This window comes from Pungitius pungitius, chromosome 9 (genome assembly GCF_949316345.1).
Source record: "Pungitius pungitius chromosome 9, fPunPun2.1, whole genome shotgun sequence".
Classification (NCBI taxonomy): domain Eukaryota; kingdom Metazoa; phylum Chordata; class Actinopteri; order Perciformes; family Gasterosteidae; genus Pungitius; species Pungitius pungitius.
This window is the reverse complement of record NC_084908.1, coordinates 10393518-10532683: the sequence shown is the minus strand read 5'-3', so window position 1 is coordinate 10532683 and position 139166 is coordinate 10393518. Positions and strand designations below refer to the sequence as shown.

Below are 139166 nucleotides of genomic sequence, written 5' to 3'. Positions count from 1 at the left end.
GGACATATCTGATGGTGGAATTGAGATGGGGGCTGGTGAAATCACCCAACAGTGCATTTGGAGGCCGGTGCTTTATCCCGTGGTCTTCTTGTAAATGAATGTTTTGCTCACTGGCTTAAAAAGTTCCATTCCTGTGATATTCCAGATGTTTAAAAGCATTTTATATTGTCATTGAGCTGTTTCATGAATGACATTGAGCTTATCATTGATGAAATCAAAAATGTGTCAACGGATTTTCCAAACCTCATCACATTTGCTTATAATCAATTAGTAAGACATTGCACGTTAATGTTGCTGGCTTTAAGCAGAATGAAATGCAAACTATTTCCTCCTGATAAATTGTTACTTAAGCAACATTCGTGTTTCTTTTCTAAAGGTGGTGATCTTTAGTACAGGAAAATCTAATATATAGGCCTATAGAATTCTATAGAACTCTGTACTATTGAAAGGTCAACTCAACAGCAAATGTCTGCTGACTTTCTCACAAGTCATAAATAAAGCCAAATATTGATGTTAAGATGTTTTCTATATTTAATCAGTATTCATTTTAACCATTGATATCCTAATAAAGCTGTTTATACTGTGGGTTCCTTTGTCTATTTGGGAGTTGCGTTTGCAATAAATAAAAACATTTTCAAAAGCTGTAATGTTTTGCCCATTCTTGCCCCACCCATCAATAATATCTCAATAAGCCATTCATCCCACATCCACGACCGAATGTGGATCCTAGTTACTCGTCTCTTGTTTGACAGTAGCCACCATTTGCACAGACATAGTTAACGTTTTGTCCGAGGGGCCGTGAATGCAGCATCGCGGTACATCCCACCTGCGCTGTATAGTGTACACAGACAAGATGGCAGCTTCATTGGAAGACGAGTTTGAAGACGCGCCTGATGTGGAGCCGTTAGAACCAACACTGAAGAATATCATCGAACAGAAATCTTTGAAATGGATATTTGTGGGGGGGAAGGGCGGTGTTGGTAAAACGACATGCAGGTAGGTTGAAGGGAAATGCTAGTACGCTCCTGACTTTGGTTCCTCCACAAGCTAACAGAGCTAACTAGCCAGCTAGCTTAGCTACCACCTGAACCGGACGTGGATTTTCCGTTAACAAGGCTTTTCCACAATACCAATTTAATGAGCGGTAGATTAAAGTCACAGGTTTGAGACCCGCAAGCTTTAAAATACCATCCCCATCTTACTGTGGCCTGGTAACCCAGCGCAAGCGAATTCATCTGAATGCTGTCAAGCACTGTCACCAGCTAACATTAGCCAGCTGCCTGTAACTGTTGACTTTCTCAAAGGCTTTGACAGACCCGATGCACGATTGCACCGACAGCCTGGTATTTGTCTTCTGTCTTAAATTTTTTTTAGCTCGTCAAGCTAATATAGTTAATTTAACTTAATAGACATCTGAACTTATCCTTGGGTAATGAATAAACTAGCGCTAGTTAGAAGCTCGCGTTAGCTGTAAAAAATTTCGCGTAAAGTTAAGTTATAAACTGGCAAGTCGCGCCACCTTTCAACTGTCGTTGGAGCCCTTGAGTTAAGATGACAAAATAAAGCATATAAACATTATAAGACCGAAAACTTATAACGGTAGATAACCTTTTAATAGTTAACTTAAAGGTTTAAAAGTCGATCTGACAGCCCAAGTTACAGGCAGCCGCAGCGGACACCTAACGTTAATCTTCTTACTTCAAGTTGCTTAATCACTGCAGTTAACTTCATACAACCTTCTAAGATCAAAGTATCCCGCGTTGTTTTTCTAGTTGCAGTTTGGCTGTCCAGCTCGCTTCCGTCAGGGAGAGTGTCCTCATCATTTCCACCGATCCAGCACATAACATCTCTGATGCTTTTGACCAGAAGTTCTCCAAGGTGCCGACTAAGGTCAAGGGTTATGACAACCTCTTTGCGATGGTGAGTGACACTTTTTTCGGGGTACACTTGAGCTTAATTTGTTTTCACCTGTTTCAAAAGGTTTTTCACTTGTTATTGCATAAAAGGCAGCGATGGCCCTCATAACATTAATTGGTGTCTCTAGTGCCAGTTAATCGTTTTTTCCAGTGAGCGAACAGGCACCTTTTATGACCATTCAAATGATTAAACAAGACAAAATGTTTAACATATTGTACTCCTATAAACAATGTGGATGCAGGTAATTTAGACAGTAAAGATAATAAAAGAAAAAACGCATAAATAAAAATCCTGGTTAACTTTCAGGAAACGTTTATTGCCATCATATGTCAGACATACATGGAATTTGAGTTTGTGGTTTGTGCATAACGGAAGACAGTACGACAATGGACAACAGACAACATATTGCAGCAATAAGATACAAATTTAATAAAATATATGCTATGGGTTAGAACATAATTAGACCATTTGTGCAATACACCTATTTCCCCTTTTGCTTTTTGCCATTTTGCCAAAATAGATGGACATGTGGATAGAAAAATAGCAGTATTTGTTAAGAGGTTTGTGTGTGTGAACATGTGGTAACTTTATGCTTAATTCCACATCTGTGTCTGAAGCATCACTGTGTAGCTAAACTGACCTGCTGGAGGCCTTCTTGAAATCATTTAATGTTCCCCAACCCCTCAGTTTGAAATTTTGCTGATTACTTGTGCCTGTGGGGGTGCAGGAGATTGACCCAAGCCTGGGAGTGGCAGAGCTGCCCGATGAGTTCTTTGAGGAGGACAACATGCTCAGCATGGGTAAGAAGATGATGCAGGAGGCCATGAGCGCCTTCCCTGGTATCGACGAGGCCATGAGCTATGCGGAGGTCATGAGGTAAGACGTGGTCACTGGAAAACCAGTTAACACTTTTTTAGTAACATTGCTGAGCAGATTTGCATTTAACCATTGATAGAAGAAATGATAGTGTTATACTAACTCAGCACTCACGTCTACCTGACCCTTAGGTTAGTTAAAGGAATGAACTTCTCAGTGGTGGTTTTTGACACGGCCCCTACTGGTCACACGCTGCGGCTGCTCAACTTTCCAACCATCGTGGAGCGTGGTCTGGGTCGCCTCATGCAGATAAAGAACCAGATCAGCCCTTTCATCTCTCAGGTAAGGAAGAGACAAGCCGATCATGTCACTCATTAGTTGTATTTATTTTTATAAAAGGTCCACAAAGCTGCTGTTGAACTAGAAGTAAGGGTGCTGCAAAGTTATTCAAGATATTTATTGTCATGTGTACAGTTTAACAGAGTTACTCTGTACAATGATATTGAAGTGGAAGTGTAATAAATACATACACAAATTTTTGGATTCATATCATTAAGGACATTTTCCCCATTTAATATGAGTTGTTATTAATTCTCCTTGTATGTCTTCTGTGTTTCCCGCTCACTGTTTGTAGATGTGTAACATGCTGGGGCTGGGTGACATGAACGCTGACCAGCTGGCCTCTAAGTTGGAGGAGACTCTGCCGGTCATCCGCTCAGTCAGCGAGCAGTTCAAAGATCCTGTGAGTCCCTCTGGTTGAATTTATGTTGTATATTAGAGTACTTGCTTTGGTTAACACAGGCTTTTCAAACTACACTTAGTCACTGAAGTGTTTCTATATCTGCATGCAGAGGCTCCCTTGCTCTAGATGAACACAACATATATTTATACATTTCATTGTTGCCGGACTAAGTCAGATGTTCTGCTGACATGCTCTTTCTATTTCATATCTTTTACTCTGATTGCAACTCCACTCTATTGTGTTCAAATTATAATTTTTTTTACATCAGCTTTAGGTTGGTAATAGAATTTTTAAAGGAATTTTATAGCAACCCATCACCTAATATTAAAAGCTTTCTGTAAACTCTTATTTTCTTTTGCCCTTTCCTCGTCTCCATCAGGAACAAACCACCTTTATCTGTGTTTGTATCGCCGAGTTCCTCTCTCTGTATGAGACAGAGCGCCTCATCCAGGAGCTTGCCAAGTGCCGCATCGACACGCACAACATCATCGTCAACCAACTTGTTTTCCCTGAATCAGAGAGGCCGTGCAAAATGTGTGAAGCCCGCCACAAAATTCAGTCCAAATATTTAGATCAGGTACGAGTCAGTAGTTTTATGTGGTTTTGAGAATGTTTCTGCGTAGTTCGCCCCGAATGTCCCGTGTTGCATGCCTCATTAATGGTCTGTCTACTCCCTACAGATGGAGGACCTTTATGAAGACTTCCACATAGTCAAGTTACCGCTGCTGCCCCATGAGGTTCGGGGGGCTGACAAGGTCAACACGTTCTCAAAGCAACTTCTGGAACCCTACAAACCCCCAAATAAGTGAACTCCCTCCCTACAGGACCTCCGTTCTCCCTCCTCCAGACTACACATTAACAGTTTGAACCCCCCCCCCCCCCTCCCCCCCCAAAAAAAACACACACACACACCACACACACACACACAACTAAGCCTCAGTAACAGTAACAGCCTCGTTGATCCTCTCATTCCTCGGTCCGTCATCCCGAGCAGAGCACTACAACAGCAGGGCGCATGTCCTTGTTGAAGGGGAGCTGATGAAATCACACAAATACAAATCCATAATCTTCTGTATTATAAGAGAAGTACTTTCCTTTCCTTCATATCATGTGTGTGGCAGTTGTACTACTCCTACTTAAAGCATTTCACTTTTTCTCGACGAAAACCTCCCATCATTCATCGACGGTGCTGTGTAGTCCAGGATAGAACAGCTTTCAGATGGTTGGTGTTAATGCCTTTTCTTATTCTATGTAGTTTGGTGGCTATTCTCCAGTTTGACTTTTGACCAAATGTTGATTCAAATGTATCTCTCGGCACATCTGGAACTTACATTAAAATGTCTATGTTCAGCGTTTGACGGCTGAGCTAATTTACCTAAAAATATAGAAAGATCATAGCAGTTCGTAGTGTGTATTTTACTATGTGGCAAATCAATAATTTCACATTATGATCCTGGTTGTAATGCAGTAACTTAATGTCAATGAGATTTTGAATCAAGTTAGAAATGATATATATCTATATATGGTCATTGTTTGAACTGGACAGTCTTAATGGCCTATGTTAAATATTCAAGCCACTTCAAGATCTATTTTTTGGGGGATTAAACACTGGTTTGGGGAGATAGAAAGGCAAACATGTTAGAGCAGCTGGAAGACAAGTTTGTGACGGCTCAAGTTCCAGCACCAGGCAGATTCCCAAAAACACTCGCTCAGTTTGTTTACAGACAATTAAATGGACAAACTATTGAAATACATTGTTGGCCTTATTCTTAGTGCATCGTTAATAAAAATATATGGAATGTTACTGGATCAAATATGAAACAAATGAATGAATGGCACCTTGTAAAATCACAGCATCTTTGCCCTGGTGATTAAATACTTGACTGCTAATTTCAACGGATTGTTACATCAAAAAAATACAATTATCCCATTCCTGTCACTGAATGCTTTTGGGTCAATAATCTGTTTTCTATAGATATTCTTTTAATTACCTTACAAATGTTAATTAAAAAAAAAAATAGTTGCTTACGCCGAGAGCCGTTTGTCATTTTTTTTTAAACCCTGCAGCACAAACCAGTGGAACCAGCAGAATGCCTCTTGAATCGACCATCAACACGACATGCAGGAAATGATTCTCATGAAATAACGTTACGAGGAATAAGATGCCCCAGAGTGAAACAAAGCGACACAAACGATTCCTTGGGAATATTAAAGGCCTCCTGAACGTCACATCCAGTCCACTGCCTAAAATAGCTAAAGACACCAGAAGTCATTAAGTCTGTTGTTGTAAAATGTGTCCTGGTGGGAAAGTGCCTCGGTAACAAGCGAGATTATTGCACCCCACTGCCATTTCATTTTTTTTCTTGGAGGAAGAAGCCTTTTTCTCCAATTCAGGAAAAAAAAGTGTTATTCAACGAGCGTAATTATAAACCTGCAAGCTTAAAAATGTGTTGTTTTCAATATCACTTAACACGACAGTTGGCCACGGTTCACTGGCTCCTGTTCCACAATTCCCGACTGCACTGTACAGTCCGTGCGCTCCTGGTGCCCTGTCGCTTGTGGTCCATCACCGGGCCGCGCTCTCCCGGTCGGGGGCCGCGATAATGAGCTCCTCCTCCTCCCCTTTTTGGGGGGATTTACCCCAGGGCGCACTGACCACTAGACGCACCGAGGAGGCTCCGAGGAATTACTGCCACGCAGCCGAGCGAGCCTCCAGTTGACCAAGCTGACGCCGGGGGGGGATATCAGAGTTCTGAGCTCTTAGGAAAAGAAATAAAAACTCCACTGGGGAGCACAGAGAAGACTGATGAGTGAAAATGGGAATTCACTTCTCCGATGGGGCCGGTCACGCATCAGAGTGTGTTGAGCAAATGGCACGGTCATAAAGAAGAGACGCTGGAAGAGGTAAGGAGACATCATCTTTGTATTAATGTAGTAGTCTTCTTGTTGTGTGGTAACGGTAAAGTACTCTACCCGTGAATCGAATGAATTTGAAGCTTCCTGACCCTCTTCGTTACGTGAGAACGCTTGTTTCTCGCTGCAGGTGTGACCCCAGGGAGGATTGTTTCTGTTATTGAGGACCTATAATCCGACTGTCACCAATGACTGTCACCTACACAGCTAGAGTCGCAAACGCCCGTTTCTGTGGCTTCTCCAAGCTGCTTTTGGCCTGGAGAGGCAGCATCTACAAGGTTTTATACAAAGAGTTCCTGGCTTTCTTCGCCATGTACACCGCCATCAGCATCACCTACAGGTGAGCTGGAGACGAGAGCTTTCTGAACGGCTCATTTATGCATTGGTTTACAAACTGCTTCACTCTTACTCTTTTTCAGATTTCTGCTGTTTGATGATCAGAAGAGGTATTTTGAAAAGCTGGCAATTTATTGCAACCACTATGCCAGTCTCATCCCCATGTCCTTTGTACTGGGTAAGCACTCATGGTAATCTTTCCACCTATTTCCACAGAGAAAAAAACAGAATGGCACTTCATCACATTTACAGACTCCGCCATAGATTCTTCACTTATTTAATCTTATTCTTTATAATATTATACTGTTTAACCTGTCCTTGTTTTTATCTTTTTTTTAATGTTTCTTGTTTTTTTTCTAAAAAGAAACTCCAATATGGGGAAAGAAGGATAAACCGTTGTCAAATTCTAGCTGACAGTCGTCCGTTCAGCTGAAATTCTTGCTATAGTTTACAGCATGTAAACCAATTACATGACACACATTGGCTCTCTGGTGTATCAGTTGAGATCAGTAGCAGAAATAACATTAAAGCCTAATATTTATTTAATTTATCTTGGGGGCCCCAGAGGCCACTATAAGGACTGTTCTTGATTGTGGCTTAAAACAACGTGAGCCCCTCACCTCAGGGTCTGTGTGTCTGTTCTCCCCGGCTGTCTGCAGGTTTCTATGTGACCCTGGTGGTGAACCGCTGGTGGAGCCAGTACACCAGCATCCCGCTCCCCGACAGGCTCATGTGCGTCCTGTCGGGGGGCCTCCAAGGGAGCGATGAGCGCGGCCGCCTGCTGAGACGGACCATGATGCGTTACGCCAGTCTGTCGGCCCTTCTCATCCTCCGCTCCGTCAGCACGGCCGTATTTAAGCGCTTCCCCACCATGGACCACGTGGTGGAGGCGGGTGAGTGGCTACTCGGGCAGGTGGGGTGGTGGCGCTGGTGGCGGTGGCCTGTGAGTTCCGTCCATAGCACCCACTGAGAGTTTGCAATGAATGATCTATTTACAGTCATCCTAAGATGCTTTAAATAAATAAAATGGCAATAAACGGACTGGCTGCAGATTCAGCTACTGCACGTACCTCTCGGCAACTATTACTGTCAGATGAATCTCCTCACAGTGCACGGAGGGCTCACTATGAAATGGAGAGGGGCTTTGGGGCTTTGGGTCGGAGGCCGTGCAGGTCAACCAAACGGATGAGAGGGTTTTTTGACAAACCAGCGGCACGTGGCTCGGCCCGCAGGCCGACCAACGCAGCAGGTTACCACGTCTCCGCTGGTGGGTTTACGTCATATCAGATCAGATTTTCTCACTGAAAAAACTTTTTTGTTTACTATGTTTTTTGTTAAAAACTTCAATTTGTTTTCACCTACCATAAAACATAATTCATTGGAAATGACTTTGCAGGAACAGTCAGAAGGTACAAGTTGCTGCGTTACAGGTCTGTTAAATTAAAAGCTCTTAACATTTATTGCAAATGATTTTGTTTTTAACTTATAAACAAGTGGAACAACATATGCCAACGAAAATATGGTTTCTGTGCATTCTGTGCATTCAATCAATTATCAATTGTAGTTGATTAATACAAATGTGGCTACGGTCCTTAGCATAGCCTCACAAGAATTAAACAAAACAAAACTCGGAAAATTGTTGTACAAAAATCCCCCAAAATAAATGCGACAAGCTGCAGACCTGACGCCATTGACTTGTTTTAGAATCAATGTGGTCCTTTATTTGATTGTGCTTGGAGACCTTTGTCGGTGACCTCAGTGACCACAGACATTTTGAAGAGTGTCCCCTTGTGCACACGGAGCTCTGCCCTCATGTGGCCGCAACCAGAGCTGCAGCTTCTGTCTGCAGTTTGGATTCAGTTCTCTCACCGATTATCAGGACTCTTTCACCTGACTTCGGTTTTTACTCTTTTACAACTTAAAATGAAACAAAGTAACTCTGAATATTGACTCCTCGTTCCTTCCTTTTGCTGAGCCAATTTTTTTATTAACGTTTTTCTGTTCACGCAGGATTCATGTCGAGAGAGGAACGAAAGAAGTTTGAGTGTCTCCACTCTCCTTATAATAAATACTGGATCCCGTGTGTTTGGTTCACCAACCTGGCGGCGTTGGCGCGCTGCGAGGGCAGGATCAAAGACGACCACACACTCAAACTGCTGCTACAGGTCCAGCGGCATAAACACGTACACATGAACACAGGAGGATTCAGATGAATCAAGTGACCTAAACGAGTCTGTGAATTTGTGAACAGGAGCTGAATGGGTTCAGAGGGAAGTGCAGCATGCTGTTCCATTATGACATGATCAGCGTTCCCCTCGTCTACACTCAGGTAGGAGATCAGGAGCTGCCGGATATGTGCACGGCTTCAAACCTCACTCAATCACATCTTTAACTGAACTATGAATGTCATACATTCATTCATCAGTGCACTGCCACATTAATAAAAAAACGTAGTTTCTTCTACATTGATACTGCAGAAGTTCTACTGTATTATCAAAAAATAAACTTGAACTTGCAGGCAATAGTGATTATAGTGGCAATAGTCTGTGTGATATGCACATTGCCTCCCTCCACAATTAATATTAAAGTATTTAATAGTACGATGGATATAGCTACTGGTTTAAACAGTCCTGTGGCTTTTGGTTAACTTTCTTTGTCTCAGACAGCAGTTGCGTAAATACAACAGCTCCCATCGGTGTTAGTTACAATCACTTGGAAAAGATCAGTGCAATTAGAGTCCAATAGTTTATTAATTCAAACATTGTACCTTGGAGAAAAGTCCTCTAAGATATTTTGTGCGACAACGCTCTTTAGACAAACAATTTATCAACATACTTTGTTACTGGTCAACTAACTTAAATTACTTATAAGAACAATAAATACAGGTTCATCAGGCTTTGTGGTATTTATGGGTGTAACTGATGCTCAATTAAATTGTCCCAGTTGAGAGCCAGTTTGCACAACACCACAAGGTTATTAGTCCCAGGACAAACAGCCTTATATTTAACTGCTATAAGTCAGATGTAGAAAAGAATTTCCATTAAACGACTATCCTTCACTTTAAAAAGTCATTCTTTCCTAATTTCTTATATTACATATCATACCTTTAAAATTATGTGATTATCAATTGCTGTACTTCAAGGTTTCAAGGATAATTTATTGTCCTCATGAGCAGAAATGGTAGTGCATTCTTGTAGTGTGCAACATTATCCATCATCCTCGACTGAGCAACCATACACAAACATTATGTGACCATCCATCTTTCCCACAGGTGGTGACTTTGGCCGTATACAGTTTTTTCCTGGTGTGTCTTATTGGTCGTCAGTTCCTGGACCCCAATCAAGGCTATCCAGGTCATGACCTTGACCTCTACGTGCCCATCTTCACCCTGCTGCAGTTCTTCTTTTATGCTGGCTGGCTCAAGGTCAGAGAGAGGGTCACACATCACCTGTTGGGATACCTGAGCACGATACAGAGATGAAACCAATGAGTCATGTCGTTAGCTGCTTTCACTTTCTGTCTCCTGAAGGTTGCAGAGCAGCTGATCAACCCTTTTGGAGAAGACGATGATGACTTTGAGACCAACTGGCTAATAGACAGAAATTTTCAGGTTTCTCAATGTTTAATTTGCCTCTTCTTTATTTTTCTCTACTTCATAACAATATTTTTGCCATAATATAACATTTTATTTAACACTGACCTGAAAGACATCTTTTTGGCTGATAATCCCACATGCGATAGATGCTAAATTCACCATTTGAGCTTTACTGCCATGTCTTCATTTAAGCGCAATATAACTGTAACTGATTTATCCTATAATGAGCTTTTACTCATTATAGTAAAAAAAACGTAACATTACATTTACATTATAGTAAAATACTTGAACCGTGTCTCTTTGTGATTCGCTCTGCAGGTGTCCATGATGGCGGTGGACGAGATGTATGGGGATCTGCCGATGATGGAGAGAGATCGATACTGGAATGACTCCAACCCGAGACCCCCCTACACCGCCGCCACTCTCTTTGTCCTCCGCAGACCCTCCTTCCAGGGGTCCACTTTCGACATGGCGTGAGTCTCTGGCGCGGTCGACGTGTGCTCAACCTGTGACTGTGGTACTTTCAGTTTGAGTCCCCCACTGGGTGGGAAAGTTTGGGTGATGAAAGTGAAAGTATTCCGCGTGAAGTCATGTGAAACAATCTCTGCTGAAAAGGTCAAAAATGTCCAAACCCAACCGCTGTGATGTATTTTCTGGAAACCAAGAGGTGAATTACCTTGACTTGTCTTGACAGGATCCCTAAAGAGGAGATGCACTTCCAGCCTCTGGAGGACATTGCTGAGAACCTGGAGGAGTCGGGCAGTCATCACCCCAACATGGCCCTCTTCAACCGCCTGCTCAAAGTAGCCCCTTCCCCCACCGGCTTCATGGGAGGGGCCCTTCGCCGCACCTCAGCACAGCTCCAGAGGCTGCGCCACTCTCCCAGCATTGACCAGTGCACCAGCGATGATGAGGAGGATGAAAGTGGTAAAATAGGCAAAGCTGGGTCTCTACCATCAGGCCTGGGGCAGGAAACCCAGAGCACAGTGTGCAGTTTCAGGGAGGAGAAGGGCGCTAGGACACCTCTGCTGGATATTCAGTTTGGGGCTAAGCGGCAGGAGAGGCGGGGAGGGCCCCCTCCTGTCACTGAGAAGAAGGGAATGAGAGCAGTGGACGAGAAGAATGAGGAAGCGTGGCAGATCAGGGAAGAAAGAGGGGAAGTAGAGGGCACAAGGGGGGAGACCCAAGCTCCTGCGTCACTGTTTCCTCCTCCTCCTCCTCCCCAGTCCTCGAGCGAGACGTCCACCCAGTCGGCATCTGCCATCCCCTTCCCCTCCCGTCACCCCTCTGCCTTCCTGTTCCACCCAGATTCCCACTGCAGTCTGGAGCACTGCAGCTCCCAGCCGACTATCAACCAGAACAGAGCCGTGCCCGCCATCCCCAAACCTCCCTGCAGTGGAAACAAAATGTCCTTCCTCGCTGTGCCGTCTCACGAGGAGCCCCAGCGCTTCCGCAGCGTGAGCATGGGATCGGAGCTCACGGGGTCCCGGCCGGACGACAGGTCCTGAGGTTCCCATCAACTTTTGGGGCTGTTTGAAACGCCTGTCCTCGTCTTCACCAGTGAAGTTAGTCATGGATACAAAACTGTGCTGCCACTCTCAGGGTGGACACTTTAAAAAAAAGAAAACGTATGTATGACAGCAATAGCTCCCCTATGTAAGGACTCTCCCGTTTAACTGATGGTGAACGTCATCTGAACTGTAAGTTTCTACTTGACTTAATAAGTTTCACACATTTAGCTTAGCTTTGCACAAAGACTAGGGATTGGCCTCCATCAAAGAAGGAAGAGAGAAGGCGACTGCCCACATCTTCTGTAATGTTCATTCATGTGACATGTAATGTTTCTTAGTATCTACAAAGCTACATCCCGGGACATCCCTAGTAGTTCAGAATTGTCCACAAAGCCAACAAATTAACCACGAGACAGGTCATGTGCCATGTGGCAGTTAGCTTAATAATTGAGCTAGTTTAAATAAACCATTGGCTCTTGTTTTTAGTTCTGATTTATTTTCAAATAGTTACTACTATATAGTGAGACAGCTATGGAGTTGTCTAAAGCAATGTTTGGAAAAGCTAAGCTGGATTTTTCAGTTTTTCTGCTAAGCTCAGCTAAACCTAAAAAACGGAGATGGGACTTATTTCCTGAATATCAGGTTTGTGTTTAGAGTAAGAAGATATTTCTGGTTTCCCAGGTGTCTGCACATTATACTGAAGTCTCTACTTGCATTTTAGCATCATCAGAAATAGTGATGAAACATATTACTATTTCATTTTATTTTGTTAGTATTAAAATATAACTTTAAACACAATGATTTTATAATTATAATACATATTAAATAAACAAATAAGATAACAGTCTCATTTTACATTATTGACATAATGAATAGTCATTGCATTATTTCTGTACCTGCAAAAATAAATGTATAAATATGATATAATATGAAATGGAGCAGGAAATCTTATTGACAAGCACACATTTATGTTTAAAACATAAAACCAGTGATTAATAGCACTTACTATTCATTATTTTATTTGCAACAAAAATTAGTTAAGAGTTCCAACATTGACCAGCAGGAGGTGATAGCAGCAAACCAAATAGAGCAGGACAGTAATTCAATGAATTTACAGAAAATCACACCTTCTTCCACAACCCACATCCATGGTGCCCATGAGTGTGGGAGGGATGTGGGGAGGGGCTCCTCCTGGACGAAGGCTGCTACCTCTGCAGCAGCCGGGGGGAGAGGGCCCTCCTGGCCAGGGTGGACTGCCTCTGCTTGGCCAGGAAGGACTGCGCCGGCCCCGGAGCGCTGAATTCCTTACACAGAGCTGAGGACTGCAAGAGGCAAACACCGAGTCAGCTGTTAGTGGAAAGTGTAGTGTACTATAATTTAGACCTGTTAATCACACCGCCCTGAGACCTGTAATCTCAAATAATAATGACTGCTGCTACTTCTGCTACCACCACTGTACCAGCAATTCAGGTTTTAACAGTTGCCTTAGAGCCATAACAACTCTACGAGTAAACAAAAAAACATTTCCAAACACCTAATAAAATGTGTACTTGTAAAACAAAAACCAGGCCTTAACATTGTAAGCTGCTCGCTTTCTTGTGAGAAGCCAGTGAAAGAGAGCATGGAAAATCCACCTGTCAGAAGAAGCTTGTGGGTTCAAAGAAGATAATTCACTAATATTTACACACCTACCAATGTGTTTAACTGTCATTTATACTTCTGATAAACAGCATCTCATTCAGATCGATTGGAAAGTCTTTCCCTGTGAACTCACCATGCTTTGCCAGGCAGTCTGGATCCGCTTCTCCTCTTTTTCCTGTCTGGACCTTGTGTCCTGTAGCAGTCACACTTGAAATGTTTTTTTTTTTTTACCAAATCACTTTGATGCTATGTAATAGAATGCCCAAGTCTTGACATACACTGACCCACCTCTGGAGCAGCTGTCCTCATGGCATCAAATGGTCCGACCTCTTCTTTGCTGGTCATTTTTTCGAGAGAGCGTTGACCACCGACAAATGCAACCCGATAAGAGGAAAACAATTGTTAGCGTGACTGAATGACACCAGCAGCCCCTCGTCCGTATGCAGCTCGCTGCTGCTCTTGGGCTTTATTTTGCAACCGAGGCCCCGGTTTTGTTGTGTGGCTGACACAACAATACGGAGAGGTGCTGCAGGGCTTAAATGCTTTGGCTCCTCTCCACAGCCAAAAGATGCCATCCTGCTGACTCGGGCACATTCGACGGCCCGGAGATTAGAAGGTACTTACCATAACACAGTGCAATCAACTATACGATGGATATCACATGAGTTGAAATTGATTGCCTCAATTTGGGCAGCAAATAATGGTTTGAAGCAGACGCATCAATGACCTGACGCGACAGTCCAAAATGAATTATGGTGCCGATAAATGAGCCACGTCACGCTTTGCTGTTTTCACAAACAAGTTCAAATAGTAGATGACTAGTTTCAGTGACTCAGAAATGCTGTAGTTCCCCCGTTTATCACTTGACCAGCATCAAAGGCTAGCAGTACCAGCGTGTTTGGAGCCAGCAGCAGAGAAAGCGCCTGGTGGACTGTCCTCTACCAGACCACTCCATTTTCCTGTGTCCCTGAGTCCGTTTTTTACAAAAGTTAACACATTCCAGTGTTTGTGCTGGCTTCAGGGGAAACACAGGTTATGTTTTTGTCAATAAGCGCTAAAAACGCAAGTGTGGGGGAGGATTTCAAAGAACTGTTTGAGTGTGTGTTTCACTGGAACCAGGAGTAGACGGGCTTACTGACACAGTCTAAATTAAGACGGAAATCTACTCTGAAGCTCCTCATGAACAATCTCACCATATTTGCCACAGGGAACCTTTTTTAAAATATGCATTTGCCTCTGTGTACGTTCAGTTTGTGGGATTCTGTGGAAAAGAAATGCCTGAAACGGAAAGTGAAAGAAAAAAAAAACTGCATGCGAGTCTCATGCAATCTCACCCATGTGAGATCTACGAATGTTTACTCTGTTATGACAGAGATGCAGGCCACAAGAGACGCACGAGGCACTGTGGATTCCTGTTAACCAAGCGGGGCCGGAACATCTGTTGTGAAAGCTTCCTCCTAGTTTCTGAGACGCTGTCTGGTAGATAGTTTCCTAAAGAGTTCTGTTTCATCCTAATCAGTTTCCTTGCATCGGCTCATCTGATGGAGAAAACTCCTTGATGATGCTATATCAAGAAGAACCTTTTTTGTAGTTTTAACCGTCATTTTCATCAGTATAATACTGTAGTACTCACAAAAGCAACTTCTGGGAACTAGGTAAACTCACTAGAGTCCAACAGGCAGAGAAACACAAGCGGTTCATCAGATCATGTAAACCAATTTATTTTGATGTAAGTGTTGATGTCAGTGTGCTTAACGGAAATGTCAGTAATTACCTGTAATTGTGCAGTGACACTAGGCGTATAAGGTAAGGTAGATCAAAGTTTAACCAGGAAGTCAGACTTTAGACTGTGGTGGATTCCTTTCACTATGCTTCCATGTTCCAAGAGACTGAACTGAGAGGTTTGTTTCTCAGATCCCCATCGCTGCCTTTTCACCGACGTCACAGAGGTTTTAGCTTTAAGTTAACGCATACATTGTTATCGTTACCCACGTAAACAAAACTTTAAATATTCCACAAAGTTGTACTAAACTGGAATTTCCCTTTAAAAGTGGCATTTAGTCCGTGTGAAGTCACTGATGGCTGATAATGGATACAGAGCAGTGCGACATTCAAGCACACTATGGAAACAAACACTCGATGACCGCATAACACCAACATATGACCTTAAAATGAACAGCAACATAGACATAAAAATAGAAAAATGTACATCTTTGTTCAATAAAATGACAAAACATTGCATTTGGAAACCTACATTTCCAAAAAATGAATGAAAATGACTCCCACTCCGATGAAAAAAGATAAACTCCCACACACAGTTATGCCAGGTCAAATAAGCACACACTCAGCCTCAAAATAAAGCAATTAATATGACCACTGCAATATTTATTTTGACTTGTTTGTTGTGTGAAGTACGCACTGGCGCACATCCAGCATGCTTTAAACTGGGTAAACACACGTGACTCCACTTGGTGTTTATTGTACCAACTCCAACCCTGTACTCTCACACATTTGTTTTTGTCTGTATCTGTGTCTGCGTATGTGTGTGCGTTTCAGGCACTCCCTGTCTTACACACCCAGCTTCACAAGAAGGACTCTCTGTGCATGAGGGCCTGTCTGTCTGGTTCTCTGTGAGTGTGTGTGTGTTTATCTTTGTGTCTATCAGCTCATAGATACGTGCTGGTTCTCTCTCTCCTTGGCAATAACATACCGTATCTTTATGGCTCGCTGCTCTTCTGACTTTGTTTAAACAAGACCACTTTATCAGTATTGTCTGACCCAGAATGAATCAACTGTGTGTTAAGGGTCTGTCAGTGACAGTGTTTCCAGATGGGTGGCAGAAAAAGGGTTTTGTGTGTGTGTGTGTGTGTGTGTGTGTGTGTGTGTGTGTGTGTGTGTGTGTGTGTGTGTGTGTGTGTGTGTGTGTGTGTGTGTGTGTATAAAGCACTCAATGGTTAACATATTCATTCTTTATCGACAGGACATTTTCTAGTTTGGGAAATTAAATTAACTGGACGTTAAATGAGAAGATTGATGCCAATCTCATGTTCTAATGATAAATATAAAACTAGCAAAAGCGCTAATACTTTACACTTACATTTTATCTATGTTTATATTTCTATTTAATTGACAATTCCCATATGCAATATTAATTATATTAATATATATGAATAATGCATACAGGTGTTTGTCTATGTATATACTACATTTTTTTATGTTTTCTATGCTACACACTGTGCCTTTAATGTTCTTTTCCCCATACATTACTTTCACTCCACTTAAAAATCTTCTTCATATATATGTGTAAAGAATATGTAATATCTAAAATGACTTGGCCACAGTAGTTGCCCGTGGGCTCCAGAAGCCCCCAAAGATCTGGATTAAAAGTAACTGTGTTTGACTCCTGAATCATCAGAAAAATATTTGAACATTTAAAGATGGCTCTGCTCACCGTGTACAGTCTTTACTCTGCTGGCATTAACTCACAGATATATCATTAAACTAAGTTATATTTACCAACAACAATCTTCTCAGAAGTGCATCCAAAGGATATTAGGTTTTTTAAATCTAATTAAACTGGTTCATGGTCTAATAGGAGATGTATTTTTGGCAGGGGATGAGCCGGGGGCGGAGGTGAAGAGCCTTTGATGTCAGAAAGCTTAAAGCCCCCTACACACAGTCTGTTCATTGCAGAAACACAATCAGTGTCTGATTTGTCAAAACAGTGTTTGCACCTGGGTGTCACAGACCAGCAGACATGTTGCTCACTGCTGCACAGCTTCCTCTGCCGGCCACACCACTGTTTTTGTCTGGGCTGCACAGGCCTGCAGCAGCAAAACATGTTTTTCCAGCTGGGATCTCGAAAGTGTTCTGGAAAAGGTGTCCACAGTGAGACTGCAGATCATTATCTAAGTCAACCCGAGGATGTTATTACATCTCAGTGTAAGCTGTAGCTGACTTAAGGTTTGAGGGATTTCTAACACGATGTGAGCAAGTTGGATTTGAGTAAGGATGACAGTCTTTTGATATTAAGATCAACTTTTACATTCAGGGGTCGTTGGTCGGCCGAATCAGTGGTATTCTTCCTCTGCAACATAGTCCTAACCTGACTGCCGATCTCTGATTTGTTCATCGATTTAAATAAAGCGGAATGAAAAGAAAAATCTATCTTCCACAGTACAATTAAAAAAGGTTGAAATTCTGATAAAGAGCATTGAATAAAATGGAAAAGGGTCACATTTTTATCCTAATCCATCCAAAAGTGTCCTCTCGTGTCACGCATTAATGCATTTGTATTTTTTATATTTTCTTTCTTTTAATATTCCTCCCATTCATTCCTGTGGACAGTGGTGTAAAGAGCATAGTTTGAAGCAGTACCATGTAAAACAATTGTCACAGCTGCAGTTACACATCTGCAGTGAGAACAGATGGAGAGGGGAGGAGGGGGTGTGGGACAGCCAACAGGGCTGTAACGATGTGCTGAGGGGTGACTAGTTAAGGGCCGACTCCCCACCCTGCTCTCTCCTCTTCCTCCTCCTCCTCCGCCTCCTTTATTCATTCTGTCTTGCCTACTCCCATGTCACCCCTAGGCTTCCTGATGGATGCTGACAGTAACGGCTGTCCTCCGTCCCCCAACCCGCCCCTCCTCCTCCTCCTCCCCTCTCCTGCACTATGCCCCCGTGCTCTTGCCCGTTCAGCGGTGACCACGGTGACCTCTCTTTGGAAGTCGCCGTCCTGCAGCTCAGCCCGGAGCTTCTTCAGAGGGCAAAATGTCTAAGCCGGGCTGTCAAGAGCGCATCCGGGATGTGATCCACACACCCATCCATGACTACTTCTCCCTGGCGGAAAGTTGTGTTTCTCAATGCTACGGGCTAATCACTGCATGTCTCTGGAAAAGAGAAATTGTTCTTGTATTGCAAGTATCAATTAGTGACTTGTGACTCATCTGAAATGAAGCGGGTGAAAGATATTTGGGTTGAGTCAGTTTGACACCTGAGTTACGCTTAAGACACTGATTGCACACGAATAACGATCAACACATGGCAATCACTTCTCTTAAACAAGGGTGTGGCAATCCCCACCCCCACCACACACACACACACACACACACACGCACGCACACAAGCATACACTCATTCCCTTATCCTGTTGTGCAATTTCATAAACTACCAATGTGAAGATTGAATTTGTTGAACTGGGTGCCAGATGGAAGATCATCAGCACAGGAGCTGAGGTGGAAATAAAACAAGGGATAACTCAGAAACGCACACACACTGCGCACTGACGTGGGTCAGTAATGATGAAGAAAACTTTATGAAACAGCGGACCAAAGGGGAGAAAGTGGAGGATGTCATCCTTTGGTGGGGACATGTTTTATTCATGCTGTCAGCGGAGACATTGGTGAAGTCACAGGCGTGTACGTAACAGCGTGCGTCACATAAATCAACAGTAATGATGACCTCATTTTTACCACAAAACTCACTCCACACTCTTCAAGCAGCTCCAGATGCATGAGCGTTCACACGCACCTTCAAATATATCATTTCCTGTCTGAGTTGAGTGAGATATGTGTGTTCAGTAAATGTTAGCTCAAAGTTCACTGTTGACTTAAATGTTTGTTTCTATTAGTTTAAGTTTGCATGCATGAATATGATCCTGCATTTTCTTACTTGCGTGTTGAATTTAGGAACTTTTGAGAGGGAGTGGAATAGATTTAATAATATGGCTGATGTCTCCACTCCTTTGATTGTTCGAGCCAGTGCGGATGCTGTTATTTTGGGTGTGGTAAAACACAGGTGAAGTTGCAAACAGACACCTTCAGTTCAATGTTCGCTCACGATAAGATGTTAACAAATGAGCTCACGCACAACACTGTGTACATTATGTATGAAGCTACCAGTAGCTTTCATTAGCATTAAGACATTAGCCTAGCTTTGTCCAAACAATTAAAACAAACCCAGTCACAATATTGGCTGCTCTGACATAAGAACACTATTCAGACTTACGAATTTTTTTTCAATGTTGTAAATACAACAGGAATTACGTTTCTTTTTTAAAAGTTTTTTAAACAGACACAATACCAGCCAAAATGTATGGATTAAATATCATGTGTTGATTAGAATTTATATTTTAGTGAAACAAGAAAAATAAACTACTAAAATAAATTACTTTGGAGCACACTCTTTGAGTGAATATTATTTTCCAGGATGACATGGCCATGTTCACGCATAGTTTTCAGATGCTGTCGTCTCAGGGCTCATGCAGGTGTTGTGCCTGGTAGCAAAGCCAAATACCCAAACAACTATCACCACACCTGGCTGCAACCGCAGACAACCGCACGGTAACAAACTCTCGATCCCACACGCACACACACTCACACACACAGACATGAGTGTACATGGCAACACACGCTCACACCCCCACCCACCCCCCCCCCCTTCTGCCAGAGAGAAAAAAAGACGTAATTTTCCCATAGCCCCAGAGTCAAACAGAAACACTTCTAATCACATAATAAAATACAGATGTGTCAGGTCTGCTTCGTGGTGAAGGCCTTTAAATGCTGTCCGCAGCCATTGAACAAAAAAAGACAAATGTTTCCAAGTCTTCATGTTCGTCTTTCTGAGATGCAGCTGGGCAGGTTCTCTCTCGGGCTCCTTGCCTCCGGGCCAACCTGAATCCTGGACGGGATGTCAATAATTTCCCAGGCCTTTATTTTCCGCCTCCATTCGTGGCAGTTCTTGTCCTGTCTTGCTGCCTGTTGTTTTGCAGCTCAGGAGCTTTGAGAGGGTGATCTCATCTGCGCCTCGCTCCTCAACCCCCGCTCCCAAAACAACATTGTATTTATCTGACCAAAATAGCCACCTCAGGCTGGAAAAACCCAAGTCAAGACAAACAGAAATAGGCCAAGAGTTTCCAAGGAAGCCAGTCTGGGCCGGAGGTGGTGCTTTTTGAGTGACAACAGCCACGGGCCAGCAGAACAAGACTCTGCACTTCTCTAAGGTGATGGTTAGAGGCAGATAAAATAGAAGCTCTTATTATTATTCAGCTACTGAAAAAACGATAGAAGTACCGGAGGGTGAACACATTAACTTGAACATAAAGTATGGTGTAAGACAAGCAAAAAAAATGAAATCATCTGAGCTTTAGGAGTTATATATATTTGGTTATTCAGATTTTTATTGGTGAAGATCAAACATAGTAATTATCATCATCAGTATTTCTGAAATCATGTGAACAATTGCAGAGCAAATAGCTCAAGTCCAGTGATTTGAAATCAAACATTTTATTCAGAAGTTCTTTTTACCTTGTACAAAGCAATACTTTTTAACAAAATGTCCGACTGTGGAGTTCATAGTTGGATTATCTTTCTGTAATTAAGAAAACATTTTGTTAAAAAAAAGCATGAAAAAAAAATATGAGAAATATGAGGGACTGAGATGGTTGACAGCAAAACCTCAAGTTTTTCATTGATTGGGTTGTGGTTTAAACCTGTGTTTCCCTTCTTCACTGTTTTTGCTGAACGGAACATTTATTGTCGTCACTGTGAGGTTGTCGGGCCAGAAAGGAAGGATGTCACAGCTTCCCGTCAAGAAATTGCCGGAAACTAGAAAACGGTAACCTGTTGTTAAACCATGAGTTTTATGGTGCTAGTAGCCACATTTACTCCCTTTGGAAAGAGCCACGCTAGCTGTGTACACCTGTTCCGAGTCTTTATGCTGAGCTAAGTATGCTTACTGGCTCTCCAATGTAGCTTCACATTCAACCAAGACAAGAAGAGACAGTCATCATTTTCTGCTAGAAATCACAATGTCCAAATTTCAAAGGGTGCACGTCGGAGACGGGTAACCTTTTGATTGCCTTCTAACATGCCGACAACAAGCGGCTCATTGCTAACGGTACAATCTGCGGCGTGCTAACAGTGTTTACCTGAGGGGGGACCGATAGGTGGGGGCTATGCTTCGTTACCAGTGGTTATTACTACCCTATGCAAAGTTTACCAGTGGAGACTACAATAAACCACACAACTATATCACTGTTGTTGGTTTGTTTGAAGAGTACTCACTTCGACACAATTTCATATAGGAAAACTACTCACTTCAATATGTAATTTTTTACCTTAACATAGAAATGCTGCTGAAGCGAAAACATTTCCATCGACGTATGTAAAGAAAAAAGATAACTGGGATAACAGCGCAGAGAGGCATTGCAATTTCAGCTAGACGGTTCTCGTGTTTTGGTCTCAGTAGACACAGAAGCCACACTTTTGGCCCGGTCTTTGGAGTGAGTGGCTTTGCTCGCTCTCTCCAAACACCGGAGACTCCGTATGGACTATCTGCTCACAAGACATTCACACAGACGCAGCACGACGTTCACACAGACGGATAAGATACATTAAGCCAAAGTCTGACCCTCCTCTTCTCCACCAAAAGGGAGGGAGGATGTGGGGGAAGAAAAAAAAATGAAGAATTAAAAACACATTCCACTTCCCGTAAAGCCGGGAGAAGGAGCAGTGAGTCACTGTAGCAGTTTGAAACTGGCCCTTTCTAGTTTCAGACACGATGTGTTTGAACGTCTACACATGGAGCTTTGGACCTCCATGGGTCCTTCTCGAATGTGGTGGATGATGCGGCTCTCCTTTCTGCATCAACCCTTCCAACTGTTTGTTTAGTTGCTACTAAAGAAAATCATTGATCAACTAGTCAAAAAGTGATCAAAGTGATCTTGTTACAGGGTTCAACTGCAGGTCATATAGTCGTGCACACTTCTTTATCTACTGCTGTTAGCTAATGTTTTATCGATTTTGTTAATTAACAGAACATTGAAACATTTAACACACAAAATTCAAAATCGCAATAAAAGTACACTCCCATCAAGTAAGCAAGCACCACATCTAATAAAACTCTAACATATTTCTTTTCCCCCAAAAGACGATGCCAAGAAAGGATTTTTACTGTAAAGTAAACTGTAAAAAAAAGATGTGGGATTAACCCCTCCTTCTTTCTTTGTTTTTATCTTTCCACTTCCTCCCCTCAGTTCAGACAGAGGCCCCCCAAAAACAGACTGAGACCCTGAAATGATTCTGGTTTTCCATTTGATTCGCCGGCAGCATCTTGAGTCACAGCCATTGGGTCCGACTCCAATCACACAGCTGCTGCCAGCTCGATTGACTCCAGTGAGGAAGAGTCTATTTCATCTGTTCTCTACCCTTCCCTTAATTCTCCTGTTGAGGGGGGACTGACTCGCATGCTGACGTTCAGGTGGACCAGTTATCATTGGAATCTGTTCAAGCTCAACAGGTGGCCCAATTAATGGAACAGGATTTAGACCAGGTGGTTCACATTCTTGTTGTTTTTGTTGTTAAATAATTTTTCTGTCCTTTACTTCTTCAATTTATGATCCTCCTTTCTGTTTAATGCTTAAAGATAATCAAACGCTCGCGGCAAGTGGCGTCCACCGTCAGCTAATTTTGTGAAACCAGTGGAGCATTATCAGGACATTCCTCTCTGTTCCCTGGGAGTAAATATGACAACGTCTGATGAATCGGCGTAAATGATTGATAATCTGGCTATAGCACCGTGCCTCTCTGTGCAGTGACACTTTGTATGGATGAAGATCTTTTAGGGGCCTGCTAGTTGGCTCATTGCGCCATATTGTCATGCTACTGCTACAGAATATAAAAAGCACCATGTGAAATGCTTGGCTTGGTCTACTTTACTTTAAGACGTAGACATTAGACTTTTTTAATTGACTTATACTAATCGCCAGCACTAATGCTAATCACCAAACCTGACAGTGTATTTTTTAATCTGTTGCCCATAATTTCTGTCAAGAAACCCAAAGCCAATTTGTTCCTACTGAAGACATCTGTCAAACAGCTTAGGACTATATATTTTCATTTTTATAAAATCTGCTGGTTGTTACCAAATCAGACAAGAGAAAAAAAGTATATTTTTAGGGACTATTTTTAAGCAGCAAATTGATTTACATTTGACAGTGAGTAATTTAGAAGGACTGTGTACAATGGATGATTTCAAAATAAACTAGATGCAAATGAGAGAGCATGTCACAAACAAAGAATGTGGCCCATCGCTGCGTTCCTCGAGATCTGTGGCAAAATCATTTTGTGTGCTATTATTTACACCAGAATTGGTGACAATAAAAGAAATTGAATAATCCCTATAAAAGAGCAATAGTGTTTTTTTATGTTGTGTTTTGAAGTCTACTTACTGATCTGTGTTTCTTAAATGACATAAATCTAATCAGAACAAAACAACTACATAAATAACTTTAAAAAGACAAACATATTTGTTAAACGATGTATGATGTATCCAGTTTTGGACACATTCACGGACTTGAGTCATCAGGGCAGTATTCAGGTCTGGGCTGCTCGAAAAAACAAATAAATACACACACATATGGATGTGAATATGCACGCACATGTAAACAGACACACTAAGTCTTTTCCTCTAAAACACACTCGCACATAAACCCTTCTTCACTGCCCTGGCTGTGCACCCAGGGGGACATCAGTGACTCAGAACGAGTCATGCAGACACACACACACACACACACACACACACTTCACAAACTCACATACACGCAAACACTTGCAAAAGGCCAAAACTGCGGCAAACTTTATTGGTCGCATGCTTCTGAGATCCTGCAGATGTATGTTGGTGTGTGAGGTTCAGGGTTAAATACATTGGACAAGACATAGTTTTCTGACCTTCACTCAGAAACCTTGTGATGTATTGTCACTTGTGGTCAGATTATCCGATATCATTTTTTTTGTCATCTTGAGTTGCTAAAAACAAATCAATCACATGGAACTGACATGATGATCATCAGCCATAAAAGTGACAATGTGAAGATGGATGAATTGAAGCTAAAGTATAAATATATATATATACTGTATATATATATATATATATCAGTACTGCAGGGTGCCAGTGCTGCGTCTTTCTTTGATGCTGGATTAAGGATTAGCATTTAAATATATTTAGTTTTCATGTCAAAATAAATCTGTATTAGGAAAGACTGCCTAAACCACGGCAACACTGTAGGACAAGATTTTCAAGCAGCTGACATCTTTACTCATATGTGGGGACAATTAGCAGGTCAACAATAACGAGACCAGTGTCGCTCCACATCCGTTCGTTCGACAGCAGATATGAAAAGAAGTTTCAGGTTTGCCAACAGAGCGTGCTTGTTGTTTAAATGTAGGTTGTAGATGCCTTGAGGGGATGGAGGAAAAAGGATTTTGGCAGAATTTTTCATCCACCCCCCCATCCTCCTGTAGAACCATTAATCAGAGACAATATGAAGTCATCCCTCCCTCATGGGATTTTACTGCCTGGAAAAATGAACCTTCGATGGCTCATAAGCAGAATCGCTTCCACTAAAATCACAAAATAACAAGCTTTGGCATGATGTGGTGCATTCTTCTATTCGGGGTAAAAACATGTATGAAAAGAATAACCATTTAATCAAATCAGCTTGAATGGAAGAATTGATTACGTGTTTCCCCTCCTCCGTGAAGGTTGACACTAATGAAATGTGAGGAATCAATCTGTGGATTAGTGGAAATGTCAGATTTTGCGTTATCTGGATTGTTTCCAAGAAGAGCCAGGAATGATCCACAACTCCCTGGATGCAAGTTTAAACAGACAGAGGAGAGGAAAGACAAGGAGGAAGGTGGAGGAGAAGAAGCAAAGAGCAGGAAAGAAAAAGAAAGGAAAAGATAAGTGGACAGATGGATGGATGTTGTAACACAGAATGGGGAGGTGAAAGAGGGCGGTTAGCTGGCATGGTGTTTGTGAGCAAATGAATGCGTCACTGAAGCTATTCCAAGATGCACAAATGCACCCTTGCGCGCACGTACACACACACACACACACACACACACACACTCCGGCTGTTTCCTTGACAACAGTATAGTATTTTCGGGGATCAGAGGTGGCCATGTCAGTATTTTTGTGTTTGACAGCACTGTTAAAAGCTTATTAACAGTGCTGTGTCAGGAGGGATGTGGCCAAAATTGCAAAACAAGGTCATGTTTCTGGTGAATTCCGTAGTTTGGCGTCACTGACAGCTGGACCACTTTCGTCACACTGCCTTAAATATTTTGACATCTTCTGCAAACCATAATCCGTTAAAAAAAAAAGAGACAGAATAAAACAAGGACCAGGAGAAGTTTCAAAGACCCAAAAGTTTCAATTGGGTTTGCCACACAGGCATTTAATATCGCCAACGCGTCAAATCTATTCTTAGATTATCTAATCGCTTTCGAAATGCATTGACGTCATTTAGGGGCAGAGACAACAAACTAACGACAACTGGATGGATTTGAAAATATTTGGTACACTTCCATCACAGTTTTAGATTTGGTGCTGAAATATTCACACTTATATCATAATATCTTATAATTGTCAATGCGAAGCTGGTATCCGTTCATAATCAAGAAGATGCTTATGAGAAATTGATAGATCCTCAAATGGAGATGAGATGTTGACACACAAACACAGGCACACGCAATCAATATGTCAGACACAGATGCAGAGAAATACACAATAGCCCCCACCTACACTTCACTACAGGAAATCAAGCATTTCCTGCTGCATTTGGTACAGGATGTGAGGTTAGTAACTCACCGTGTTTCAGCGTATTATGAATGAGAGCCACACTCGATGTGGACCACACTCTCACTCACAGCACTTTTGAAGTTCTATAATCAGTGATAATCATATTTATATGAGATGCTCTGCTCCCACACATCTGATGAATAAAGATCTGTGTTTATAAAAGGCCCATGATGGCACATGTGTACTACTTGTACAAATATAAAAAATTGAAGATAGTCAATTAAAGACTTTCTCAGAAAATGGATCACAATTATTTTGAAAGCCGACCTTGTTTATTGGACTATTGCGTCTTATCTGTGTGTAGATGTTGATGTGCCAAAAGAATGTAATTTAATTTAATTACACAACCTCTCACAAGCTTTCCAGATTAAAAAAGAAACAATCGTGCTAATTTAAAATGTAGTTTAAGCCTCTGCCTATGAGGATTATTTCATGCCAACAGCAAAAAACAGCTGTAGATCGAGTATGTCGCTAGCTACAGATAAAAAAGCTCTGCAAGCTGGCTGCAGATGTCATTTCGCCATCAAAATTGACAGTCTTTGTTAGAGAAACAAGGCCTGCTTTTGTCTACTTAAGTCTAAATTTAAAGGCTCATTGTTGGAGTGATGACTGAATTGCCAGTGATAAATCTTCCCCTGTTATCATTGTAAACTACAGGGCTCAGAGAGGGGGTCAATTAGCAGACCCTCTGCACAACAGCGTCAGCATGTGCGCACTTGCATGTATGTTTAGCAAGCAGCTACATGAAAAGAAGACTTCATCTCATCACTATTGTGTGAGCTCCTGCAGTGTAAACAAGGGTCAAGTGTTTCCCCTGCAGGGAGGATTTAAAAACACTGCTTGTGCCAAAAACGTAAAAATAAAAAACACCCCAAAGGCAAACGGCATGCTCAGCAAAGCACACATAATGCACGCATGTAAGCACGGATGAAAAACGAGACAAATCCACAGAATGATTGACAGATAGATTGAAAGAGAAGATGAGATGCAGAGATTAAAGGAGGCTGTTTCCAGGAAAAACAATCTCAAAGCCGAGCAGAGATCTTATTGCACATTACCTGATGGTTACTATCATACATACATATCTGATTGAGTGTTAACACACTGCACCTCATTTTTGTGCACCAGACTCCACCAGTAATACCAGACAGCTGGGAGGCAGAAAAAGCAAAAGTGCAGTTTAACCGTTTCACTGCCAGACAGAATTGAGTTGTTGTGGTTGTCTGAGTAAATCCGCTCTCTCTCTCTGAGTCTATATATTAGTGTTTCACGCCAAAGAGTGTTGATGAAAGTGTCACTAGACCTCTCCCAGTCACGCCTGTCTCTACCGCTACTTCGTACGACAGATCACTGAACAGGGCGAGAAGTCGTCTTTATGATTTACCACTCGTGCTGATGGCTGGTCTGCATCTGTATAATTTGGACCTTCCTGGAATGAAACCACATTTTCAGATAAAATGAGTTTATGAGTCAAACACATGTTATTCATCTCATCACTTGAAATGTTAAAAATGAAGAGCTCTCCAATTCTGAATTGCATTACTTATGCAGAGGGACTGTTTTTTTGTCAAAGTTTTGACCACAAATGAGTCTGCATTTCCCCCCCGCTGTGTTTATCTTTCCCCTTTGCTCTCATGAGAGTGCAGGGGGAGTAACTACGAGGGGTAGAAGTCACAAGAAAAAGCCGATATGATAAAAAAAACTAACATATTCTAATATTCTAAGTGCGCGTAAATTAATCATAATCCTCAAAAATTCAATGTTAACTGGAAAAAAGGTGAAGGTCAATGCTTCTGCTATAGTGAAACGCATCCACACTAACAGACCAAACGTGGAAAATTGTGTTTTTTTTTTTAAAACGTTTGCATCCTTCTCTCTCATTACTCGCCACTGCCCTGATGTAATTAAATAGGATTAGTTAGAGAAGAAGAGTGAACACGAACGAGGCCGGCTGGTTTAAAACAGGTTTGGTTTGAAAAACAAAACTGAAATGGAAATGAAAGAGTAAGAGAATCAAATCAAGCCATATGCATACATTTAGTGGAGTGGTTCTGCTTTTCAATTCTGTTTTAACTTTAACCCCCTCTTATTGCTTTTCATTTGTCAAGATTTTGCTTAAAATTAACTTTTTAATTAAAACAAATGACAATTTAGGACATTTTTGAGTGGAATCTACCAAATCTTAAACGATGCAGGTACAAAATGCCCCACGTATTTGTGGGTTTACACAGAGTATGAGTCATGTTTCTGTAGGACCGGAGGGAGAGTGAGAATCTGCAGGTGACACAGTCAGTGTCAAATGTTGTGGCTTGATCTATGTAATTTGTAATTTGACAGTTACCTTTGCCAGGTCCTGCTAGTGGTGCTCCATATGTAGCAGGCCAACGCTAATGGATAACCTTTACACGTATATTCAACCAAATCATAATCATAATCAGATGGCGTCAGATGAAAAGACATCTTCTTCTGCACAAAAGGTTCAGTTATAGGACTCGAGAACAGCAGATACAGTGAATTATGCAACAAACAGGCAGCAGTATCTGCTCGCTCAAGGACTGAAATGCGCTTCTTTATATGATCTAGGAGCCCACTTCTGGCTGTGAGCAGGGGCATCAATGCGTATTAACGTAAAAACTGCAGCCAACTTTGACCGCCTTTGTACTCACTCGCTTTGCTGTCTTAGTACGACAACCACTCTCCTTTGACAGGAAAGTCTGTGTGTGTGCGTGTTCAAGTGAGTGTGTGAAAACCCAAGATGGTGAACCACTTCTGGTAAATGAAATAGAGGTGGGCTTTGCTTTCTGTTGCATCTCTGCATTGCTGTGAAAGCAGATCATTAAGCTGAATTCACACGAAAGGGTCTTAAATGACTGGAATGTAATGTGACTGAATCTCCTCTCATTGGAAGCATTTTGATTTTGATTATTATTATGTAAATGTGCTACTGATACATTGCAATGCAGTAGGGACTGTAAAAGCCACACAAATGTAGGTTCACACATTGCTGCATTGTAAAAATGTACATCACACTGTGAGGTACAGTTTGCTGTAATCACCAATCTAAAGGATATATGATGGAATGGGAGGAAAACTGTATTGGAAAAACTCCACATTTTTGGAGCAATAAAAATATCAAAAAACTAAAAAGCTCCATGAATCAACAAGTGCTCTATGATCTGTTCTTCAACAAACAAAGGTCTCTTTTGGGGCATAGCGTGGCATCCACTTCTGCTCGCAACTCTCAACTCGCTTAATTTCCAGGAAGCATTGGAGCCTATAAGTGCTGAAACTCAATGATCATCAGTCAAGGCGAGAGCATCAGAAAGCGCCTACACAGTTTCAGCTAAACTTTGATCTCTCCAGTAAGCACAGAATTAAACACGCTGCCCTTTCCTTGTATTTGCTTTGGTAAACATTTCTCATAAGGCTGTTGCTCTCATTGCAGGCATGGATGCCGTTGACATACAATTAAGAAACGCAAACTATAGTGCCAAATATGTTTATTAGTAGGCTCCTAATGTCTAAAGTAATTTGAGTATATAACACGTAAAGAGAAGAGATTCGAGAGAAAGAATGCTTCTTGGAAATACTGAGTGTGTTTTTTTGGGTTTCAAACTTTTACTAGAGATCATATCTTTATCAGTAACATAATCTATCATTGCTGATGCTGTCTTGGTTTAAATTACCTGCTGGGAAAGTTTGTAGGCTGAAGTTGGCCTCTAACCTCAAACCAAAACCACAGCTTTTCATTTCATTCGCCGAGAGTAATTAAGACAAGTCATACAGCAGCTACTGTGATCAGTGCTTCAATCTGCCCTCATGTGTGTGAGCTCTCCTCACCGGTCAGTACTTATTTCTGCTCTCTGTTTTGATTGATGCTAATGGTGGAGGCGGCGACATAAACATAGGGGCTGGATTTTAATGGGCAAAGACATAACCCCCTAACGTCTATTTCTAATCACTGTTCCTTGACCTCAGTGGAAAACGTCACAGGGTCGAAGAAGGTTGGTTAGGCGAATTCGTGGGGAGTTAGGAAAGGACAAGCGTGGTGTTTAGGGAGGCTGACTCCACTTTCTCTAAGCTTCGCAGCTACGACACACGTCGGTGACGTCAGTCTACAAAGGCAAAACTACCATTTCTCCTTAGATGCCTTTGTCCGTGTGTTGTTACAGTGCTGAGTCATGCAGACGACATAAACAACTAGGGTTGAAAGTACTTTACTAACAAGCTTGCAATATAAATGAGTTATGCTAACTGATACTTACATGCCAGTGTTACTTGCTATTTCCACCATTCTCTAATGCTTCTTTGGGAAAGAAAAGGAGTTGGACAGCGGGCTGTCGGCCAGTGGCAGCACTGGGTGTAACAGTCCATCTGTCTCACTCCCCAATGCAGCGGTCGAGGATACGCTACCTAATGGAAGCCAACCAGGCGGTCATCCGTCTCCCCGGCGAGCTGTGACACCACTTCCCGGATCCTCTGTCGCGTGGCATCCAACAACAGTCACCATTTTCTTTTGTACTCTTCATATGAACACCGAAAACCGTCTGTTTGGATCATATTCTTGGCCAGAGATTTGAGTGCGTTATGCTAGGAGTGGCTAGTGTAGCTTCAAGCCACAAAGCGCTTTACACAACGATGTGTCCTTTTTCAACAAAGCCTCATTTTGTGAATCTTCAACAAAAAGGAAACAAAGCACTGGAAACATACGAGTGATTTGCAACAAAATGCATGTGAACAAGGTGAAATTAAAACTACACTATTCACCCTCTGTGGAGTCCAAACTTAAATATAAAGGCTTTGCAAAGAAATGTTAAGATGTGTGAACGTCTAACATTACCTGTTTCACATTGCCTTAAGGAGATGGTTGGTTTAGCATAAACACTGTCGCCTTCACTGGAACAGCCATGAGTAATATGTGACTTATTAAGGTAGCTGGATTTTAAAAACATACCTAACATCAAATGGGTCCACAAATACTTGTATGTGAACTTGAACCTTTTCAAGCCCACTGTTGCCACACAGGCACCACAGCTGGCCCTGTTACTGCACCTAATAAAGGAAATGAAAATGTGGCTTACCCAAATCCTTCACACCCTGGCCTCCTGCCACCTTACATTCACTTCTCCTATTTTTGTCACAAAGAGGAAGTATCAGCAGAGGACAGACTGAGGAATCAATCGTCTGCAATATATCCCACCTCCCATCCATGATCCACCAGTTTAGAACAAATCAATATATTGTTTCACATGAGCGTCGTATGTTCTGCAGTTGGAATAAAATGTCTTAGTCACTTACAATATGTCAGCTTTCGTAGCTACAGAGTCACAGTAAACATATGATGTGTTTGGGTAATATTTTTGGCCTTTTATCACCTCTGTCACTCAACTCTTACTCTCAATCGATACGGGCATTTGTTTATTACTGAAAACTCCAAGCCTTGTTCCTTATTGTAACCAAACAAAGGACGCCCCAATAGACTGAAATATATCAGAATAATAACTCACCTTATGGTTATCATTGCTATATGCTCACAGTTTCACCCCCCACTCAATACCAAGTTCATATTTGTATATTTTCCAAGCAAAAAGACAGCTCAATTAAAAACCAAACAGGCATGTACAATCAGATTAGACCTAATTAAACCCCCCACTTCTTGCCGTTTTTGCAGACTGGCAGAGTGTCAGGCAGTTTAAGCATCCGTGCAGATGAAGGGGAAGTGGGAAGGACAGCTCCATATGCGTTACGTCGGCCGGGGGGGACAGCTGGGTCCGACTGTCTTTTCCTGCCACACTCATTTGGCCCCAGCAATCATCCTGTCTTGTGCTAAAGGTCTCTCGTCGCTACAAGGCTCCTTGGCACTATCTGGGGGAGCTACAGACGAAGAATATGCTGATTAAACATGCCTTCATTAAAGCGATTACATGCACAAGGGGGTTCAATTTCCCACAGGCAGCCAGATAACGATGAGGGGGAAGAAGAAAAAGGGCTTTTGGTGAATGGTTAGGGTTCGGTTCATCGAGGGGGGGGGGGGGGGGGGTCGTTGGGAGTTTGGGGGTGGATTGACTACGGCTGCTTATTAGCGTTAAATTAAGTGACCCACAAACTCTTTAAGGACTAACAGTCTTCTGACTTAATATGCTGCTGTGTGAGCTGTCCTCTCCTCGCGGGGACAGCCATCTTTTTGCCCTACCTGACTCACCACACCTACAGGCCGCTTCCAGGTCACCGAGCTTCCAGCGTGGAAGACCTTGCCAAAGACGCAGGAGCCACGTTACTTCTGGTTCATTTAATAAAGCCGGCCCGATGTTTTAGTGCCTGAACAAGCTGTGGAGGTTGTGGTGGGAGGCGAAAAGGAGAAGAGGGAGTGGAAGTTGTGATGAAGGCCAAATGAACATCAGCAGCTTTCGGGCCTTCCTCAGCTGTGTTCTTTTCTGACAAAAGGGTTTTTGAAGTGAGTGAAGGTCAAGATCAAGATCAATCAATTATTTGAGCAATTACACAGCCTCCTTTTGTACATCCAAATGACTGTTTTGATTAAACTAGCCTTATCTTTTCTTTCTCTGTAAACCCAACCGGACTTTCCCCAATGATTTTGCGATTCACCTCACTGTGTAATTAAACCAGCTCGGTCACTAGACCTCGCTGATTCCAGATCGGTCACTAGACCTCGCTGATTCCAGATCATTGAATTCTCAGTAAAAAACATAATGGGGAAGTGTGCTTCATAGCTAAAAGAGATAAAATATATTGTTGACATTTAGACTTTCTGATGACACACTTGGATATTATTATGTGACATATTCAGTTATGCATTCAATGAAGGACTTCTGCCTCCCACAGTTCTCTCCCCTGGGCACAGCCAGCAGTCATCATGTGATCTGCTAACATTACATTACATTACATGTCAACAATCAATGACACGGATTGTGGTGTTTATATTGCTCGGCCTTAGGTCTGTACCACTGTTGCACCTATGCTTCGCCGTGGCTCTTACGTTTCTCGTATTTCTGCTGCTGCTTTTGTTCTTTATTGCCCGACTGTCGACCTGAATCACCCCGGCGCTCAAAGGTAGTGACAGAATTGCATGTATGAGGTGTTTGGACTGAGCGCTTGTGAATTCCAGTGCATAGACGCATGAAATGATGTGCATGCGAGCAAGACATTTTCAGAGTCTCAGAGCCAATTAAGGGTCTCAAGTGGGAAAGTCCCACCTAAATAACAACCCATTGCTCTCCCTCAAACTGACTTCAGGTTCGAGTCACATATTCAGACAAAAACAAAGGCGCTGGCTGACAATGTATTAATCATGTGAAATCTTTGTAAACGTTTAACAAACCACAAGAGATCATGTGATTATAGTAACCTTTCGTGAAATAGATGAGTGACCTCATCCATTTCTGGAAGTGACCACTGAGTGATACTTCACTCTGTTTCCTTGAATCTACTTCTGTTTCTCTGATTCCCCTGACGGTTCTCCTCCCTGACACCGGCACATCAGACCAGTGCTTCAGTGGGAGGAGCTCGACCCAAACTGACCGTCACGTAACAGCTGGCCCAACCGCAATGCTTGATTCCCACAAATTGAGGGAGTGGCCAAGATGCGCCCGATATTCTTTAAAAAGGGGCTTAATGTATGTTACAGAAAACTGGAACAGGTCTGGTGAGGGTAGCTGATACGCCTGATGTGATACTTCAGGGGAGAATTGGTGTAAAAGTAATGGCAAAGGTTCAAAGGTCAACCTGGTCTTACAATTTTTAAACACAGTTGAACAAAAAAACGGTCATATTTAGAATCAAACTAAACTGTTAGAGGCCTTGTGTTGCCTTGTAATACAAGTCTTGATATTTCAATGTATTTTATCCACACTTTTTAAGTCATCTAAACCCACTAAAACCCCAACAGTCCAAAACTGAGGAATTATCTCATTTCCCACCACATGACTTTACTGTCATCTCTCTCGTCATGAGGTACAGCGAACTGACAGAGGACAATTAAAGTTTAGATTAGACTGTTTTATCTAATGCAATCTGGAATTTCTCTGCCATTATCTATAAAGTGTTCCGTTTTATATCTCTAGTGGGTTAAAGCTAGTGAGAACATGAGAGCCTATGACCTCATCTTATTGATTAATATTGCTACGATATAAATAAATATGTTAAAAGGTGCTGGATTAAAGAATGTGTTTATGGCGCTGCCATGATGAGAAATACACACGAACACACATGTGAACCTGAGGATAGGTGCGAGTAGAACTAGAAGATATGAACGTGCGTGGGCGCATAGCCCTCTGGGAAGTGATTCAGAGGTCATTATCATATAGACAAGACAAAAGACGTCTCTCTATCGAACAGGTGTTCAGGCCAGGGGACATGTCTTTACACAAACATAGCGCACCTTTACGGTTGCGTCATTTGTTTACGCTACCTTGATTCATATTCAGTTCAGTTCAGTGCACCTAAAAACAGTGAAGTTGAAAAGGAAAGAAAAATTCACACATGGCTTGTGCCAGCTCCAAATACTACTGCTTCGGAATCCACTACAGTATTTATACAATATTAATTAGATGTGAATTTTTTGTGAGCAATGCTGAACTCGTTTTTGATCCAATTCACTCTCCGCTTTACGGAGTAGTAGGCTACGGCCGTTTTTTCTACATTTACATATGGTTAAAATACGAGCACATGTTCTCATTTGCCCGACAGACAGTATCCTTCGTGCATTTTTCAAGACATCACGCCCAAAAGTTCACGCCACCTAGCCGTCCTCTCCCTGCCTGCAGGGTGGAGGCCGACGCGCAAGCGCGCCTCCTCCGCCTCCCACATCCCGGAGCGCTGGAAGCGCTCCAACGTGGGATTGGCTTCCCGCTCCTGTCGGGGAGGAACTGGTGCGCCAGGATACCCATATATGGACTGTCCGATATCAGCTTGGATGGCGTGACTCAGCACAGGACTATATATCCTCACCGCTGGGGTCTGTTGATTAGAGTGAAAGGCGAAGCGGTTGTTAGTTAGAGTGTTTTAGGTATCCCGACAGACCTCCATTTGGAAGAGGCTACTTATACTTAGTATTTTTCTCTGGATGTCTTTGAGCTGGGCGACACATTCAAACTGACCAGTTCATAAACAATAAGGAGTGTTGATGTGCACTTGCAGCTATTTTGCGCACGTTCACCTGGGTTGAGGCGCGCACCCCACGCCGGACAGGCCTCTTCTGTGTGCGGTCCATGATCCCGGCAACGACGTCAGCAAAGGGTGTCTGACTTCCCGGAGGCGGGTACCAGAGAGAGAGAGAGAGCGAGGGAGAGAGACAGCCAATCAGCGGGCTGGCTGGAGCGTACGAGGCGCCGGTGATATAAGAAGAGCGAGAGCGCGAGTGGGCGCTTGTCACTACAGAGGAAACACGAGACGCGCTCGTTTTGAGAGCAGAAAACGAAAGAGAGAGAAAAAAAAACAGACATTCTCGCGTGGAATCAAAACACCCGAGTTAGTCACTGGACTCCGCTTTGAATTCAACTCAAGGCACAAATCGACGACTTGGTACAGTACAGTTCCACTATTTTGGAAGTTTTGCTCTGTTTCTGATAGCTTTGGTCTTCAGTAAAAATAATTCGGCGGGACTTGTGCTGGAGAATCTGGGACACGAAAGCCTCGGGTGTCCACGCAGCATCTTTGCAGCGCACTCTTGTATTTGACTTGTATTTTGAAATATGTCCACAATAATGGAACAGCCTTTTTATGACGACTCGTTTCTCTCTGCTTATGGCCATCCAGGCGCAGCCCTGCCAGACTACAAGCTGCATAAGCAGAATATGAACTTGAACTTCTCCGATTCTTATCGGAACTCGAACTTCAAGCCACAGCACCTGCGCGCCGATAGCGATTTCTATTCGGCCGGGTCGGTGGACGTGGGCTCACTGAAGCTTGCATCTCCGGAACTGGAGCGACTGATCATCCAGAACAGCAACGGGGTCATCACTACGACGCCGACGCCTGGCCAGTTCCTCTACAACCGCGGCATCACAGAGGAACAGGAAGGCTTCGCGGACGGTTTCGTCAAAGCACTGGACGACCTGCACAAAATGAACCAGATGGCTCCTCCGAACGTGTCCATCGGCGGAGGGGTCGTGTGCTCGTCGATGCAGCAAGAGGCGCTCGAGTACACCACCTTAAACAGCTGCGGCACCAACCCCGGTCTGTCGTCCGCGGCCAGCTATCCCTCCACCACCATCAGCTACCTGCCGCACCACCAGTACCACCCTCACCTCCCTCACCATCACCACCCGCAGGCCGTTGCGCACGGATCTCACCATTTCCAGCACTCCCTGGCCGGCGCGGGCATCCACTCGCAGCGATTCGGCGGGTTGAAAGAGGAGCCTCAGACAGTTCCGGACATGCTCAGCAGCGACGGGTCTCCGCCGATGTCCCCCATCGATTTGGAGAACCAGGACCGCATGAAAGCGGAGCGCAAGCGGCTGAGGAACCGGCTCGCGGCCTCGAAGTGTCGCAGGCGCAAGTTGGAGCGCATCTCTCGCCTGGAGGACAAGGTGAAAGTGCTGAAGACTGACAACGCCGGACTGTCGAACACGGCGTCCGTGCTGCGCGATCAGGTGGCTCAACTCAAGCAGAAAGTCATGACACACGTGAGCAGTGGGTGCCAGCTCATGTTAGCGCCCAAAGTGAAGTCTTACTGAGGAAACGAATGCACTTTAGAACAACAACAAACAGACAAACACTGGACAAGAACTGCACTGACAATCCAATGAACATGAACTTTATACACCCTTTACGAGAGAACTGGACCAACGTGGTTTGTCTGCTGGAAGAGGCGCCGCAGAGATCACACGAGACTAAAACACTGCATTTTTGAATACGTTTTTAAAAGTGTCGTTTTGGCTTTACCTGTTTACATTTGACTTTAATTGCGATCTGTGATACATTCTTATGTAAGTTATTTTTGTTCGTCTGGTTGATCCGGACGAGTCTTTTTTTTTTACCTGTACAGTATATATTTAAGTAAATGAATTCTGGATCTGAGAGGTGTGTTGTTTCTTGAGGTTATTTACAACGGTCATACGTTTTTCCGGTAATTCTCGTTAACACCAGTGTTGTCAGCGGTTAAGTTTCGCTTGACGTTTGGAGACGTCCCAGCGTGGGATTGTTTCCCGTTTGACGTGCTCGCGTCATTCCATATATGGTCAGTTATGCCGTCAAACGTCACACAATGAAAAGGTTTCCGGGAACTCCCTCCCACATTACCCGTCAGACACGCAGAGTTCTCCCCCAAGCACCACAAGGTGCGCGCCCGCGTAAATGAAGAGGCTTGCCAATGAGTGGTGTATTTGGGTTAAGGGAGTTCCCCCCCCCCCCCCCCCCCCTCCAATTTCTCAAAACAAGTCGTGAGAACAAAAAAGTTCCATAGATTAAAACTCAGAAATCCAGATTTAAATTTCATTACGCAATGCTTTCACGTAAGAAGACGCAGGGTGGTGTAGGGTATCTTCCAATGTTCCTGACAGGCAGAACAAAACTCACGTCCTAATCTTTGAGAACGAATCTGAAGCTGGAACAGTAATGTCGATAACAATCCCGTCTTTCCCAATGAACTACGGGCTATTTGGTATTGGCAGATGGTTGAGCTGAGTCAAACTTGGTTACTCCAACATTAACCAACACATCACCACATTGTGACGTATTCAGGCGAGGAGCCCACGACTGATACGCCAACGTACTCCACAAATGTCTGGTGGGATCAATTCTCCCACGTTTTGTAGGCACCATGAACAGATCCAGTAAGAACCATGGCACCACCTAGAGGGCACAATAGGAACGACATTCCCAACATATTGTACATCTCTCTGCTAACGTTACATTCGTCAGACAAAATCAAAACACACAAGTCACTATTCACCCACTGTTTTAATGAAGATGGTAGCAAACCATTAAATTACAGCAAGGAAAAACTTTTTTTTCGGAAAATGGAACAGAATTATAGTTTCAGTGCTTGAGACTAAGGTCAGCTCACCAATTATACACTGCACGTACAAAGATAAAGATTTGCAACAAAAGACATTTTGTCAGGTTCAATACTTTAGATCGGACGCCATTATATACTGCTTCACAGGAACACCTCATCTGAAGGCAAGTGCTAGTTAGGACGTCAGTTAGAAGACCTTCACATTCACTGCTTGGAGAAAAAGACTTTGCTCTTTTCAATGTCTGGGACGATTGTATCGCTACCAGGTTTCCAGCCAGCAGGGCACACTGTGTGAGGGGGAAAGAGAAGGAACAAAGTTTAGCATGGTGGGAGGGACCGTGAACATGACATGTTCCAAGAACAAAGTACATGTGTGAATACCCCCGAGGATAAACCATTAACTTAAGGCTGTATCCAAACAACCTCATTTATACACGTTTTATGAACTACTACTTTACATGGTAACTGTGCCATACATAGTATCTCAAACGCATGCAATGAAAAGTTTATAATAGAAGCTTGTGAGATCAAGACGAGACAAACTACAGCACACAATAATCCATGTGGCTGATGTGCCGCACTGTGTACCACAGAGGGTTAAAGAGGAACGATCAAACCCTCTGGTCTTAACAAAACAACAGAAAAATAAGTGCACAAGCAAAAGCCTTCAACATAATTAAAATCATTTAGTTACAAATGCATTTTTTGTTCCCTGTATAAAAGAGCTTAAAGAAGGAGTAACCACACAAGCATTGTGTATTTGCATGCATTTCTGAAGCCCAAACAACTAGCTGCAGTATTAACAGGGATTTTACTCACCCTCTCCATGTTTGTCAGTGTGCTTGAAGGCCTGGACCAGGCGCAGAGTCTCATCCACAGAGCGACCCACGGGCAAGTCATTGATTGTGATCTGCCTCAAGATGCCCTTGTCATCAATCACAAACAGACCCCTGAAAGACACAAACTAAGAATTAAGTATTGCACGACAGCCATTTCTGATCTTTGGTGACTTGTGTCCTGAAATAAACCAGCAGCAAAGTTAGATTTGTATGTTATGGTTCTCCCTCAATGGACACAAATCTCCTTTGAAGTAGACTTTAATGTGGTAGTGGTCCAACGCTTCAATAGGTTAGGTAGTTTGTGTTGAATCGAACCAACCCTTTAAACCAGGTGGGGGCATTTTGTACCACAGAAAGAATAAATATATATTTGTGTCATATGACATTTTTCAGAAAAATTATTTTAAAAATTGACCAGAGAGCGCGCTGGCATTTGGCTAAAAAACAGTAACGACAAAGACCGTTTTTTGCGACCTGTAAGCGATGCCGTCGTCTTCCTTCAGCACACCATAGTCTCTGGAGATTGTTTTGGTGAGGTCTGCCACAAGGGGGATTTTCATGTTACCCAGACCTCCTTGCTTCCTCGGGGTGTTGATCCTGTTGAGAATAAATACAATGTAAATGGCATATCCAAATTCTATATATAGAGCACACCGACAAGACAGTACTAGCCTTACTTCTGATGCACTGTTCTTTAAGCGTGGACCACAAGCCAACTCGCATCAAGACGCAGAGCAGAGGCTGTTACCTCAGGACTTATCAAGACCACGCAGAGCAGCACAGTGACATGAGATAAACTCTGCTGCTTCAGATCTCCCGAAAACGGTTTCTCGAAGCGGAGCGCAAAGAAGTTGCCAACTTACAGTGTCTTGATCTCAGTTATTTCAAAATATTTATATTTTCCTACATAGTTCCCAGTGAAGACCAACCTTGAAGTAGGTCAATGACAGAAATAGTTAAACTGGAGTCTTTCCTCAAAAGGAATGCTTATGTTTAGTCTCCAACAGATGGGTTTTGTTTGTTATTCTTGTATTATTTGTGGAAAGACCGGTTTTGCTCTTTGAAAAAACAGAAGCACCTAACAGGCTGAGGTCACCTGCAACCCTACCCCGCCCCCAAAAAAGAATTCAGGCCACCAAGTCTCTCACCATGCCAAGTGACTGAAGTGAGAGTCTACAGAGCAGCCGATCACCTCACAGCCGATACTACGGAATTCCTCTGCACGGTCACTGAAAGCCACGATCTCAGTGGGACACACAAAGGTGAAGTCCAGTGGGTAGAAGAAGAAGATCACATACTTTCCTGAGGAGAACAGGAGATACGCATCGATTCTGATCAACCCACACAAGACATGACATAAAATATTCTTTATGAAATAACACCCGTGTTACCTTTGTAGTCTGACAGCTTGATGTCCTTGAACTGTCCATCAACTACAGCGGTGGCTTTGAAGTCTGGGGCAGGCTGGCCGATCTTAGCATTTCCAGAGGACATGGTGATGGTTGCAAGGCCTGAAGGAGACACAGCACATGCGGTTACCAGAAAATGATTGAAGCCACTAGATCAGAGCAGCTGGGGGAGGTCTGACATCCTGAACACAAGTTCAAAATAACTTGAGCTCTGGGCTTTAAAAAAGGCACAACTAGGTTTTACGGCTCTTTAGACAATTTGGTGCACAACTCAAAGCTTGCTCGGATAGAAAAAAAAACTGTCAAGTCACATGCGAGTCATGTTGGGTCCGCGGGGGAACAATAGCCGTTTAAGAAGCTTACGTAACCATGATACGTTAAAAAGAAAAACACCGAGGATACGTTTATGTCTGATAGAAAGGCTTTAATTAGAAAAATGTATATTAAAAATAAAATCTTTAATCCGTACAATTTTATAGAAATGCCGGAAATCAACTCGTTTATACAGTTAACAAAGTATTGCGCCAACCAGGCCTTGGAAGCTGCCAACGCAGTGATTATTCCTTTAAATAGCAAAGTTCACACTGTGTACAATGCCCATTGTTTGCACAAAGAGAACCCGGCAATATTCAGTCAAACGCTTACAATCCCTTTATTATTTTACAGATATGACGTTAGATTCCACAGTAGCGGACCTGGCGTGGTCAAAGTTCAGCGTTTTAGGTCAGATCTTTGAATTGGAAATGAGTTGCTTTTTTATAATGGAATAAATGTGGAACACAGCGAGGGAGCCATCGACCCCTCCAGCTGCAGAACTGGGACAAAGAAAAGGGCAGAAAAAAGGCCCAAATACTTGAGAAGGAGGAGAGCGACCGCCCGGCTAGCTTAACATTAGCTTGATCTCACGTTAGGGGACGGGCCTCTTTGTTGCCTCTCTCTCTTCCAGGAAAAACGTCTTATTTTTCGGCGGAGCCGACGCAACGCACCGTGAACGTGTGACAGGTCAACCGGACGCACACTTTAACACTCACCCGTCGCTAAGTGGAGCCAAGGAGAACTTTTGCAGAGTGGTCGCGGTCCGCTGCTGGCAGGGGGAGCAGTCAGAAGAGGGAAGGGACAATTTAGTGCAAAACGGAGGCGGGGCAAAGTTTGCTTCCCGGAAGTAAACTGTTTATTTCAAAGTAAAGGTAGTGCGTAAGTTCTGTGTTAACTTGATGGCAGGTGAACCAAGTTACTTGATTGGAAAGAAATTAAAAGCAGACATTAACTTATATAATTTATACTATAACTATAACAGGGGAAAGTTTATTTCAAATCCATCTAGAAGCTGTTCTAGAGCTTTGATCCATATCACATGATAGTCCACATCTGTATATTTATTTATTCTATTGACAATTGACTTTTTTACAACATACAATTTTAGTCGCATCTAACTTATAATCACGTTTTATTCTATTAAAACCAACAGAACATTTTCTCATATTTATGTGAATTTAAACACAATACAATACTCTAACAACCTGAACACTATGGAGGACTAAAAGTGCCACAATTAAATAAATAAACACATCATTAAATAATTGCTTAAATGTGTCATTAATTAATTAAAAATAGAATTAAATACATAAATGTGTTAATAAATGTGTCATTAATTAATTCAAATACAGATTCATGTTATGTAAAAATACATATATACTTATTTCACTATTTACATTTACATTTCATGATCCTGCGTTGCAGTGCTTCATGAATTACTTAAAACTGTCAAACTGACCCATCAAAAGTTGGTAGGCGGAACCTAACGCCTGATTGGTTACCCTGTGTATCAAGTCAAGACAAATCAATTCCGGATACTGGATTGATGCAGAGCTACTAAACGACTGAATCCATCCACCCCACCGTGGACAACAAATCTCCACCTGTTGCAAACACATGAATTGTAATGAAACATTTAGAAAGATGCATTGTTTATCTGCTAATATCACTGACCTGATGAGCTTATGGTGGCCATCTATATGCCACAAAGAGTTTGGGCCAGGAACAAAATACTGCCGTGGCCAGGTCAGACTGGATTCACGTTAGCCCCGCCCACTGACTTTGATGGGTCAGTTTGACAGTTTTAAGTAATTCATGAAGCACTGCATCGCAGGATCATGAAATGTAAATGTAAATAGTGAAATATGTATTTTTTATAAAATGAATCTGTATTTTAATTAATTAATGACACATTTAATTACACATTTATGTATTTAATTCTAATTTTAATTAATTAATAAGACATTTAAGTAATTATTTAATTGTGTATTTATTTACTTAATTGTGGCACTTTTAGTCCTCCATAGAACACCAGTTCATTATTTTCCATAATCTAATGATAAAAATTAAACTTTCATATATTTTAGATTCATTGCACACCAACTGAAATATTTCAGGTCTTTTATTGTTTTAATACTGATGATTTTGGCATACAGCTCATGAAAACTACTGGAGGCTGGTGTTGCCAGATTGGGTGTTTTTTCCGCTACTTATTAAGGCGCGTTTACGGTGTGTTTTCTATAGAAATCTGGCACCCTATTGAACGATGTTAACCTGAAGAACGTGCCGTTCATAAACACCAGAATGAACGAGTTCACAGTAACGTTCATCGGGCATTAATACAATACGTTCAGTTCACGTTCGCCCAAAATATCACATGTCGCTATCTTTATAATTATTTATAAGAATATCTTTCTTACAAAGATGCAAAAATGCTTGTTGCTAAACAATCAAACAATCCGTAATTGTTATAAACTTTGGCTAAAATGGTCAGCTAAGACTTCTATAATTATAAAAGGTTGTTTGGTATTACCAGTTACTTACTGTATTTCCTCGGTAGTTTTTAACATTGTGAGTTTTCCTGATACAGCATTGGACAGTGGTCAGAAATCCCTTCAGTAACATTAATCATGGGATGTGACTCTTGGAAGGGACAATAGTTACAGCTCTGTTGTAATAGCCTTAGTTAATTTAATTTGAAAACATTGCTCACCGGAAATGAAAGGACCCCAACTTCCTCAAAGCTTGTGGTCAAAGCTTGAAACAGATGTAACATTACTGAGGCAATGTGTTCAACCTTGTAGGTAAATTAACCTCTATTTACATTGGACAAGTGTCGTTTAGTTTCCATTCAATGGCGTAGAATATGTATTTAGTCACTGTTTCGCTAAAAAAGAACGTGTAACGTGAGCTAGCATGTAGCTAACGTAAGCATTCTTCCGGATCAAAACAAAGGGTGCAACAGCGATAACGTTAACCTAACGTTAAGTTAGCTTTAACACAGCATACGTTCAGCCACCTACAATTTTATATTTAAAGTTAATAGGTACCCTATTGGGTTATGCTCTACTAGAGTTTGTAATACGAATGGTACTATTATAAATAGAGACGATTCTCTGTGAATAACATTTCAAGTTGCAATCCATTCTCATTTTTTAACGGGCAACAAAAAGATGTCGCGATATTAGAATCGTGTCTCGTTGTAGTGAGCTACAGTTGGACTTCCACTCTAAAAAGCATTACAGGTCAAGGTAAATTCTGTCGGTGAAACTGTATATAAATAATCGATTGAACTGCATAACCTAGGTACAAACAGGTTATTCTGTTTATTCTGTGACGTCATGAGGTCAAAGTTCACATTTGACTAAAAGTCAGTAAGAGCAGACCATGGACAACACGGAACCCCAGGCTCTAGAGCCTAGAGCCTTGATGAGGTGGACACTTTAGTGTCTCCACCGTCACCACACTTCTGGTCATTAAGCAGTAGTAATAAGACACCCTCTGATGATCCAGGCTGCTGCGGACTGCACCGCTATTGAATGAATAGGGTGCTGCTGCGTACCAGGTTACCACCAGTAACACGAGCTGTCAAATTAACTTAATGACGTCGGGCTGAACATTAGTACTGCATTTTAAGGAGGAAAATAGGGTATTAACATTAAAATAAAAATTATTTGAGCTGAAAAAGAATTTAAAAAATGTTTTACGTCTTTGGAGAACACATCTTAAGACCAAAATCTTACTGGGTATGAAAAAGATCCCATACTTATTTATCTTTTGACACATTTAACAAGGTTGTATAGAAAAATAGGTGGGAATTTATATAATCATCTTGCTTTTTTCTGCTCTTAATTTGCAGTCAACTCTTCCAAACCTCAAAACAAACCCACCTAAATGTCAGCAGCCATGGATACACAAGGTAGGAGACACTGTCATGAACGAGCAACTAATTAATACAACATATGCATTGTTATGAGAGGTTCTTGATCATTTATATAATTGCTCTAAACTTTCTAGTCCTTGATCGGTAGAGTCCAAGATATATTGGAGCAGATTAGCGTTCATTGCTCCTACATTTTTTTTAGAATTTTGACATAAGTAAAGGTTGTCAAGTCTGTCTCAGCTTAACAGCTTAATCCTCTCATTACAAAACAATCTTCAGGATTGTTCTTGTCGTAGAGACTTAAAGTTGTGATGACAAACTCCCATCTGAACTTTCCAACAGCAACTGCAGCCTCAGTCATTTGTGAGGTGTGCGGAACGATCTTTGAGACACGACGAGGGCTATCCAGCCACGCCCGCCTCCACCTACGGCAGCTTGGTGTCACGTTGTCAGAAAGCAGCGGTGCTCCCATTGAACTGCTCTACCAGCTCATGCAGGAGAAAGGTGACTCCATCCCTGATTTCAAAGCGTTGTCTGTGTCTCGCCCGAACACCCCAAAAAAAGCATCCCAGCTGGAGTCCGGGAAAACTTCAGCACCAGAGGACAAGACTGTGTCCGGCAAAGCGGGGAGCGCAGTCATTAAAACATCAGAAAAGACGGATCATCAGGGATCTCCGGCCCGACTGAAAGAGTCAACGACCTCTCTCAACCCGTCTGGTCTTGGGTCGGTTGAGTCCAGGACAAGTGAAGGCAGCAGCTCATTGTTACAGCGCCAAACCAAAACCAAGCCGCTGTGGGCGCCACTGGAAACTGACGCGCCCATCTCCTTAGGTAGGACGGAATTATGGATGTTAAAATAAATATCTAATGTATCTGTGGGAGCAAGGCTGAGCTCAAACACCCAGGTACCACATTTGATTTTGTGACGGGTAGTTAGTAATGTAACATATTTATTTTGTTAAACGGTTAACACAAATAGGATCCTTTCACTCACTTTTCTTCATTCTTGCAGCGCCAGACCCCAAAAATGAGGTCCATGTGTGTCAACTCTGTGGCTGCTGGTATGGGACACGTAAAGGCCTGTCCAGTCATGCTCGGGCACATCTGCGCCAGATTGGAATCCCCGACAACGACATCAAGGGAAGCCCAATTCAATTGCTTTACCAAATCATGGAAGAGGAGGATCTCAAGCCCATCGGCAACGAGCAGCAGAAGGGAGCGAGCACCTCCAACAATCCCTCTAAATCCGCCTCTAAACGACCCTTCAATCGATCCTCTGATGCCGCGTCCGCACCCAGCAAACGGCCTAAAGCGGCAGAGGACTTCACCTGTGTTCTGTGCAGGGAAAAGTTTGAGAATCGCAAAGGCCTGGCCATTCACGCACGCGCTCACCTGCGTCAGATTGGAGTGGGTGACCTGCTGGGGAAAAGCTCTGCAATTGAAGCTGTCCAAGAACTGGTCAGCAGTGGCATGCTGGAAGCCATAGAGCCTACCAAAATGAACAGTGCAACCAGTCCGTCCGCAGCCACGTCTCTCGCCTCAAGCCCAGCAAAGAGCGCCCGGTCTCCTTTCAGCAAGGCCCCAAAGGCTAAGAAAGGCTTCCGGCTAGCTGTTGACCCCCTCCTTAGGAAGCCTAAGCCTGAGCCTGTGGAGGTTGAAGTGTTTGTTCAACCCCAGGGATCCGGCACTACCAGCAACTCTCCCACGCAGAACTCCCCCGCTGCTTTAACGCCTTCGAATGCAGGTAGAGTAAATAGAAGAAAAAAGAAGAAGTAGCTGGCAATAAAGACCATCTTATTTTAAAATGCGTTCCTTTGTTTGTTTTAATGTGTAAACCAATGTATGGATTCATCCTTTTTATTTCCCCTCCCGCCATTCTGCAGACGGACAATCCCCGCCCACAGTCCTTTGCAATTTCTGTGGCCAGCTGTTTGAGACCCGCAAAGCCCTGTCATGCCACGCCCGCGCCCATCTGCGCCAGCTCGGCCTCACCTGGTCGATCAGAACGTCGCCGATTGATCTCCTCAAAGAGGTCATGATACGTGGTGATGAAGGCAAGAAAGTGTCTGTGCCCACCAGGTCATCGGGCAAAGCCTCGTGGACCCAGCAAGGTTCCAGAAGGTCCCACGACATCCCGCGGCCGGGAGAACCGACCGCCAGCCCCGCCACAGCACCTCTGGATTATTCCATGAAGGAGAAATCCCCGTCTGGAAAGAATGTGGCCTCACACACCGGTAGTATAATCACCACACTGTAAAGCAGATGATTACTTTAATCATTTTACAACCATGTTGTTATAAGATGGTGAGCCACACTGTATTCTGTGATGTGTTTATTTTAGGATTCAATCTTTTTAAACTCTGTCGTATAAATCAAACACACCTTGAATGCTCACTAGAAAGCGGTGTTTAAAACTGCAGTGGCCAGATTTACATGGTAAGTAGGAACAAAAATGATATCAAAATTTGGATTAGTTTATTTTCATGTGAGTACTTTGCTCTCCGCTTTTAAACTATTTCACTGATTCTACCGACACTCCCTAAAACACACATGTATATTTCAGGGTCGGATAAAAAGGTGGAAATTATAGCACGAATCAAAATGTAACAACAAAATTATAACATCTTGGAAGAGACACGTCTACCAGATACTGACCTTCGTCCTTTCTGTGTCAGACGCATCCTGTGAGCTTTGTGGCTTCGACTTTGAAAACCGCAAGGCCCTGGCCAGTCACGCCCGAGCGCACCTCCGCCAGCTGGGGATCATCGAATGGAAGGCAGACGGAGCGAGCTCGCCGATCGAGCTGCTCAGTGAGTTGATCCGCAGGGACCCGGCCAAGGTGGCAGCAATAACCCAGCGCTATCGCATAGGAGACCTGTACATCAAGAAGGTGGGCTGTGCTCTAAAATATGCTTCAAAGGGTTTCAGGATACATACAAGCAATGTTACTCCACCTCTTATGTACCTTCATTTTGCTTCAGTCCCAAAGAGGTGCCGCCTCGCCGTCTTTGTCCACAGACTCTGACTCTGTCGCTGGCTGCAGCCTGAAGCCTCCGGGGGCCAGGGAGAACCCGGGTGTGACTGCGGGCCCATCCAGACACTCAAACAGCCACACACCGACTTTTGCAGCACACGGCGACCCCGGCATGCGCTCCCCAAGGGGTCAGAGATGAAAACAGCCTCATACAGTTATACTGTTATTGATTAAATAAAAGTTTAAACGTGTTTTCCCTTTCTTTGTGGTTTCAGGGGTCCATCCACCCAAACGTGTCCCAGCGAGAGGAGAAAATCAGGACGGCAGTTCCCAGCAGCCAACCCGGTCCGGCAGCATCCCTGCTATGCTGCCAAAGCCCCCACTTACACCTCTTGTCAAACTGGTGGGCAAAGTCTACTCCCTCAAGTGCAGGTCAGTACAAAACAAAGAGTCACGTTCCCCTTTGAATGACCGGGCTGGGAGTAACAGAGCAAGCGGGTTACCTCGAGGGTCATTTTCAACAGCTTGCCTTGTCGGGTAGAAGTGAGCAGAGACGTAGAATCGAGGGCTGGAAGAGACGAGTATGACATCCAATGAGGCCCCAAAGCAGGCGCGTGTGCTCGCGTCGCCAGCATCCTACTCGGGTGTCTACTAGAAGCGAGACTCGAGAGGCGTGTTACCGTTCACTCAGCCAATCCACTCCGACTCCGCCTCAGTTAACAGCTTTCAGAAACATCTGCGGGGAGCAGCTCACAACCTGCCGTCACCAAGCTGGCTGACAGCAGACTTTTAATCAACCAAAGTCGTTTGACTGTAGTTCAGTGGGAAGAAATCCAGGCGTAAGCGTATTAATGAATTCAGGTATTTTGTTCAAGAACTAGAATACATATTTGTGTGATTATACACATTTGTCTATAGAGAATACACTCCACACAAAGCTACACAATGCAACAAAAAAGCTGGAGATCTTGCGGTATCTCATGGAGTCAATTTGAATTGATTCATTCAAAAGGCAGAAAAAAGACACATTTTTTTTCATTCGTAGAATTTGAATATTTCACTCAGTGAAGAGAAGTTAGAACACAAAGTTCCATGAAATGTGCAGTTTTAACATCCTTAACAAAAAAGAGAAGCACGACAAAAACTAATAATCATAATTCAGTCGGTAAAAAAAACAAAAACGTATTTGGGATAAATGATAACCAGTAAATATTTCTATGCAACCCAGCTGTACTCTGTTAAATTACATCTTCATGAAATTGTTCCTTATTTAACCCAGCTAACATCGTTCTTCCCCCCTTGTGCTTCTGTTCAGGTTCTGTGAGGAAGTGTTTCATGGGCCGCTGTCGGTTCAAGGGAGATGGATCACACACCTGCAGAAACACATCCTGTCGCTGGGCTACAAAGGCAAAGCTTCTCCTCCGGCTGCCCCGGTGGCAGCTCCAGCACTCGCCCCTCCTGTCGCCGTGTAGTCCACAAAGTCTGTCTGCAGTTCACATTAAACACCGTCGTCGTTTTTTACATATCAAGGCATAGTCAAGAAAAAGGCTTAATGTCTACTTTGAGGTGAAATACTGTCAGTGCAATGTGATGTTACTGTGTTTGTCCTGTAGAGGGCGAGCATGAGCCGTATGAGGGAAGCAGCAAATCCCGTCAGGTAAAATCCACTGAATACAATAGATTACAATACAGATCACTGGATGTTTTGGGGTTGATATTGAAAGACGGTTCATCCCTCATTTTTATTTCCACTGCTTTCCTCCTCCTGCTCACACTTGCCCCCATTTGTATAGATGTTGTAAATGTGTTTGAATCAGATATATTGAATTTGTCATTATTTAATGTCGGACACTGAAAAAATGATCTGGGTGTAGACGGGTGTGTTTGTCCAGCTTTTTTAATCAGTCTTGTTCTATGAATTTATTTTTTAAGGTGTTTTACCATGAATCTGGATCGATTCTCTCTTTTTCGTAAATGAAAATGCTTTTGAATAAGAAAACATAGATAGGAAATAACAAAACAATTCTGGAAATAATAAGTAATAAAAAATATATATTGACACTTTCTTCAGGTATATATTTAAACACTGTGTTGTTTTTAATGGGTTTTTTACATGTTTTTTTAACTCTTGTATTAATTAAATAGTGTCTTGTATTAAAACAACCTGATTAGTTATTTTTTTACAAATTAATGGACAAATGATAACAATATTCACCGCAGGGCCCTCACTGTCGAAACATTACAAATAGTCCAGATAGCCAGCAGATCTACATCGTCCTGTCAACTATACAATCCAATATATTGATCTTCATCTCCATTCACCCCAATTTGTCCTCTCTAATCCTTTTTAATATTCATTGCAGCTTCTATTCTAGTCTTTTATATATGCTTTTCATCTTGGGCACCTCACAAAAAAATATTTTTGTTGGCTTTTTTAAATTGTTTATTTGGGGGTGAGCAGTGGAGAGATGACAGGAAGTGAGATGTTGCTCTTCATGCTCACCACCCTAAACCCAAGGCCACGTTGTTGTGGATGTAATTCCTCCTCATGGAACAACGCTGTGTCTAATAACTCTAAATGAGTTTATATTGTGTGTATTGTTCCACAAGTTACAATGACGATTAATGATGAAGTGTAAAAAAACATTTTAATTTGTTCACACGCTTAAAGCACCTCACAGCCATATTGCATCAGAACTGCCCCCCCCCCCCATCTCATGGCCACAGTCGCAGTTAAGATTTCAGTTTCATTTAGTCAGTAAAACGTTGAAATTGTGCAGAGGTAAGTTGCACATTTTCAATCCTAGTCATAAGCTTTTCATGTCGTTCTTGTAAACCAGGATCTTTCCCACAGTATGTTTGTATACTGCTTCTCAGGAAATGCTTCCAATTTATGACATTAAGTTGTTGACAAATGTGTCTTCAATCCAGCAGTGAAAAAGTCAGTTTGATGAAGATTTGACTTTCAAGCAAATCCTCTGTGAGCTGCTATACCTTGTGTCGGTAATGTTTAAAGTGTGGTTGGTAATTCGATTTCCTCTACTTTCCGGCTCTTTAGCCATCAATGTGGTGACGGGTGGTCATTGATCTTACTACCCGTACGGCCTCCATCCTCTGTTGCTCTTAGATGGAGCGGAATCTCTCAGCCGGAGGTCCAAAGGTTTAAATTGGTGAACTCTGCACACACAAAGCTTTGTCTCAAGCCGTCATGTATCTTCTACATCCTCAAAAGCTACAGTATATATATTGCAAAATGCATTATTTTTCTAGTTTCCACATTGCATCGGGTGTCCATGGACGTTCAGGTGAGAAAAAAAAAATTGCATTTCATTCCTAAGATGAACATCTTTGTGCCCCTGGGGTGCTAAGCGGAGCCTCGGCTCTGCAGCAGAGCAGAAGGAAATAGCTCCACAGCACAGGCGCTGTGAAGATGATCTACAACAGCTGCCCACGCAGCACAACACTTCTGTTTTCTGCTCCGTCTCCCCCACAGACAAAGTGGTCTCCTCTCTGCCCCGTCTCTGCTTTGAATGTTGGTGAATGCTTAAATCAGAGAAATGAGGGGCTCGTTAAAGCTCTCATTGAAGTGAGCCCAAACTAGGAGCAGATCTGTCTTCTCATTAACTATGATTTCATTAAATTTGCTTGAAATTTCAAACTTTTCACCTTGAAAAAGGTGTTGTGAGTGGGAAAAAACGGAGACATTGCAATTCATTTGTCATTAGGACCCATCTAACACTGTCTTAATTGAGGTGGCAGAGTTCTCGTTAATGACATTGGCACCATTCTGTGAATTTTCATCTCATGCTCCCCTGTTGAAGAGGTTCATTATTTGGAAACAACTCCACCAAACAGCTGGGTGAGATAAACAGCGCTAACTGAAGTGGATATAAATATACAACTTTTTTTGGAGTTATTTAGTCTCCTAAATATTTAACTCATGCTATCCACTAGACTCGAGGGTAGTTTGTAACCAGGATACTGTTTATTTATTGTACACACACACACACACACACACACACACACACACACACACACACACACACACACACACAGCATTTTTACATCAGGAGCTCCATTTGTCTCCTCTAAAGTGTACAAATGGATTTTGATGAAGCTTGTTGAACCTGGGGAGTATTTACAAATACATTTATTTGTCCAACCAAATGGTACAATCACAAAATCTATCACTTTGCAATCTTGTCTATCTGTGATTCAGCATATTTTTATTGTGCACTGTCATTTCCTGGCATAGAGGTTAAGATTTTAACCTCAAAGTGCTCTTGTCTGCTGTGGTCAGCAGTTTCAGACTCCACACAGACAATGGACATCTTTCCCAGGAGGCCGTTCTGCTGCGCTTGTCGTCATGCTGCTGCACTTTAACAGAAAGCAGTGGATGGATATATATATATATATATTTATATAGGGGAAGGTGATCATGCAGGTGAATCAGACATCAGGAGGAACACGAGGGAAGGAATGACAGAAGAAGTTAGTTAAAAATAGTAGCATTAATAAATAATGAATATATTTGTTTTATTTAAGAATGATGTAGTGTTCATTAATGCAAAAGTCACAAAATAAACACAGATATAATTTAATGGGGAAAATATGAGAGCAGCAAGTGAAGCAAAGAAAATGAGAACCGAAACAAATATCTGAATATCACTAAACAGCCGAGCTGCTTTCTTTTTCACTACAAGTGACACCATTTGATTACACACATTATAAAAGGCAAAATATATATTATATGTATATTATACATTCATTTAATTAACCAGCATTAGCCATCATGTAAATGTAACAGGCTCATCTTCACCTGCAAGTTAATTGCAATAAAGGAAACAGCACAACCGCATTGTTGTGAAAAAGTGTTGTGCTTCCTTTCTTTCCTGTAAAGAATGAATCATATGCATCAATCACAAATCAAAGATAATCCGAGCAGAAGATGCAACAATTTGTTTTTCACAAAGCAGGGTAAAAGACAGTAACTCAGAAGGGAAATTGTTAATTTTTCACTAGTGATTAAGAAAATAAGAAACATTGAATGTGGCTAAATGAAGAAGAGTTCATTCTAAATCTATTTGTCATCTTCATGGCGGGCAATTTTCATCACAGTCTATTTGAATGATATCACATTTCTTTTAGGGAGTAGTATTGCTTCCATTGAATGAATTGGTTTTTTTCTTCTTCTCCACAACTGCATTTGATTTGTATTGACTTGACAGTGGGCTTTGGTTGCATTATATCACTCACTGGTGAGCTAAATACTGAACAGCAGCACAATACCAAACTGCATTTCTAAAATAAGCAGTGCAAACAGCCTGTGGTGGCTTTTCTGACTTACGTTTTAAACATCAACTTTTTCAGGAAATCGATCAACTCAAACCACTTATACAAACAAAATGTAACGCTGCTATCCTGCCGACATATTAGCACATTTAAGGGAATAAAAAGACTCTAATTCTACCTTGTCCGTTGTTGGACAGCAGTTCTCGCCGTTGTTAATAACTGTTCTGAATGCTCAAGTTGACTATAAACAATGAGGACAAAAAATGTCCTGCCAGAAAATCACCACAGGTCTCAATGGCTCTGAAACATTACATTTCTTCCGTGTAATCCCTGACATTTTCCAGGCTCTTTGTCCAACTCTCACTCCTGATTTATCTATGGTTTTCCTCACAGCACCTCTCTACAATAACCGCACGTATGTAGTGTGAACGGGCCCAGGGAGACCACTACATTTCAGATTAATGAGAGGAGAGATTTGATATTCAAGGCAGAAGATCAAAGTCCCTGGATTCACTAATAGTGAAATGAAAGGCTTTTTCTCTCCTACTAACACTGTATAAACTTACCATTTTGTCCTTGGTAAGATACTGTTACGGGGCACATTAAGACCTTTTGGTTGTACTCATTCCAGGGGAGAGCCTCAGCGAAGCAAAGCATGCCACAGACCATCGTGGAAACAGCGTTTCGGTATAAGCCGGGAAATGTACAACATATTATGGCAATAAACGTTTCCTGATTCCTGATATGGATATTTTTTGGTAAACAAATAGCTTACCCTCAAAGATGAAGACATAACTGTTACTGTGTTTCTTGTGTTAGTGGTCATATATGTTGTAGACTGGTTTAACCGTGTTTGACCTCTTAAAACTCCAATGGGAGACATTTGAATTAATTAATTTGGGACGTGGACGTACTGCCAGCACCAAGCGTAGTGAAAACCCTGCATTATACCGTAAAAGTAATGCACTTTGTTTTCTAGCAGACTTCTAAAACAGTCCAAAAACAATTAAAAGTGATGAAGGTGATGAAAGAATTTGGGCTCTTTGGGCTATTTTAAAGCTTGCGAATCCCAAACAGAATGTAAAATGTATTGAGAAAGTGGGAAAGATTGTCAGAGGTTTGAATTATCAGAGCCGACATTTTAACTTGTCTCAGTCAGATAAGAAAACCACAAGTGTTACTTTTAAAGACAACTTAAAGAACTAAACTGTGTTGTAGAGCAACTACACTGAGCATCATGACAGAAAAGTCAAATAAAACAAGATGTCATGAACTTCAAAATGAGAGATGAGAATGGCGGGTGAATTAAGTGTTTGCAGACAGCAGCATTGGCAGCTTTGAGGTGTGTAGTCTACGTGACATTATGTCAAGAGGTGGTTCCTTAAGTCCGTTTAAAGCAGAATAAATAAAATCTGTTAAACTCAAGGTATAAAATTGGCAATTCATATTAATCTTTTTTCTGCCTTGTCTGTGCATGAGTTTATATCCAGGTGGACATTCAGAAGGAGGTAACACTATATACTACTAATCATACTTTGTAAATTCAAATTATCGGGACTGTGCTGCATTTTGAACTCTCTTCATGTAACTCATGCAAACTGAGCTGTTTTTATTATTTCTTTAACACACAATAAGCAAACTGTACAAACCCAGGAGTGTTAATAAAGTCTAGGAGAAACCATGCAGTGCATAGATAGATTTGCGTCTTGCACTCATTGACACCTCAGTGTAGTTCATCGGAGGGGGGGGCAGCAGACGGTCACCAAGGTACAGACCCGCTCGATAAACACACAAGTGACACATGCGTGCTATGTTGAGGTTAAGACCCAGCCTGAAATTTAATTTGTGTCTGAAAATAAACACCTTATTATATAATATAATTATTCTAAATGAAACTTATATTCAAAATAACATCAGTGCAGCGTTACAGCAATCCCATATTCTAGTCACACTTCCCGACCAAGGGCCCTGTTTATATTATTATAGTTATTATAGATATAGACTAAGCATTGACCGTTATTTCATGAGTAATTTGTGAGTCACACATTATTGGCCATACAGAACAGGGAAAGTGTACATTTGGATTTCTCACTCCTCAATGTGTCACATAAACACATGACTCCTCCAGGGTGCTGTGATGCTCAGCAAGGACGGCACAAGCTCCAAATATGGAACCAAAAATATTGGGGAGCGACCAAAATCTCTAAAAGCTGGCTGTATGATTTTGTCTCTGGGATGTTTACACTGATGCCTTGTTCAGCGTGGACTAACGTGACAGCGCGCCTCGTCCTGATCCCGCTGAGGGAACCAGCACAGTTTGGCTCCCAAACAGCATTTGACTCGTGTTGTTTGGTAACAGATTGTTCCCTTTCCGCTTCGATTTGTCTCACAGTGTTCAACGCCTTCTCTCTTTTGACATCGACCTCAAGGAGAGCCTTACACCATCGGAGCATGTTTAGGTGCCAAACATTTTAAAAACAGCCTTATGTGAGGTTTGCGATTACGCTTTACAATGAATGCATTTTTACATTCAACAGCTTTTATTCTCATACCAACCATTACATGAGCAAAGAAACCGACTGTGCACCATCGACAATCCTTCGTAAGTATAAACCAACACACAGGGACTCGTGCATGCCACTCACTGCTTGCAACTGAGGGACGGATGGTTTTTGAATTCCTGTGAGGTTGCAAGCTGACACTAATGACCTTTCAATGATGGACCTTGTTGACTCCCTGACGCCTGCTCCGTGTCGGCAGACTCGTTGGTGGAATTTAAATGATGGCTGGCAAGAAGCGGATCAATCCGACCAAATTCCAGTCAGGAGTGACGTTTGCAAACCAACGAGCCGGATAACAGGTGAATTGGTTCTCAATTCCTGAGAGAGTCAGGGTGGTCACACATTGCTGCTGCGCCTCTTCAACGCTCTCATGAGCCGTTTCTCTCGTGGAAGTCAGCCAGCAGACCCCAGCTGCTCCTTTTGAGACTGGATGACAACAGTCCAGTACTACAGTGTCCTCTCCACAAACACCGAGGTCAGTCAACACATTTTCTTTTAATATCGTGTCCTCAAGCTAGAAAGCATAACCAACCCAAACAGGCATGTTATTGCCCAAGAAATATCCCACAATTTCCAGCTGAGAATAGAGCAGCCGACATGTTGGACAAAACGCAAAAATGAATGTGCTTTTTTTTTCCATGAAAGGTACACTCAGCATCACACGCGTTAGATTATCCATTTTCCTGATTTGTACCACCTCTTTCACCTACCTGCTTCCACTACACTGTCCTCTGGGTCTTTGTGATTCATGGGTTCAGCATTTCAGAAGTCCGGGGTGGGCCGAGGTCCAAGGGGGAGGCATCAGTGTGAAATGCAGAGCGGCTCCTTCGGGTGGGAAATATTCCTGCTGTGATAATAAAAAGACAGAAAATTCTCAGGAAGACAGTACCAAGTGAAAAAAAACGCTGTACATTCATCCCTAGAGCGCCTGTCGCACAACTGGAGCACAACTGTCGCACTCAAGTTTACAACGAGAAAGCTGAATGTTTTTGGCAATAGTTCATTTTGAACAGAGGTAGACGCAGTGGGCCTCTTTTTTTCTAGCCTGTGGTGAGTTAATATAAGTTACAGCGTGCTAGCTAATTAAATTAAAGTTAACTCAATGAGTCTTGCTGCTTAAAAGTAATTCTGGTAAAAAGGTCTTAAATATATGCACTTAGTGATACATGATCTCATGCTAAAAGGCTGAGGTTATAGCTGCATGCCTCAGAAAAACATGGAGTAAAGGTTTTGTACTTTTATGGCAATGTGACATAACTAGTTTGCAGGCTACTATATCACCAAAAAAAGGTGAGACTGTTTGCTACAATTTGTTAGCGCTACGGTTTGCTAGTGTTTTACACAAGGTAGAGTCTAAAGAGGTGTGTCTTGAGTTTTGGGTGGAAGATGTAAAGGCTCTCTGCAGTCCTGATGTCATCGGAGAGCTCATTCCACCATCTGGGAGCCAGGACAGCAAAGAGTCGCGATCTCGCCGAGTGCTTTTCTCTCAGTGAGGGAGGAACAAGCAGCTTGGCAGATGCAGAGCGGAGTGTGCGGGTTGGGATGGAGGGTTTCACCATGTCCTGGATGTAGACTGGACCCGATTCATTCACACCATCATACGTGAGAACTAATGTCTTGAACTGGATGCGGGCAGCCACCGGTAACCAGTGAAGAGAACGGAGGAGTGGAGTAGTGTGGGAGAATTTCGGAAGGTTGAAGACCAGTCGAGCTGCTGCATTCTGGATGAGCTGCAGAGGTGGAATGGCGGCAGCAGGGAGACCTGCCAGGAGAGAGTTACAGTAGTCAAGAAGATGACAAGAGCCTTACTAGAGCTCTACAGGCACCTTTTCAACATGTGGAGGAATGCAAAGCCTGGCAGGTGTGCTATGCCTGGCTTCTATTCCTAAGTTAGAAAATAATTTATTGGAGAAGGTTTTTTTGTGGACAGTCAGCTGCATAATGACGACGGCATACTGAAGAACACGTCTGTTTTTGTCTTTAACTTCAATTTCAGCCTTGAAGGTTGTCAACACAGTCACATAAATTGTGAAAAAAGCGACAATTACTGAATACCATTAGGGATTTTACATGTGATAGACTCATCATGTAAATAGCTAATGGCTTTTCAATGGTTGTTGCACTAAGGTAGACCAGTAAATGTGAGCCACAAAGTGCCTCCATTTCCTGCTTTGTTAAAACAGTCCACATAGTTGGTTCATTCACCCCTCAGTATTAGCTTAATACATATTCCAGATACTTTTTTAAGGGCACTCAGGCACAATAACATACTGCAGTTGCTAACATTAGCTGTACGGGCCATTATATAACAGTTGGCTGGTCACTAGGGGTGTGATCACTTTGCACTTCAAAACATGCTCGTTTCTCACACAGCAGTTTCCCAAAGCTGAACCCCAGACCCCAAAGATGGACCTGAGTTGAAAGAGATGCTGCCTGAAAGCAAACCACTGTATTGGCCCACAGATGTTAAACAAATGAGTTCAAAAGTCTGCTCAATTTTAAACTCATTCTTCAGCTCAAGTTCTTGAAACTCATATTTGGGGGTTGTTGGGGAACCATTCGGATACTGGGCTAAAGGCAACTCTAAGGATATTTAAGATATATGAAATTTAAAGATCCTTTTAAAGATTGAGTTGAATTGAGTAATTTAATTAATCTCTTGTTGCATGTGCCTTCACTGACTTCCAAATCAACCTTCATCCATTTACACAATCCAGCAGCATTTAATATGTTGTTTACGCCACAATGAGCAACTTTCTCTGCCAACAACGTGTTCAATTTAGGAGGAACTCTCCTGTGTCCAATCAGTGCCTGATATACTTTGGACTGGGAGAACTGGAGAGTGACAACTGGCACACAGGACGTACTAGAAATACCACCATTAATATTTACCTGATTTTACTTATGCGGTTTTTGTTTTGTTGAAAATACATTAATAGATCTATTCTGAATTCTGTCTCCCTTTTTATGATTCAAGGTTAGATGTGAACCCCCCTGGGTGGGTCATGTCTCATGATACATTTCCCCTATTAGATGTGTTGACTTTTTTTGATTGAGAAAATATAGGCCCTATTGATTTGGTCTGCAACTAAGTGAAGCAACAGACATGGTTTTGGAATAAAGATAGAATTTTGTAAAACATATTAATGGCTGAATGGGCCGAATGAGTTATGGGACCAGTGTAGTGAAATCTCAAAAGACCAGTAATAAAATAATCAAAAGGCATCTGATCACACACACACACACACACCGAAAGGACGAATGAAGGCCAACCTTTGGAGGAAGGTCCCCCATGATTCTTCTTCAGGTTCATGAAGTTCATTTTTTGACTTTTTAAATTTAAGACCTTTCTGTGTGAAATGTGAAAAATCCCACATTTCGCCCAGATTGAGTAAATGTTACATTTGTTCCAGATGTTTCAAAGTGCAGTTGACTTTGTCAGAATTCTGTGCTTTTGACAACAGTCTGATCTATGTGTTATTTAAAAGAACTCCATGCTCTAATCCGAAACCGAGTTGGACATAGATATCTATATAAGGTGAATGTCTTTCATATTACATTCAGCACAGAATCAAACGCTGACTTCAATATTGATTATTCACAATGGGAAAAAGCAATGTTTGTCAGCAATTGACCAGCGACCAGTCCAGGATGTAACCCCCCCCCGACCCTCTAGGTATAGAAGATGACGGACGGACTGAAGCTTTAAGCGTGGATGTTTTTCACCACATAAAACGTGTGTTGTGCTACCCTTGTACATTGTAGTGATTGGCTCAGTCTGGTTGTGATGCAGCCTTGTGGTGCCAAACATGTGGTTTAAGTTGAGTGTGTGAGAATGCCAGGGCACACAGACATCCTGTAACTTGGGGCCAATAAAGAAAAATGTCTACAAACAGTGTTTGCAGAATATATAGAAGGACCCTTTCACAGATATTTTATTTACTCATTGACCCGAGTTTGCTGCTTTGAGTTCCCATGGGTTGTGTGGAAATTGCACAAATTGCTAAATGTTTCGGTGGGACTGGCCAGTTCAACACTAGCCAGTGTTGGGTTGCCTTTGCAAAAGTTGCAATAAATCTACTTTTCTCTGCAATGAATGAGATTTTAAATGCAAACATTTACAAAAAAGGTACATATAACTACAATTGTAATTGAAAATAATTTGACAAAAATACATGTTCTCTTTTTCTAATGAGAAGATTAATAGCACCCGAATGCCAGAGGTTATGAAGACAAGCAACTGGGAAACGTTTTCAGGCTTGTTTTGTCCATATAAATGTATAGATTGGACTTTGGGAATATAAAATCTGAATTCTGTCACTCCTTTCTCTCCTCATGAGCTAACACCTCGACTCACGCCCTCTTTTGTCGAGGCTTGAAGATCATCTCATAAAGGTCCGCGCTGATGGGAAACATTGTTTGTTAAACGTTGTAAAAAGCAGAGATAGTAGGTAAACAATATTAATCTCCTTTCAAACTGCGGCCCTCAAACATTTACAGTCGGTATTGTTGTAATTTAGCAGAACTGCTTCAGGCCAACTACAAATAATTGGCTGTACTTTGGCCAAATAGAACATTAAACACCGGTGCATTGAGACCATTGTCTGATCTGACAAAGGCATGAACAAATGTTTTTTGGGCAATGATCAATTACCGAGTGTGTGGTGTGCTGTGTCTTTGTGACCTTCATAAATAACAGGACTATAAAAGAGGAATGTGTGAAAACAAAGACATGTACGGTTGTTGGTATTCAGAGTCAACGTTTTTTATGACCACTAGATCTATTTACAGGTTAAATATAGTTTATATCTCACCATTTCTACTTCTCTCCATGACATAATGTTCTTGCTATAAAACCTTTATAGAACCGTGCAACCACATTGTTTGTCATCATCTAAAGTGTCTCCCCTCGGCTCATAAATCCACATTTTCATACAGATCTTCATTTGCCTCACTGCCAGCTTGTGATGTCAGAAATCAAACTATTAAAAAGCAAAGACAAACATAATGGTAATGGCCACTTTAAATTGTTTTATTTCTATTCCAATCGGTGCTCAAACAGACTTTACACATCAAATATGGCTCTACATTACAATAGACATCAATCAACTTAATACAAATAAAAGCAATAAATGATGTGAGGGTAATCACATTGTACCATATGTAAAGGATATCTCAGTTAAAGCTGTATCATTAAAGGAAAACAAGAACAAAGAACTGGCCGCAACATGAAAAATACCATGCGTCTGTGTAAGATGATTAGAGCATTAAACAGTCCGGTAAATGAGGGTCACGTTGGAGGTATTATATTGTGGGAAATGCATGTGTCACAGTTCAGCTATGCTTCCATATTTATTCTTATTGCGTTCACTTGGCCATGGACTTGAGTCACATCAGTTTGAACCTGGAATTGAGTTAATTTAATGAGTGAATTTAACAGCTGTCCTACCCCAGGTGTTTGGGTTTCAGTTTTAAAATAAAAGGAACTTCAGCATGCCTGCAGGGAAAACAGGGTCACTTAAATGAAACGAAGGAAAGCAGTAAATTCCCACAACTTTGTCTACGAAATCTCAATTTTCAGTTTGTGATTTAATGCCTTGCAGTCAGACTTCAGATGTTGATTAAATTAAAAGAAAACATTGATATGTTCATATAGCTGCTTACAACTGTGTTTAAGTCAGTTATATTCATAGATTATGTACTGCTAATAAATGCAGATGAATTAATGCTCTAAGACAAAAGTCAATTTTTGGGTTGATTCAACTGATAATATACTTTTTCAAATAAAATATCTCACGATTCCGAAGATCACCTTTGACATTTATTACTCGTTGGAGCCCTCGTTGGTTAGAGAAGTCCAGACTGGAGGTATAACGTCACATGATTAATATGCGCATTACCAAAATCTGTGACCTGTCGTGTCCCTCATGCTGTGTCACCACAGAACAGCACGTTCCCTGCGGAGAACTATTTGCCGAGTTTGGTGTGGGGAACGCAGCCAAAGTTTTAAGAAACGAGAGGGAGAGTAATCTCTCCGTCGGCCTACACCGTCACCCTAGGGTGTCACCGCTGTGTGCGGCGGCCTGCACTGAATCATTCAAACACTACACACTTATCTCTGCCTCAGCAGTCAGACTGCAGACGAAGGCAGGCAAAGTAACGGGAAACAGGCTTCTCATATTTATGCAGATTTTTTTTCTCCCAAAAATGGCTACTCCCTCGGCCATGGAAGGGATTTACATTTGCAAGGTTTCAGTTTGAGTCCAGTACTTTTTGTGATAAAGAACATGTTGATCTATGATGGGAGCTACTACCAAGTCATGATGAATGACATTGATTTCTGCCGTCAAGCAGACGGACCTCCAGCTATTTAAGCCAAGCTGGCAGTTTGCTAACTCTGGCCTCAGCTTTACTGCATTAACATCGAAATAGTAATTTTAAGAAAGATAAATTACTCATTACTCATATGGTCAACTTGATTAAAACCTAGAAAAGAGAAGTTATTTCATCCATATCTCAATAAAACTTACAGCATTCTGTTGCACAGATCATAAACACAGAAGTGAGAAACCTCATGAAACAAACATCACTTGTTGGGAGGTGCTGGTAGGAGACAAATATTTTTGCCCGACCGAATATGTGCTGGACTTATTGTTTGGGTGAGGGGTTGTTGATCCTGTAGGTGGTTTGACGCATCGGTCACCATCTGCTATAAATATGGTCTCTGCTGACTTAATTAGCAGGCTGTGGTTCTTAAATCTTGCTGTGCTGCGAACTCACTTTAATTGCCACTGCCCCCTCTTTTATTCACACTGACAGGAGCACTCAGTCACTACACACGCACTTATACTCCCACATACACACTTATACTACCGCAAACCAGTGCGCGCCCAATGTGGTACGATGGTGGGCGGGTTGAGGTTCACTTCGCTCCGGTATGTTAAGTCTCCTTGCAAAGACACAAATTAGAACACAACAAATATAAAACAGGCCAAATAAACAAAGAATGAGGAAGCCCCTCCACCTAATGAGCCACCACCTATAAACCTATGACCAGCCCACCTGTACTGGCATTGCGAGGAGCCCAGAATAGAACTCACTCCAGTTGGTTTACGAAACACAAAAACCTACTAACTTAACCGTTACCATGGTAACCATAAGTATATAAAGCATATTTGCAAAGGGGCAAAAACAGCAGTGGCCAGAGCTCAGCTAAAGCACCCGAAGCCGACATCACTTCCCCGTTCCTGTTACGAGAGGCACAGGTCATACACAATATGTAAAATAACTCCACTGAACATTGAAGCACTGTTAAGGAGCGTATTTAAACATGAAACAAAAGAAATCCATACAGCCACACATCCACACATGGTGAGTGCTGCACAGATGGGGAGGGAGCTCCGTAACTCCCCCCCTTTAGCTCTCAGTCCTGCACCTTGACTAGATGTAGTCGGTCCTGAGACAAGTGTGGAGCTGGGAAAGCCGGGGGCAAAACCTACATTTAAGGAGAACCAGGATCTGATCTGGCCTCACGTGTTGGGAATCACTAATTAGGGTGGTGTGGCCAAACAGGTAGAGGAGGGAGGGGGGGCTCTACCCATCACACTGGCATTTGTATTTATCAGCCAAATCGCATGCCATATTACTTCTTTGATTTAAAGGTCCTGGAAGGGTTTGTGAGTTGTTTTCATTATTTATGAGAAAAACAGCCACAGAAATGTTGTGTTTTATCATTTGCAAAGACAACAAACTATGTAGTGTAGTGGATGTATTTTCTGGAATCTGCAGACTTTCAAAAGGTTCAATTATATAATATTGAAGGTTAACTATAATGGGAAATATATTAACATCTTGACTTTTTAACTCTTTAACCAAAAGGTCACGGTGGGAAAAAATACTATTAACATTTTAGGCAAATTAGAATCTTGATAGGTCAGACGGTTCTTTGCATAAAGTATCTCTGATGAGGTTTTATTATTTATAGAGGTTTTATCGCACAGAGCTTCTGTGATTCCTTGCAAATTAAGCTGTTGTGACAATAAGTGATGTTTGAGAACATTTTAGAAGATGAAGCAAAAAATGAATGATTTGCATGAAAAGATAAATTCCACCAAGCAGTAGACGCTGAAAGAGCATGCATGTGCGTGAATGGGTAGCCACAGACTTCGAAATCTTCGAAATCATTGTGGTGTTTTTTTCTCCTTTTCCCTTTGTACATTTCATGACACCACTTTGTTCTAAGTGTTTGTCTCCCTCCAACTCCCCAAACCTCAACAATTAAACTCAGACACAAATCATTCAATTGTTACAAAACAACCTAATTGTGTTGGCTTCACCGTTACTGTGCTCTGGAGGCAGATCCTGATCCCTCTCTATGCTGCCCTGTTTTACTTTACTTGCCGAACTATTGACCTATCTGGTGAAAGGAACAAAAATAAAGACAGGAGTTCATAACCTTTCATAATCTTGCATTTCAGAAAAAAATATACAAGCTTTCACATTTCGCTGAGTAAGGGTTTTTAGCAGTCATCGCCATAAGTTTACAAATCTCAAAGGACATGCTGCAGACCCCACACAGGAATTAATTAAAGAGCAAGACAGCAGGCTTCATTCATTTAAATACCGATAACAGAAGAAACATTACATTTGGTGTTTGTTGTGAGGAATTTCTCCAGCATTTGTCCTCAAATTATCTATTGTATAGAAACTGTGTCACCATGACTGAATAAATACATTCATGATGAATAACCAGAGTGAGGTGAATGACCTAAGAATGACGCATAACAAGTCCATCTTTAATGTCATGCTGATGGAAATGATCAATAGAAATCGATATCACAAAGGGGTGTGTATCTCCTGCTTACAGCTCTATGCAGTCAGAGTAGATCGGACACCATTGACACACCCTAATGCATTTGGGTCCGTCCATGTGCCCGATTTGTTTGAACAGTAAACAATATTTCAGTAAAATCTGGCAGCTTGAGAGGCTACACTTAAAGTTCCAGAACTTATTTTCATGTCGGTCTGTTTTGGCTGTCCTTTGCAGACAAAAGCAGTGCAGATTCCCTCTAGAAAACCTCTGGTTTTACTTCAGCGGGGTCTGACAGTCTGCCCCACGCAGTCCTTGCTCTGTTCCTCCTCATCCTCCCTTCACTACAGCAGGCACAGCCACACATTACAGGCCAAAGGGGAAAGAGGCTGCTGGCAGCCAAGGGGAATAACCAACAAATGCCAAAATCTGCATTGCATCACAGGATGGACTCTACTTTGCTACTCTATCAAAGAACACTGGTTAACATGAGTATTTTTTTAATTTACTTGATGCTGAGAACAGGAAAATCCGCTGTGATGAACCGTGAGTTTTGCTTTGCTCAGAATAGATGATCAGTAGTTGCAGTTGAGCATTTGTGATGATTGTTGATTTCACTATCTTAACATTTTGTTATTTTTCTTGGCACAGAGAGCTCTCCCTCCCATCTGTGCAGAGTTTGATAGACACAGTTGCACTAGCAGTAACCAAATATTAGAAATGACCTCTTAGTCCTGGCTAGACAGTCAGGCAGCATGTTTTTAAACAACTCTCACTACAAGGAGTGTGTGTCACTTTCATCAGATAGCTCAACTTGGTTCTGTCTTTAACAGCATGTTTGTCTCCTCTTCTCTCAGCTGAATATTTTCATGCAAACAGTCAAATGTTCAATATCTGGCCAGTTTCTGAGGCACGCAGACATACAGCTTGTGGCTTTCCACTCATAAGAGCCAGCATCTTGTTAAAACGTCAGCGAGGAATAGGCGAGTAACCCCCATATGTTTACATTATGTCATTGCACGATTGAAAATAGCTCCTTGCAATTGTGAGAGTTACTGTCATACGCCTAGATGTCAAACTCCCATCAATTCCTCAATTCCTAGTCGTGTACTCTGTAGAAAGTATTGGCAAAAAGGGTTAATGAGAAGCATCGTGCAAGTCATGGTCGGGGAGTGTTGAAACTTGAAGCTAAGACGAAATACTTGTGTGTACATTAAACAAGAAAAGACTTTTTTTTCACACATTTCCAACATGGATCTTCCTAAAAATATTTCTAATCTGAGGAGCTCCTCCATTTCAGAGTGCTTCAAGGATCACCAGGTATGCTGTTTGGGTTTTTTCCATTTCTGGTCCGAAGAAGGGCGTTGAAAGTAACTCAACCCCATAAACCACAGACTTGGTATTGGAAAAGCAGGAGGAAAAACCTGCATGTTGGCCAAACACTTGGTTATATACTTTGAGTCAAAATGGTGACCAAAAAGGAAGACAATCAGACAAATGATTGGCTCTCTGGTCCAAGAGCAGCACACACTGCAACGTGACTTTTCTGATGTGCTGATAAGATGAAGCCAATATAATAGATATAGATTTAGGTCAGCATTTACTTCCCATGCTGTCAATTCAGTCTGAATTCCATTTGTGAGTTTTGGAATTAACATCAGTGTGGTCAGAAAGTAATGTGTATAAATCCAGAGTTAGCTACTTCTTTGTCTGCCTCCTTTTACTGTGGTATTTCTAGAAGAAACTATTGCAGTGAAATATAAGTCTAAGTGAATGGATGCCACATTATGAATCCTCTGATTACTTTCCTTCACTGCCACCAGTTTTCTTTTGCATTTTATGCTTTTATTGTAAATGTAATTGAGGAATAGGCATCAACGTTTGGGGTTTGAGGGAAATCCTTGTTGGAACTGTTGGAGCCATAAAATGTCCTTCATGCTTCAGCAGAGGATGCATCCAGCTGACTTTTAAGATCCTCTGATGTCTACTCTCGTGCCACCATAATGTTTCTGATGGACATTTTAATTAAACGGTGGATAGACATTAATTATTTTCATAAACTTCTTTCTCGTTTTTACATATAAACAATAAAGCCTTTCTTTCTAAAAAAATCTTCTTTTCCAAAAAATAAACCAATTTGTCGGTGCCCACCTCCGCCCCGTCCCTCTGACACATGTTTCTCTTTTCCTGTTTCCAAACCTTAACTTTAACATGTTTCCAGCTGCTGCCAGCTCCGGGAAAAAGGAAAGCAAACATACCCACCTGTCCTCAGCAAGAGGGATTCTGAAACACAATGCCTCATTCATGTTTTCAATGAGACAAATTTACATAATGCAGCTGCAAAAACTTCAAAGTCCTTGACTGCAGTTTTGTTGAGGAAAAATAGGACTTATCCGCACTTTTCATGAGAGAGTAATTTAATCAAAATGACATATGCTTAGCAAAATATCTGACAATTTGACAACAAGTTGTTTCACTACATCTAAATAAAGTACCCTTGACGTTAATTATTCAGAAATATGAAATAGAAACCCTCTGCAAAAGCAGGCTAATGTACCATGCAATGGATCTCTGTGGATAATTGATACCGCAGAGGTTATTTTGGGCGTGTGTAAAAAAATGTGTATGAAACTGAATATGTTAACGTCGATCAGGCACCAAGAACCAAAGATGCCGTTAGATTGAAGACACTGTCCCTCTCCCGCCTAAAGACACTGTCCCTCTCCCGCCTAAAGACAAAACGGGCCCATTTGAGATCGTTTGTTTGAATGCAAGTGACGCTTATAACGTTCTAGTATGAGGGGCCGTTTAGCGCTATTGAGACACTATTGAGACACTTTACGTTGCGAAGGCGATTGTTGACAAACTGACCGCAGAAATATTGCTCAAACAACTAACTTCTCGTCTGAAAGAGTTCTTAACTTGACTTAAATGTACATGTCCGGTCCTAAAAGCGCGTTAAACCAGTGTATATGTACACCGAGGTATATACGTATGCGTGCATGTGTAATGTTTTATATATGCGCGTGCATAGGTTCTCAGGTGTGCGCGTGAAAGCATTTCAACAGTAAAGTAGGTGTTTCATCACGTGTGAGAGTGTCTCAGTAGTTGGGTCCTCATCGACCACTCGTATTCAGTGCAAACAGAGAGGAGCGCAACATCGCGCTGCGGAGCTGAGGAGACTTGCCTCGGCGGGGGGGGGGGGCGAGAGACGCCCTCACAGACTGAGGACATACATTTAAAACATATCCTTCGTGACATTGAAGCCGCCACAAGCCACCGGACGGGTTCAGCCATGGACGCCTCCCCTAAGGACATCGATGCACTGGACTTAATGAATGGGAAACACGGGTTTCTCTTCAGAAAATGTTTTCATCGGTTTGTGGACCTGAAATAGTTTCAAAGACCCATTTTGTGGGGTGTGTCTGGATGTTTGTTTGACAAGGGGAGCTATTTTCTGGTTGTTCGGCTGGACCAAGAAGGATATCTGAACTATGTAAAGGTTGGACATTGTTCATTTTAAGGCTCATAAAAAATGAGGAAGGTGTGGGCTAAATTCAAGCTTGGACAGACTGCTTTTTTTGTACCATTTGTAGAATAACGTTTTGACTAGGTAAAAAGGTGAAAACAACAAAAAACCCAAATCAAACAACCATGATGTCTGTTTGGATCTGTGTCAGCTATATGTGTTTTGAGAAATAATCTATGGTTAATAAAAAGAAACACAATAAACAAATTTGGGTCAGTAACATATGTAGATTTCTAGAGCTCAAACTAGAATGAACCAGAACTAGAGTTATACGATAAGGAAGAACATTGTCTATAGTCTCTTAGCAGTTCCAAGTTGCCATGTAAGGTTGCAGTTTACAACATTCCTGCAAGCCATAGTGTGTCTTTCTATTTGCTTTTTTTGACCTCTTGCCAAAAGTCAGACATGAAGAATTTTCCGATGTTATTTTAATCTCAAATTGTAATATAAAGATGTTTGAATATACATTTAAGGTTTGTGAAAAGGTTTGTGATCGCAAAGACAATTTAGTTTGATGCATCAGCTTCAGTGCTCTTTGTTTCTCTAGGTCCATTCGTGCAAAATAAGTTCCCTTATTAGCTTCCCATTATTAGCAGTTTCAGTGAGTAGGCCTACTTGCTTCCTGTATTAAAAACATCTGCACTCAATATTTCTTCAGGAACTCTCACATCTTATCACATCAATCCTTAGCTTTTGCTGTTTTAATAGCACCTCTTCTATCATCAAATTGCCATCATTTTAATTGTATTGACCCACGCCTCAAATGATCCTCTTTCTCTTGCAGCATCCCTCGACTGTGGACCTCTTGACCTTCACAGTTCAGTGATGTTAGCTTTGAGCCGCTACAACTCTACACAGCACTCCGCCTCCCAGCTGCTCCCTCGTATCTCCAATGACAGCGGAGGGAAAGTGGAGGTGAGGGTGGCTGTTGAAGGTCTGTCGCGGCAGGGAAACCACACCCATGGGGAGCCCACCACCAGCGGCGCCATTGTCGTGATTCTTTCCATGACACTAGGCATCATCTCCAACATCGTGGCCCTCTTCATCCTGGCCAATGCCTACTCGCTCCAGCGTCGGCGCACCAAAGCCACATTTCTTCTGTTTGCCAGTTCCCTGGTGGTCACAGACTTCATCGGCCATGTGATCCCGGGTGCCCTTGTTCTCCGGCTCTACCTATCTGGAGGTGCGCACCCCAAGGACTTCAACGACTCTGATAGGATGTGTCAGTTCCTGGGTGGCAGCATGGTCTTCTTTGGCCTGTGCCCACTCTTTTTGGGCTGCGCCATGGCGGCTGAGCGTTGCCTGGGTGTCACTAAGCCGCTGCTGCACTCATCCCTGGTAACCAAAACCCGGACAAAGATCTGCCTGTCTGTCATCTGGCTGGCAGCTCTGTGCGTGGCCATACTGCCGTGCTTCCGGCTCGGCTCTTACACCTATCAGGAACCAGGTACCTGGTGTTTCATCAAAGTGCTCAGTGACACTCAGGAGGTGGATTTGGTGTTTGTGGTGCTGTTCTCCGTACTGGGTCTGACCTCGCTGGCTGTTGCACTGGTGTGCAACACCGTCAGTGGAATGACCCTGGTGCTCGCTCGGCTCAGGAGGAAGCCCGGCTCCCACCATTCAGCCAAGTCCCATGACATAGAGATGGTTGTGCAACTGGTCGGCATCATGATCACCTCGTGCATCTGTTGGAGCCCCCTGCTGGTGAGTACGACGAGAGTGTAGCATGCAGTCAGATCAGAATGACATAACCTGTGTGTTCCAATAGCTAAACTAGCTAGTTTGTGCCAATAATTAAGTATGTTCTTGTGCATCCATTTGCAATGTGGCAGTGTGCGAGGCAGCATACTTTTGTGTTTTTTCTCACAAACAATCCTTTGCATAGCAGGTATATGAGAAAGATGGTGACGGTGCTTTGCTTTTATGAAGTAGTGTGTCCTAGTTAAATGCACACTGCATGCAACAGCATGCACTTTGTAAGTGTAAGTGTATTTTTTTACCACTAATCAAACAGGAAACTGAAAACACTTGTGTGTACGTGCAGGGACTTTAATTTTAGTGCCTGTATTTTTAGAGAGGGTAATTAGCAGCATTGTGTCACTTCATGAGAGTGCAAGATTAGCACCAGATTTAAAATAGTGTTATAGTTTAAAACAACAACAACATATAACATGGTTATTAGCCAATGGATCTAGAATGTGAAATATCCTCTGCATTAGCACACTGGACCATAGAGATATTATATTATATATTATACATTACCAGTCAAACGTTCTCAGACACTTTTAATTTAATAAGCCATCATTTCATTTGAGAAACGGTGTCCAAACTTTTGAATGGTACAATAAATTATATGATTATATTTCCTCTCCTCTTGGTTATACGGTTATAATAATAATGGTTATAACAATATTAAAGACAGGGATTTGAATAGACCTTTAAAAAAAATCAATTCTAATCTAATTAAAATAGGAAAACAGTAATGACACTGAAAAAAATACTAACCACAACAGTAAGGTAGAGAGTGTCTCATAGAAATAAAACATGCAAAATACGATGGGAATAGTAAAATATGGTGGGAGTAACACTGATGACAGATTCGGCTGCAGCCACTTTCAGATACTTACAGTATTATTACATTCATAAAGTCTTCTTTTGAGATTCATCTTAATGGAATCAATAGAGTCAATTCCAAAATACTTGATCCGTCTCACATTAGATGACATTCAAAGGCCATGAAAACTCCTGTATCAATACTGCATAAGAACTGTTAATAATATGAGTATTGATATCAAAATTGATATTAATACTCATATTATTTAATGCCATGTTATGTATTAATGTGAAAATCCACCTTAGGCTCTAGTATTAGCAGCATTAAGGGCCAGTTGGATAAAGCTGAGCCTCACCTCTTATCAGTTCAGATGGTTGATTGTTGGGAGAGCCTTCCCCTTGCTTATTAGAATAAAACAATAATATTTGATGGCAAAATGTAAAAACTATATTGGTACATGGAGTGTGTTTGCTCCTATGTCGTTGAATAATTGCAAGCACATGTTTCTTCCAGATCTTGGCCCTGATGTCTGTGATCCACTCCTACACAGGCTCTATTGGAGAAGACTTATCCAGCTACAAAACTCTGATGGTGATGGGCGTGCGACTGGCCACGTGGAACCAGATTCTCGACCCCTGGGTCTACATCCTGCTGCGCCGCACTGTCCTCCGCAAAATCTACCTCATTGCAAAGTGCCAGGAAAGGCTCAGGGCTAATGAATTGGGCCATTGGGAGCCCTCCTCTTTTCGCAGCTCAGAGAAGAATGTCAACCAGGTTTGAACCGAGAAAAAGAGTTAAGGATTTACTTTGTAAACCAGGTCATTGAACATTTAAAGGACTCACCTAACCAAGGCGTTTGAAAGGAGGCACGTGTAGAACCACGTCGAAGGAAATAAACTGTGGATACAATCGTGGAGTAAAGTGGAATCGCAGTTTGGTATTTCTCTGCTGGTCCACTTTGGAAAGGTTTCATGAATTTAAATAAAAAATATCTTGTTCATGCTTTTCTTTTACAACCATTTACCAGTGACTTTGTAGTCAAACCTTTCAAATGAAAGCAAGCTAATGCTATGATTTTGCACATACATTGTCTCTTGTTTACTTGCCGTAGGTCACTTACTTCAAGTAATATTAAAGAATATTCTTTTATTAAAGATGTATATACTACAGTATGACTACACACAGCCCAGAGGGACTCGGACGTACGGAGTGGTACTTACAGAAGGACTGAGGATTATTTGGTTTTATTTACTGAATTGATTTTCACCAGCTTTGGAAGTAAAAGATAAACACCATCAGCTCTAGCACTACATACATGAGGAAGAATGATGCTCAGTCATTGTAACCACCAGAGGCAGTATTTAGATTGTAATCATAATGTTTATTATTCTGCTGAATGTATTTTATGAAGGTTGTTAAAATTCATATATTGTGATGTTGATTTGAGTTCAAATATGCTTTTCATATGTTTATACCGTGATTTGTATGTTAAATAATGTAAGATTGTATAAGTTATTACTTTAATGGAGTACCCTCAATTTACAGAGAATATGTAAATCACTTTAAATTGAATGTAATTAAAACAGTGAAATGTTAACTTACTCTGCATTTTTGCATTTCTTTTTTACAAATTGTCTTTTCCTCAATGTTCCTTCTAAATACTCTAATTGTTGGGTTAATGAATATATTGCACAACATAGAACGATTAAGTTGTGATACTGTTATATATTAATATGTATAACTATTCTGGTCGCTAAGCAGGGCTGCAGGTGTAAATGTAACTCAAATTTATTTGATTTGCTGTTTTATGTCATAGGCGATAAACTATGACTTTAGAGGAGGTGTAGGGCTTAAATGAAATACTATTATTACCAACTTCCTTGTATCTGTTTCCTCCCCTGCATCATCTCTTTCCACATTCCTGACCTGGAAACAGTGATATCTGACTCACTCTGAAGAGCTCATTTTACTCTTTTAGCTCATTTAACTATATTTTGTCTGGTGTGTCATAAACCCGGAGAGTCCCCTGCTGGAACTCTGCTGCTTTTAATCACAGATACATTAAGATCGGAGTTTTTGACATCAGTTTATTTGACAAAAAAAGAATTCCAAACAGTAGTTAAAGTGGCATTGTCTCTTTCTCTCTATTTAGTCTCCTCTAAGTCTGTAATGTTTCTGTGCTGTAGTCGATGCCTCCTCTGTTGCTTTAATCCAAATCGAGGGTGTGTTAAATACTGTACTGATTCTAAATGTCCTTGAGATGTGTTGTGACTATGTATTGGGATATTGGGCTTTTGAAACTGAATTAACTTGACTCGGGGCCTGATGATGAGTATGATCTATGTTAATATTAAGTGGCTAAAATGTACTAAATGGATGTTAAGATCTTTAACTTACAATGCAATGGTCACATTTTATGTTTGAGGTTAAGAATCACATTGATTTGGCGAAGCACAATGTTTTCTTAAATTAAGCTAAAGCAATAGTAAAACAGTGTTAAACATTTGGAGGAGAACCACTAGGTAAGACAGGAACTTGAGTAACATAACTGCTTCCTATCATTGCCCCTACCATTAATATTAAAGAGAAACCATGCATCACTTCCACAAAACAACAATTTTGTTCTAAAAAACTCCTGACCTATATAAAAAGCATATAACAATTGCAACAAAAAAGCCACTGGGTCGCAGAGTACTAAGATATTGACATTTTCTAACGGTCAAATATGTACATATAAATAATAAATGATATAAAAAATGATATAATATATATATATATATATATATATATATATATATATATATATATATATAAATAAATATCAATAGTGGTATGAAGCAATTATACAGTGATTCAATAACACTGAATTTAATTTATTGTTGATTCTCAATGACATTGACAGCCTTAAGGAACCTCATGGTTTACAACTCACTATGGTAAGTTAGTTGTAAGAGAGCGAAAAGACTGACTACTTGAGGGATACGCGTATGCTGCAGTTATTCTGTTTATGTAGTATTATTACAGCCAGGTGCAAAAAAGTTAAAAGTTCAAGAAATCGCTCGTCGGAGACTCCTTCAGATCAGCATCTGACGCACTCCGGCCCGATGGGCGGCGGCGTGCGTCGCAATCAGTTTGTAGCACACGGCAAATAAAACCAAAGAAGAAGAAACAAGCGTCATCCGCAGGCCTAGTGACCCTTTGATGGCCGCTGGCTAATGTTACGTTACAGAGAAAAGGTCTTTTTTGCTCGCTAGCTGTCCACGGTAAGCCTTGACTACTCCAGCGGCACTTAGACGGAAGTCAGAAGTGAATGACAACAACACCCCTGAGGACAAATGAACAATAATGGCGCTGGCATGATGTCCAATGTCTGCTAACGTTAGCGGGCTAGCATCAAGTGGGCAGTCAGTGCTACAAACATCTAACGGCCGCTGCGCGCCGCAGCACCGTCGCTCCTATTGGGACTAAATAGAGCGTCCTACAGACAACGGAGGGCGAGAAGGTAATGATGGGCTGGATGATATCCTCCGTGTTATTTAGAGGCGTGCTATACTACCGACACTAATTACGTAACGTCAGCGTTTTAGCTGTCATCAGACCATCATATATTAATGTCAGTTATTACATTTCAGTTGACCACACGGAACCAGTTATCTAGCAGTCGCGCGCCGACTAACACACTTGTTTCCTTCTGAAAAGGTGACAGCCTCGATCCCAGAGTCGTGACAGCATGGCGGCCGCTGCATCGCAGTGGGATGAGCACCAGGCGTACGAGGAGCTGCTGTATTGGGACAGCCTCATTCAACAGGGCCACCGCCTCCTCCCGCACGATTTCGACAGGTAGGCACACACACACACACACACACACACACACACACACACACACACACACACACACACACACACACACACACAAACAGAATGTGTCGTATGGTTTTTAGGCTGTAGTCTTATAATAAATCGAACTTAAAGGTAACTTGGGAGTGAGGCATCATTTGTTTTGGGCAATTAATCATATGCAAACTATGTGTACTTGATATTTAATTATAATATAGGTAGATGAAATGCAGCATTCTGATTGGTAGAGAGTGAGTTCCTGGGTGTGTACTATACCTGTTAAAAATGAGTTTTCCACAGAATTGCATAATTTCGTTAGATCAAGACCAACGGGTATTACTAACTGTTTAACGTTATGATTGTTGTGTTACTGCTTTGTTGTTTAGTGTGAGCTTCTGACTCAACCACATGTCTTCAGATCTGTTCTGATTTTGTTATTTCCTCTCTCCAGATATGAGGATCTACGATACTGGTATGACTGCTTGTGCTACGAGGAGGAGCTGAGACAGTACCATGATTACATCTCCGTTATTGACGAGATTGAGGACCATCGACACCTTGAGGTTTTTGTTTCACCTGTTTAATACACATTTTTATTTGACACTGATTCTGCTTTCTCCAAGCCTCCTCAACAAGTTTGGAAAAATGCGATTTTCGGAGACTAGCTCTCTCTTTTGGCATGAAAGCGTTATATGCTGCATGTTTCTTTTTTCAAAATGCTTTTACTAAAATAATGTCCACTGTTACTATTCATATTTTCCCAATAATTTTTATACTTCAAAATCCATCCAAGTAGCAAAACCCTAATTGAGGAATGCCAGAACTGCTTTTTAAGTTAATTCCGTAATACATGTATTATTATGATTCCTCTTTAACACATGGGTCAAACTCGTCGGCCATCCAGTGCGGCCCGCCAGATGACTTTGCTATTGTGAGAAATACAGAAATGTCCCCATGCATGCAGGGTTGCTTCTGACAGACGAGAGGCTCATTGTATTTTTAAAAAATATATTTATTTGTTTTGCGCCCCCACCCACCCTCCCCCCGTCAGCTGTATTGTCCACCGCCGCCACCCCAAACCGGAATGAGTTGACACCCCTGCTTTAGACACTAGCTGTATTTCTTCATCTACGATGTCTATCTTTTTCTGATTTACCAATTTAGGAAGCTGCAGTCCCACAGATCCACGCGGGGCCGCATGATCGTCACGTTATGGCTAAACACTCTGAAGTATATCCTTCACCAGAGGAGCTGGAGGCGGTGCAGTCAATTGTTTCCCGTGTGGAGTGTGCCCTTAAGACTGTGTCGGACCAGATTGATATCCCTAAAGATAACAAACAAAATTCAGAGTTAGGGAGGTGAGTGAAATGTTCAAATGTTTTTCAGCAGTTGTCCCAGTGATTTAAATATAAAAAGGTGCTCAAAATGAGCCTTTTTTCTCCCCCCAACAGTCACTCTTTATATAAATATTTAAATCATTATTTCTTATTCTTTCCCCCTTTATCTGTGAAAGTGGTGAGTCACAAGACCGTGTCCTACGTGGAGTTATGAGGGTCGGCCTGGTGGCCAAGGGACTCCTGCTGACCGGAGACAAGGACTTGGAGCTTGTCCTGCTTTGTTCCAGCAAGCCTACCACCACCCTGCTCAATCAAGTGGCTGAACAATTATATGCACAGTTAGAGGTAGAACTGTGTATCCTACCTTCATTTCTTTTACGCAGTTCACCATAAAAAAACATTAATGTATTTAGAAACCCCTCTCTGATGTCTCTTATGATTTGTTCCTTTTTTAATAGGCAAGTTCAGCTGCGACATATACAGTAAGCAAGTGTCCACAGGATGCAGCACTTGTTGTGACGAGCACCAAGGAGTCGCCCCTGACTCTCACTATCCACTTGACATCACCTCTGGTCAGGACAAAGCAAGAGAGACAAGCGTCGGAAAAAGAAAAGGACAAGGAAGAAGAAGGTACGTATGTTGGTTGGGTCTCCCAACATCTGCTACAACAGCCCGATATGTGTGTTCTCAGTATGCTGACACTGTACTGCTCCACTGATCTGTCACTATGCACTGACAGGTCGAACCCAACCAATGTTGTACATCTTCATCTCATTAAACATCAGTGGAGCTTGTACAGTGGCTGCCTTAAACCGATGCCAGTGATCAACCAATGAACGTTGGTTTTTCACTGACTCAAAAGTCCTGTCGTCGTTTTGGGACAAACTGGCATTTTCCAGAACAACACAAGAGTGAAAACCAAAAACCCAACAAACGCTGTTTATTCTTGTTGAGTGGTTTCCATGTTTAAAGTGAAGGCTTTTCAAGAATAACAAGTTGAAGCGCGCACTGCATGTACTTGATGCTGAACATATCCATTTGGCACCAGCTGCAGCAAAACTGATGTAAATGTAATATGAAACTGACTTTATAAGACTTTTTTGTCTTTCCTCGGAAAGTTTTACTGGACAGGGAAAAGTAGGAACAATTTAATCCCTTTTATTTATAGATGAATTAGTTGGTTAGTGAACTGTTGATATCTTTTTGCTAAGGAATCCAAAGCTACAATATGTTCAATTAAAAGTGAGTACTGTAGCCCCACAAACGGACCCATACCTGTCTCAGTGAAGTTTTAGTCCATTTAGTGCACTTCATATAAAATGGAGTAATAACTGGAAACATATTTTGCTGCCAAAATCCTTCAGACTTGATAAGGTGCAGTAGTGACAATATAAAATGCATTGATTCATAAGTACTAGTTCATTAGTGAAGAACAGTGTTCAGACCATTGATTGATCAGCTTCTCTGATCAGCCTGCGCTCCACTCAGTCCCATCAAGCCAAGAGTTACATTTTACCAGTTTTTCTTGCATTCATATTATTTTAGACAATTTCAGCTTTTTTAAAAAACATGTATGAATAAAGTGTGTCAGTAGGCTGCATACAGTATGTTATTATTATTATTATTATTTTTATGTATAAGACACACATTTAATTAACGCTTAAGTACATAAGTATTGGGTCATATCCTCTTTCAGGGATACCTGATAATAAAGTCAAAACTTCATGACTTTGCTCTGCCAACATTGTTATGAGTCTTATCTGAATCAAATTTTAAAAAGGCTTAAGGCTCTAGATAGCACCGTGATAAACATAATCCTTCCATTTTAGTCTGATTTATAAATTTAACAGAATGAAAATCATCTGATCCTGATAGATGCGTTCAACTGTATTAGTACTGTTAAAAAAAAAAAAAGAGGCCATTATTATTATTAAGGCCAGTTTATGCCACTTTGAGATGAGGCGCTCTATCAGTTTTGCTGCAGTGTGGGGCACCCGTAAGGGTTATCTAAATGCTTGTGATTTACAATTTATTACCTTTTAGTTTGTAAAGTTTTTAGGAACGCTGGACCTTTGACCAACTGGACACCCTGTCTCAGGAGGGGGGGAAAGCAGCAAACCCAAGCTGAAGGGCTCAGGGAAGGGGGTATTACCGCAGGCTATCAATCTATTGCCCACATTTACAACATGCAATGGAATGTTGTAAATGTTGATGTGTCTTTATGACATTTTCTTACTTTTGCTTTTCACACACTGCAAAAGTTAGCGGTGACCGGTGACTAGTGTTGTTGTTGAGACCCAAAATGTACGCATTGCGTACTTAGAAACCCCTTTCCCCACTGGTTCCGGTTTGGGGAAAGCTGCTACTCCCTGAGCTGCGAGACAGAGCCGACCCCCTTGGTCAAACTGTACCTTTTCTTCTTACCCCACTTCGACAATAGCGACGCGAACAGTCGACGATCCGCCGGACGTTCTGGACAGGCAGAAATGCCTAACTGCCTTGGCGTCTCTCCGCCACGCCAAGTGGTTCCAGGTTTGCATTCACGTCCTTATTTGTACATAAGGTTTAGCTATTCATTTTCAATTTAGAGACAGTTGTTGTTCATAAATTTGTGAAAAAGGAAAACGTGTCGGAAGTTTCAGGGTTTTGCCTATTAGCTCATGGAGAGTGATCTGCTGATCTGTACCAATGACAATTTCAGACAAATCATTGGTATAGACACCATATCATTTAAATTATCTAAATGGCCTCTGTCTTACTAAACTCTCAACCATCAACTGTTTGTCCACAACAAACGGCATGTGGACAAAAAAGTGCGATAACATGTGTTTGTGGCTCAGTTGTTCTGACCTCCTGTGCCTGTTTTCGGGTCGTTTTGTGAAGCCTCAGAGCACACGTTTGACGTGGCATCAGAGGCGGCAGCTCCTCCGACTCAACTGGCTGTCGTTTGTGTCTCCAGGCCAAAGTCAACAATCTAAGTTCTGCCGTCCTCGTGATCCGGATCATGAGAGACTTGTGTAACCGTGTTCCTACCTGGACGCCACTCTCCGGATGGGTGAGGTTGCCCCTGTTTCTTGTTTTTTTTTGTTAGTCTAGATGCAGTTGTGTATTAACCATTCAGATCTTTGGAAGCTCCTCAATTATCTCTTTGATCAAAACCTTGGAACTTGATAATTAGTGTCTAAACTGTGCGTCTCATCTCCACTCAGCCTCTTGAACTGCTGGTAGAGAAGGCCATCGGTACGTCTGAGAGACCAATGGGAGCAGGCGAGTCATTACGCAGGGTTTTGGAGTGCGTTGCATCTGGAATCCTCATGGAAGGTGAACTGTTTATTGATTTGTAAAAACACAATGGATGTTTGTTCAATGGCATCAACATGAATCCGTCGTGGTCATTGTGTCTGTGCAAAGACGGCCCTGGAATAAAAGACCCGTGTGAGAAGGAAACGGTCGACGCCACTGCATATCTGTCTCTGCAGCAGCGGGAAGACATCACACAGAGTGCTCAGGTAACGTGAGGATCCTTAGACATCCACCAGATCACACTCCTATTTCTGCAAATAGTCTCTTAACATTTGCATTTTCTTCAGTTTGCTTTGAGGTTGTGTGCGTTTGGACAAATGTACAAGGTGTTGGGGATGGACTATAAACCCATAAAGCCTCGGAAATCAGCAGGACCTGGCGGCAGAGAGGGCACAGGTACCTGACAATCTGACGTATACCTTCTGTGCCGTTCACAAAAAGCTTCCATGAAACATTCTGTTCTTCCGCTTGTTTCTGCTGTTTTATGCAGCACAAATACCACCTGCTGGACACTTCAACCTGCCATCCAAGAGACCTCACACAGAGATGGAGAAGGAAGGGGAGGGGCCCCAACTCAACAGCAAACAGCGGAAGTTTCTCAAGTTCCAGAAGCGCTTTCAGAGGAAATCATGTTAGTAGTGAATATTATTATAGTGTCTGCCTTTTTAACTGAAATGAGCTTCACTTTTTCCACATTTTGTTATGTTACAGCTTTATTTCAAAATTGATTATATTAATTTTTCCTCCAAATTCTACACAACACCCCATAATGACAAAGTGTAAAAATCTATTAAAAATAATTTAAATATAACTTATACATAAGCATTCATAGCCTTTGCCATGACACTGAAATTGAGCGCAGGTGCATCCTGGTTCCATTGATTATCCTTGAGATGTTTCTATACCTTCATTGGAGTCCAGCCTGCTATATTCAGAATTGTATTGAGGCCCAGATCTGGGGACTGGTATAAAGTTCTGCAGCATTGGGCGTCAAGAACCTGATGGTCACTAGAGGCCAACCTTCCAGAAGGACAACCATCTCTGCAGCACTCCACAAATCAGCCTGTATGTATAGTAGAGTGGCCAGCCGGAAGCCAATCTCCGGTAAAAAGCACATTATAGCCTGCCTGAAGGACACTGTGACCACGAGAAACAAAATTCTCTGGTCTGATGGTCTGAATGCCAAGCGTCATGTCTGGAGCAAACCAGGCACTGTTCATCACCTGGCCAATACCGTCCCTACAGTGAAGCATGGTAGTGGATGATTTTCAGCAGGAGGAACCGGGAGACTAGTCAGGATTGAGAGAAAGACAAATTCAGCAATGCACAGAAACATCCGCGATGAAAACTGCTCCAGAGCACTCTGGACCTCAGCGTTGGGCGACAGTTCATCTTTGAACAGGACAACAACGCGAGGCACACAGCCAAGACAACAAAGCAGTGGCTTCAGGACACCTTTGTGAATGTCCAGCCCTGACTTGAACCCGATTAAACATCTCTGGAGAAATCTGATCATGTCTGTGCACAGAGTATTGAGCAATGTGAATACTAGTGTAGTACAGGCTTTTTTTACTTTGTCATTATGGGGTGTGTGTGTGTAGAATTTTGAGGAAAAAAATCAATACATTTTTAAATAAGGCTGTAACATAACAAAATGTGGAATAGGTAAATACTTTCTGGATGCATTGTACATCCACATGCATTGAGGTGCCAGTTTATTATGAACATATCTAATACAATCTAGGTGTGTCCCTCAACTAAGAATTTAGTTTTCACCAATTCTTTTTTTTGCTCATTTTTTACAATATTCATTGTGTGTGTTGGTGTGACTGCGTAGTACTGAATTGAGAATATCAATACACAGATTTGGCCCTTTTGAAGCTACTCACAGACCGAAAGCAGTCTGTATCTATTCTTTGATTTTGATAGTCGCCTTATGTTGTCATTTTGCCTTTCTGAGGCTGTCCCAGGAGGCTGCTGTGACGGTCCCGATAGTACAACTTATGGTGATTTATTCCTGCACACTCAAGAGATTGATTGAAAGCACGTGAGTTATTTTCTAATCTGCAATAACTACGCAATATTAATAGACTTAATATATATACAAAGTAGAAAATAAGATTTATTAGGAGAATCCAAACAAATCAATTCAGATATTCAGCACCCTCATACAGTGAGAATGGAATTTTTTTTTTATTACTACATTTTCCCGCCACGGCGACACTTCTACCGTAAGACTGGCATTCGAATAAGCCTTAGATCAAATGATTGACTACTGAAGGTCACCCCTAATGAAATGTCAATGTACTAAATAAATTGGCAACGCAATGTACATAATTATTGAAACTATTATAGAGCAGCAGGTTGTAATCGTATATTTATTTGGACATTAGCTTCTGAATAGTTTTATAATGATCAGTGTTGGCTTAGTTAAATTGTTGTAGACTTTAAAGGATATAATAGCACATAAGTGCACAGTCTGTGTTGTAGGTTTATCACCAACCTGGAAATCCTCCGCCCTTTATGAAACCTCAACCCTATGTGTTGCTTTTCACTTCACACAATCAGGAATGTTTTGACCCTGCTAATAGAAACATCTTTGTCTTCTTTCTATGGGCTTAAGAAAAATGCAATTATTTACAACTTTTGTCTGTCAATCTCCACGCAATTGTATCGCTCTTATTTCTGCCTTTTCTCTACCTGTCCCTTTTTTTCCCTTCGTAGTCACAGATGATTTCAGCATGAATGCTGTGATGCGTCTGAACCAGTACAAACCCGGCCTGGAGTACCGACTTATATCTCAGACTGGTCCAGTCCACGAACCGGTCTTCACGATGGCAGTGGACTTAAACGGGAAGCCCTACGAGGCGACGGGGCCCTCCAAACGAGCTGCCAAACTGAATGTAGCCACCAAGGCAAGCCCCTTGTGTTTCTCTCCTTTTGACATTAGTTACTTTAGTGCTAAAGCTAGTCAGCCTGCATGGCATCCGGGGTTGTGCAATACCCAAAACCCAAGCTCGACTTCTTTCTGTAGTATTGAGTAATTAGCTCACTAACTGGAAACCTAATGCCACATTTAAGGCATTGCTTAGTGAAAACACACCGGTAGCATTTTCCTGTTGTATGACCGTTTCAGCCCACAGCATGACTGAGAGAAAACATGTTGACGTTGTGACCTTTTGTAAATCTTAGGTTTTGCAGGACCTTGGTCTTCCAACAGGCTCGGAATCTAAAGCAGAGTCTTCTGGTGATGTTGAGGGAACCCAAGACTTGGTAAAACCTGGCAGCGCGGCCTCTTCTACATCCGAAGAAGTACGGCTCCTTATAAGAACTGCCACTATTTAGAGCCGTTTTGAGCTTCGCTCTCATCAGATAGTAAAAAAGAAATGCAGTTGCGGGTTTTGTGTCATGAGTGTAACTGCCATTGTTTGCCCAATTGCCTCGAATAGAGCGGTCAGGGTCCTATCTTGACCAAAAAGGGGAAGAACCCTGTGATGGAGCTGAATGAGAAGCGCCGCAGCCTGAAGTACGAACTGTCTGCCGAGACGGGGGGCTCCCACGAAAAGTGTTTTGTCATGGAGGTGAGTCTGCAAACAACAAGGCTATATTAGACTAAATTATTTTTGTTTTTTGAGGGGTATGAAACACTTTTATCCCCAAAGGACTTTCCTCATTTGTCTGCCGAGTTGCTGCGTCTGACTTGGCCAACTCCAGGCTCTTTGACAGGAAGTGATGCACGCAAATAAACAAAATGGCGTATCTTTTTCTTATCTAGGTAGAGGTTGATGGGCAGAAGTTCAAAGGGAGAGGTTCCAATAAGAAGGAAGCAAAGGCTTACGCTGCCCTCACTGCTCTGGAGAAGCTGTTTCCAGACGACGACAGCAACAGGAATACTGCAAAGAAGAAGGTCACTTACACCGACATGGTAATTAATCCAAGTTAACGGCCTGTATTTGTATTTGGACCATTTTGGGTGATGGTGGCTCTTTATATGATTGGTGCTTCCCAGTATGAATATATAATTGTTGAAGAATACATGCTCACTTATGGTACTTTTCCTTTTTGTACTTGTCCCTTTTCTATGTATGTACGAAGGCATATCTAACACATTAGCCTCTGCATGCACAAAACATTTGTTTGTTAACAACAAATTGTCTTTGTTCCTGTCCAACAGCACATCCCCGGGTTTGGCACGATCCGTGGCATTCCTTCAGACTCCAGGACTCGTGGCTGGGGTCTCAACAGAGGCCGAGGCAGAGGCCGGGGCAAACCGTTTCTACCTGGACCGAGCTATAACAAGAGTAAATGCTTTTGTATTCTCCAGGTGTCTGCTTATTTTAACTAACGGATTCTTAAAATACACTTATAAATAATTGACTATATATTATTTTTTCCCCTTTCCTATTTTAAAAGCTAACTACAGTTATGAGGGCAACACCAGCGCAGGTTATCGTAAGTGATTCATCCTCACCTGAATACACCTATACGTTCTTCTCTGTATTTGCCGTTAAAAAAATAGTATCAAGTAAGTCAAAAAATGTTCTGCAGCGGACATGTCTCAAGTTATACTGCCATCCTGCCCCCCTGGTTGCTTTCATTCATTTTTTCATTTTAGTTGCACGTCTTTTTTTTCTTTATCCTTTTATATTTTCTTTAAATAGCATTGATGTTGCTCTTGTTTCATCTGTTTTTAGATCAGCTCTATGTTAATAATGCAGCCAGCACCACAGCCAAATGCACTGGGTCAGGCAGCAGCATTGGCTACGGCACCTTTTACCCCGAGGGCAGCGAGAACTACGCCTCCCAACCCGTCTCCAGCTCCGACCCCAGCACCCCGCAGGCGGAGAGCTACCAGTCGATGCCTCCTCCTGCTGACCAGGAAAGTCCCTACAGCTACGGCTATGGAGATGAGAAGAAGAAGATGTTGATCCAAGGTCAGAATGAGGCCCTGGCAGGAGGCTACTCTATGTACAGTACAGCTTACCCTAGCTCTGTGACTGGGGGACAGGTGTATAATAACTACGGTGAGTAAAGAAATCCACTTGCAGATATACAACTGATTCGGCACCGCATTTATGTTGTGTTTCAACATCGTGTCTCAGGAGAAAATATTGCAGATACATAAAAAACTAGCGCTGTCAACATAAAAGCAAGATGGTAGTTCAAGATGGAGCAAGCTTTTTGCATTGGAAGTAAAACAAACAATCGCAACATACAGAGAACGGTGCAGAGGAATTACTCCACGTGTCAAACAGAAGCAGGTGAGTGGCAAACGGGCCACTTAAAGCACCGCTATGCTAAACCAGCCGGAAGAGTTATTTCAACATGTTTTCCACAAGGTGGATTTCTGCATCAAAGATGATCAAATATGTTTAGTTTTGTGTTTAGAATAACATTAACAACTTAAGAACAGTGTCTAAAATACACAGTCTCTACAGTGATTACTCATTACTTGTTTTAAGATTTAGTCTTTAGAAGAAAAACAAACATTCATTAAAAACAGCATTCATTAATCCGTTAATCAAGATAAATTAATTTCAAAATGTGTGATTAATTAGTTACATATTTTTAATCTATTGACAGCCCTAAAAATAACGCCTTCTGGTTTGATGTCACTCTACAGGCTGGGGAAACCAGTCCTCTGGGAATGAGCAGGGATACGGCATTCACCAGGGTTTCGGAGGAGAAAACCAGGGCTCATTTTCTGGATACAGCAACATGAATTACTAATCCCACCGTGTCCTGACCCTTTCACCGCATTATGCCACTTTTGTGTTTTCAGCTCCTTTCTGGTAAACAAAGTTGTAGATCAAAGATGCAGGCTTATCTTTTGAATAAAAGGTACTCGTTTTCTTCCTGATGTCTATGTTGACAGTGTAAAAATCAATCACTAGCCTGGTTTCTAGGGTTGTTGTGTACTGGCTCTGTATCAATAGGTTCTGTTTATTATTACTGCTTGTAGCCGTGTCCTATAAAATGCTCAAATATCACTTGTAAAATAAATATTTTTTTGGAGCAAAGTTTCTTAGCATGCGCCTACTATCTCATGCACAATTACAAAGTTGCTCAAATTTAGATTTGATATGTTACCTTTTTAATTACAAAAGGTCATTGAGGGAGCTCAGATTATGAATTTCACAGTTGTGCAACTCCGCAAAAACTGTAAAAAAACATAATTTGCCCCCATAAATCCCAAAGATATTCCTCACATCTGCGTTACTAGTAAACGTACATAAACGCATCATTAGGAAAAAGAAAATGACCTTCAATCTTGATTTGAAGCTGCGGAGTCACAGCAGACCTGCAGTTGTCTGGCAGTTTGTTCCAGAGTGGATGAGAAAAGCTGACCAGCAGTCAGAGGTCTTCATGTGCCGCACTGTGCCTTGAAAAGATAAGTTGAAGCATCATTGACCCCTGTGAGGAAATTGTGGAATGCAAACAGGTTGGTTCCTCGAGGAGTACATTTAGGCACAAGCAGAAAAGTAAGAGTGTGTGTGTGTGCGTGTGCGTGTGTGTGTGAGCGAGGGAAATGTGCATACTGTGCAGCAGTAATTATACAATACGTTCCGTGTTTCAAAATTTGGAATATATACTTTATACATATGAATGGACATTGTAGACTGTCTTGTGTGGGGTGCTGCACACATTTGAAAGGACTTCCATCGATATTGTGGAACAAATTTCTTGTCTAAAATTTCTTTGACACGAAGTCTCAAACTTGTAAAAGCTCCCTCCAGTGCTACAGAAGTCTAGGTACTAGGTCGTACTCCTGACAACACTTTTGAGGTCTGCATGTGTAAGTAGTAACGCAGCTGTTATCTTCATTTTGCAGTCTTCGGTTGACGGCTTGATTCAGGAGTGCACAAAGTATATACACAGTTCTAAATGAGATAATGATGGTCTTAAAGGCGGGAAGAGGGCACTGAGTGCTGTTTTCTGCTAAAGTGAGAAGATAAGGGAGGGTGGAACCCAAGTCTGATAAGGCTACTTCCTGTGGGACCGACCCATTGCCCCGAGTCGTCAATATTTACCATACTTTGTGTTGAGCATTTAACCGCTGAGAGAAAATCAACAAGTCACCGCTCCGGTTCCTGTGTTACACAGAGATAAAAATGCTCAACAAAATGGAGAAGGAAACGAGTGATTAACACGGAAATGGAAGAAGTGGAGTCTGGACAACAACTATAATAACTGCTGTAGATCACATGCGGCCCAGATGACCTTCCAGTCCCGAGACTGAGTCAGGGGGTGAGCAATGATCATGTCTCTGCTGCAGCCTCCCCTCCAGGAATCCTGATAAAAGGCAGGCGGGAGGAGGACGAAGACGGTCCCGTCAGCTCATCCGGAGCTCACCCCACCGCTTATCAGCGGTAAGTGCTTTCGTCTGGGTTTTTACTTGGTCTCTTTCTCTCTGTTCTTTCTCAGTTCATGATCTGGCCGTTGTCCCTTTTGAGAATGATGATCAGCGGACACTGTTTCTTACCTAAAAGAGGCAGAGATGAAATGACGTGCCTTGACAAACATGGAATTGTGACCTCTGACCCCCCTCAGCCATAACGGACGTGGCTGCTTTGATTAGCTTCTATTAGCTGCAGCTGTGACATGTCTGCTTAAGGCTGCAGCCAATCACAGCTCCCCTTTCAACATGAAAGCAAGTGAAACTTGTTGTTGTGCAACAGGGTGGAGACAGGAAGTATATGTTCACACGGACATATACACCCTCGTTCGGTTCTTGTTTTGTCTACATTCTTGTATTGTGACTTTCTTTCTTTTTGCTTCTCTTTTTTAAAGATGGCGCTTACACTGGTATCCATCTTAATTGCTGCCATTCCTGTGGCCTACTGCTATTCTCCTGCCTTTGAAGACCTGGTAGAAACTGGCAGTGAGTATTGCTTTATATGGGCTTTTGTGACTCATTAAACCAGTGGTTTCCAAACTGGGGTGGGGCAACAGGGGGGGGTTGAGGCTTCGTCACCAACCTTAACACACAGCACCGACTGTTTAAAAGTGACAAGGTAAAATAAGAGCGAAAGCCAAAACCGACACGAGGTCTTGACGTGCGCTGTGCTCGAGCCTCGCCCCCCTCAGAGCGGCTCGAGGTGCAAGCGGCCTGAAGCAAAGATAAGACATAGCGTTGGAAAACAAGCAATAAACAAAGCTGGAAAGACTTGTGATCAAATATAAATACCGGTAGCAAATCAGATGGCAAGTCTAACAACACGATCACTTCCACAACGGCTGAACAAAAATAATCTCTAGAAGGTAGAACGAGGCATCTGTCCCTGACCGACTCAGGGAGCCAGAGACCTCAGTGTGTCTTAAGTGGGCAGCTGAAAGTATGAAGCCCACTAAATTGAAGACACTTAGAGACCCACCATCATGTGAACAAGCCCCTGAGTTTCTCATGGGGAAAAAATGTTTTAAATGAGGAAATGTTTTTGCACGGTTTCCCACTATTGTAATAGATGTATGTTGACTTGAATATGAACAACATTTTAATATTTTATTTTATTTTTTTATGTTATATTATAATGCAAATCATTCAAAATGACAGAATTACCTTCTGCCTTCCAGGCAATCGGACCTCCATAAAGTTCCTGGCTGTAGGAGACTGGGGTGGGCTGCCTTATCCCCCCTACGTCACTGCTGTGCAGAAGGCTACTGCTCGAGAAATGAGCAAAGTAGCAGAGCAGATGGGAGCGGACTTTGTTCTTGCCCTTGGCGATAACTTCTACTTCAGAGGTGTGGAGAGTGTAGATTCGCCTCGGTTTCAGGTCAGTTGTGTTACCTGGAGGTTTCTTTTGAAATGTTGTCTGGAAGCAAAATTGTGGCAGAAAAATAATAATCCATAAATAATAATAATTCTTCCCCTAAATCCTCTATCAGGATACTTTTGAATCGGTGTACACGGCAAAGTCTCTCAAAATCCCCTGGTATGTGCTCGCTGGCAATCATGACCATGCAGGCAGCGTCAAAGCCCAGATAGAGTACAGCCACAAGTCTCCCCGCTGGTAAGGACCATCTTCAAAATGTCAAAGCCTCAAACTGTAAATGATAAAGATAAACGTATGTATCACAGCTCTGCTTTCTGCTTTTGTTTTTATATAGGAACTTTCCCTCCTACTATTATGAGCTGAACTTCCACATCCCCAACACTGGGAAGACTCTGACCATCATCATGGTGGACACCGTAATGCTGTGCGGTAACTCTGACGACTTCTTGGACCAGAAGCCCAGAGGCCCTCTGTGCGCGGCGGAAGCCAAGAGTCAGGTGACGTGGCTGCAGAAGAGATTGGCTCAGTCCAAGGCCGACTTCCTGTTGGTGGCCGGCCATTACCCTGTGTGGTCTGTGTCTGAGCACGGGCCCACCGAGTGTCTGCTGCAGAGGGTCAATCCCCTTCTCATCAAATACAACGCCACTGCTTACTTCTGCGGGCATGACCACAACCTGCAGGTTGGTTTGGGCTACACGTGAAGGCCTTTGGCTTAAGGCTGCCGTTTGCCTTCCGTCCCAATCGTGTCTTTGTCCCCCCCCCTCTCCCCTTCTACAGTACATAGAAGATTCCGGTGTGGGCTACGTGGTGAGCGGCGCTGGCAACTTCCTGGATCCCGATATCCGTCACTGGAATCACGTTCCCAAAGGGTCTGTGAAGTTCTTCACCGGGAAAGCGTCGACACTGGGAGGCTTTGTTCACGCAGAGGTCACAAAGGACAAGCTGTTCTTGACCTTTATCCAGGCTACAGGCACTTCTCTCTATCGCACGGTGCTCTCACCAAGGCGCTTTGGGTAGACCGGCTCATCGACGCAATAGTGAAATCTTATTTTCACACCGTAGTCTACAGTGAATCACTCCTGTTAATTCAGTTTTTAAACTTTGACAATAATATTTCAAGTAATTTGTATTTTAAAGATCTATTTAAGAACATGATTTTATTGTGATAAAATAATAAATGCTGTTTCTAAAAGTGTCGTGTCTTCACTACACGGACGGGAAACTTGTGCTTGGCGACTGAGTTCTAGGTCCGCAACTCGTTGATGTAGAAGTGCTCAGTCGGACTAAACGCATAATACACTGTTTCACACTGAGGAAGCCGGCATCAATTTAAATCAATGCATATGCTTTAAGATCACACTCTTGCAACAACTAGATTTGGCAGCTTTTTCCGGTCTAATGCACTTTAGTTGTATATATTATGGACTTGTTCTAGATTGTCCAAGGGCTGTACTGTTTTGGTTCTCTGTCGCATTGTTCTACCAGCATGGCAAAAGTCTGAAAAAACAGTGCTGTCTTTCTCTGATTCTCTGCTTGTTAAACTCTAATTTGAAAGTGTGGATTGAAGCACAAAGGCCCATGCTTATACTTTAGTGATATGCATTCCTGGCTGTGCAAAATTAACACAGTGGTGTCTGAACTGGCAAAGAACATGGTATTCACACGTGTATTTAAAATACAGTAATAAGTTGACTGGTGATGCAAAGACTTTGCTAACTGCTTTGTCAGAGGACCACCTGGTCTTCCACCACAGGATTAGGCTGAATGACAGATTGGCGCCGACCTCGACCAGGATAAACTCTGCCAACTATAAACTGGGTAAAGCACAACCCATGAGTTTTTTTTTTCTGCTGACAGGAGGATTTCGGGCTCTCACCTCTTATTTAGATCACTGCATGTTGTGTAATAGGTTTTATTATAAAATCGAATTAAATGTATATGGGTTACTTAACGGTATTGCTTATCCACTTGGCAGGAGTTGCAGTCACCTGGTGTCATGCATCCTCAAACTCGGAGCTTGATCTTTGAACTAAGTCAATGTCCGTAAGAAATCAGCTTAGGGTAAACTGTCACATGAGGCTAAGAGACGGATAAGGATCTCTCAGCGCTGAATGATGTAAACCGCCTGCAGGGCAAAAAGAGAACCTTCGTTGCGACAAACTGAAAATTTTAATCTTTTTGTAAAGTAACTACATGCATGTGCATGTTGTCCCACCTGCAGGGTAAGATAAGTAAACTGTTTGCAGCACTGACTTTGAAAGCAGCAGGAGAAGCCGACTGACTGGTCAAATGGAGAGAAAACAATGCTGACAAATTGATAGTAACACACTGATTTGTGTTTTAAATTCTTGCATGTTAGACGTTATAAACTGGAATATCTAAAAATGTTTGCTCTCCCAGCGTAACTCAACGCAGCGCCAATTGATGCGATCATACAAGCAGAATAAATTGTGGATACATTTGTCGCTCAGATTAGGGTGCTGCTGTCCGATTATCTACATGTGCAGCTCAAAAGTAATAAAAGGATGCTGTATTAAAGGCTTAGCGAGTCTTCTAATCTTCACCCCTTAATCTCCAGCCCTCACTGAATGTGGGGCCCTCTGAGTTTTAGCAGAGAAAAAAGGAAAATATTACCTCAATAAGGGTTCCCAAAAAATGTTGCTTAATACAATAAAATGTTTCCCCTGAGTGATGGTGAAGGTGCAATAATCTCCTTTGTCATTGGTGCAAACAAGGTGAAAATGAGAAGTAAATCAAACTGCTAATACCGAGCAAAAGTGTGTGTGTAAGAGATGCTACAGCCTTCATGTGCTTTTAATATCCCAGGATTTCTGCATCTCAGTCAATATCCTGCTTGAAATCTGTCATTTGGAGTGTGCAAGTGTTTTGATGCCAACTACCAAAAGAGAGCTGCATGCTTAAACGGACACTGCCATATAAAACTATAAGGCCTTGATGAGGGAACCTGTGTCACATTCACTTTTTACCATGTTAACATTTATTACAAATAACAAGAAACTGATTTGAATTACTGGATTTTTTTAAAAACTTTACCAAAATAGATGTGTGTGGATGATCATGCTGTTCTCTCCAGTGTGAGCCCACAGGGCAGCACGCAGTCATGTTAACGCACTCATCTCCACTAACTGAATGAACTTTCCCCTATTAGTTAGTAGGTCGATCCTCCCATAAATATTCTGTATCAGAGTAAGATTGCAGCTTGAACAAGTATTCACCTTTTATTTGACACAAGAACTCACTGCTCCCCAAGTCTTTCATCAGGATTAATAACGATTTTCAAAAAATAAATATGTTTAATGCATTTAGGATTCAATCAGTGAACCTGAGAGGCGTTCAGCTTTTTTGCCAAATCTGTCATTTACTGAAATATAAGACTGTTCAACAGGAAACATGAGTATGAATTTGGATTATTTGATATTGCACACGGTCACAGCCTCGTGTGAAGTTTGCGTAGTAAAGTAAAGACAAATATCCGATCCGATTATGACTGGTGATAAATGATTCTAACTTGGCACGAATCCACAGTGAAGGCTGTATGTTTCTTTTTTTCTTTAGTCTCAAGAGGAAGCATCCGTTGGTACAATCCACCCACTGAAATTCTTAATGCATTCTTGCAAGCTTCTGCAGGCCTTTACATGTTGCTGGATTTGTGACACATTCCGATTTTGATGAGAACTTTCCAGAAATTATGACGATTTTACCGACAACTTAAAAAAAAAACGTTTGGGGTAGAATAGGTTTCAGAGATCAAAACGTTGAACTAAAGACAGAAAGGGGATAGAAACATTGTGACAAATGTCTGATCCTATGAGTTGCCTCAGGCATCACTCTCCCTCGGGATCGGCTGATTGTGGGACGGGCTGTTGACACTAAGGGAGTTGGGGAAAAAATAAGGTACTTTTGGGATGAGGGCAATCAGAGGGCTGGATAGAGGACTGGACGGCGTGCTCTCGCATCCGAAAGGTATCGAAATGATGACGTCGTCTTGGTCCCATACGTGGAAGGCATTCGGATGGGAGTGGTTGAGGACAGGCTGGATGTGCAACGGACTGACTTTCTCCACCTCTCCATCTTTTTTCAGGTCGTCCTCGTATGGGCCCAGTAGACAGTCTGTGTTCACGGATAAAAGAGGGTGAGAACCGTATTAATGTACCGAAAACCCAATGTATTTGCACATACTGGAGAGTAGTTCAACATTTATTTATCACCAAGAGAAATTACTAATTTGTTGTTATTTCAGCCATTTCTTATTAACTAAGATAACAGTTTTATGCTACAACAATAACACTTTTGAAAACTATTGAGTTTTTTACTGTATAAGATTTTAAAAATGTAAAAACAAAGAAATCATATGATGACAAAATTGCTAAATATTAAATTGTAGCCCAAATATACAGAAACAAAACATGCCATGAATTTTAAAGAGAGGAGAATCCATCTCTGATTTCACTTATTAATGAATCGTAAAGTGGAAAAACGTTTTCAATAATGAAAGGGATAGAAATATGTTGAATTTACATGAGGCAGTTTCTTCTTAAAGATTGAAGTACCTGTGACATCCAGCATGAGGTCTTTGATGAGGTGTCCAACGATAGCGTAAGCAACAGCAACCACAACCAGAGCGGCCACGAGGAGGTAGAGGATAGATTTGGGAAGCTGGATGACGTCTCTAGAGGGAGGCTTGTACTCCTTGTACAGAGGCTCTAGATTGTGAACCAGGAACTGGAATGAACGTCCACTTTCGTTTGTGATATTAAAGTTGTCCATATTCCCGGATTAGGATCGTCCACAGTTATTTTACAGATTAAAAGCAAAAACTTTCCCAATTTGATTCATCCACTTGTAAAGGCGTAGCTCCCTAGAATGAAGAGAGACAGAGTCTGAATCCACCCCCTAAAAAAGTGTTTATATTCTATTTTTTAATTAACTTTAATATAAAGCAAATGGAAAATTGAAGACACTTGACCAACTTGAAAACAGACCAGTGAACAAATTCACCCACCTGTTGCGACCAAGTTAACACACCTGGATCTTTGCAGTGCCGTTTCACATCCTGTAACAAGTTTCATGTTTAGCATCATGTTGCAATCATCGCTTCATCCTCCACCAGACGCCAAGATATGCAGAACAGCCTTTGTGCTGTGTGCTTTGCCCTCTGTGCCGAAATAATCCAGACTCTGGGCGGTGACACATGGATGAGAGTTAGAGAGAGAGAGAGAGGGGGGGGGGGATTACACTTTCAATTGCAGCAACCATCAATCAACCCCCTCATCCTCTCCCCATCCCCTCCCCTGTAACATTAGATGACTAAATCCCCAGTGTGTTCCCCTTCATAATAATCTCTCTCTCTCTCTCTCTCACTCACACACACACACACACACACACACACAAACATACCTAAATCTTTGCCAATAAATTCTAAACAGTTTTGACGTCAATGATAAATAAATAAAAACAATTAAATCCTTCCTAAAGACTTACTGACCGTAGTGGTTAAAATTAGATTTGTTTTCACAATACCATAATCTCTTTGGTCTCTGAATTTTTTTAATAACGGATTTGTTTTTTGTCAATATTCTTAATGTATTGGTGGCAACGTTGTTTTAATATTATATAACATATGGAGGAAAGTAACCTGAGAACTGCCAGTTTTGAGGTAAACCTTAATTGAGTATTCCCATGTATTTTTGCACCTACCAAATACAATCTTACAATATCTAAAATTATTTCAGTAAAATTACACTCTTAAATGAGCGTGGGGATCAACTAGCATTTTCACTTATTTTCTTTCACTGAGTATTTTTGCATTGAGTTGTTGCTACTTTACTGCTTCTAGCACTGCTAACCAGGTGAGAACATGTTAGCATTTAAACCATATAATGTATCTTTATAAATATATCGTGTACATTCTCTGATTTTAAGAGAGTGAAAAATTGTAACAGTTTGCAGTATTTTGGCTTGTTGAGCAACACAATCGAAAACAGGACAATATTAGCATTTAGCTAACTAGCTAGCAGCTAGAGTGCTCGTAGCTAATGCAAACATAAACTTTATGTAAGTTACACTCAGCAAGTTATTGTATAATAACTCATATTATGTGAGTATAGGCTACACGTAAAGCCTCAAACATATACACTATAACTTAACAATTATAATAATTATGTGGTTTGTAAATGTGGTGCTTAAGGAGGTGTAACGTTAACACCTTACAGCAAAGATGGCTAACGTTAATTTAGTCAAAACCACTAAGCTAGAAAATTAGCTTCGTGTGAATTGATGCATTTTCGTATATTATATTATACTCAAAGACAAGTCTGCCAGTGTTGTTCACTGACGATATTTGTGTTTTTGAACAGGTTTGTGTTATTTCAATCCGTCTTAGCTCCACGCAGTCGACGCTAAATGGATTTTTTCTTTGATGACCTCGCGTTGCCCTCCAGCTCTCAGTCATTCAACATCCAGCACGAAGACCCACAGACGAGAACCGGCCATCGTTTCACACCACAGACTAACGAGTCCCCAAATATGGTGGTTCTTAACAAGTTCTGCACAAATGCGAAACACAAAATACTGTTTTTGTTGTTGTTAACCATTAGTGGTTAAAAATAACCTAAGCTTTATTCAACTTTCTGTGACGTTAACTTCTTGTTGTTAAAGGATCCGCATAAAAACATGTCTTTTGGGATCCCAGAAATGAAACCTGAACCGTTCATGTTTACTGTCAGCCACCTGGGAATGATGCAATATTTTTAATCTGCCATTGACCTTGATACAGCCACAAGATCCTACATCATCGGGCGGGAAGTCCTTTTTCATGAGCACGACTGAGGGTCAAGAGCAGCATACCAGGTACAGCTTTATCCATACAGTCCAATCCATTTACCGACAATTCATACAGGAGCCACTTCTACTTGAGCAGCTCAGATTACTTGCCCCAGGACGGACAGTACTCCACCGTTGAACAGTAAATAATCCAGTTAGGCTTAAAGTCACATTCCAACTGCATGCATGTCAATGTCTCTCGTAGCTCAAGTATAGCTGACATCAGCAGAAGAGTTCAGGAACTGGTTGAAAAGATAAATGACAGCCGCAACACCGACCAGAAAGTGTTGGACAGCTTCCAGGAGAAGTTAGTGGAAAAGGTACAAAACTTATGTTATGCTTCCGGGTCTCTGCTGTACACAAATACTATGTACATGACTTTCATGTATGGCCTGAATGAACTGCATGCTTGATAATTCAAATTACAGAGTGACACCTGTTAACTGCTTCTGGCACCGTCGCCGTCAGCAAATGTTGAAATGTGGTCAATGGACTGATTTGTTTTTTCACCTCACATTTAACCCCAAGGTGACGGAGACGTGTCAGCAGATGAAGGAGCACATGTACACGATCTATGAAGAGAACAGTAATGAGATGCAGGTGAAGCTGCAGGAGTTATCCGAGGTGCTGGAGAGCTGCATTAAGCTCAACAGTGAGCTCGTGGAGGCCAGCCAGGCTCTGGCGAGTCTCAGAGGAGCGCTGGCCATCAGCCAGGCATCAGAGCCCTGATAAACTAGTCATTGTTGGGATTAGTTTGTGTTCTTTAGGTCAATGTGTTGCATATTCAGAATTGTTGATTTTCCCCAAATGCAGTCGTTATTTCGATTACTCGTATTTCCGCTTTCTTCTTCCTCTTTCCTAGGAATACACACAAAATTGTGTCTTTGTTGTAGGAGAGCAGTTCAGTGAACTGAACACCTGATTGTAGTCATAGAATACAAGAGCAAAAGCTGAAAATATGTTTCATGTACAATTTCAGTATTTGTTAATTCAATTAAAAAAATGAATTAAAAACAAATAAGGCTCATTATTTGGCTTTCAGGTGCTAATATTTTACACCGGCAGCGGAGAGGACAGGGTTCTTACAAAGTATTTAAATTTCAGTAAATTGGGCTGGTTTCTAATAAGATATCTGTATATAGTGAATGCTCCTACAAGCCACTCATTCAAAGCCATTTATTTACATATTATCCAATTGTGACAAAAAACAACAATTCATATAATGTCACATAATGTACATGCACCATGCGTAGTTAGTGTCTGAGGTATGTTTCAGACTTCCTAGCTGTACAAATGTCGTCCAAATCAACCTTTACTTTTCAACAGTGAAAGACTGCAGTCCTGTGATGGCTCTTCCCAGGATCAAGGCATGAATGTCATGAGTTCCTATAAAAAAAAATGAAAAAAACATTAAACATAAAAAAAGATTTCATAGTAATTTGGCTAGATTATAACAGAATAACAATAACAAAGTTCAGCAACATGTATCTTAATCAACTTGTAGTAATTATGCACTGCTGACCTCTAGTGGTAGACTTACATAGACGCTATTTAAGTTTTTCTTGCATTAATGACACATGTGCCTACCTTCGTATGTGTTGACGGCCTCTAGGTTCATGACGTGCCGGATTATGTGGTACTCATCTGAGATGCCATTTCCTCCCAGCATGTCTCTGGCTTGTCTGGCAATATCCAAAGCCTTACCACAGCTATTCCTCTTTAGCATGGAGATCATGTCAGGTGCTGCTCTATTAGGATGAGAACAAACACATTTAACAGGGAGTGTTTTTAGTAGTAAAGAGGGACTGGTATTTAATGCAAGACGGAGAAGACTCACTTTTTATCATCAATGAGTCTTCCCAAGGCCAGACATGACTGAAGCCCGAGGGTGATCTCTGTCAGCATGTCAGCCATTTTCTTCTGCATCAGCTGGTTCCTGGCCAGCGGCACCCCGAACTGGATTCTGATTGGAGGGTAGAAAAAAAAATGAAAACCATCCATCAATCCATCCATCTTGAAGTTTAGGTTGGCATCACATGGGCAGTTATGCGCGTGGTTAACACTTTTCCTACTGGAGTTACATATTGTTACATCTGTCCGCAGCTTCAGAAAGTGCACACAGTAGACATAACATCATGTACCTGTCCAGAGTGTACTGTCTGGCAGCGTGGAAGCAGAACTCAGCAGCTCCCAGAGCTCCCCATGCGATGCCATACCGGGCGTTGTTCAGACAGCCAAAGGGACCCTGGTAGAAAAAGGTCAACAACAAAAGACACATTACATTTCGGGTGAAATCTATTAGGTTTTGTTGGGGCTGAATTGAACAAAGAGTGCACCAACATACAGCTAGACCAGAGACGTTGGGCAGTAGGTTCTCCTGTGGAACTTCCACTTCATCCATCAGGATCATGCCAGTGGCGGACGCCCTCAGCGAGAACTTGCCCTCAATCTTGGGGGTGGCGAAACCCTTCATTCCGCGCTCCAAGATGAAACCGCGCACTTTGCCATCTTCACACTTTGCCCACACCACTGCAATGTCTGCCACAGGAGAATTTGTGATCCTGAGAGAGGAAGGAGGCAGAGGAACAAGAAACACATTGATTGAATGATTACACATTGAAGTATTTCACTTTAAGGATTAAGTATTCCACTTTTGCAGTTTGCAACAGTCCTAATCGTTGTTGAAACGTTCGTGTTGACGTTTCTACAACCCGGAGCTGCACTAGAGGTGCAGGGTTTTTCAACGTATGTGATGATCTTCGTTGGTTAATAAAGGCCAGAAGCTCTGCAGTGTAAATTATCTTCACATCATCAGTCTCCGAAAACTATACCTCCAAACATCCCAGGCAGGAGGCAGTAAACACATGGGTGTACATTCAACATTATTGCTGAGTCCAAAACTAAAAGGAGACACTTGTACAGTGTTCTTTCAAAATGTTCTGCGCTGCAGCAGCAGAGTAAAGTTTGTCTTTTAAATTGCAAGTACTACAATTAATTTGCCATAATTCATTATTTTATGTTTTTCTCGAAATGTAGGATTAATCCAAACAAACATGTCAAATATCTCCTAAAAACACAAATATTTTTTCCAGCAGTGGCCTCCATATCATTGTGTTCGTCTCGTTTGAGACAAAAGAAATCAACGCATCTTGTGGGTGTCCTTCTGCCTACCAGGTCTTTGATCCGCTGATGGAGAAGGTACCACTGGACGGGTTGTATTTGGCCTTGGTCTCCATGCTGCTGGGGTCACTGCCGTGGTTGGGCTCCGTCAGGCCAAAGCAGCCCAGGATCTCTCCGCGAGCTGTGAGACGAATGGCAACATGAAGGACAATCTAGACTGGCCTTTGCCCTTTTTTTTATTACAATGTCATGTACAAATACGGACTCATGTCACATGGACATGTCCTCCTCACCAAGCCGGGGCAGGTACTTCTCCTTCTGGGCCTCTGTGCCATAAGCATTGATTGGGTGCATGACGAGTGAGGACTGCACACTCATGACGGAGCGATACCCGCTGTCCACTCTCTCAACCTCTCTGGCAATCAGGCCGTAGGCCACATAACTAGTGCCTGCACAGCCGTACCCTGCAGGGGGAATAAAACACCGCCAGGTAGCCCTCACCGCAACAAGTAGAAAACACATAAAAAGGCCTACCTAGAAACACTGTAGAACAAAAGATATTTTGTCGGACCATATTGATAATGTTGCATTCTTTTTGTTTACCTTTAATAGTTGGGCCTAAGACGCCCAAATCTCCCATCTCTGAGACAATCTCACGGTGGAAATCTGTGGCAGGGTGCATGTTGGGAAAATTCAAACTGACAATGAAATATCTGTATGTGAGCACAAACTAAAAATCTGTACTACTGGACCATGGATGTGTGCTTTGCGTACGTTCGTGTCTGTTGGCCATTAGGATGCGGGGCATGAGTTTTTCCTGGCAGTAGTCGCGGAAGGAGTCCCGGATCATGATCTCCTCCTCTGTCAGCTGACCCTCCAGATTTAGAGCGTCTCGCCAGTTGAACAGCACCTTGGCTGAGGGTCCAAACATGTACAGAGACGCACGCTGTGGTTATGTCACTGTGACATAAGACAGAAGAGCATGCAAAGGGATATGAACATGACTACTTTCAACTATTACAAATTCACTTACGGGCCTTCGCAGGCTTTTTGCTTTCGTCGACATCTAGAAAAGGAAGAAGAACTTAAACGTCTTTTCACTTCCTGGCAATTTCCTTTTAAGTTAAGTGTGTTTACTTCATTTCCCTAACTACAGTACATCACCATTTATTTACGAAATATTAAATAATTATTTATTAAAGAATAAAGTTAAATTTAATTTTTTTTTAAATTTAAATGCACCTTTCAAGGCCATAGCATCTGTGCTCTGGGCTCTGCAGGCAGTGACAGCAGCACATTTCTGGCTGTTGGTGAGCAGACGGGTTACAGCACCTCTGAGAGCCATCTGGGAAAAGAAGGTGAAATATGCCATAGTGAAATAAGTAACATATACAAGTGGAGTACGTCAGCAGGTAAACATGGATGTCCTTTTGTGAAGCACATTCACTGTTACTATTACATTGTTATGCAACACAGCTGTTGGTTAAATTTCCAGATAGTGAAAATCAGTTATAAACAATATACATGGACAGCATGCAATCTGGAACTACAGTTCTGTTTGCCACATAAGCATGCTTTAGAGCATAAAGTTTCATTATAATTACTCTTGCAGGGCTTAAGTTAGTGGTTTGGCCATTGGTTAGGCACTTGGTAGGAAAACTATTTAAAATGGGTTGTGTAATGTGGAACTCAGAACAAACAAGTGATACGTCCCTTTCTTTGTGAGTCACGCTGAAACAAAATCCTAAACCGATTGGTCAGTCCCTAACCCTAAGATGCAGTGACTTTTCGGTTTACAGTACCTTTTTCCTTCCTTTGTCGGCTGGTCTGGAGAATTGAACCGGTCAGGCGAGGCGAGAGAAAGTCGCTTAAGTAATATTCCGCGCATGCTACGTCACAGGGATACGTAACGTAACGTGGGAGCTCCCTCCCTCCATGACAGGTCAAGGCGGAGAACTGCGGAGGCAATGCTCGACTTGTGCAACGCAAGTTACGCAAGATACGCAAGGCACGCAGTTGGAGCTCTTCGGTTGGCGGGGGGGTCTCTGATGCGGCTTCTTGTATCGACCACGACCAAAAACAAACAAAAAGGTTACAGAATGTGACCAATAATTAAAGAAGATTTCCAGGGTCTTTCTACACTCAAAATGGCGATATGGACCGCCGAGGGGCAGGGGTTAGCCGATGGAATGGACCACAGATATATATATATATATATACTGTATATATATATATAAAGGCTAGATGGCACGTTGCCGGCCAACGGAGTCGAACGTCCACACACGGCGGCCATCTTGGTACAGTCGGCTCGCTCACTCATGACATTGTATTGGCAGTGATACATGGTATATATTGGTATATATTTTAACTGTTAAATATGTTATCGCTACAGTAGCTTAATGTCCAAATGTTTTGAAATGGTTTATAAGCTTTCATTTTAATAACAAAAGACAGACCTTTTGCAGTAACTAGCTATTGTTAGGGGTGAAAAAATGAATCTGATATCAACATTGATTTTCCCTGGAAACATGTTCCCTGGAAGCTTGGTAACATGTATGCAATGTAATGGTCTGTTTGACTCAGTCAGTGATACCTTAGACGCCTAAGGTGCTCTGATGGTCCTATTAAGAAACCTTTAAATTATTACCGACATGCCAGACACCTTGCGGCCAGAGGTGTGGCAGGGCAAACAGTCACGGTTCACCATCCAGCCAAGTTATTTAAAATATGCATGTTAAAGTCTCTCCTTACTTTGCTCTTTTGTTGATCTGCTAGGAAAAATTCTTAATTATTTTTATAGAAAAATAAAATGTAACAAACATTTTACACTGATCACTGATTGGTGTATCTATCTGAAAAGCTCATAATTGTACTTAATTGTTTAGTAATTCCTTTCACTTTTATTTATTGGGTGTACTTTGTCTCACACAATCACACACATTGTGTTGAAATAAGATTGTATTTAAACACTGTCTAATTTGAATTTAATCTTATTTTAGATAGGAAAGTAGTCAACAGTTTTTATAAATGAATTATGTTTATTACCCACAAATGTAGTGTGTATCGATTCTCTCTGCACATTCCAATAAAGTAAAGGCAAGGAAAATTGTTTGGTTCTATGCTGACGCGCTCTGATTGGCTGTGGCATCTGTTCGTCACCAGGTTCTGCTCTCCAATTGGCTGCTTTTCTTTTCCGCCAGGCTGGAATGCACTGTGGTACCGTTTGGTTTGGGATGGTCTCTCTCTCTCTCTCTCTCTCTGTATGTAGCTGAAGCGCTAGACCACTGTTATTGATGATTTTCCCTCGGTATTTCCATGGTAACTGTCCTGTCTAACGTCTGATCAGCCGCGAGGAGCCAAGCAGTGTGTGAAAATGGAGCTGGACGAAAAAAAACCGGACCCAAAATACGGTAAAGGGGTTCATATCACAGTTTTCTCTTCGATCTTTTATTTCCACTTAGCAGGCGAAGAAATGGAAACAATGACTGCAGGGGATGGATGGGTGTGGACCTCATGCAGAAGTCGTCCTCATCCTCCACTCCCGGCTTATTTTTCAGAGAAGTTCTTATGTTTAATCTCATAAAATGTTCATCGAACTATTAGTCTTGAATTTGTCCTTTGTCTATACACATGGATGAAAGCGTCATGCTGCAAATTAGCTGGTGGTTTTTGGCTAATTTGCCGTATTTTAACAGCCCGTACTGCGAAGCCTCCAATGATACCAAACTAGACACATCCACCGAGTATTAAATAATATATACTATTATTATTGTTGGTATATGACTTACTATCTCTGAAAAATCCCAAGCAATAAGAAAAAGTAGGTTGCTTTTTAAAAAACTAGGCTTGTCTTATGCTCTGATTAAATTAGCTTTAGTGTATTCTTTACTGCAGGAACACACCCTCAAGTAGCCCAGGTAGATTGTGTTTTCTCTTTATATTGATATTATATAGCTATTTTTGTAAGAAATGTATCTAGTTCTCACATGTTGATGGATCTTGTCAACGGCTTTTTTTGCATGAACATGTGATGGCAAATTTATCCTCAACAGCTCCCAGAGACATTACTCATTGCCAATTGTAATGCGTGTTAGCTATGCATTTTCTCATCTTAGTGACCCACAGCAGCGGCCGTCTTTTATCTGTGCCGGACTACTGTTGAGTCATGAGGTTTTTGCAACCAGCGTCATTCTTGCTTTAATACCCTTTGCCGATGTGTTGTTACATGAGAAGGGCCCACAGCAAACCGCAGCCTCCACGCTGGAATTTAATAGGAAGACAGCACTAAAGTTTTCAGATTGTCAAGCCGTTCCTTCTTTCACAATGTAAGATAAACCCGACAGCCCACACCCCAATGCTAAGTGCTCTTCCTTCCAGTGGATCCATGAAGCTCCCACTGCAGAGCATATCCTGTTCAGCACATCAACTCTGTTTTCTTCGCCTCTCCTCCCCCCACGAAGGCTGAAAGGTCACAAAACGACGGTCCCTTTAAAGCCATGATAAAGGTTTTATATGATGCAAACACACAATGCACATTCCAGCTCGCCAGTAATCTTAACAGCAGTTTTTTTTTATCAGCACTGTTGGACCTGTGAGTCAATCCCCGGTTGCCCACAGTTGCTACTAGACTCCCCCTGTCTCAAGGCCGGCGTGCTTGCAGGCCGGCAGGCTGCAGCCTGCAAAGGCTGGGCTGTGTTTAGCCTTGCCTGCTCTACCCCCTCAGCAGACACAATCATACACACACTGTATGTACACACATGCAGAGACACTGCTGCTAAATGTTTCACAATGCCGTCTCATTTCAATTGTTGGTGCGGGGGAATCTGACAAACTGTTGATCCCAGAAGTTTCTCTGTGTATAGTATTCTGAGCACCTGATTGTCACGTATTAATCAACACCAGAAAATGGACTTTAAATAGAAGTTAGTGTTTCCTCCTTAGATGAATAAGTATGCCGAAGACCTGACTAACATTTGACAAAGAGGAGTTTTTAAAAGCAGTAACAGCTGCTAAATACAGCGCTTAACGGTGAACAGTAGTTCATGCAGATGTTTCTGTGAATCCCAAATATTAACCATCACCATCTACAGGCTCCAACTAGGAATCCAAAAGGGCCCTCAACTATTTTGTCCATCTTGAAGAAGGCCTTCCCATCGCAACAAAAGATGTGAAAAGCCTTTTTCTTTTATTTCCTGCTTCCAGTGATCAGCACCTCATAACAAAATTATCCTGATGTGCATTCATTTTTTAGTATTTTTACTTTTTTCAGCAGTGTGTATTCATAATATCCCCTTGCATGTGCAGTCTGAACGCACGCACACTTACACACTCTCACACGCACGCAACCAACCACGGTAGCCGCTAAACCCATTAGGGCAGCCAGGGTAGGGTTCATATGATAGCCCCCCTGGGCCCATTAGCGAATCACACCAGTCATGACATCATCACTTCCCACAACACACACACTAGAGACGCAAAGCATGTCGTCAGCAGAAGCAGATACTTTATGGTATTATTCCACTTTCAGCATTTACATTTGTATATTTTCCATTTTTATTAAGTATTTTACTAAATAGCGATCACATCAGTAAGGTTGGGCAGACGTCTTGAACCTTACGTGGACCTGAATTGAGACCGAGATTGTCTGGCAGGCCTTGCAAGTTTTCACCATCAAAACCACAGGCCACCCATAGAGAAAAATAGAGACATCAGCATGATTTACACCTCTTAAAAAAATAAATCTCCTAAGGTTGCTATCTACTGAGACTGACACCAGAGAACAACAATCCCATTCATTTAACAATTATAGATAAGACAATATACCAGACATTTGGCAGCATTTGTGCACAACAATTGTGCTGGAATGCTTTTCCTGCAATTCAATTCAATTCAATTCATTTTATTTTGTATAGCCCAAAATCGCAAATTACAAATTTGCCTCAGAGGGCTTTACAGTCTGTACACATGCAACATCCTCTGTCCCGAAACCCTCACATCGGCACAGGAAAAACTCCCCAAAATATGAAAAAACCCTTCAATGGGGAAAAAAGGGAAGAAACCTTAGGGAGAACGTCAGAGGAGGGATCCCTCTCCCGGGATGGACAGACTGCAATGGATGTCATGTGTACAGAATCAACAATGTAAAAGATGTACAATACATTCAATTTCTCTAACTGAAATGATACAAGTAATTGCAAGTAGCAGAAGAGGTGTACGGCAGGACCACTGCAGGGACAACCTCCATCAGATCGAACCACCATCCACAGAGGCTTCTGTGGGGAGGGAGAGCAGAAAGATGTTGGTTTTTGATGACAGTAATATGAATCATATTTAAAGTAATGATGATGGCAGCAGCAGGTGTCAGCAGAGCCATGAGCCAGGAGTCAGAACCGGGGTCCGCACGAAACTATGATCCACGGAGACCTGCTAGGCGAGAAAGCACAAAAAACTCCCGGAAAGAAGCTTAATTAGTGATGTACATTAATAAAGCATGGATGATTGTGGGAGGAGAGAGTGAGAGTGAGAGAGGGGCTCGGTGTGTCCTAAGAAGTCCCCCGGCAGTCTAAGCCTAGAGCAGCACAATCAGAGATTGTTTTATGGGACAAAGCAGTCAAAGAGTCTGCTGTTTGTCCAGCTCTAATGGAGCTGTGTCCCTCACATTAGCAGATGGTCCATGCATGGAAAGGCTGATGGAAAATCTACTTACAATGTCCATCATCCAAATTAGGAAGTGTAAAGCTACAAAGTGATGGCAGTGGGGCGGGTAAGAAGCATCAGCAAACCCTTTCATCTTTCTAGATGAATACTAAATAGTTATAATCCTGGTTCTATTTGCTAACAGAACACTAAAAACCTTTGCACCTTTAGTTGATGCAACGTGTAGGCACTGGTGAAATTTCACATTTGCCCAGAATTCTTATGGTTAAATATCTCAAAAATCCAAATCTAATTAAATTTGAAAACAAGAAATTGGCTTCTACGTAACTGTAGGCAATAACATTCTCAATTGACAGCATAATTTTATTGATATCATCAGTAAATTTGAGCATTTTTAACCTGGTAAGAGATTACATTATAGAAACACCACAGATAATATAATGGTAATTGATTTGAAACAGTATCTCCAATCAAAAATAATGAAATGTAACGCACCTGATAAATCATGAATGTTGCCAAATATATTCGATTTGGGGATTGATATTCTCTCTTAATCTCTCTGGGTATGTGCAATAAACAATCCTCTCATCTTTCTAAGAAAGAAGGTAAATAAGCAGCCAGTTGTGTTGATATACACCTCTGTTGGGATACAATACAGGCTAAAGTAGCTCAGTTTATAAGAAAGAACTAGGTCCAGTTTGCATGTGCAACGACCCAGCAGTGTGTATGTAACAGGCACATGTGTGTGTGTGTGAGGCCGATAGTTAGGGTTGTATTTCACGCTTTGGCATGCTGTCAGTCTGTCACATGGCAGCAAACGTGGGCTGGCCAGACCATGTGTCACCAGAGATGGTGTAGGACGGTCTTATCTCGGTTGAACAGCTCAGCACTCCGCCTCGCACGGGTCACACACACACTGAGCATCATAACCAAATCATTGTCCTAAAAATGCAAGAATCCACTTCAAAAAACCCTGCTGTTAGCCCAGTTTCTATTGTTTAGCAAGTTACTGATGTAACATTTGAAGGTGACAGAGGGAGGATGTGGTCGCAGAATTGGAAAACGCTGCTTACGTTAGAAACAGGAAGCCGAGAAGACGGCTGTATCAAAGTTACTGTTCCAGACCACGCCGTGTAGCCACCTTTTCGGCCGCAGGCGCTCTCTGCTGCTCCTCTCTCTAATTCCCCCAGCAATGCTGTGTTTTTTTCTGCCAAGTCGCCCCAAAATCACAGCCAAGAGAGGTATGGCAGAGAGATAGAGGGAACAGGAGGGTTAGGCACATCTCATACACAGAAAATGAGGAAGTGACAAGTTTGAGGTTGGAGGACTCAGATCTCTAACAGGAAGGAGCACACAGCACACGGAGTCAGAGACAGACACTGAGACACGACGGAATGACAAAATACGAGAGACAAGGTACTGTGACAGTCGGCCCCGTCTGCGTTTATGATGAACTCAGGTTCTATTGATTTTCTTCATTGATGTCACTCCAGCTTGTCCAATAGACCCCCCCTGCTTTGATTAATGCTCTATAATTGCTTGGTGGGCTGCTTTAAGTCGCACATTACCTCAAATACAGCGATGCGTTTTGGTTGTGGGTCTCTGTGTCTGCAGAGTGTATTCCGTGGATATGTGTGTCTCCAGGAGATTGTTAGCTGGGTGCGTTATAGAACTTATTTCCTGGTTAAAACGTAAGACATGGTGTAACACTAAACCGGAGGATGAGCTCACTGTGCTGGGTTGATGCAGCTCCGAGGTGTTTCCATGGCGGCTGGTGCTGTCCACGGGGAGCTCTCTGTCGCCGGGGAGCCATTTTGTGGGTTGCTAGGCACGGCAGTCAGGGTAGAGGAATCCTTTTGTTCTTGAGGATGTCTTGTCTTGTTTGTTGTTCTCATGTGTATCTCCCTTACCAAGAGAGATGTTTGTGAGAACACATGGGAGAACACACACACTTCGAGCCCTTCCCTTTTGTAGATACTGATAGTGATTACATGTCATTTAGCTGACGGTTTTATCCAAAGCGACTTACAATAAGTGCATTTCAACCATAATGGTACAAATGGTACAACTCAAAAGAACAAGAAACAAGAAAGGGCAATTCAAAAAGTCGATTGATAACTTGCTTCTGATATTGATTTGAAGCTCAGTTTAGAAACAATCATACATGTATATATTGCCAAAGCTACCATGCCCCAATAAACACTTCAAAAGTACTGATTCAGTAGCTATTGAACATGTATTTAATAGTAACAGTACTTAGCTTACCGTAAAATAAAGTCCTGGGACATCAAATCATGTTAATAAACCATTAAAGAATGTTGTTGCATGAGGAACCTTTATTTTTGATCCCAACAAATGAAGATTAGACAGGAGCATATCCATATTATTTGAGCCATAAGTAGCCATAGTAATTCGTACAAAAAAATACTTACTCTATTAGAAGGTGCTCATATTCTCCAGAAGTTATTTTAAAATTTTATTTGTTTACATATTAGTGTATTTTATTTTAGATATATGTATATAAAAAATATACTAGTCAAATGACAAAGACCATTGACAGCTATGGGTTTTTATTCTATTATTGTTATCATTTAGTGGAATTGAAATAGATACGTATCCATTTCTACTGTCATATTCATTTCAATGTCGGTATACAACGGGGGAATTCCAATACTGTGTTAAAAAGTTAACTGACATAACTACATTTATTTAATTACCACACATGTATTTTTACTTTACGGGAAAGTGCCCTTAATGTTTCAAATTCAATTCCTAGTCTGAGAAATCAACAAGCATGTTGTCTGTTTCTATCAACAGGGGAGTCCAGGAAGTTTGACCCCAACTTCAAAGGGCCGCTTCACAACAGGTGAGATGTCTTTTTCACTCACAAATAACAATTCAATTTGATGCAGCAGGACCCAAGCAGCAAGACCCAAATAAATGTACTCTGCCTCTTCCTCTCCTCTCCTCAGGGGCTGCACAGATGTTCTGTGCTGCATTCTCTTCATCTTGGCCTTGTTGGGTTACTTTGCTGTCGGTATCATCGGTAAGAGATAACACTACCATATAAACTGTTTCATCGTATGGACACTGTGTAAATTATCTGTTTAAGACCCTCTATATTAAAACGTGTCTCACAACTCTCCTTCACCAATTTGTTTTGGCTATCATGCCATTTTTACGAATTATGTAAAGCGTATATTCAAGAGGCTTTCCCAGAATGCAACCTTTTTTCATGGATGGGGGTTGCATTTAAAAGATGATCGTTCATATACTTGATTTTGAACATTTTAGTTTGATTTAGTATTATTAGGAAGACCTGACTGCAGCCACATGTGCCACTTTTCCAGTCAGAATGTTTTTGTCATTTGATGTAATGTGGTCACCTTTGGTTCTCCGGGCAGCCTGGTCTCAGGGTGACCCCAGAAAAGTGATCTATCCCACGGACAGCAGGGGACAGTTCTGCGGACAAGCCGGGACCCCTCTGGAGTAAGTCTATGTAATGTGTTCAGTTTCACTGTACTCTGAAACCTTTCATTTGAGACCATAATTTGTGTTAATAATAGATTTGTTTTACAGGAAGAAGCCTCTTCTGTTCTACTTTAATATCCTGAAATGTGCCAGCCCTCTGGTGCTGCTGGAGTTCCAGTGCCCCACCACACAGGTCAGAAGCAATATCTGTTTGTATTTTATGTTCATTGCCACATTTTTCTCCCTCCTCACTAAGTGTCATGACTGTATCTGAACTGTGTTCTTTGGGTCCAGTTATGTGTGGAGAGCTGCCCTGACAGGCATCTGACGTTGGTGAAAGCCAAGTTAGGCAGCAAAGAAGACCGTGAATACTTCCAGCAATACTGTAAGGACGGAGTGAACTTTGCTAAATTGGTAATAATTTGATTATTCACATTATATACAAGCTTAAATTGATGAATGAGCAAAATATGTGAAATATTGAAGGCCGTTTCACTTGATTCAGAGTCCTCCCGAGATCCTGAAAGAGGGCTTGTGTCCTGCCATGCTGATGCCAAGCAAAGCCTGTGAGTGAGAAGCTTATTCTTCGCGCCTCACTTTGCCTGCATGTGACAATGTTTAAAAGGTATGTACACAAACGGATCATGTCCTCCCTCCACAGTCACGCGCCGCTGCCTTCCGGCCTTGGGAACATTGAAAGGTGGCGTCGTGGTGGTGGGCAACGAGACCACGTTCGATGCCGGACAGGGCTTCAATATCAACGCCACAGACGTGCTGGAGGCATCCAAGTGAGTCCCGTCGCTGTACGGCAACTTACAGACTCTACGTGGGTATTATAAGAGCCACTTGATCCCTTTAATAATTGGAACGATTATTCATCTCTAACGAGTGTTGCCACGCTGTGTCAGCTGACTGCAGGCGTGTCACATCTCAGTGATTGAAGGGCTACTTAAAGCTCCTTCGGCTCTCATTCTGTCCGTACGTGTGTGTCTGGTACATCGTACACCTGCTTTGGTTCTGCTCTATTAGTGTGGTCCCTGGGGGGTCTTTATGTCTGTGTTTTCTACCCTCGTGATTCCCGCTGGGGGCCGTTGCAATGCTCCCTGGATGTTATTTATCAAGATGATGTGTGTTACAAGCTGTTCTGTTGTTTTCTTGCTGTAGACAGCAGCTGGAGTCAAATTATCATGAATGCAATTGTCATCTTAATGTGTCATGAGAAGCCTGATGAGTTCATTATATAATAATTACATTCTAAAGTTACGACTGTATATAACATTTATTATTTAACGTTACAAAGCCCCAAAGCTCCCTGGCTAAATTAATTTAACTACTATAATACAGCAATGTTACTTCAGTGTGTTCAATACAAATTATATAACAACCTATCCCTTCCGTTTTAATTGTTCCATTGATTTTACAAAGCTTTTAGCTTTTTTTTTTACAAACTGATGTAAATAAAGTATTTTTTTCTGCAGATGTCTACAAGGTTAATTTTGCGAAATGGTTATTTGAATGAATTTCCATTTTACAGGAAATCGAATGTGGTTGTTGAGGCTCGCCAGGTGGCCATGAGAATCTTTGAGGACTACACTCAGTCCTGGCACTGGATTTTACTGTAAGTCCACTTTGTAGAAAATGTTTTTCAAAAAAATAATGTTTTTTTCTTCATTACCTATTTACTATTTTGTACACCCACTGAACGGATTCAGTCAGCTGATTTCTGTAGCTGTCAAAACAGTTATCAAGGCTCTTAAGGTTGTTTCCATCAGAGTGTTCGATTCTGACTAAAAGCTATTGATTATTATTTTACCACAAAGCATTCCTGACTGCAACTGTCAAGCTCCCTGGCAAAATTGCTTAGAAACTGTGTTGTTGCCACTCACCATGTTACAACGTTGGATGTGTCCCCTCCTGCAGTGGGCTGGTGATCGCCATGGTTGTGAGCTTGATTTTCATCGTCCTGCTGCGGTTCTTGGCTGGCATCATGGTCTGGGTCATGATCGTTTTGGTCATTTTGGTCATCGGATATGGTAAATCCTAATCCTACAGGTTATCCAATTTAATTTAATTTTTTTAAATGAAAAAACGTAACAATAATGGATGTTCTTCTACCATAAGGCATCTTCCACTGTTACATGGAGTTTGCGAGTCTGAAGGGAGAGCCGGGCTCTGACGTCACCATCCGTGACCTGGGCCTGCAGACGGACTTCTCTGTCTACCTGCAGATCAGACAGACCTGGCTGGCCTTCAGTATGCACACGTTAAGTCTTTAGCACATCTCTGTTTGAAGTGTTTACGAACCCTTTTCTAATAAAAAGGATCTAACACTGTTTTGCAGTGATCATCCTGGCTATTGTGGAGGTCGTTGTCATCCTGCTGCTCATCTTCCTCCGGAAGAGAATCATGATTGCCATCGCCCTCATCAAAGAGGCCAGCAGGTGAGTCTGAGCCGGCCGTGTCGGACTCTTAAAGGTACACAAGAGAGGAAATATGACAGTTCTCTTCACTTCAATGGTGTGATAGTTCCAATCAGAACCCTGCAAGTCCACCTTTCAAGGGCGCAAACAAAAAGGCCACTGGGGGAATCTACCAAGAGCCCTTTTATATTGAAACAGTTTCCTCCCGCACTTCAAAAGGCCGGGTGGATGTGGTTAAGTCGCTGCGCACGGCAAGAAAAACGAGAAAAGAAGAAGTGGATGTTTCCTAATTAATTTTAGAAAAGGGGTTGCTCTTAGTTACAAGAATTGATTTCCTCCTCGTTTCAGAGCTGTTGGTCACGTGATGTCATCGCTGTTTTACCCCCTGCTGACCTTTGCCCTCCTCGCCGTGGTGATTGCTTATTGGGCCATCACAGCTGTGTATCCTTCCCATGTGTCACAATCCTTTTCAGTTTTTACTGTACAATTTACTGATTTACATGCAGTGGTTTTTTCATAATTCCAATTCCTATAATATCTTGTATATACACAATATTTTGTGTTAAAAGAAAAGAAAGAAGAAACTTTTAGTAATAAATGTTTCATCAAATGACGGTAGATAAAATATAAAATAAGAGAAAAGAGCTGTTGTAATGATAAATCCCTCTAAACCCTATGTTATTTACTTTTCAAAAATGTTGAAATTGTTTTCTATCTTGTTATTAGCCAAAGATATTTTGCGTAGATTGATGCAGATTTCTCTTGACTGTGAGACATCCTCCCTGTGTTGACTAAACCTCCTTGACTGCTCTGACCAGTTTCTTGTCCACCTCCAACGAGCAGGTGTACAAAGTGTTCAACACCTCTGAGTGTGAGTACGCAAGAGAGACCTGCAACCCCAAGGTACGCTTTTGAATGTCACCGCCACAAGAAAGGCAAAATATACTGTAATAATAAAAAAATAAAAAAAATAGTAAGGCAGAAATTTCACACCCTGTGTCACAGTTTTGTGGTCTCTCTCTCTCTCTCTCTCTCCAGACTTTCAACATTTCCAACATTTCAGCTCAGTGTCCTGATGCAGAGTGCCTGTTTGCCTTCTATGGTGGGGAGACCCTCTACCACAAATACCTCATCCTGTTCCAGTTCTACAACGTCTTTCTCTTCTTCTGGTGCGCCAACTTTGTGACGGCCCTGGGCCAGGTCACTCTGGCCGGGGCCTTCGCCTCATATTACTGGGCCTTCAAGAAGCCCAATGATATCCCCGCCTTCCCCATCTTCTCCTCACTCGGTCGGGCCCTTCGGTTAGCGGCTTCATTTCTATTATCGTATTTGTGTGCGCAATCTGTCCACTTGTATGTATTTGCGAACTGCTGGTTTTATACAAAATATATACAAGGTTTTTGTTTTTAATGCTGACGCTTGGCTTCTATTCCCTCCTGGTGTCCAGATACCACACAGGCTCCCTGGCTTTTGGCTCTCTGATCTTGTCCATGGTCCAGGTCATCAGGGTCCTTCTCGAATACTTGGATCACAAGTTGAAAGGTGAGAACATTTAACTAATCATCACCATTATCATACATGGATCAGAGACTGTGTTAAAGGGAGTTTACCCCAGTTTTCAAAAATACACATATTTATCCGTACCTCCTTATCCTTATCAGTCGGATTGTTTCGATGTGAGTTGCCTAGTACAGCATGTACTGTTTGTAGAGATGTGTACAGCAATATACTGGAACTAAATGGCCCACTGCATGTGGTGCTCAAAGAACAAAAAATAGGTTTAAAACATCAAACCCTCTCTGGAAACCCTGTCCAGTAAGCAGTTTCATGTGGGAATAATGGATCCATTAAATAATGCCCATCACTCTTTTGCATTTAATATAAACATCTGCGTCTATTCATTTTGGGGGTGAACTGTTTCTTTTGCATTTATAATATTGTTGTTGAATGTGTGTCTTGAAACCTGATTGTGCTTGGATGCACGTGTAAAACCAAATGTCATAATAACATCTAATCCACGGCTGAATTCCTGCTCTCATCCCCTCAGGTGCTCAGAATAAGTTTGCCAAGTTCCTGCTAAGCTGCATGAAGTGCTGCTTCTGGTGTCTGGAGAAGTGCATCAAGTTTCTTAACAGGAATGCCTACATCATGGTGAGTCCTTCCAACACCACACAGCTGTGTGAGAGATGTCAGCTCTGCTCAGGTTTTTAAAGTTTGGGCTTTTTCCTCCAGATTGCCATCTATGGAAAAAGTTTCTGTCCCTCCGCCAGAGACGCCTTTTTCCTTCTGATGAGGAACATTATCAGGTGGGATTTCATTGCATTACTGTCCACAACTTCAATCCTACCAGCATTTGATTAATGTTTAATGTCGGCATTCTCTGCTGTGCCCATTTTAACACAGGGTGGCTGTTTTAGATAAAGTGACTGACTTCCTGCTGTTTCTCGGAAAGCTCCTCATTGTTGGAATCGTTGGTAGGAGCGCAGTTATTTTTAGAACAAAACGTGTCCGTTGTTTACTTTGTAGAGAGATCTGTCTGGATTATTAAGTTAAAATACACACAAACACACATTCTCTTCTCCACACAGGCATCTTCTCTTTCTTCTTCTTCTCTGGGAGAATCAGAGCGATAGAGGAGGCGGCCCCGTCCCTGAACTACTATTGGGTGCCAATACTGGTGAGAGGCAGTTACATGGATCCTTTTTTAGCTCGCCTGTGGGCTTCGATGCCACAGCAGTCCTTGATGAATGTTATTTTCTTCCCCTAGACGCTGGTAGTGGGATCGTACCTCATCGCCCACGGCTTCTTCAGCGTGTACGCCATGTGTGTGGACACGCTGTTCCTCTGCTTCTGTGAGTAACTTTGCATTCAGCATAACCTCCTCTCGTCTTCCTGCTTTCAAGCACTTCATACAACTGTATCGAGCTGAAATGCTGGTTTCTTCTTCCTGCCATGTTGCTGACTTCTCTTCCCTTCTGTTTTACTTTTCTTCATTTCCACACATTCCCTTTATTTTTACGTTTCAATTTTCCCCCTGATTTTTCCATTAACCCAATTCAAAACACGAAAAACACGCATCCCCCAACACACACACACACAAAAGGTGAGGACTTGGAGAGAAACGACGGCTCGTCTGAAAGGCCTTACTTCATGTCCCCCGAGCTGCACGAAATCCTCTCCAAAACCAAGACGATGGAGGAAGACCACGATGGTGTCGATCAGGGGGATTCCGCAAGGCAAGCGGACGAGGTGAAGCTGGAGGAGGAGACTCCTCTTCAGCAGCAAGAAGACGGACAGATACAACTGAAGCAGCAGACCGTGCTGAAGCAGGACAACGAGGAGCAGCAGCCTCTGCAGGCCGACGCTGAAGAGGAGAAAAAAGAAGAACAGAAAGTAATTCAGGGGGAGGAGTCTGAGCAGAGAGAAGACGCCGAGAAGAAAGAAGAGGTGGAACAGCAGGAGTTGAAACAGGAGGAGAAGGAAGAGGAAGGGAAAGAAGAGGTGGAGAAAGAGAAGACTGCTGAAAAGAAAGAGGAATCTTTGGAAGAAAATCCTCCCACTGCGTCACAAGAGTAGAAGTCCCCAGCAACGAAAGGCTGAGAAATGAGGCTTGGTAAACCTCACAGGAAGGATGGAAATGTTTCTACGACTTAGGTGAAGCTTACATATGAGAGGGCCCTGCTGTGTGAGAGCTGCCGCGTCTGGCTGGAGAGGGTCGTTGTCCATGTGCGAAGGTCAAAGCAGGTCAAAAGCCCAGTGCATCTCTGTAGCTTGAAAAACAAAAAAGCTCTCTTGTGTTGGTTTTAGAACAGTGTTGGTTTTTATATTGTGGCGATCTGTAGAACATTGTGAGTGCTGAACCTGTGCCTGATTGCTGTGACTTATGTTTGTTGTCTTAATCTGGTTGACTAATGCACTACAAAACCGTGTTTACAGTCAAAACACACACATCTCAATCAATAGTGAATCTCTTTTCACTGTTTACAATAATACCAGCCGACGCCAAAATGTTACACATATTTGATATAATGTATGAATATTGGATTTTTTTTCTTCCTATGGAACTATATAGCTGCAGCATTGTACGTCTGTTATGTATTTCCGTTGGCTTCAGTCTCGTAGTGACCCTCGATGGGATCCCACGTACTGTATTGCCACCTACTTGCCTTGGTATTTCGGACTGGCGTAAGTGCTGCGATTGTGTCGCCATGACGCAAACGCCGCGACCTCTCTGCGGACCCCCCGTCCCAGTGGTTAACTGATCCAACCCGCCTCGCTGTGCCCCTGTCCTCTCTCTGTCTCTCTATCTAAGTGCTGCATGGTTTTGACATGGCCTTCTGAATGCCCTCAACTAACATCTCAATCCTCTGGTTGCTTTTGTACCGTTTTTTGTGTTTGTCACCTTGTGAAGATGTAAGTTGGGTTTTCAATGAATTTACTGATGACATTCCATATTTATTGGATGTAAATCTTGATTAAAGGTGATTGTAATTAATCAGTAGTGCTGTTATGGCTGAACATGTGGGTTTGAAGGGGTCTGCCGTTTGGAGACAGGTGAGTTTTTATGTCCACAAAATGAGCCAGGACTATTTTTACATGTTAATGTAATTTGAGAAAAAAAATCTGCCCATAAATAAAAAGTTGCAATATTTTTCATCTGCGCCTTTTCAAAGGCGGGTTTCTTAGATCTGAGGACAGGAAGAGAATTGGACAAATTAAGGTTAAAACGTTAAGATCAATCTATACCTCTGCCTCTGGTACATTTATCATATTTTGGAATCATCTTTGGAAAAACTGAATTAGAGTATTAGAGTATTTACCTCAGTTAAAGAGCAACCTGACACCACTTGAAATGTTATAGGTGTTTGCAGGCCTGTAGAGGTTTAACCTCCAGGATGGGGGTGGGTGGAGCTCTCTTCTGACTGCACCCTATAGGGCCGGCGTAATTTCAACAACACAACACGGCTTTGCGCATAAATGCTAGAAGAAAACTCTACAGCCCAAAAAAAAGAGTTATTTTTGAACTCCTTGTTACATTAAACTAGTAAGAAAGCCCTTTTCTTGCACCACTGCCAACAGGGAATCAAAAATAGTTTTGTTGTTTTTAAAAGCGTCCCCAATTTACTTGATTCATGGTTCACCTTCAAGCAAATTCACAGGGTGAGTAATTGATGTACAGATGATGGTTTTGGAGGTAAGATACTCCTTCAAGTGACTCTTTAACTGTCTCTCGCAGGGAGGGGAATTTAAAAGAGTACTCTTTGAATTCTTCTTCAGCTGAAAGGCAAAACATGTTAAAGAGAGACAATGCATGAATATGAGAATAGTGTTGGTGTGCTTTTGGTAAAATGTCCTCAACTGCTTCTGTCTGTGTCACAGTGGAGGATCTGGAGCGCAACGATGGGTCAGCAGAGAGGCCGTATTTCATGTCCCAGAACCTGCTCAGCCTCCTAAAGAAGTCCAATGAACAAGCCAAGTCTGTGGATTAAGTGTGTGTGTGTTAGTGTGTGCGTGTGTGTGTGCGTTTGTGTTGGTGTAAAGGGAACAAGAAAGATTACAGTGCCATTTCCTTTGTTGGTACAAGTATGTCTGTGTTACGCTGTCAAATGAGCTTAATTATATTAACTGCATTTTATTCATTTTTTTTGTATTTTGTGACAACGCCTTAAGCCTTATTATTTTTTGTGTCTGAAGGAATATGTTAGGTGGATTTACAGACGATACATGGAGTTAATTTAAGCAACAGGTTGCCTGAAAATATTGTTTAATCTTTCTGGCATTGTTTTTGTTGTATTCTGTCATGTAATTTACATGAAAGCTTTGAAGAGTTCATTCTATTTTAATAGGATTTCAAGTTTATTTGAATGTAGCCTGTTAATACATAACTTAAGCTGGATGTCAGTTTAACTTATTATCTTGCACTTTGAAATGTGCTCTCAAAACCAAAGTTGCTAAATTACACGCAATACAGAGTGTTTGTTACTCAAAGCCTTAAGAGATTACAAATTTTAACTTGGTTGTCGTTTTTTTATAACGTGTTCTTTTTTTTGTTCTTACTCCAAATAAATGAAACATGATCAATGTGCATACATTGAGTTTCTAAGTAAGTTTTAAGTTGTACATTTCTTTTAACTTTGTTGGAAACGATAAACAATAAAAGCTTGTCTTGCCAAATAAGAACAACCAAACTTTCTGCTGCTTCTCTGTTCAGGCTTCAGCAACGTGGATTATTGTTGGTCAATTTAGCTAATCATGACATATAACAGCTTTTTATAAACGTTACACTTTTTCTAAGGGAATGTCTTTTGAAGTATAGGAACATTAGCCTAAATATATTTGATCCACCTGTTAAAGCAGCGTCGTCCTATTTGAAGCTCATACATTAACAAACATAACGTATATATACGTCCTATATCACTGAACAGAATAGTTATGTTTAGTTAGTTTAGAATTGCCATACCTGGACACATATTTGTCCAGCTATGGCAATTCTAAAAGTCTATCAATCGAGGCCCAGTACAAAATAGGCAAAACGGACTATTTATTTCTGACTTTTTACAGGGCATACGTGGTGCTTTCCCAACATTTCTAGTATTTCTGAAATAAACTGACCGTGAGGCCCGCGGGGTCACTTCGCGGTAAGTGTACACGTTGCTAGGCAACACGGCAGACCGCCAGAAGGCCTGGTACAGGTCAAGCTAACGCGGGGAACATCTCTTTTGCTAATTGCGGGCAACATTTAGCTGCACTGAAAATGCCTTTCAGTGGCGACGCGAAGAAACCTCCCCTACACGACCAGATAACGGAGATGCAGCGAAAGATCCAACTTCTGGGTGAGTTTGCTTCTCTGAGCGTCGATTTCAGTTCACTTTTAAGGACGTTTGCTTCGCTGCAAGCGGCCAGCATTCATTTTGAATCCACCCCGAGGACCAGCTGCTCTACACCTGTGAACTAAATCTAACAGAAACAGCGGTCAGCCTCGCTACTATCAATAGACGACCCACTCATATTGTGCATCGTTGATGTAACGATTAGATATGTCCACCAGAGGGAGACAGAACGGCCTCGTATGAGAGCTCTCAGTCCACCATCAAGAGCAACAGAGAGCACATCCGCCAGCTGAGGCAGGACAACAAGAGGCTCCGCAGGAAGATGGCAGAGGCCAATGCCGTGAGTTCCACGACGCAGAGAAAACGCTCCCATATATGTTGCCTCTTTTGTGTCCTCACTTATCTTAGTCAACAGAGTTGTCCAATTACACAGCTGACCTGTTTGCATTTGGTGTTTTTGCTGCTGTAGGGTGATGAAAGTATCATCAAAGTGCCCTTTCATGACAGCGGGTTGAAGAAGGATGCCTACCGCAGCGTTTCAGGGAAGGTGAGAGGAACGAGCATCCGTGCGGTACTATAGTTCATTACACTCAACATGTCTTTTCTCAGGCCGCTCTGACAACACTCGACCAGAGGGTGCTGGCCAAGAAGAAACAACTCAATGCCCTGAAACACGCCACCCAGACCCACCAGCGTCGCCTCGAAGAGCTGAGAATGGAATACCAGAGAATGAAACCCGAGAGCACCAGTGGAGCACCGTCTCCTGATGCTGGCGTTTGGAAAAAGGAGGAAGATGCCATGGTGGTAGAAATAAAATTAAGTCCGTCCTTACGATATACATAACTTAATGGTACGCGGCCTGTAAACAATGTGCATGTGTGTCTTTAGAACCTGCGGGCGCTGGAGAACAGCCTGGAGAAGACGCAGTATAAATGCAAAGAGGCAGAGAACATCATGAATAGCTATCAGAAACTCAAAAGTCACCTGCAGGTCAGTTCAATACAGCAACTGTTAGCATCAAAATAAGATTTTGTGCAAATCTCCCCCAGTTGGAGGTCTTCAAGTGTTGTTGTCACCACGTCACATTGTAGAAATGATATTGCAACTTCTTTAAGTACACAGGTGGTAGCTGTTTGTTGCCTGTAAGCAGATAACCCTTATGAGGCAGTGTTTTCGCCACAGTCTGCCAATAACATAGGTATTCTGTACAGAAAAGGTTTCTCTGCATGGTGATGGCCCTTACTCTCACACTTGTTGTGCCCTTGTGTTTGTGATGTGTAAATGTTGACTTCCACAGTCGTACAGTCCTTCCTTTCACAGGCTCACTTTACCTTTGTTTGAACTAAAGTCAACATTCATTTCGGTAATAAATCATGTGGTGATTTATATTGCGGTATTATAGGATATAGTCCTATGTCACAATACATCCTATATTCTAGAAATGCTCAGTGACACTCTGGCTTTCCTTTCTGCTTTTCTCTTTTTTACTGCCGCCCCTCCAGGACGAGAGTCTCACTTTTCAGAACCAGTTGGACAGTCTGGAGGCAGACATCCTGAAGCACAGAGAGGAGCTTCACCACATGCAGGTCATGAACAACAAGGCACAACTCTCTAAAGAAGCTGCTAAGGTGACTTGCAACGCCCCACCGAATGAGTTTTCAACATGAATGTTTCTACTGAGGGCGTCACAAGGCTGATACACTCATTATCAATAACATCACTTATAGAAGTTGGATGAGTCACAGCATTTTAATCAGTCTTTCCTCAACACTGTTGATGCATGAATACAACTTGCATTAACCTACCTCATCACTAGACTTTTACAAACGCCCCCTAACAATGTTACTCTTCCTTCATCATCTGCCCCCCCCCAGGTGGACTTACAGCAGCAGGAAGAGTTGCTCTACAAGGAGCGTAAGGAGAGAGAGCGCATTATAGCAGGCTACAGGAAAATGGTCGAGGAGCACAAGGCCCTGGCTGAAAAAGTCGATAGAAAGGTGAGATACACATGGATGTACATGGATGTACACTTCAACAACAGTATTATAGTGGTTATACTGACGTGCCCTTGTTTGATCAGCTACTTTCTCGCTGGCCATGTGCACATTAACAAACATGACCATAGAAAAGCCTCCAAACACTCAGTCAGCCTCATTAGTTTTTTTTTTAGTTAAAATAATAGTTTTTTATCCTTTAAAGGCTCAGAGAACAACTATGCAGCCAGATGAGCTGAGCAGTGAAGCCCAGCGCAGCACCCCCAGGATAGTGGGCGAAGAGGAAAAGGCCATCTCGACTTTTGAGGAGGCCTTCCAACAAATCAAGGAGGCCACCGGGGTCACGGATGTACAGGTATGGATGTAGAAAGAGAAGGACTGCTTACACCAGCTGTATTCATGTTCACACAGATGTATTTATGTCTAGATAATAGGTTCTCCTTTTTTGACCTGTCTGTGTAGGAGATAGTGCAGCGATTTATCTCCCAGAAAGAGACACACCAACATCTGGAGAAGCTGAAGGGAGAGAACGAGAAGGTGCTGCAGCAGCTGAAGGAGCAGAAGGAGCTCCTGGACCAACAGTACCAGGATATGAAATATTCTGGAGAGGCTAAACTCTCCAGGTGAGACACTCAAGTAGAACAAAGTAATAGTAATAGTGTGATGTTTGGGCTCAAGCCCCTTCACTTTCTCTTTGGCTTTATTAGCGACCAACAGATGCTGGAGGAGTGTGAGATGCAACTGCATGCTCAACAGCAGAGGTGTGACGCTAGCAAAGAGCGCCTGGATGGGCTTGTGAAAACCCTCGGTACTGTCCGAGCCGGAGTGCAGCACCTTGCAGACAAACTGCAACACATCACGCTGGTAAATACGACTCCAACCATCATGTCTGTAGGTCATGTGTCATTTACACACATCCATGACTGGTTTGAATTCTTTTCCGCTCAGAATGGTAATTGTATGTGTGATCACCATCAATCAATTTCTCTCCAGAGTGAAGATACAGGGGCCGAAGTGTCTCCGGACTCCGATGGGTTTGTGGTGGAGCTGATGACTCAGTGTGAGCTGAGGTTGCAGTTGCTGCTCGAGGAGCTTCAGGGAAAAGATTTGGCTGCTATTCTGAAGGAGATGGACCAAGAGGAGGTGAGTCCACTCATCAGCACTCATCTCGCAAGCGTATTTGGAAGGTTTGTGTACTTATAATAATAATAATACATTTTATTTATACTAAATACTAAAATACTCAAAGACGCTTTACATGGTTGAAAGAAATATAAAACAAAGACATCAGATAAACACAGCGTTAATTACACATTAAAAGCAGATCTACTTGTTTATAATGACAAGTGTGTGGGAGAGGCAGAAGGTAATTAGATCAATAACATAGGACATTTTGTTATAGCACATTCTAAACTCACCTAAACAGAGAATGTTGGCACTGAAGCTGCCCTCGAGGATATATACTGTACAATGCAATATTCATCGAATCACAACAGCATGGAGTTGGCAGCTGCAACAGTCTCTGTGTAGTTGACCTGGTTTCAAATATCTGTCTGTGGACATATTTTGTAAAAATAAAAACTGGTTGCTCCATTTGTTGGGTCCTTAAATCGCCTGATCAACGTTTGCCATTGAAGTCCAGCATAGGACAGAAAGGAAATATGTCGACAGAACAATACAATTTCAGAAAATCTAAATAAATATTGTTTGAAAGTGCAGAGCCAAAGCTCATTGATTCACTGGAGTAGAGCTTTAAATGAAAAGCGTCTCTTGTATTTTTTGGTTTTCTTCTGAAATACACGGTTTAAAATCCTGTTGATGGATGTCGCTCCATCACGAACGCAATGAAACTAACATCCCATGTCCATATACAGTATATTGTCACCTCAGTACTCAGAACGACCTCTGTGGTGAGGTCGTGAGCAAACGTCTTCAAAACCACATGTTAATAATAATAATGACGCACACAGACTCAAGGTGAGACCAATACAAGTGCTGTAGTGACGGTAATGACAGATGTGTGGCGAAGGTTAAAAATAATTAAGTCAACCACAAAGAACATTCAGTACTCAACAGAAGCGTTTAATTAGCGTTAAACGTGTCCCCGCGGAGGAATTTCTGGCAAGACGCCCGCGCGTGAGGCTCATTTCACTGTCCTGTGTTAGTATGAGTTTGTGTGAAGTTCATTTCCTAATCCGGACTCCTGCTTTGACAGTCGGAGCAGCAGCGTGAACGTTCAGTGGAGAATGAGGTTTCAGAGGGCATCTCGGTCTCAGTCTGCATTGCATGGTGCGACAAATGGACACAGCGTGCACAGCTTATCTGAATGGAAAGGCAGCCATTACAGCCGCCTGGAGTGTTTGTTCTTGATTGCAGACGCTCGGCAGCAACTTCTCTGTTTGACGACACACTGTGGGGTATCAGAGTGTACTGTAGGGAACACGTAACGTGTACCGTTTGACCTAATTCTGAGCTCAAAATCAGTGTAGCCTTGTTTGCCTGACCGCTACGGCAATAAGCAGGTCGAAGAACTCGTACCATAAGGACGTGCATCCATTCTGGGAACGACTGACCCATAGACAGGAACATCACCAGAAGCGCTCAGTGTTAACACTTATCCAATAACAGAACTACTATGCCTGTGTGTCGGACCGTGTATGATAATGTACTCATGACAGTCCATTGGTTAGGGACTTGGAGCCGTCTCTTTTTCACAGTTCCCTAACACTAATTTAACTTCCTTGTGAATAGGATATTCTGTTATTATTGTAACACTTAAAAATATATATATTCTACACAAGAAAATACTTTGAAAACTTGATATAAAAACAAATCTTTGGCCAATTTATATTGAATAAATATAACATTCACTGGTGGCCTTTTCTTTTTGTTGCTCTGAGCAGTTCTACGTGAGGATTGAAGGGAAACTGCCAGCTTACAACACGCGTGTCAAGCTACCTGAGGAGCAAAGTCTGGACCTATTCGATGACGGTGAGTCGGGAGCCAACGTCACTGACACACATACACACTGTGGGTGAGTGGGCCCCGGCTAAGCTGCAGGTCGATGTGTCCGTGGGCAAGACACTTGACCCCAACATTGCTCCTGTAGCTGTGACTACAGTGTGTGGATGTTAGTTACTGATGGGCAGGTGGCCCTGTGTGTGGGAGCTCCTGTCATGGGTGTGAATGAGTGAATGAAGACATGAACTGTTAAAGCGCTCCAAGTGAGAAAAGCGATATACAAGTACAGTCCATTTGATACAATCGCTCGGTTTAAACTGTTACTGTCTATGTTTCAGAGGAAAACAGTGAAGAGGAAGAAGCTGACATCATATCGCGTGAGGCACTGAAGCGTCAATCTCAGCTGATCATTGAGTCTAAATCCAAGAAAAAGTCCTGGAATAAGAAGAAGGGCAACATCTGAACAGACAAAACTGTCTCCTGTTGCTTTTTAAGCCATTTACCATTTAACCACCACAATTATCAGCATGTTCTTTTCTTAGATTTTCAAGTACATTTTTAGCTGAAATGAAGAATGACATTGTTCTTGTGTTTCTTCTTTGACACGAAGAAACACAAGCACAATTTCTGATGATGTTTTTTGTTGACACTAATGTTGTCCCTCATATGTTAATGACGCCTCAAAATGTCACCTTTTGCCTCATGGGAAGCCATTAAATAGAATAAAAACACAACTATCACTTCAAATACAAATACAACACGTGAGTTGTGCATTAAACAGCCACTGCTTACACACACGCGGCCTCAACCATCTGTGCTATGTTCAGCATCTCAGGAATGGTTGCACCTATGTGCTCAAATGGTGTGATGCTAATTAAGAAAATCCTAGGAAGTGGGGTGGAGTTTCATGTTCTTGATTAATTAGCCGATTGTCAGAAGATGACCTAAACAATCTCCCATACCCTTAACTGTGCAACGGACACTGTGGCTATTTCAGCTGTATCCAACTTAAATATAGTTGACTGATGACACAGCATTTAGATCCCAACCTTTTAGTAACCGTCTCAATAGTGTTCAAATCCATCTGTGTTTGCTTCCAATATTTCCACCACATCTGCTTGTGGCCCCACATCACAGGTCCCAAGCAATGCTTGATTAGAAAAAGACCACATTAACAGATAAAAAAAAAAATCAAGACTGAACAAGATTATGAACCACACTTTTTTTTTTTCATAGGGATCAATGGCCTGCAGAATATTGTGACGGACTGTTGTGACTGTGATACATTGTAGAACGTGTTTCTCTCCACACAAATAGGACACTAAAATATTCAATTCACGAAAATAAAGTTTGATTGAACGTTCCACAGACAGAAATCAACTTCTAGCATAGACCATTGGAGACTTACTGGCTGATATACAGGTAAAATAACTATATGTGTGAAGCTGAAGTTTACAATGAGTGTTTTTTAGTCTTTTCCGCTGATCGACCAATCTCTGACAGGGGGCGGGGCTTCGCGTCCAGACTGCTGCAGATTGTGAATGGCTGCCAACGTGTACCAGACGGCTAATGGGCTTCTTAATTGTCACGTTTTTGTGCGCCTGTAAGCCGACTTCAGATAAGAAACACCGAAGCCCGTCGAAGCCCATGTTTGACGTAAGCAAACTTTTTGTTAGCATGAAAATTATTGGATTATTCTGCCTCTGTTCAAAAATAATAATCATCCAGGTGTGTGCTTCAGAGTTTGTACTAACAGGCAATACGATTAGCAGGTGCCAAAGACGTGTTTCCTCATTTAAAAAAATGTTATTTAAATGAGGATTATTTTCCTCCCTATAAATAAGATTTATTTAAATAACGGTTATATGATTTATATTGTCCGATTCCACTGATTGTGTGTTTCTAAATTCTGAATCTGAGTGTTGAGTGACCTATTTCTATGTCAGGTGAGTAAAACCTACTATTGGGGACAATGTGTATCACTATGAGGTGGAGGTGGAGGTGCTTTGTTCTAGAAACTAGTGACCTGGAATGATATGAAATTAAATCAAAATGGAACATTATTATTCAGTAGTACAGCCAACTGGGAAATAGGCCAATCCAACAAACCCACACCCACACACGCACGCACGCACACACACACACACACACACACACACACACACACACACACACACACACACACACACACACACACACAGACACTCTGACACACGAGCATCCTCCGCCCACAAACACAGAGAACAATCGTCCTCTGGTATAAATACCAGAGTCTGTTCAATCCGAGTTTAACGCTGTCTACATCGATATCGTACAGGACTCACGCCGCTCTGAACATGGTCTTCATCAGGATTCAAGACGCCCAGGCTTGTGGTTGAGTAACTGTTTTGTTGAATAATGGGGTCTCTTTTGAATGATATCCAGATTTGTATTGAGGATCCTGTTGAAGTAAACTGCTTTAAATAACTTTGACATTGTAACTGAATGTGGGTTTTGTATCTTTAAAACAATGTTTGTGTTGAGCATTAGCATCATAGCTATATTATACAGTATATTGACTCGCAGTCTTCTTATTTTATGGATTGTTGTCATGGTCATTTTAAAGATAAACAAGATACATTTTAATTGGTTGTAATCCTACAACACAGGTTAATGTGGGTATTGTCTTCTCTACATTTTTAAAGAGGGTTCCTCAATTTAGACAGATTTGGCTTTTTTACATCAGTTTAGAGGTTTTAGGTGGCCTTTTGTTACGAAGGGATTCACCGAATGGAAAGCATTCAATTTTATTCAACTAAACTCCCAGATTGATAAATCTAATCATTACAATTAACGCAGCTCACTGATATTTCAGATTTTAAGATTTTGAAGAGCATGAGGTGTGTTGCCTGCATCAGCTCACAGCTGAGCTGGACACTTCTTTGATGGTTTTAAAAACCTCGCGGTAAGAAACGACGGTCCAATGCTTCCACTCTCTCCTCCCTGGCGCAGACGAGGCAGCAGGTGTGGGCGAGATCTGACGGTTAGTGCGTGGGCCCGTGAGCGTGACTCCGACTCGGAGATGAGGACGATTATTCCTGTGTACGAGGGCGGTGACGGAGGGGAGTCCCGCGGCCTCCGCAGCCGGATGGGCAGGATGAAGAAGCTGCTGTGGTTCTGGCAGAGTCCCAGCGGGGACGTCCACATGGACACGGAGCCTAGCGTGTGGCTGACCAGCTTCCAGGCGTTGGATGCTGATGGCCAGTACGAGGTGAGGCAGAACAAAACCACACCGCGGGTTCCTGGGATTTGTTTTTTGGCCGCAGTTGACTGTGACAGCTGCATTTGGTGTCGTCAAACCTCACTTTGTTTAAAAGCCTGTTCCTCCGCTCTGTTTCATTCTCCAAATTCTTGGTAAAACAGCAAGATGGATGGCAAACACACTCGCACAACCAGCACAGGAGGCTCCATCACTGAAACATGGCTTTCACCGTGAGATCCTCATCAGTAATGAGTCCAACTTGCATTCACGGTTTAAATAGTTGCTTCCCTGTCGCCTCATCAACCGTTCATGTGTCTAATGAGAACTAATTGAGATCCCTGGCACTTTCCCTGCTCTTTTGTTCAGCCTGTGTGGAGAGGCTGAGGGGAATGGGAAAACATGGGAGAATAATGGTAGATTTCAAGTTCAGAGAGTCTCATTAGACCAACAAAAAGCTCATTATTTTCTCTGAGCTGAGCGAGCGGTAGACTTGAAGACGTCCCATCTGCTCAGCTTGTGCTTGTGAAATTTCCTGTTTTCAGTAGTGAAAAGCTGCCGTTTTCTAATTTTGTACTTTCTTGACGTCACAATGTTGGACTTAGTGTTCAGGTGCGGAACAGACGTGTTTAATGTGGTATGCCGTCACCACTCCCCTGATACCACGGGCTGATGACACAAACTGTCCCGACTGGATTCTTTACCTGTAGTGACACTGAAAGGTGCTGTTCCTAGTAAAGTGACGTTAGCCTGAAAACATTTCCTTCTGCATTTTTACTGTAAAATGACCACTGGACTTCTTTCAATGAGCCTTCTCTTGCTCCAGACACAAAGCTTGAGGACAGTTTGTCTCTTTTATTGTTCCACGGTGACCTGTACAAACGTCCTGGTGGCTATAGTCAGTGCAGCCAGGACAACATTTCTTTATTCTTTACTTACAAACCATCAAACCAACCGTGAGTCTATCAGAGACACAGGACAGAAATCAGAGCATTCGTTAAACCCAGAGCGTTGACCTCTGGCCTGAGTGGGAACACTCAAACCCTTCGGAGTTGAATACCTCGTCAAAATATAACCTGACTCCAATCAGGCATCAGTCTGCCGCTTATTTAACGTGGCTGCAAAATAATAGCTGAAGCTATTGGTCTATGGACTGCCGTTTTATTAAATAGATGTATAATTCTGACCAATTCACCAGCTGACGAATCACCCCTCTGCTGACCGTCTCCAGAGTTGTTGTTGCTCTCCTCCCCGCAAATTGTTTCCTAGCGACGGCGAGTGAGGCAGACCTGAGATCCTTGTCTCATTTGTGTTAAACCGTAAATTCATCAGGTGAAGTGCCCTATGTAGCTGTTTTCCAGGTTACTTCAGCGGTCATATTTTGCTGATTAACGGTCAATCCTCTGAATGAAGCACAGCCGAGCTCTCCACTCCCCCACAATCGTGGGTGAACAGATATCTAGAGGCTATATGTGTGTTTGGGGATACGTCCTGCCACCGTGGTCACAAGAAACAAGCTAATTCAAAGTAGTCATACATCACACAGAAGAATATTCTGAGGACACAGATGGGCGAATGGGTTAGGAAAGGTATTAATCATTTTTCCAAGGAGCACATAACCATTCTGAAAAGGAAAAATGTATCTTTTTGTAGTGTTGGAGCCTTTTATACCAGTGGCGGATATGCAATTAAGAGATGACAATGGGAAAACATGATGGAACTGGTTAGGGGAGTACACATGATCACTGGTTTCCTCTGAGTCTTCCTCTAGATCAGGGGTGTCCAACTCAACTCGGGTTCGGGCCAGATGCTGCCCAAATTTTTTTTCTTTATTATTTTTTTCTTTATGTAATCTTGATGTATTTATTTTAATATTACTTATTTATTTCAGGATTTATTGCAAGGGCTTATTTATTATTATATTAACTATTAAATAAAAGGCCCTTTCATATTAGTCCATTGATCCTCATTGGTCAGTAGCGTAAGCCCCGCCCACGTCTGTCTCGTCAGCTCCGCCCACTGAAATACGGCTCCTTCCTTGGGCTCCTCGCGCTCTGTCGCAGTCTGTCGGTGTCTGACTCAAAGCTCTGGATACAACTCTACTTTATCATCTTATTTTCGAAATTATACTCAAAAATGAAAGCTATAAGGGGGACGGAAGTGAACGGCCCGGGGACGGCGCTAATTCCCTAATTTCCACCTCGACTGCGGGTTTGTCACTTGCAGAAAAACTAAAGGAGTTTACAGACACAATATTATAGGATATCACGCCTGGGAGGGCAACACAAAAATGGGAAAATGGAACTTATCGATGGTAGGTCAAATAAAATGCCTTCATAAACAATTGTATAATAAGTTAACACTCGAGGCTGTCGGTTCGGTGCCATTATGTCCAACTTTAGTGTTTTTATCCGCATATGAAGTCAGCTACAACGTGACGGGTCTAATGATCCCATTCATACAGATCCACCAGTGTGTCATCGTATCTGCAAATAGCACACTGGTTTTGTCTGTGTTTCTGTCATGTGATTAAATTTTTTCTTTAACTTGATTTGCTTGTTACTTATGTGCTAAGAAAAAATAGTTCACCATCCATGATGTATTCAGATGTATTTTCTTACTTTCTTCCCCAAAATTGTCATGTGGTGCGACAAAAAAAACTGGAAATTATTATTTCTGGGCCATAATTGGCTGTTTATTATCACTTCAAATATGATTTTTTTTTCTTTCTAAAATGAAAACGAAATTGGGTAAACCCTACAGCTAAAGTCACAACACATACACAAAATATTGTTGTCAAATGAGTCACACTTATTAATAACTGAGTCAGTGAAACCTGCATGGTTGTTATTGTCTCTACAGTTTTTATGACGTAGCGTGTGGGGAGATACTCGGTTGCTATTCTAACCGGTATAAAGTAAATGAGATGAAGGTAAAATGGTTGTCGTGGTTGGATGCGTTTGTCCTAGTGATCATTAGATGCAGGGTGAAGTTAATTGACGCCATTGCAAGGCTTTTTTCATTATCGTTTCAGTAGTACGTACTTAAAAAAACAAAACATTAAATTGTATCTTTAGTACGTTTCTTTTGTTATAAATTACAACTGCGCAAGTTTCAATGCACATTCAAGTGTGTTATCTACCCCGCCAACCAAGAAAGGAACAAAACAGATATCTTTGCGATAGCCTACTTGCCAGATCTTGATGACCTTGTGTTTGGTCCTGCAGGATCCGGTGCAGGAGTGGGGCGAGGAGGTGGAGGACGGGGCTGTGTTTGGGGTCACGCTGCGCAGGGAGCCCGTGCCACCGAGCCCAGACACACCGGAGACTCCGACGGCTTTCAGCTTCGTCCAGTACCACACGGTGAAGGTGCGCAGGCTGAAGGCCGGCACGCTGGAGCGCCTGGTCACCCACCTGCTGGACCCTGAGCACCAGGAGCCCGACTTCACCCGAGTCTTCCTCTGCACCTACAGGACCTTCACCTCCACCTGCACCCTCATCAAGCTGCTGTTTCAGAGGTGAGAAATATTTCTAACAACACCTGGCCTATACTTGTGTTTTCACTCAAATCTAAGATTTAACCCCAGGGTTTGTATTAAGTTCAGAACCAGAAAGAAAGAGCTATCATACTGCCAGGCCCTTATTTGTATGGTTCTTTTTACTTTCTTATTCGGGACAACCACAACCTTTTATTCCTTACATAGTATAGTTGGTTCATAGGTCTTGGCCGTATCTCATTGTCTTTTATACAGCTTTGAGGGCTTTCATTTCCCCTTCATAACTTATTGACGTTCATTTGTTTTTCCACCATGTGCTACTTTTAGAAAGATCGTCACTGTACGTAAGTGGCGTAACCAAGTTTTACAAGATGCCAAAAAATGAGTTGTCAGCTTTGTTTTGTTCCAGCGCGGTCATGAATACGCCCTCCACACCCAGCGGAGGTGCTCCTGCATTCAACCGAAGCTCAGTAACCTGAAACACGGATATTTAATTTCACTGCAAGTGAGGAATGTATTTCATACATTTCAGGCTGCCATTTGGTTTTACTACTTATAGGGGATTTCGAATAGAAATGTTTAATATTTTATTATTAGAATGTCTACTTATTCAGTTGTAACTAGCTCAGTTCACAGAACTGGTCTTTAGTCTTTCTCGGGTCCTTACAGCTCAACTCGGCTGGATGTGGTGTAAAATGAGGGACCATTCGTGCCGTTCAGTTGATGCATTATTTGTCAAACAGTCGCCCTCATATCTGCAGTGCTGGTGGCAACAGATTGCCTGTGAGGTTTGTGTGAGGTCAGGACATCCTGGGAACAGTTGTCCCTCGTTTGCCCTCAAGGATTTTGTTCCCGATGTAGCATTTTATGGCTTTTAACTTATTAACATCCTTCTCTTAAACACGATAGGTCCTGTATAAGTTAGACAGAAGTAGGCTCGGGTAAGGGTAGTCTTGAGTCATATCTCTGAGAACAGGAAGTAACAGGTACTATTCGGATAAAAAGACAACCTGATGGAAATCGGTTACTTTTTCTCTTTGCAACATATTGGAACTCAATAAAATGACAGTCTTTATTACTTTATAACTTTTATTTATATAGCACCTTTCAAAACGAAGTTACAAAGTGCTTAACAATACGCCCTAGATTTAAACAAAATTCAATAAAGCAGTTTATAATAAGATCAAATCCGTCAAATATATAAATAAGCTAGCTGGTAAATGAGGGTCTTTAGAAGAGATTTAAAAGATGACACTGAATTATTGTTACTCTAAATCCCTCAAGACCGACTGCTCGGCCAGTCTCAAAGAGGTCGTCCGACGTCTCAAAGGCTTCACAGACGACCTCTGGGGTTCCTCCTAGTGAAAGATAGTTTGTCTCCAGTTCGTCTTTTAGTGTGAAAACCTCAAAGTGTGCAGTATGTGCAGTACATGGATGTGATGACTGTGATGATGAATGCTGTGTGTTTGACCTTGAATGAAGGCTACAGTGTCTCTGCAGGCTTGTAGAGTGTTGGGGGACATTTCCACAGGATGGACCACCTGTTGGCAATGTCCTGTGGTCACATTCAGGGGCGCACTCGCCATAGCGGATACCGGGGCGCAAGGTTGGCAGGTCAAATACTGGCCCATCGGCACCCGGCCCTCCCTCTGACATCGCCGGACCCGACTATTCTGTTCCATGAATCCATCCAAGCAAATTGGTGGATCCAAATGTTATAAAATGTTGTTTCCAGGATGTTTTCTATCACCACTACGTCAGCATGATGTCCTTTTGTGTAAAGATTCTCATTGAAATGTAGGTCTCTGATGATTGTGTTTACCCTTTATTCCACAGAGAGGATTTAGTCTTCAACCTGGACAATACTGTCCACCAACGCAGGTGAGTCTGGCAAAGATCCATTTTTATTTTCCCATCAGTCTACATTGAGTTATGATAGTGGAATGTGATGGAGTAAAATTACATTGTCCTCCACTTCATGAGACTTTGCTTTATTTTACTATTGTTTATTTGTCTCCCACAACTTATACGAACCGGACGGGAAGAGGGCCGACACAATTCAACTAACTCCATTTAATGTCCCATCAGTACTCTATTCCCGGTGATCCAGCTGTTGCTAGAGGAACATGGTGAAGACTTCCATGAGCCCCCTCAGTTTCAGGCCCTCCAGCTGTTGTGTACCCACCTGCGACATCGCCTCTGTTTCAGACGCTTGGCTCACACTGCGGAGAACCTCCTCAAGAGCCTCAAGGAGCGAGGTACAGGGGAATAGCAGATGGGATTACCATGGATCGTAGGTCATATGAAATCCAGCTTCGTTGCCATTTACCAAGTGCCTTGTTGGACAGATTGTACCTCGCGGGAGCTCAGAGATCCAGAGGACAGCACAGACACGTCCATCAAGGAGGAAGACAAATGCAACTTCATGGACTTCGGTGTGAGAGACGTGGCGGAGCAGTTGACCCGGTTGGACGCTGTAGGTTTCTTTTAACAAAGCTTTTTTTTTTCTTCTTTTTTTTTGTAGGTCGCTCATTCATATTGTGTCTTCTTGTCTCCAACTGTGCCTCAGGAGCTGTTTGTCCGAGTGAAGCCCTTCCACTGCTTGGGCTGCGTCTGGTCCCAACGCGACAAGAAGGAGAACAGAAAACTGGCGCCCACCGTCCGCGCCACCATCTCGCAGTTCAACGCGGTCACCAACCGCGTCATCACCTCGATCCTCTGCCCGTCCCTTCCCAGCGCTTCCACTGGCTCTCCTGGCTCATCACCCGGCTCCTCCTCTGCCTCCCTGAGCCCCCCCGCTGCCCCGATGTCACCGCGCTGCGCTCAGACTAGCCCCGGCCACAGGGCACGCATCATCGAGGGCTGGATCGCTATTGCTCAGGTCAGGGTCAAGGGCAAGTATAGAATACAGTGGATGGTCAAAATGCACAAATGGCCAGAACAACACGGCATATTTTTCTTGTATTTTTTCTCTGCAGGAGTGCCGGCAGTTGAAGAATTTCTCCTCTCTGAGGGCCATCCTTTCAGCGCTTCAGTCCAACTCAGTGTATCGCCTCAAGAAGACCTGGGCTGCCGTGGGCAGGTCAGTAAACCTTAGAAGACACTTTTCCGCATGCAACCTTTTTCAAGGCGAAAGCAAGATTGTCTTAACAGGAGTTTGGGTTTTGGTTTCAGGGAAAGTATGAACACCTTCGACCACTTGAGTGAGACTTTCCCTAACGAGAACTGTGTGCTGACCAGCAGGGAGATCCTGGTGGAGGTAACTGCATGTGTGCTTGAAGTAAACACACACACGTGAGAGGACGGGGAATGATGGTTTAACAATTCTAATGAGGAGAAAGTCTGTGTGCTTATTACATGAGTCCCAGCCTATCCAGGCCCATGGGTGGAGATGGGTTGGGGGGGGGGTTGCTTGAGCATTTTCCACTATACGGACTGTTTGTGTCTCTGCATGGTTTAGACTGTATTATGATAAAACCATTAGTTGACATTCACTCAACAGAAAATTAATCTGCAACTATTTTGATGTATTTGTATTGAATGGAGAACTGAAACCTTTTTCTGTAACTTCTCCAATGAGAGTATTTAATGTCTTTTGTGTCTTGGACTGTTAACAAGGCAAAACAACATATTTTAAGATGTGACCGTGGACCACATTTTGCTATTGTCTGTTATTTCATTAGGTGGGAATTTAGATGTTAAAACAATAATCCACACAATAAGAAATACCTAAAGTAATTGTTGACGTTTGTGTATAAGTAACGTTTTAAACAAACATGAATCAAGTGAAGTAAATCCAAGTCCTTTGTCCAGAAATGGCTTGTAATTAGTTTTCCTATAAATGGTATAATCTCATATCTTTTTCATTGACAAAGTTAAATTAGTGTTCCTTCTCCAGTTCACCTGCTATTTTTTGTCCTCTGTGCGCTGTGAAAATCAATTGATAAGAATTTGTATTCAGCGCTGTTATCTATGGAGTAATGAAAGGGTTGTTGTTGGAAGCCAACACAATAGAACTACAAATAAAGGTGGTTTGTTTGGCAATGACTAGAAGTCAGTGGGAGACACTTAGCAACACCCTGTTTGCAGGCGCTCCACCCCGGAGAGAACAATTGAAAAACGTACATGTTTTGTTGTCACCTCATTCTAATTATAGTTGTATTTGTATTTTTGTATTTCATCAAAGTTGACATGGTATGTTTGTGCAGGATGGGGCTCATCCAGATGGCAGCGCCACACCGGCCTCAGCGTCCAGACCTGTAAGAAACATTATGTACATACTGTCATAATTCTGTATGGAAATAACCCTCTTCAATACAGTTTTCCAACCAGCAAAAATAAAATGAATGTCTCAGCTACACCGCTTAGAAGTATAAGACAGAGGTCTCTTTTCTTCTGTCTAGGTCATCAGTTCTATTTCCCTAAAAAATGTTTTTGAGCTGTTTTCCAACATAGACACTAGCTTTCCAGTTCCTTCTCCTTCCTCAGTATGTTAATGCACGTTTATCCAACTGTTTTCCCCCATACGTCGTTCAAGGATGTAAAAGGATTTTTAAAGCTGACTCATGTGCACTGTTTCCCACAGTCTGGCAGTTTATTCAGTAAACATGTAGTGTTTTATACCCCCCTATTCACTCTGTTTAAATATTGAATCTCTTCAGTTTTCTGTGTACTTTACTTTACTTTGTCAGTAGATTTCAGTAGACTTTTATTTTTAATGTTAATTACATATTTACAAGAAATTAGTCAATTCTCACAAAAGATATTATATATATATATATATATATATATATATATATATATATATATATATATTGTGCACCCATTGCTGTTACCAAAATGTAATAAAATGTGTATTTTGTGCCGTCAGAGCTTCAGCAGTGGTGTCGTGCCGTACCTGGGCACCTACCTGACCGTCCTCACCATGCTGGACAGCGCTCTGACGGACACAGTAGAGGTAAGGACATCCACCCCCAGCTGCAGTCTGTTCGGCTTTTGCTGATATTTTTTATGGTGCCATGTTTGTAACAATGTTCCATTTCACGCAGGGTGGACTCATCAACTTCGAGAAGCGCAGACGGGTTGGTGCTGCCTCCTAGTGTTGTTTTGCATGAATCACTACATCAGTACTGAATATAATCAGTGCTGATGGTATCTTTTTTTAAAATCTTTCTGCTGTATGGTTTAATCTGGTTTTATTTATTTTTGTTTTAGGAGTTTGAGATTCTTGCTCAGATTTGGCAACTTCAGGCTTCTTCCTCCCACTACAGCCTCCCAGTAAATCGTCAGATCACCACCTGGCTGCAAGCACACCCATTGCTCACAGACCAGGAGAGGTGAGACCATAGGAATACAGTAGCAGTAAAACTTCAAATCAACATAGCCAATGGTTCAGAGCTGAAACCAACTTTATTCGTACCATTGCTACTCTTGTAGCGGGACAACTTTGGTTTAAACTAATCTGAATCATCTCCCAGACTCCTCAGACCAAATGAGGAGTGGAGCAGCACGAAGCGTGGAGGTCTTTTACATTTCTTGGATCTTTCATCTCACATTTCCTAAAGTGACCTTTCTCCCTCTACTGAAGCTTTGAGCTGTCTCGTGACCTGGAGCCTCCAGTTGATCCTTGTCCCAGCTCTCCTTACTCATGGAGCAGTCGTCTGCTGACGAAGAAACCTGCCACGTAAGTCTGGATAAAAACCTCCAGCAGCACATTGAACCTCCTGTAACATACGACCCCAGCTGACCGTTCAGATATAAATCTTTAGCTCCATGTATATATGTGTTGTCAGACCTAGAAGACTTAACACTTGTACGAGGTAAGATGAATGGAAATAGTTTTGATAAAATACACATAAACAGATGTTACAGATGTAAAGTAGCCATATTTAACTTTGATTTCAAGCAAATGGAATAGTTCATAATATATATTCATCTATTGAGTCTTCTTAAAGTGGATGCAAACAGCCTTTTGGAGAAAAAGGTACAGATCTAAACTGTCTTTGTATGTGTGTGCAGGTCTCAAACAGGCAGCACCAACTATCTGAGGAAAACCCACGCGGACCAGATCAGTGTGTCATCTTCTGGCTCCAGCAGTTCAGAGCTGGAGGACCTCGGCGCCCCCCCGCTCTCTCCCCTCAGACTTAAGGTGCTGTATCGTTGCAGTGTGTGGAACGCTACAGCACTGTTATGTCTACATGGGCTTTAATGTTAGTTTTGTCATCACTCGACCCAGAGCCCGTGTCGTGGTAGAACCCAGTTTTTGCATGCTGCCTCAAACACTGGGTCTTCTGCACTGAGACTTGACTTACAAACCTAAAACAACCGCAATATCACAGGGATTTTTCTAGCTGGTTTAAACTGTAACATTATACAGTGGAGTTCACTTTTGAGTCCCCTCTTTGTCCCTTACAATCACAATTATGGGGATTTTATATCCACTTCCGTATCAATCGATCAATTTGACCCAGATAAGAGCTTTGCAGGGTTTTCATATTTTCTCTCCTCTCTCTCTCTCTCTGTTCCCCTCTGTTAGTCTCTCCATGATGTCGCACAGGATTTCTCCTCCACCTCATCGTCGTCCTCCTCACCCATTCTTTCCAGCTCCTCCTGCAGCTCTCCCTACCCGGACCTCTGCTCTCCCTCTGTGGTCTCCAGCCCAGAGTCTTCTTTGTCTGGCTGCTCTTCTCAGGCCGCGCTGCCCCTCTACAACAAACAGGTTGCTGACTCGTGTATAATCAGGGTCAGCGTGGAGTCCGTCAGCAACGGAAACGTCTACAAGAGCATTCTGGTAATTCAATTCAATTCATTTTATTTTGTATAGCCCAAAATCGCAAATTACAAATTTGCCTCAGAGGGCTTTACAGTCTGTACACATGCAACATCCTCTGTCCCGAAACCCTCACATCGGCACAGGAAAAACTCCCCAAAATATGAAAAAACCCTTCAATGGGAAAAAAAGTGAAGAAACCTTAGAGAGAACGTCAGAGGAGGGATCCCTCTCCCGGGATGGACAGACTGCAATGGATGTCATGTGTACAGAATCAACAATGTAATGAGCCAGGAGTCAGAACCGAGGTCCGCACGAAACTATGATCCACGGAGACCTGCTAGGCGAGAAAGAACAGTGTTGTTTATCTGAGGTCAGACACCTTGCTTTTGGTTGACTCGTGTCAACGTTTTCTAAAATAGAAAAGTATTCAAACCAAGTGAAAAGACAGGAGAGTTGGCATTTCTTGATTTTTTGTCAGCCTTTATGTCTGAAAAGAAAATAACAGCATAGATTTGGGCATGACCATGAAATTGAATTTTTTTCCATTTATCTTTGAACCTTTGAAAGCAGCATTATCAATTTAGACTGCAACCGCTATTTTGTGTTCTAATGTTATTTACCAACAATTACCATAATTGTTGATGCAAGTAATCAGTCTGAAATGTATCCTACACATTTTCTACTTAGCAAATTAATAATTATCAAACCTGTTGTATTTACTTTATCACATTAACACAAATCACCCATTAATTGCAGGAATACCCACAAAATACCCATAATTGTTGTTTATCTATCCAAAGGGTGGGTGTTTGTCACAACTATTCATATTCTGAATGACTTGGCTGTATTTTGACATCTGGCTTTCTGCTTCCTCTCCAGCTGACCAGTCAGGACCACACACGTCAGGTGATCGACAGGGCTCTTGAAAAACACAACATGGAGGATTTAAGCAGCCATAATTTCAACCTTTGCCAGATGCTCAACAATGGAAAAGGTGAATTTTACCTCATCAGGCTTTTCCTCAAGCAGTATAATGTTTGCATGGAAAACTTCCTTATCACAGGATTATCTCTTAAGGCCATATTCTAGTTTTGTGTGCACCAGGTTGCTCTATTGTTCTTATTGGTCTATCAGGAACTTGTAATTAAATACGAGACCACCAACAGGATTATTCTTGTTGTTCTTTTATGCTAAAGTGAAAAACCAACCCTAAACATGTGTGTGTCAATTGACTAAAAGTCATATTTGATGACGTGGTACAAAACATTTTGGCCTCTGAAACACATGAACAGTAAATGTGAGGAAATGTATTGTTATGGAAGCAAAAACCAGCTCCTTCACCCCCTCTGCTCTTATTATATTTACATTGCTTTAAACAATGCTTTAATTCTTTCTAAATAGGTAGAATAGAGTCAATTGTGAAGATAATACTAAGTATCTTTCCGAGAAAAATCTATAATCACTTAACTTGAAGTAAGCTGATGAATAAAAAAAATCCTCTTTCTGCCTCAGACCTTCAGATCCCCGACAAGGCCAACGTATTCTATGCCATGTGCACCTCGGCGAACTATGACTTTGTGCTGCGTCGGCGCTGGAGAAGCCACGGGAGACGCCTGTGCGCCTCCTCCAGTCCCGGCGCTCAACCAACCAAGAGCCATTACACCAAGTGACCAAGTGACGAGCATCGGTCCTGGCAGAGCGTGAGGAGCTAGCTGCTCATCTGCAAAGAACCTCAACAACGGCTGTTTGTATCTATCGCCACGCGGCTGACATGGGCAACTCTGAAATGGAGACCCACGGGCTCACGATGCTGACGGATAATCCTGAGAACTGGACTGTTTAAAGAGGAATGCGGGATCAGCTGAATGTCCAGGTACACGGGGGTGAGTCACCAAGACGGACCCGAGAAAGACAAAAGGGGCTCAACCTTAAACGTCAACGTCTGGATAAAGTAACCAACGTCACTCAGGACAAGCAGGATGAGGATGGAAACGTTCACGTGTTGTTAATCTACTTGGAAAATGTCGTTTTCGCACAGCAGACATGGAACTTTTTCTTCAGCCCGTGTGACTAAAGCAGAGCGACTAAGCGGACATTGTGCCGGCTGTTAGTTCATGAGTCAACATTTCAACGAAGAGCAACGTGACACCCTTCCATCAAACGGTGTTGGACAAGTTTGGACTTTTTACACTGGTTTCCATTTGTCTGTAAAAAGCATTCATTTGGATTCTAGTTAAGGATTTAAAAGTTTTATTGTGACTTCATGTAATTTTACCAGCTTAGATAATTAAGTACATTTCAGTATTCAGTAGTAAATGTGTTTTGACTTTTTGTTTGTTTTGTGTCTCCAATGCTGAACTACAAAGTGTACTCTTTTTTTTTTTTTTTTTTTTTTTTTTTTTTGTCTCATAAGAATAACTCAAGTTTGTATTATTTTTTTAATGAAGACAGCCCACTCTAGAATGTGGCATTTGTGTCCAGGGATTTCATAGGAGTTGTATTGCGCACGTGGAAGTGTCCCCGATTGGTTGAGGCTGCTGTTTACTGCCGTCTGCAATTAAATAACTCACTTTCAACAAGGATTGTTATTAAGCGCACTCCACATGTGAATGAGATTAATCTGAAGAATGGTTCTTGTATGTGAAAATGAATGTTTGCGGAGGGGAATTGAATATACAATTGTCTCAGTGATGGAAAATCCTCCCCAAAACTCGCAGATATCTGCCACTATTGTTCAGAGACAGCTGGTTTGAAGTCGAATTTTAGCATTCCTGTTTAAAAATGTCTCCTTAGTTTTGGGAAGGATTTTGCATCGCTGAGTGCTGTTTTAATGCTGCTGTGGTTGGTTAGTGGGTCAGAGGTTGGTAACCGAGACCTCTACTGTGTCCATCTGTCCGCTGTATTATTCATAGGTTTTAATTTGTATTCTCTCCGATATGTTAGATCTGTCAGTGAAGTTGTACTGTATGCAAGTTGGAATGGAAGCCTACATTTTTTTTTTGTTCAAATTTTTTTGAAACAGATTCTTTATTTTTAAAGTTGGCACATGATGTTTATAATTACTATGTACCATAATAAAGACAATTAACATGATCATAGTGTTTTTTTCATGTCGCAGAGACATTATGTTTTCAGGTTGTCCGTCTGTCCCTTTCTCGTGAACATGATCTTAAGGACACGTGGGGGAAATTTGTTAACATCTGGCACGAACATCTACTTGGGAGCTTTGATCAAAGGTCTCCACGACCTCACAAAACCCTCTATCAGCCATAACTCGGCCATACGAATTCACTAATTATACATTTCAAACAAACTACTATTAGGATAAAACTATGGAAATTATTTTATTTAGAAAGACGTCATTGCAAAATAATATTTTCTATTGCCAATAATTAACACCCTAATTAGGTTTTTTTTGGTGGGTTAGACATTTGTTTAAATGTTTTTTTTTACATATGTGTGTGTATATATATACTGTGTGTATGCATGTAGGTATACAAAGACACAGTGTATATTTCTAAAACATTTGTATTTATACCTTACTTTTGCTACATGTGTACTTTTACAGTCCGGACTATCTATCTGACCACCTGGTGGAGCCAAACAACCCTTCTTGGATTGTTTTGTTTTGCTTTGTTCACCTTACAGTTTACCATTCTTGAAACAAACAGGTTTGTCCTCCCACAGATGTCCAGTGTCTTCATGGTGACCTACGCTTTGGGCAGTGTAAAGCCAGCTTAGACAAAGCTTCCTTGGGGAAACAACGCTGTGCAAGCAGTGTGAGATGAGAGTAAAGATCTGCAGGAGCAAGGAGAGGAAACCCGGGTCACGGGGTTGTTCTACTGCTCCTGCAACCTGA

At 42.1% G+C, this 139166-nt stretch overlaps 13 protein-coding genes across 25 annotated transcripts in view; 11 read left to right on the top strand and 2 right to left on the bottom strand.

The window, feature by feature from the left end:
* Nucleotides 1-637, top strand: part of LOC119217768 (noggin-1-like) — a 1997-nt gene extending 1360 nt beyond the window's left edge. Inside the window, 1 exon segment of the mRNA XM_037471661.2 lies at nt 1-637. This exon segment is cut by the window's left edge and continues 198 nt beyond it. Coding sequence (XP_037327558.2) covers nt 1-94 — 94 coding nt within the window. The 3' untranslated portion in view covers nt 95-637.
* A 179-nt stretch (nt 638-816) lies between these two features.
* Nucleotides 817-5503, top strand: get3 (guided entry of tail-anchored proteins factor 3, ATPase). Its single transcript, XM_037471623.2, has 7 exons — nt 817-996; nt 1773-1920; nt 2645-2793; nt 2925-3075; nt 3368-3475; nt 3855-4052; nt 4156-5503. The coding sequence occupies exons 1-7, from the start codon at nt 854-856 to the stop codon at nt 4282-4284; spliced, it is 1026 nt and encodes a 341-aa protein (XP_037327520.1). The 5' UTR covers nt 817-853; the 3' UTR covers nt 4285-5503.
* Nucleotides 5504-5595: 92 nt separating this feature from the next.
* Nucleotides 5596-12665, top strand: LOC119217716 (bestrophin-2-like). The gene is made up of 10 exons (XM_037471585.2): nt 5596-6379; nt 6519-6728; nt 6808-6902; nt 7384-7617; nt 8735-8889; nt 8976-9053; nt 9996-10148; nt 10254-10334; nt 10638-10792; nt 11014-12665. The coding sequence occupies exons 2-10, from the start codon at nt 6577-6579 to the stop codon at nt 11825-11827; spliced, it is 1917 nt and encodes a 638-aa protein (XP_037327482.1). The 5' UTR covers nt 5596-6379; nt 6519-6576; the 3' UTR covers nt 11828-12665.
* A 22445-nt stretch (nt 12666-35110) lies between these two features.
* LOC119217742 (transcription factor JunB-like) lies at nt 35111-37149 on the top strand. Of its 2 annotated transcripts, XM_037471629.2 has the most exons (2): nt 35111-35652; nt 35887-37149. In XM_037471629.2, the coding sequence occupies exon 2, from the start codon at nt 35925-35927 to the stop codon at nt 36804-36806; it is 882 nt and encodes a 293-aa protein (XP_037327526.1). In that variant the 5' UTR covers nt 35111-35652; nt 35887-35924; the 3' UTR covers nt 36807-37149. The 2 variants fall into 2 exon arrangements, with proteins under 2 accessions (XP_037327526.1, XP_037327525.1); XM_037471628.2 differs by having other exon boundaries at nt 35111-37149.
* An 863-nt stretch (nt 37150-38012) lies between these two features.
* On the bottom strand, nt 38013-41522 carry prdx2 (peroxiredoxin 2). Its single transcript, XM_037471645.2, has 6 exons — nt 41369-41522; nt 40320-40439; nt 40077-40230; nt 39403-39525; nt 38909-39039; nt 38013-38376 (listed from the first exon to the last, which is right to left on the bottom strand). Exons 2-6 carry the CDS (start codon nt 40420-40422, stop codon nt 38294-38296), a joined length of 594 nt encoding a protein of 197 aa, XP_037327542.1. The 5' UTR covers nt 40423-40439; nt 41369-41522; the 3' UTR covers nt 38013-38293.
* A 1649-nt stretch (nt 41523-43171) lies between these two features.
* LOC119217708 (protein Wiz-like) lies at nt 43172-49568 on the top strand. Of its 2 annotated transcripts, none has more exons than XM_037471572.2 (9): nt 43172-43452; nt 44512-44571; nt 44878-45366; nt 45548-46279; nt 46419-46769; nt 47211-47425; nt 47517-47697; nt 47785-47941; nt 48825-49568. In XM_037471572.2, the coding sequence occupies exons 2-9, from the start codon at nt 44547-44549 to the stop codon at nt 48979-48981; spliced, it is 2307 nt and encodes a 768-aa protein (XP_037327469.2). In that variant the 5' UTR covers nt 43172-43452; nt 44512-44546; the 3' UTR covers nt 48982-49568. The 2 variants fall into 2 exon arrangements, with proteins under 2 accessions (XP_037327469.2, XP_037327468.2); XM_037471571.2 differs by having other exon boundaries at nt 43173-43456.
* A 6007-nt stretch (nt 49569-55575) lies between these two features.
* LOC119217735 (prostaglandin E2 receptor EP1 subtype-like) lies at nt 55576-71783 on the top strand. Of its 3 annotated transcripts, none has more exons than XM_037471616.2 (3): nt 55576-55837; nt 68485-69404; nt 70768-71783. In XM_037471616.2, exons 2-3 carry the CDS (start codon nt 68526-68528, stop codon nt 71032-71034), a joined length of 1146 nt encoding a protein of 381 aa, XP_037327513.2. In that variant the 5' UTR covers nt 55576-55837; nt 68485-68525; the 3' UTR covers nt 71035-71783. The 3 variants fall into 3 exon arrangements, with proteins under 3 accessions (XP_037327513.2, XP_037327515.2, XP_062420751.1); XM_037471618.2 differs by lacking the exon at nt 55576-55837 and adding an exon at nt 67439-67673; XM_062564767.1 differs by lacking the exon at nt 55576-55837 and adding an exon at nt 67439-67673 and having other exon boundaries at nt 70805-70978.
* A 1582-nt stretch (nt 71784-73365) lies between these two features.
* On the top strand, nt 73366-85232 carry LOC119217706 (interleukin enhancer-binding factor 3-like). Of its 2 annotated transcripts, XM_037471566.2 has the most exons (20): nt 73374-73756; nt 73954-74094; nt 74543-74654; nt 75256-75449; nt 75605-75773; nt 75887-76058; nt 77869-77960; nt 78388-78483; nt 78638-78749; nt 78840-78937; nt 79019-79127; nt 79222-79362; nt 81456-81646; nt 81924-82043; nt 82181-82312; nt 82507-82656; nt 82906-83032; nt 83145-83183; nt 83426-83755; nt 84355-85232. In XM_037471566.2, exons 2-20 carry the CDS (start codon nt 73985-73987, stop codon nt 84459-84461), a joined length of 2601 nt encoding a protein of 866 aa, XP_037327463.2. In that variant the 5' UTR covers nt 73374-73756; nt 73954-73984; the 3' UTR covers nt 84462-85232. The 2 variants fall into 2 exon arrangements, 1 of the variants encoding a protein (XP_037327463.2); XR_009956868.1 differs by lacking the exon at nt 84355-85232 and having other exon boundaries at nt 73366-73756; nt 83145-83256; nt 83426-83493.
* A 758-nt stretch (nt 85233-85990) lies between these two features.
* On the top strand, nt 85991-88681 carry acp5a (acid phosphatase 5a, tartrate resistant). 2 transcript variants are annotated; one of them, XM_037471626.2, is made up of 6 exons: nt 85991-86101; nt 86523-86613; nt 87306-87505; nt 87618-87742; nt 87840-88185; nt 88283-88681. In XM_037471626.2, exons 2-6 carry the CDS (start codon nt 86523-86525, stop codon nt 88520-88522), a joined length of 1002 nt encoding a protein of 333 aa, XP_037327523.1. In that variant the 5' UTR covers nt 85991-86101; the 3' UTR covers nt 88523-88681. The 2 variants fall into 2 exon arrangements, with proteins under 2 accessions (XP_037327523.1, XP_037327521.1); XM_037471624.2 differs by lacking the exon at nt 85991-86101 and adding an exon at nt 86362-86424.
* A 4236-nt stretch (nt 88682-92917) lies between these two features.
* Nucleotides 92918-95307, top strand: syce2 (synaptonemal complex central element protein 2). 2 transcript variants are annotated; one of them, XM_037471648.2, is made up of 5 exons: nt 92918-93375; nt 93883-94054; nt 94302-94375; nt 94554-94668; nt 94877-95307. In XM_037471648.2, the coding sequence occupies exons 2-5, from the start codon at nt 93929-93931 to the stop codon at nt 95075-95077; spliced, it is 516 nt and encodes a 171-aa protein (XP_037327545.1). In that variant the 5' UTR covers nt 92918-93375; nt 93883-93928; the 3' UTR covers nt 95078-95307. The 2 variants fall into 2 exon arrangements, with proteins under 2 accessions (XP_037327545.1, XP_062420570.1); XM_062564586.1 differs by lacking the exon at nt 92918-93375 and having other exon boundaries at nt 93422-94054.
* A 202-nt stretch (nt 95308-95509) lies between these two features.
* Nucleotides 95510-99611, bottom strand: LOC119217729 (glutaryl-CoA dehydrogenase, mitochondrial). The gene is made up of 12 exons (XM_037471609.2): nt 99271-99611; nt 98711-98813; nt 98502-98534; nt 98243-98383; nt 98072-98134; nt 97762-97932; nt 97520-97649; nt 96693-96909; nt 96490-96593; nt 96186-96311; nt 95936-96096; nt 95510-95734 (listed from the first exon to the last, which is right to left on the bottom strand). The coding sequence occupies exons 2-12, from the start codon at nt 98811-98813 to the stop codon at nt 95661-95663; spliced, it is 1323 nt and encodes a 440-aa protein (XP_037327506.1). The 5' UTR covers nt 99271-99611; the 3' UTR covers nt 95510-95660.
* Nucleotides 99612-100601: 990 nt separating this feature from the next.
* slc44a2 (solute carrier family 44 member 2 (CTL2 blood group)) lies at nt 100602-116196 on the top strand. Of its 3 annotated transcripts, none has more exons than XM_037471570.2 (22): nt 100602-100878; nt 106943-106991; nt 107098-107171; nt 107530-107614; nt 107705-107789; nt 107891-108010; nt 108102-108162; nt 108258-108384; nt 109131-109214; nt 109517-109629; nt 109718-109849; nt 109938-110037; nt 110365-110457; nt 110835-110919; nt 111055-111317; nt 111464-111558; nt 112064-112167; nt 112249-112322; nt 112420-112490; nt 112605-112693; nt 112784-112868; nt 115396-116196. In XM_037471570.2, exons 1-22 carry the CDS (start codon nt 100842-100844, stop codon nt 115503-115505), a joined length of 2136 nt encoding a protein of 711 aa, XP_037327467.1. In that variant the 5' UTR covers nt 100602-100841; the 3' UTR covers nt 115506-116196. The 3 variants fall into 3 exon arrangements, with proteins under 3 accessions (XP_037327467.1, XP_037327465.2, XP_037327466.2); XM_037471568.2 differs by lacking the exon at nt 115396-116196 and adding an exon at nt 113120-114511 and having other exon boundaries at nt 100610-100878; XM_037471569.2 differs by lacking the exons at nt 100602-100878; nt 115396-116196 and adding exons at nt 105434-105541; nt 113120-114511.
* Nucleotides 116197-116686: 490 nt separating this feature from the next.
* On the top strand, nt 116687-137707 carry rgl3a (ral guanine nucleotide dissociation stimulator-like 3a). 4 transcript variants are annotated; one of them, XM_062564595.1, is made up of 19 exons: nt 122282-123457; nt 124119-124174; nt 124793-125051; nt 128267-128556; nt 130372-130416; nt 130624-130793; nt 130884-131011; nt 131105-131416; nt 131514-131617; nt 131710-131794; nt 132744-132794; nt 133406-133492; nt 133584-133616; nt 133750-133871; nt 134123-134218; nt 134554-134683; nt 135071-135325; nt 136187-136301; nt 136820-137707. In XM_062564595.1, exons 3-19 carry the CDS (start codon nt 124863-124865, stop codon nt 136975-136977), a joined length of 2370 nt encoding a protein of 789 aa, XP_062420579.1. In that variant the 5' UTR covers nt 122282-123457; nt 124119-124174; nt 124793-124862; the 3' UTR covers nt 136978-137707. The 4 variants fall into 4 exon arrangements, 3 of the variants coding, with proteins under 3 accessions (XP_062420579.1, XP_062420578.1, XP_037327472.2); XM_062564594.1 differs by lacking the exon at nt 122282-123457 and having other exon boundaries at nt 123988-124174; XM_037471575.2 differs by lacking the exons at nt 122282-123457; nt 124119-124174; nt 124793-125051 and adding an exon at nt 127119-127353.
* Nucleotides 137708-139166: the final 1459 nt, after the last annotated feature.

What these genes read in the sequence shown, in the direction of transcription:
- get3 (XM_037471623.2), top strand. Translation starts at nt 854, where the DNA reads ATGGCAGCTTCATTGGAAGACGAGTTTGAAGACGCGCCTGATGTGGAG. An exon ending in ATGACAACCTCTTTGCGATG is followed by an intron (nt 1,921 to 2,644) that starts GTGAGTGACACT and finishes GTGGGGGTGCAG; the next exon opens with GAGATTGACCCAAGCCTGGG. An exon ending in GCGAGCAGTTCAAAGATCCT is followed by an intron (nt 3,476 to 3,854) that starts GTGAGTCCCTCT and finishes CGTCTCCATCAG; the next exon opens with GAACAAACCACCTTTATCTG.
- LOC119217716 (XM_037471585.2), top strand. Translation starts at nt 6,577, where the DNA reads ATGACTGTCACCTACACAGCTAGAGTCGCAAACGCCCGTTTCTGTGGC. An exon ending in GGACCACGTGGTGGAGGCGG is followed by an intron (nt 7,618 to 8,734) that starts GTGAGTGGCTAC and finishes CTGTTCACGCAG; the next exon opens with GATTCATGTCGAGAGAGGAA. An exon ending in TTCCCCTCGTCTACACTCAG is followed by an intron (nt 9,054 to 9,995) that starts GTAGGAGATCAG and finishes TCTTTCCCACAG; the next exon opens with GTGGTGACTTTGGCCGTATA.
- LOC119217742 (XM_037471628.2), top strand. Translation starts at nt 35,823, where the DNA reads ATGTCCACAATAATGGAACAGCCTTTTTATGACGACTCGTTTCTCTCT.
- prdx2 (XM_037471645.2), bottom strand. Translation starts at nt 40,422, where the DNA reads ATGTCCTCTGGAAATGCTAAGATCGGCCAGCCTGCCCCAGACTTCAAA. An exon ending in CACTTCAGTCACTTGGCATG is followed by an intron (nt 39,526 to 40,076) that starts GTGAGAGACTTG and finishes TATTCTCAACAG; the next exon opens with GATCAACACCCCGAGGAAGC. An exon ending in GACGACGGCATCGCTTACAG is followed by an intron (nt 39,040 to 39,402) that starts GTCGCAAAAAAC and finishes TGTGTCTTTCAG; the next exon opens with GGGTCTGTTTGTGATTGATG.
- LOC119217708 (XM_037471572.2), top strand. Translation starts at nt 44,547, where the DNA reads ATGTCAGCAGCCATGGATACACAAG. An exon ending in TTTAACGCCTTCGAATGCAG is followed by an intron (nt 46,280 to 46,418) that starts GTAGAGTAAATA and finishes GCCATTCTGCAG; the next exon opens with ACGGACAATCCCCGCCCACA. An exon ending in GAGACCTGTACATCAAGAAG is followed by an intron (nt 47,426 to 47,516) that starts GTGGGCTGTGCT and finishes ATTTTGCTTCAG; the next exon opens with TCCCAAAGAGGTGCCGCCTC.
- LOC119217735 (XM_037471616.2), top strand. Translation starts at nt 68,526, where the DNA reads ATGTTAGCTTTGAGCCGCTACAACTCTACACAGCACTCCGCCTCCCAG. An exon ending in TCTGTTGGAGCCCCCTGCTG is followed by an intron (nt 69,405 to 70,767) that starts GTGAGTACGACG and finishes TGTTTCTTCCAG; the next exon opens with ATCTTGGCCCTGATGTCTGT.
- LOC119217706 (XM_037471566.2), top strand. Translation starts at nt 73,985, where the DNA reads ATGGCGGCCGCTGCATCGCAGTGGGATGAGCACCAGGCGTACGAGGAG. An exon ending in ATCTGGAATCCTCATGGAAG is followed by an intron (nt 78,750 to 78,839) that starts GTGAACTGTTTA and finishes GTCTGTGCAAAG; the next exon opens with ACGGCCCTGGAATAAAAGAC. An exon ending in CCTCTTCTACATCCGAAGAA is followed by an intron (nt 82,044 to 82,180) that starts GTACGGCTCCTT and finishes TGCCTCGAATAG; the next exon opens with AGCGGTCAGGGTCCTATCTT.
- acp5a (XM_037471624.2), top strand. Translation starts at nt 86,377, where the DNA reads ATGAAAGCAAGTGAAACTTGTTGTTGTGCAACAGGGTGGAGACAGGAA. An exon ending in CAACAGGGTGGAGACAGGAA is followed by an intron (nt 86,425 to 86,522) that starts GTATATGTTCAC and finishes TCTTTTTTAAAG; the next exon opens with ATGGCGCTTACACTGGTATC. An exon ending in GGCATGACCACAACCTGCAG is followed by an intron (nt 88,186 to 88,282) that starts GTTGGTTTGGGC and finishes CCCCTTCTACAG; the next exon opens with TACATAGAAGATTCCGGTGT.
- syce2 (XM_037471648.2), top strand. Translation starts at nt 93,929, where the DNA reads ATGGATTTTTTCTTTGATGACCTCGCGTTGCCCTCCAGCTCTCAGTCA. An exon ending in CTAACGAGTCCCCAAATATG is followed by an intron (nt 94,055 to 94,301) that starts GTGGTTCTTAAC and finishes ACCTTGATACAG; the next exon opens with CCACAAGATCCTACATCATC. An exon ending in AGGAGAAGTTAGTGGAAAAG is followed by an intron (nt 94,669 to 94,876) that starts GTACAAAACTTA and finishes TTTAACCCCAAG; the next exon opens with GTGACGGAGACGTGTCAGCA.
- LOC119217729 (XM_037471609.2), bottom strand. Translation starts at nt 98,813, where the DNA reads ATGGCTCTCAGAGGTGCTGTAACCCGTCTGCTCACCAACAGCCAGAAA. An exon ending in GAAGTACCTGCCCCGGCTTG is followed by an intron (nt 97,650 to 97,761) that starts GTGAGGAGGACA and finishes TTCGTCTCACAG; the next exon opens with CTCGCGGAGAGATCCTGGGC. An exon ending in AGACTCATTGATGATAAAAA is followed by an intron (nt 96,097 to 96,185) that starts GTGAGTCTTCTC and finishes TCATCCTAATAG; the next exon opens with AGCAGCACCTGACATGATCT.
- slc44a2 (XM_037471568.2), top strand. Translation starts at nt 100,842, where the DNA reads ATGGAGCTGGACGAAAAAAAACCGGACCCAAAATACG. An exon ending in ACTATTGGGTGCCAATACTG is followed by an intron (nt 112,694 to 112,783) that starts GTGAGAGGCAGT and finishes TTCTTCCCCTAG; the next exon opens with ACGCTGGTAGTGGGATCGTA. An exon ending in CACGCTGTTCCTCTGCTTCT is followed by an intron (nt 112,869 to 113,119) that starts GTGAGTAACTTT and finishes CACACACAAAAG; the next exon opens with GTGAGGACTTGGAGAGAAAC.
- rgl3a (XM_062564595.1), top strand. Translation starts at nt 124,863, where the DNA reads ATGAGGACGATTATTCCTGTGTACGAGGGCGGTGACGGAGGGGAGTCC. An exon ending in CGGCCTCAGCGTCCAGACCT is followed by an intron (nt 132,795 to 133,405) that starts GTAAGAAACATT and finishes TTGTGCCGTCAG; the next exon opens with AGCTTCAGCAGTGGTGTCGT. An exon ending in TTGCTCACAGACCAGGAGAG is followed by an intron (nt 133,872 to 134,122) that starts GTGAGACCATAG and finishes CCTCTACTGAAG; the next exon opens with CTTTGAGCTGTCTCGTGACC.